Below are 144,179 nucleotides of genomic sequence, written 5' to 3'. Positions count from 1 at the left end.
AAGATCCCTAAAACAATAGAAAAATAAAATTCAAAGAAAACATTTAAATATGTAGAACAGAGGTGATTATAGTAATCATACTGCTGCTTTGGCAATGTAAATGAACAGGCAACTCTTAGAAAAGAAAGTATACGTTAAAAAATGTGTTTTTCTCATAAATATTAGAAAAAGCCAAATTACACAGAAAATGACATAAAATTTTTCAAATACATGCATACTCTTGCTGAAGTCTCATTTTAAGGTCTGTTTCCTCTGATAGAAAAATTGCATCATTTTTCTTTCATATCAAAGAGGATTTATGAGAGGACTTGGGTGACTCACTCAGTTAAGCATCTGACTCTTGATTTCGGCTCAGGTCATGATCTCTGGGTCCTGAAATCAACCCATCGGCTCTGTGCTGGTCTTGGAGCCTGCTTAAGATTCTCACTCTGCCTTTCTTACCCCTTTACTCCCGCCTTCAAGAAGAAAAAAAAAGATTGACAATTTGGAGTTTTATTGGTCTCCTTTATTACGAATTGGAAAACTGGATATTTTCCTACTGCTACAACATCCCCACAATGTGTGAACACCTGAGCCAGGTGACCAGGTGCATCAGTGTGAAGGCTGGCCCCTGCCACAAGTTGCTCCTCTTGCCTTTCCTGACCATGACCTAGGGACATTCAGATGTGCCAATGGAATCCCCTTTCACTGTTTACTGTGAACTCCATCCTGACCCTCAATGAAGGTGCTTGTCCATAGGTCCCCCTCTCTTCCCACCCCACCTTCCTCACCTTCCCTGCCTGCTTGGTTGAGTCAGGCCCCTCGGCTCTTCCACCAATGACCTCCTGATAGTGTGCACTGACTGTGTCTCTATAGGACCTGTGAGTATATAAACTTTGTTTTTCTGGGCCTCTCTTGCATCACCTCTTGTGGCCAACCTGACTAATCATTTTATGACAGATACAAAACACCTGCTAATTTAAAATTTTTTGAAAATCATTTAGAATCCCAAATACATAATATTTTATATTTTTTCTACTTGTTTTCCAAAGATGATCGTGCCATTTAGGATTAAGTAAATTAAATGCTTTATAAACTAACTATGCTTCAAACATATTTCAGTAAATAAAATAAAGTGAACAGTTTGTACTTAAGTATGGGGGAGACACCTCATTCTTGGTAAGCAAACTAGTGGACTAGTGAAAAGACAATCCTGTGGGATGAATAGGAGGAAAACATATCTTACTAGTGATGATCAATCATAGTTGTTGGGCACGGATTAGCATGTTCCATAAGAGAATGTAGAAGGCGAACTCAACTATAAATTAGCAGATGTGACTTAAGAGAGATCTTAGTGACTGAATGTCAGTTGGTGTAAAAGGATCCTCAGCTGGTGAAGCAGGGTTACCTGTCTGGGCTAGAAAAGTGGACAGGGGCAGAGGAGTGGTGACCCAGTGGATATCCACCTGAAATTTATAAAGAAGTTGATTTCCTAAAAACTTCACAATGAAATGTATAGTTTTTAAATTTAAATTTTGTAAATTTTAAAACACCACTTAATATTGAAGAGAGAACTTGGGGCATAATTAATTGAATAAAAATATGTAATAGAGCCTGAGTGGCTCAGTCAGTTAAGCATTCGACTCCTGATCTCAGCTCAGGTCTTGATCTCGGGATTGTGAGCTCAAGCTGCATGTTGGGCTCCATGCTGGGCATGGGGCCTACTTAAGAAAATATGTAATAAGCTTTGCACGGTGGCAGTATCATAGCCAATGAGGTTTATTCAAAGCATGATTATTGCTAATAGAAAATATGTAATAGATCTAGGACAGTGAAATAAACTAACAAGAAGGGAAAGATTTAAGATCTTTTGAAAGAGACATCATAAAATAAATTTGATCTTTTTAAAAAATATATTTAAACCTAAAACACTTAGGTAAGAAGACACAGTGTGGGAATTAATAAAATTTGCTTATATAAAACCCCACATCAGAATCCTTTAAATCTGTGGTTACTGATTATTCCAGCCCTTAAAGACTTGAGAAATACTAAAGCAATAAGAGATCATGATATTCCCATAATCATAGGGTGTTGGGCAACAAAAGGAGGATCCAAACTAAGTGACTCCTGGTCTTAGAAAGGGGGACCTGAATTTCCCCATCAAACAAGTTCTCTAGTTAGAATTTTATTTTATTGTTTTTGTTCTTATCTTTTTAGTTTGATAAATACACATCTTAGAGGGCAGAGAGAGCAACAGCTTAACAGCAGTATGAGACTAGCAAGAGACTTTTAACATCTGGTGACTTTATGTACCAGGGTAATACTACTCTTTGAAGATTATTGAAGTCTCTGATTATTCCTCCCTTCCTGCTCCTGCCCCACATCCTACAACCGTTAGGCATGGTGTTCCTCAAATAATAATTTCTCTTGACTAGGAAATGAGATTAGTCTTTTAGTTCTCTAAACAGAAGATAAATACTAACACTTTTTTTTTTAATTTTTATTTATTTATGATAGTCACATACAGAGAGAGAGAGAGAGAGAGAGGCAGAGACACAGGCAGAGGGAGAAGCAGGCTCCATGTACCAGGAGCCCGACGTGGGATTCGATCCCGGGTCTCCAAGCTCGCACCCTGGGCCAAAGGCAGGCGCCAAACCGCTGCGCCACCCAGGGATCCCAAATACTAACACTCTTTTACTGATGACAACATTTAGACCTATATCATCATAGATGCATTTAGTACAACAAGCTCAAACAAAATGTAACAATAGTAACTATAAGTGATAGTTTCTGTCACACAGGCCCCAGGCAACTACTCAGAGATTGGAATTCAGTGTCTTTATCTACCTGCTGGGCACATATCTGCAGTCTTTAGAGTAATTCTGTGACATTCAGCATCCTTAGAGAGAAATGAAAGATTTCACAGAAGCTGTAACTTGAGGAGAGAAGAGAGATGCCAGACAGCTGTAAAGATGGTGGGTAAAGGGATAGTATGCATCATGTGTTCTCAGGAAACATCATTTCCCACTATATGCAAAAAATATATTTGTGTTTCAACCCATAAAACATGAGAGAAAGAAAGCAAGCACTTTATGTTTGTGGATTTTCTGTGATATAATTCTCCTATGAACCTGAAACTTAACTGAAAAAAAAAAAAAAAAAATCTTACCAAATAACATTTGGAATCAGGACAGTTATGTGTTAGGGAAGCTTCTGTGCCAATGTGGAAAGGAGCATCTGAACCTACGATAAAGTTTCGGGATTCTATGATCTCATGTCCATGGTGTAAAGTGATTATCATGTCACCAGTAATTTTAGTGACAATACCTGCACAGGGAGCTGAGATTATCTAAGAAAAACATTTGCAGGGCACCTGAGTGGCTCAGTCAGTTAAGCATCTGCCTTCAGCTCAGGTCATGATCCTAGGGTACTAGGATCTAGCCCGGTATTGGGCTCCCTGCTCAGTGGGGAGTCTGCTTCTCCCATTACCGCCCCCCTCCCCTCAGCTGGTGCTCCAAACACAAACTCTTGCATTTTTAGTCAGTTCAGTTAATTTTTAACAGAGGTGCCAAGGTAAATCAATGGGGAGAGAATAGTCTTTTCAACAAATGTTACTAGGACCATTGGATATCTACATGCAAAAACATGAGTTTAGACACTTATCTCACAAGATAAAGAATTAACTCAAAATAGATTATAGACTTGAATATACAACTTAAAGCATCTAGGTAAAACATCTAGAGGAAACACTGGATAAAAGTTTTGTGTTTTTGTGCTAGGTAAAGATTTTGTAGGTATACCATCAAAAGCATGATTCATAAAAGAAAAAAAGATAAATTAAAACTCATCAAAATAGAGAAATTCTCATCTTTCGAAGACATTAGAAAAGAATAAAAGACAAGCCACAAACTCAGAGAACTGATTTGTAAATCACATACCTCATGAAGGTGACTTTGTTTTCAGCGTATATTAAGGCTCAATAAGGAAAGTGAGAAAAGAAGTTGAAAGATATGTAATCCAAGAAAATATACAGATATCAAGTGAGTACATGTTAAAATGCTCCATCATTATTTATTAATGAATTGCATATTAAAATCACAACAAGGGACGCTTAGGTGGCTCAGCGATTGAGTGTCTGCCTTTGGCCCAGGGCATGGTCCGGGAGTCCTGGAATCAAGTCCCAAATCAGGCTCTCTGCATGGAGCCTGCTTCTCCCTCTGCCTATGTCTCTGCCTCTCTCTCTCTGTGTCTTTCATGAATAAATAAATAAAATCTTTAAAAATAAAATAAAATAACATCACAAGATACCCCTTCACATCCACAAGCATAGCTAGAATTAGGCAATTCTAACTGTTCCCAGGGATGTGGCAAAGCTGGAACATTCATACATTGCTGCTGGAAATGGAAAATGGTGCAGCCCATGTTCCAAGCAGCTTTAAAGTTTCTTAAAATATTAAACATAAATTCACCATATAACATGACCCAACATTTCCACTCCTAGGAATCTGCCAATGAAAATGAAAAATACCAAAAAAAAAAAAAAAAAAAAAAGAAAAAAAGAAAGAAAATGAAAAATACCTGTCCACACAAGGATGTTCATAGCAATGTTATTGATAATAATTAAAAAGTTAAAACAATCCAATGTCCATAAAATAGTGAAGGGGTAAACAAAATGTGGTATATTAATAAAATGGAGTATTATTCATCAATAAAAGGGAATGAGCTGTTGATACAAATAGCAGCATGGATGAATTCCAAGATAATTATTCTGAGTGAACAAAGCCAGACAAAAAGGAGTACATATGGTTTTATTCCATTTATATACAAGTCATAGAAAATGAAAAATAATTTATAGTGACAGAAAGTCACTTATTTATTGCCTAGAAAGGAAGTGTTGGGGAGGTTTTTTAGGGTAGTGGACATGTTTGTTATCTTAATTGTAAAGGAATTTTTGCAGGTGTATACATATAACTATGCCAAATTGAACACTATAAACAATTACATGTGTGTCATTTATACCTCAATACAAATGCAAAAATGTAAATTAAATTAAAAAATATATTTGCACATAATATGACATATATATAAAAATAAGCAAATGATAGAGTTGAGGAATGAAATTATGAAGATTGTAAAAATGTCTTAATCGACACACTAGGGTAAAAGAATGGTAGGAAAAATGATAGGATATAGATGAAGAGACAGAGAAAGATAATTATATGTATGTATATGTGTGGGTGGCTGTGGGTGTGGGTCTGGAAGGGGGAGACAGAGGGAAGGAGGAAATAGGAAGGAAGAGAGATCATCCTAATTTCACTAGAGTCAAGATGATATTTTGGATGGAGTTTGGGCAATTCAGAGCTCAAACATGCAAACACATTTTCCCAGCTAGAAACCAGACCCCAGCCTGCCCCCTTCTCACCCACCTCACCCCCCTGCCTCACCCACCACATGTCTTCCTGTGTGGTCCCTGAACTTCTTCCACCATCTCCTACCACACACTTGAGGGTTCTGAAGCCTGAGAATATCCCGGCCTTCCTGTCACAGGACCGCTGTTCCCTCCACAGATGGACCTTCTTTGTCAGAATCATCTCAACTTTCCTTCCTTTTTTTGGGACTCCTTGGAGTCCCAATCTTCTTACTTTATTGATGAGGGAGCAGAAGGCAAGCTGAGGACAAAGCACAAGCTGACACTCAGCAACCACCCCCCACTCCTTAGTGGAATATGTGTGACATTCCGCCAGGAAAATCCCAACTGTCTTAATGCTCCGCTAGAGTGAAAAATCACCTTAGCTTGACGATTTCCATCTCTAGTATCCTGAGGGTCTTCTTTAGCATATGAAAATCCTTTTGGACACCTCCCTTTTTCTTTAACTCCTGGACTTCAAGTATATAATCATCCATTCCTCACAAAGCCCAGTTCAGCTGATCTTTCTGCCCTCAGGTCCTGTCCCTGTGTTTTAATAAAATCATTTTTTTTTTTTTTTGCACCAAAGATGTCTCAAGAATTCTTTCTTGGCACCAGCTCCAGACCTTACCAACATTCTGTTGTGCCCAAGATTGAGAATCCGAGAAACCACCAAGGAGCCAACACCGATGCAAGCGCACGAGGGTTTATTAGCAAGCTTGAGCTTAAGTTCGAGTATACCTGACACGGCGGAGCAGGGACTTGGACCCCGAAGTGGGTTACGGCTGGGTTTTTTATAGGCTGGTCTAGAGGATTTACAGAAGGGGTGGAGGAATTTCTCAAGTTCTGTTTACATTCTGATATGGGGCTTAAGGGCATTGAGTTCTGTTCTCATTCTAATATGGGACTTTCTACCACAGCATGGGCTCTGTTGTCTTTCTGATATGGGATTCTCTGCCGAGGGCAATTCTGAGCTCTGTTGTCTTTCTGATGTGGGATTCCCTGCCGAGGACATTCTGCAGTTTTTCCTGTAAAGTTCAGCTCTTATTCACAGGGGCCAAGATGGCTGTACTTGTGCTAATGTTAAACTTGAGGTGGAATGGCCTTAATTTTTGGCCTCCACACTGAGGCATCCTCTGATTCACCAACTGGGACTGAATAGTAAAAGAGAACATTAGCCTTGTTCTCCGCCGCTCGTGCAATCCACAAATCTCAGAAAATTAGGAAGTACTAGCAAATTTGTGTGAGACTCACTTCAGACCAAACTTGGCCAGAATTTATGTGATACTAATGGTAATTTTTGTATTCTCCTTTAGCGTAAGTATTGTTACATCTCACTGCAGAAATATTAGTGTATTTGATTGTGGCCAATTGTTCCAATCACAGGGATGTTATCTAATAATGTATTGGAGAACTGGAGCTAGAGCAAGATGAAGATTCCATCAGAGATCCCATCAACAGGATAATCTTATCCAATCACGACTGTAAATGCTTCATTGACCCCACACCCTATAAAAGGGATGAGTCTTAAGAAGGCAGAACTAGTGCAGAGAGTGAGTTTCACAGAAACTTAGCTTTCAGCCCAGAATTGACCAGTTTGAAGTTCAGTCTTCCTGAATAGGTGAGTTTCCAGAATGAAAGCAAAATTTCCAGTTTTGTGCTTGTGTTTTATGCATGTGTGTGGGATAATCATTGGGGAAAAATGCCTAGTTACAAAAATATGGGGCTTGTTCAGTTAGGTATGGTGTTTCTTCCGACTGGATGGGAGCCCCCCAAATGTAGGGTGACCAGATCGGTGGAAATTGGTGGGATGGGAGATGAGCGGATCCACCTGAGGCAGAACAAAGGTGATAGAAGTTTATTGAATACATGCAAGGGAGCAGCAGGCAGGACAGCAGAGGAGCGACTGCTTGCAATGAAGCAATGGGTGGGGGTTGCTTTTATTTTTATTTTTTTAAGATTTTATTTATTTATTCATAGAGACAGAAAGAGAGAGGCAGAGACACAGGCAGAGGGAGAAGCAGGCACCATACAGAGAGCCTGATGTGGGACTCGATCCAGGGTCTCGATCCAGGGTCTCCATGACCACGCCCTGGGCTGCAGACGGCGCTAAACCGCTGCGCCACCAGGGCTGCCCATGGGGGCTGCTTTTAAAGAGGGAAGGTGAGCAGGTATGGTAACAGAATTTTCCATTTTTTGGTAAACTGTACCTGGTTATAGTAGCTCATTGATTAGTTAGGGCCTATGGATAATTTGAGGTGGGTTGCCTGATGGGATGGTCTGTATTTAGCCAGGGGATTGCTGTGGCACTTCTCATCCCATCTCACCTACATCTCTACTCTATTGGGGATGGTCTATTTTTATAGATGCTCTAGCTCAGTAGAGATCAATGTTGTGGGCTTTATAAAAGCCTGGCCTGGTTGAAAGAGTTCTCCCATCGAAGGCATTTTTGTATGGCTCTGTTGTCTTGTTAATTTTGTTTCTAGTGAGATGTTTTTATGGCATCTTGTTAAAAGTGTTGGTCCTGAGTGGATTGGGGTGTGGTTGGGGGCTAAGATTCAAAGTTTAAGTATCAGCTATTTAGCATACCCTTACTAAGTGGCTACCTTATGCTACGGCCTGTCCCTGTGTTTTACATATATTAACTAATTGAGTTCCAGTAACAACCCTAACAGCAGGGTGTTTTTAAGAATTCTCTGCAGGGCAGCCCGGGTGGCTCAGCAGTTTAGCGCCCATCTTCTGCCCAGGGCATGATCCTGCAGTCTGGGGATCGAGTCCCGCTTTGGGCTCCCTGCATGAAGCCTGCTTCTCTCTCTGCCTCTCTCTCTCTGTCTCTCATTAATAAATAAGATATTTTGTTTTAAAAAGAATTCTGTGACAGATGGGGACCTCATGGGTAACTTGCCTGGGCCAAACAGCTTGTTTCACATTGGAACCTGGCAGTCTGATTTTGAATGCCAAAGTCTTTTTTATTCATGAGAGACAGAAGAAGAGGCAGAGACACAGGCAGAGAAGGGAGCCTGATGCGGAACTCTATCCCGGACCCGGGATCATGCCCTGAGCGAAAGGCAGACTCAAACACTGAGCCACTCAGGCATCACTAAATGTGGAATCTTAAAACAAAAACCTTAATTCATAAATAATGAGATTGGTGGTTGCCAAAAGCAGGAGGTGAGGGGTGGCAAAATTGGTGAAGTGGGTCAAAAGTTATAAACTTTCAGCTATAAATAAGTCATGGAGATGTAATATACAGCATGGTGACTATAGTTAATAATTTTATATTGCATATTTGGAACTTGCTAAGAGTAAATCTTAGAAGTTCTTATCACAGGGATGCCTGGTTGGGTTAGTCAGAAAAGTGTGTGACTCTTGATCTTGGGGTCATGAGGTCGAGCTCCATGTTGGGTGTAGGCATAGAGAATACTTCAATAAATAAAACTTTAAAAACAAAAAGCTAACAAAGTTCTCATCACAAGAAAAAATATGTAATTATGTATGGTGATATTAACTAGATTTATTGTGATCATTTCACAGTATAAACAAATAGTGAATTATGTTGTACTCCTCAAACTAATAATGTGGAATGCCAATTATACCCCAATTAAAAAAACTAGATCTATTTTTTTAAAGATTTTTTTTTATTTTTTTTTTATTTTTTTAAAGATTTTGACAGAGAGCAAGAGAAAATAAGCAAGGGGAGCAGCACAGGGAGAGGGACTCCCCACTGAGCAGGGAGCCCAACACGGGGCTCAATCCCAGAACCCTGGGATCATGACCTGAGCTGAAGGCAGATACTTAATTGACTAAGCCACCCAGGCACTAAATCTATTTTCTATGTAATCTATTTTTGTGTCCTTTTTAATCTTAGATGGTAAGTAATTCACAGATCTGTATTTATTTTATTAAAAATTTCATATTAGGGGCACCTGGCTGGTTCAGTCAGTAGACTGTGTGACTCGATCTCAGGGTTGAATTTGAGCCCCATGGAGTAGAGATTAAAAATGTCAATTACCAAATATCTCATCTGGTAGTCTGATAGGATTAATCATGTTGATCCCATCTATAGATGAAATAAAGATTAATCCAGAAGAACCACACAGAAGAAAATGGAATACATATTTTCCTTTTCCTAATCCAGATGACTTTAGTATAATGCTAATCTTGTCACATGCCATTTTACATTCCCTTGCCCTCAGGAAAAACTACTGAGTCCTTCCTGGTCTCATGAGGCCTTACCTGGGTCATCTCATCCCTCTATTCTTAGCTGTCATGGCTGGTTCTCTATATCCAGGTACATTGGCCTTATTTTTCCTCTGCAGATCTCTTCATCTGGGCCTCCCCACAAGTTCTCTTTTTCAAGACCACCCCAGGCACAAATAGACCGCATGGTCACACTTGCAGACAAATACTCAATCCCACAGGGACACTGCTGTGGAGCACTGTGATTAAGACCTTAGCATTAGGGATGCCTGGGTGGCTCAGTGGTTGAGCATCCGCCTTCCGGGATCTGGGATCAAGTCCTGCATTGGGCTCCCTGCGTGGAGCCTGCTTCTCCCTCTGCCTTTGTCTCTGCCTCTCTCTCTTTGTATCTCTAATGAATAAATAAATAAATCTTTAAGGAAAAAACCACAGGAAACAGGTATTGGCAAGGATGCGGAAAAAAGGAACCCTCTCACACTGCTGGTGGGAATGCAAACTGATGTAGCCACTCTGGAAGATACTACCAAGGCTCCTCATAAAGTTAAAAATAGAACTATCCTCTGATCCAGCAATTGTACTACTAGGTATTTACCCAAAGGATACAAAAATACTGATTCGGTATTATAGCCAAATTATGGGAAAAACCAAATCCCAAGAGCAAAATTTTTAAGAAGACTTCTTTTTCTTTTTTTTTAAGATTTTATTTGTTTACCTAACAGTGAGAGAGCACAAGCAGGGGAAGCAGCAGAGGAAGAGGGAGAAGCAGGGTCTCCACTGAGCAGGAAGTCTGATGTTGGGCTCCATCCCAGGACCCTGGGATCATGACCTGAGCTGAAGGCAGACCCTTAAGGAACTGAGCCACCGAGGTGCCATAAGAATTTTTCTATAGTCATTTTGTAAATGCCTTATTACACAATGGAAGCTCCTCTCTACTCCTGGTTTTACTAAATACCTTTCTCAAAATTGAGCACTGATTTCTTTTTTTTTTTTTTTTTAATGATAGTGTTTTTATTTTTATTTTTATTTATTTTATTTTATTTTATTTTATTTTATTTTATTTATTTTTTTATTGGTGTTCAATTTACTAACATACAGAATAATACCCAGTGCCCGTCACCCATTCACTCCCACCCCCCGCCCTCCTCCCCTTCTACCACCCCTAGTTCGTTTCCCAGAGTTAGCAGTCTTTACGTTCTGTCTCCCTTTCTGATATTTCCCACACATTTCTTCTCCCTTCCCTTATTTTCCCTTTCACTATTATTTATATTCCCCAAATGAATGAGAACATATAATGTTTGTCCTTCTCCGACTGACTTACTTCACTCAGCATAATACCCTCCAGTTCCATCCACGTTGAAGCAAATGGTGGGTATTTGTCATTTCTAATAGCTGAGTAATATTCCATTGTATACATTGACCACATCTTCTTTATCCATTCATCTTTCGTTGGACACCGAGGCTCCTTCCACAGTTTGGCTATAGTGGCCATTGCTGCTAGAAACATCGGGGTGCAGGTGTCCCGGCGTTTCATTGCATTTGTATCTTTGGGGTAAATCCCCAACAGTGCAATTGCTGGGTCGTAGGGCAGGTATATTTTTAACTGTTTGAGGAACCTCCACACAGTTTTCCAGAGTGGCTGCACCAGTTCACATTCCCACCAACAGTGTAAGAGGGTTCCCTTTTCTCTGCATCCTCTCCAACATTTGTTGTTTCCTGCCTTGTTAATTTTCCCCATTCTCACTGGTGTGAGGTGGTATCTCATTGTAGTTTTGATTTGTATTTCCCTGATGGCAAGTGATGCAGAGCATTTTCTCATATGCATGTTGGCCATGTCTATGTCTTCCTCTGTGAGATTTCTGTTCATGTCTTTTGCCCATTTCATGATTGGATTGTTTGTTTCTTTGGTGTTGAGTTTAATAAGTTCTTTATAGATCTTGGAAACTAGCCCTTTATCTGATATGTCATTTGCAAATATCTTCTCCCATTCTGTAGGATGTCTTTGAGTTTTGTTGACTGTATCCTTTGCTGTGCAAAAGCTTCTTATCTTGATGAAGTCCCAATAGTTCATTTTTGCTTTTGTTTCTTTTGCCTTTGTGGATGTATCTTGCAAGAAGTTACTATGGCCGATTTCAAAAAGGGTGTTGCCTGTGTTCTTCTCTAGGATTTTGATGGAATCTTGTCTCACATTTAGATCTTTCATCCATTTTGAGTTTATCTTTGTGTATGGTGAAAGAGAGTGGTCTAGTTTCATTCTTCTGCATGTGGATGTCCAATTTTCCCAGCACCATTTATTGAAGAGACTGTCTTTCTTCCAATGGATAGTCTTTCCTCCTTTATCGAATATTAGTTGCCCATAAAGTTCAGGGTCCACTTCTGGATTCTCTATTCTGTTCCACTGATCTATGTGTCTGTTTTTGTGCCAGTACCACACTGTCTTGATGACCACAGCTTTGTAGTACAACCTGAAATCTGGCATTGTGATGCCCCCAGATACGGTTTTCTTTTTTAAAATTCCCCTGGCTATTCGGGGTCTTTTCTGATTCCACACAAATCTTAAAATAATTTGTTCTAACTCTCTGAAGAAAGTCCATGGTATTTTGATAGGGATTGCATTAAACGTGTATATTGCCCTGGGTAACATTGACATTTTCACAATATTAATTCTGCCAATCCATGAGCATGGAATATTTTTCCATCTCTTTGTGTCTTCCTCAATTTCTTTCAGAAGTGTTCTATAGTTTTGAGGGTATAGATCCTTTACATCTTTGGTGAGGTTTATTCCTAGGTATCTTATGCTTTTGGGTGCAATTGTAAATGGGATTGACTCCTTAATTTCTCTTTCTTCAGTCTCATTGTTAGTGTATAGAAATGCCACTGACTTCTGGGCATTGATTTTGTATCCTGCCACGCTACCGAATTGCTGTATGAGTTCTAGCAATCTTGGGGTGGAGACTTTTGGGTTTTCTATGTAGAGTATCATGTCATCGGCGAAGAGAGAGAGTTTGACTTCTTCTTTGCCAATTTGAATGCCTTTAATGTCTTTTTGTTGTCTGATTGCTGAGGCTAGGACTTCCAGTACTATGTTGAATAGCAGTGGTGAGAGTGGACATCCCTGTCTTGTTCCTGATCTTAGGGGAAAGGCTCCCAGTGCTTCCCCATTGAGAATGATATTTGCTGTGGGCTTTTCATAGATGGCTTTTAAGATGTCGAGGAATGTTCCCTCTATCCCTACACTCTGAAGAGTTTTAATCAGGAATGGATGCTGTATTTTGTCAAATGCTTTCTCTGCATCCAATGAGAGGATCATATGGTTCTTGGTGATTTCTTATTAAGCTTTTTAAATATATCTACTATTAAGATGAAAGCATATTCTTTAAATTCAGTAATGTGATAAATTACACTGCTTTTTGAGATTTAACCCAAATTGTATATAGAAGATAAAATCCACCTATTCATGAAGTATTACTTTCCTTATATATGACTGAGTTTGATTTTCAGATATCTATGCTCATAAGAATTATTGGCTAGTATTTAATGTACTAGTATGGTTTATCCGTAAGGTTAGTTAATTAATTAACCTCATTAACTAAAAGAGGAGTGTCTTTTTATATGCTCATCTAAGACTAACATTATGTCTTTCTTAAATGTCTCATAAAATTCACCTATGAAGTAATATGGGTCTGAAATTTATATTTTCTTTTTGCTTTTTTAAATTATTCCAGTGATACAATTAAATATCTCTTCTTTGTAGTTTATAGTTTTTAAGCATCCACCACTATCAACTCTATGCAACATCTGTTATCTAAATAGTAAAATGAGAACAGAAATATCAAATGGATTCCCTGATTTTGTTTTGAAACAGATCTCCAGAAACAGGACTTCACAAACTGCATCCAGGAATTTGCATCTCTGATAAATATTACTAAGATTGGATTTATTTCTGTGTGAACCATCCATGGATGATCCTGGGTCAAAAAATAAAGACTTTAAGCCCAGCCAAAGACCTGCTCTCCAAGAGGCAGAGGAGATTTCTGAGTTCAAGGACACTCAGAACAGTTTATTTCAAAATGGCAACAACTCACATGCAAAGCAGGAACTGCAAAGACTCTATAAATCATTTTACTTCTGGCTGCAGCCAGAAAAACACAGCAAGGATGAAATTATTTTTCAAGTGGTCTTGGAACAGTTTATGATCAATAGACATTGCAGTGATCGGTCTACTTTGAAGAATAAATGGGAATCAAGTGGCAGGAACCTGGAGAAATTCATGGAAGATCTGAGTGATAGTTCTGTGAAGCCACCTGGCTTAGTGAGTAGAAGATTCTTTTCCCCTAGAGGGAGGGGCCAAAAAGAGTCAGGAATAAGCAGTCAGTAGGAGATACTGGAAGTAGGAAAATAAGTTATTATAGATGCAGTTGTCAGATCACTCCTCCTCACCGAGGAGGGAAAACTTAGGAATAAGTGAGTAAAAATAAGGGGTTATAGTCATTCTTTCAGTGGGAAAGAATAGGAACCAATATATTAATTTATTTCATTGAGTTTCATTGGAGAGGTGGTACAGAAACTCAGCAAGAAGTTGTCAGTTGGGCAAAACCTCAAGGATGAGGAGAAACACCTTGACAAGTGCTGGATCTTCCCTCAAAGCCTTAGCATTCATCTTTTTTATTAGGGAAGACACATCAATAAAGAATACATAGGGCATCCCTGGGTGGCTCAGCTCTGTAGCGCCTGCCTTCGGCCCAGGGCATGATTCTGGAATACCAGTATCAAGTCCCACATCGGGCTCCCTGCATGGAGCCTGCTTATAGCACTGCCTGTCTCTGCCTCTCTTTCTCTCTCATGAATAAATAAGTAAAATCTTTTTTAAAAAAAGAATATATTACAGTTATCTTTTTTTCTTTTAATAACAGGTCCACGTCCACATGAAGGGCCAGGACGCCCTCTTTTCTGAGAATATGCCCTTAAGAGAAGTCATCGTTCATTTCATGAAACAATTGTCAGCAGGAACCCCAACAGAAGAGAACATGGGGACACCCTCCTGGACTTCCCAAGATACTTCCCTGGAAACAGGACAAGGTGAGTGGGGTAAGCCAAGGTACCAGAGGGATGTTGTGTGTGGACTCCTTCTTGGGTACAACTTCACTGAGTTGTTTTATCCCCCACAGGAGATAAAGCAAATGGCTACAACATTTATCACAATGACGGTACTACTAGTCAAGGCAATGCAGTACCTTCCCTGTTCATTGTCCATGAGGAGGACTGTCCTCACCCTGAAGAGGACAGTGTTTCTTTGAAGGATCTGCTCAGCCCTGGAAGACCGGGTCTAGGTACGTCCAATTCCCAGGAAGGGTGCCTGCAAGGACGCCCATATCAAGATGTCCTGATGGAGGGGGCACCAGGGTTTCACTCTCGGTCAACCGCAGTCACCCCTGACCCTGTTTCTACCCACCAAAAAACCGAGGGGAATTCCACATGTGGGGGACACCAAGAAAGATTCCGTGACGCCCAAAACTCCTACAGATGTGAAAAATGTCCCAGGATCTTTAGGTATTTCTCTCAGCTAAAAGCCCATCAGAGAAGACACAACAATGAGAGGACATTCATTTGTGCTGAGTGTAACAAAGGCTTCTTCCAAGCGTCAGACCTACACGTGCATCAGAAGATTCACACAGAAGAGAAGCCTTTCAGGTGCAGCACATGTGAAAAATCCTTCAGCCACAAAACCAACCTTCTGGCCCATGAGAGAATCCACACGGGTGAGAAGCCCTATGTATGTGCGCTTTGCCAGAGAAGCTACCGCCAGTCATCCACCTACCACCGCCACCTGAGGACTCACCAGAAAATTGCCGTCAAAGGTACTCCTTCCACATCAGAAGCTTCCTCAGCTGTAGCCTCAGTGTAATGCTATGTGAATATGTATGCAAATACGTATATTTCCATAGCACCTCCCTATTTAGAACATATAATTTCCTGATTATATTTTCCATTTATTTTCTTCACTAAAATGTAAGTTTAAGGAGGAATTTCTGTTCGTTCACTGGAGTGTATCTCAGGTGCCCAGAAAAGTGGCTGACAAAAAATTCAAATAACCAATAAATAACCTGCTGAATAAATGGATGAATGTGTAATGTTGGTGTTTATTCCTTAAAATCCATGAAAGTTCAACTCCAGGACACAAACACCAGCTTCCAGTGGTCAAGTGATGCTTTCCCTCCTGCTCCCCTGCCTCTGTCCACACACTTTATCTTTACTGGGTCACATGCACTTAAAAAGGTGCAGAGCAGGGGCACAAACCCAGAAATAGGCCTTAGTCTATAAAAGGGAACTTCTATATTCAAATGTTATATTTCTTTAATTCACTTGATATATTAATGGCTAAACTCCATCTGATATGATTGGTGATTGAAAGTTTGAGAATGCTATTTTATTGACAAATACCAAAAAAGGTCAAATGCTTTCTGTTCATTTTTTCCAGAGATGGCAGGTATGGGGTGGTGGTGGTGGGGGGGGAGGATGAGGAGCTCATTTGCAGAACTAGTTTGAAAGGGCACTTTGGAGGAAATGAAAAGATGCTGTGCACAGCTGAGGCAAGAGCATTTATGTTGGTTACTTGGAATACATTTGTGAGCTGGTTTCCACTAGGAAACTGGGACTCAATCACATTGAGAAACTAGAAGGTACCATGTGAAAATGGCTTCAATCATGGAAGGGGGTATTCTGTGAGGTATATTGTGACATTTCTCTCACTACATTCATAGTGCAGAGGACTATGGGGCTGCAGACAATGCTCCACTGTGTGGAGAAGCCCACTGATCCATCCTCTTTCCTGGGCTGTCTCCAGGTGTTTCCTATTGTGAATATTCTTGCACATACCTCTTGGTACAAGGGAAACCTTTTGTTTGGAAAGACCTCTGTGAGGCAGGTTGTGAAATAACAGAAAATATATATGTGGGTCTCTGTCCCTAGTTCCAGGCACAGAGCCCCTAAAACCCTTGTAACTTCTTAAGTGATGAGAGCACTAGAAGCATCTTTTGTTCTAATATTTGGTCTTTGACCTTGGTTCCTGATACAGAACCCCAAAATCACTTGGAATTTCCTGGGTGATAGGAGTGTCTTTTGTTTCAGTGAGGCAACTCCCGGGTAGCTTCAGGATGGGGGCTGGTCTCCAGAAAGACTAATCCATGAGTAGACGTTTAGGACGTTCATCCCTATCCACAGTGGAGAGGAGCTAGAGATTGAGTTAATGATCAATCATACCACAGAGTTTGGAGAACTTGGTGAACACCCACGTGCCAGGAGGGAGGCACACCCCCAACTCCATGGGACAGAAGCTCCTGTGCTGGGGACCCTTCCAGACCTCACCAAGCCTGGCAACATAAATGCACAAATACTCAGAGACTCATGAGACAGGCATGTCATGGGGACACCCAAACAACACAGAATTGTGTAGTCCCCACAGACCAAGTGTGATGAGGGGGATGGGTGTAGAGATAGTCTAGCTTAGAGAAAACAACCTATCCCATCTCTGCATATTTGATGACGCGCTGGTGGGAGTCAGAACAGAAAGTTGGGTGCACACCTTGGTACAGCCCGGAGGCTCACACAGGTTTGAAGACTTACAGGTGGTGGGGGAAAAACCAGCTGGGGCCCAGAATTCATTACAGGTTAATGCTTGCCCCCAGGGCTAAGAAGCCTCAGTCTAGTTGGGAGAGGAAGGTGGGAGGTTTACAGGCTTTACAGGAGGGATGGGAACTTTCTAGCAGGTTGGCAGTCACTGTTTGGACAATTTGCAATTTACCAACAATGGTGAGGGAGAACTGTAAGCGCTAAGGTCTCCTGCAAGAGCTGCGGGCAGGGATATGTGAAGGCCTCAGTGGCTGCTCTCAGTTCTTCAGGGCCACACAGCACCCATAATAGTGACAGTGATAACTGGGTGACAGCTCAGTATGGGGGCACAAGGTGGAGCGGCCACCTAGAAGCCATATTTAGGCTTCCTCCCTCTGCGGGGAGGAATTATTGCCAATGGTGGTGAGGGGACAGGATGGTCTACAGTGACACTTATGACCCGGAGAGTCTCAGGTGGAGATGTCAGGGTAGGGTTACTTGGTGGGTCAGGCTCCATGGACAGTCTGGCAGGTGAGGTGTCTGAGTGTCTTGGCCCGAGTCCTGGGCAATTTCCAAAGGAGAACAGAGGCGAACAGGGTGAGAGGGTCCAGCATGGTGTAGGCTGACCGTCCCCAGCTCAGGGATGTAGCAGCTGTGCTGCCCTGTGGAAGTCCCTTGCCCTCTCTGAGAGCTAGATCCCTCCTTTGAAAAGTGGAATAGTCTCTGCACACTGTATGGTTTGCAGGCTGTTAAAATGAAATGATCCTCAAGAGAGCCCATCAGCATTAGGTCCCCATGAAAAGATGAGTGGAGGCCCTCAGCAAAGGGGAAGGGAGGGTGTGTCTGCAGAGTGCCGCAGAGGGCCTGTGGGCCAGAAGCAACGCCAGTGAGGGGCCTTCTGTGAACCTCTGAGACCCTGGCCTAGCGGGAGTTCTGGAGGACATCTCCTGCCAGCTGTTATCGTTGCTCCTGCAGAGCAAAGCAACAGCCAAAGAGCAATCCCAGACCTGTTCAAACTAGTATGAGATGTGATGGCTGCCAAATTTGACCTTTCACGAACTTTCCCCCTCATTACAATGCTAAACGTCATTGCCAGAGGTGGAGACTTGACACACAAAAGAAACATACGTGTATAAAGAAGCATGTTCTGGGATGCCTGGGTGACTCAGCGGTTGAGCGTCAGCCTTTGGCTCAGGGTGCCATCCTGGGTCCGAGGATCAAGTCCCACATTTGGCTCCCTGCGAGGAGCCCGCTTCTCCCTCTATGTCTCTGCCTCTCTCTCTGTGTATCTCATGAATAAATAAATAAAATCTTAAAAAAGAAAAAAATAAAAGGAAGCACGTTCTGTCAACTGTGCTTGCACTCGCTCCCAATTCCCTGTATTTCCCCACCCCACATGCTTAGCCGTCACTCCTTTCTCACCTCGGGTCCTTTAAAACTTTCCCTGCCTATTTTTCCAGGAGCCAATGTGACACATTTTCGTGACTGTGTCTCCCTTCAACTGCAGCTGGTGCCCCAATAAAGCCTTGACTCTGCTTTTAAATTGTGGACACAGTCTCATTTCTACCATCTCTGGGTACAAGGACCCAAATCTGATAACATCATTATGTGCTCTCTGAATCAAATAAACCATTAATTTCCACATTACATTTACTGACTGTCATTACTTCAATTCATTCTATGATTTCATGTTCAACTTAGGCCTACACTTTTCCCTTTCCCTTTCTTTTGCTTCACAGTTCTAGTCTATTATGTATTTCATTCCACTCACAATTTCTTAAATGTCTGATTTCAATTACAAATGGATTTATAAAATGTTAAACAAATTCATCTGTGTGTACATTTAAGGTTTTGCTCTGTTAAATAACAAAATTCAACTGAGTAAGTTTTAAAGATCTAATTGGCTTTACTCAGCAATTCATGAATCTGACAGCGTCCCATCCAGCGTCCCATCCTTAAATAGAAAGGAGCCCCAAGGAGCTATACAAAATGGAAAACTTTTATAGGCAGAAGGGGTGGGACAAGGAAGTTACTAGCAAAGAGTAGATTGTTTCAGGCAAGATCATTTTCCTTTGGGGAGCACAAGTCTGTTGGGCCTCACTGGTGCTGATGAGGTAATTCCAGATTGTCTGCTTTAAGGTTCCACAAGTGTGAGAAGTTGAAATCATGATTAAGTTAGGTATTAAGTCCTAGTTTGATGACACGGGCTTAGGGCATGTGACTCCCTTTGGGGCCTCTTGTTTCTTTTCTTAACAGTTCTGTCTGACACACTTAGCCACTCCTCCCTCCAACCTCCTAACCCAAGGGAATGAACGTTTAAATTCGTGAGAATCTACAAGACACATTTTCTCCCTCATTTACAAACATTCAGTAAAATATCCATTGACTTGCCTTTACCTGACCTGTTTGTTAAATTCATTCATTGGCTCCATTTGTTTCAAAAAGCTTACTAGTCAATACAAGTGCAAGAAACCCACCAGTGCTTTGTTTCAACTGTTTCTAAATTTATTTTATTTTATTTTTTTTAATTTTTTAAAATTTATTTATGATAGTCACACACAGAGAGAGAGAGAGAGGCAGAGACACAGGCAGAGGGAGAAGCAGGCTCCATGCACCGGGAGCCCGACGTGGGATTCGATCCCGGGTCTCCAGGATCGCGCCCTGGGCCAAAGGCAGGCGCCAAACCGTTGCGCCACCCAGGGATCCCTGTTTCTAAATTTAATATCCTGGAAAAACAGTACTTTAAAATGTTACTGAGTTTTAAAAAGAACAATAACACAAGATTAGGTAATTGTATCATATGTCTATTTATGTATTCCACTCTCTGAATGGTTTTCAAAGATCTTTAACTTTTCTGGCCACTTTTAGTACTGCAAATTGTACAGTACAAATGGTGAATTATTGTTTCTTTTTTTAAAGATTTTATTTACTCGTGAGAGAGAGAGAGAGAGAGAGAGAGAGAGAGAGCCCCCACGCGCGTGTGTACAAGCAGGGGGTGGGGCAGAGGGAGAGGGAGAAGCAGGTTCTCCACTGAGCAAGGAGCCCAATGAGGGGCCTTTGGGACCATGACCTAAGCTGAATGCAGACACTTAACCAACTAAGCCACTAAGCCACCCAGGCAGCCCATTGTTTTTTTGTTTTGTTTTGTTTTTAAGACAAGAATGTTTATGCACAATTTCTTTTATTTATTTATTATTTTTTTTAAATAAGATTTTATTTATTTATTCATGAGAGACACACAGAGAGAGAAGTAGAGACACAGGCAGAGGGAGAAGCAGGCCCCATGCAGGGAGCCTGATGTGGGACTTGATCCCAGATCCTGGGATCACGCCCTGAGCCAAAGGCAGACGCTCAACCACTGAGCTACCCAGGCGTCCCCACAATTTCTTTTAGAGGAAATTAAGCCATAATAGAATTTCAGCAAATGAACATGTTATATTTGAATTTCAAATATACATGATTTTCAATCTAGTTAATATTTTGATCATTTCTTAGAAATTTTTCATGTGTTTATCATTATTCTTCAAGGATTACCATTCATATATATTGCCTGTTTTTGTTTTAAAGATTTTGTTTATTTATTCATGAGAGAAACAGAGAGAGAGAGGCAGAGACATAGGCAGAGGGAGAAGCAGGTTCCCTGCGGGGAGCCCCACGCAGGACTCGATCTCAGGATCACACCCTGAGCTGAAGGCAGACGCTCAACCGCTGAGCCATCTCTACATTGCCTGTTTTATTTGCTCTTTAACCAATGTGATTAGTTACAGCATTGAAATTAGCACAGTCCATTACATACTGTCACATATAAATTTTTTTACATTTTTATTTTTAGTTTGTTTTTGTTATATTTTGTTACAGTCTACTTTCTTTTTTTTTAAAGATTTTATTTATTTATTCATGAGAGACACAGAGCGAGAGAGAGAGAGAGAGAGAGAGTCAGAGACACAGGCAGAGGGAGAAGCAGGCTCCATGCAGGGTGCCTGACGTGGGACTCGATCCCAGGTCTCCAGGATAAGGCCCTGGGATGAAGGCAGTGCTAAACCACTGAGCCACCCGGGCTGCCCTATAGTACACCTTTAACTGAATTTTTACTTTTATGGATTTGAGTATGCCAGTAAAACTTAAGGCTTCCTATTAACACTTAATGATGAGCTGTCCAGTTCAAGACTGTAAAAATCTATTCTAATACATTTATATAGGAAAATCGTCTGTCTTCATGTTTGAACCCTTATTTACTACCTCTAAGATGAAAGCTAAAATATTTTTTAAAGATTTATTTATTTTCTTTTGAGAGAGAGCGAGAGAGAGCGAGCATGAGTGAGAGGGGCAGAGGGAGTGGGAGAATCGCAAACCGACTCCGCCCTGAGTTCAGAGCCTGACAAGGGATTTGATCTCATGATCCTGAGCTGAAACCAAGAGTCAAGACACTCAACCAACTGTGCCACCCAGGCGCCCCTAAAAATGTTTTTACTTTAAGTTCTAAGATGGGAGCTGAAAATATCCCCTTAATGCTGTCAGTGAAATTTCCATATATTTTAATAGCCTTATTTAAAAAAATCAATTCCCAACTAACTAGTAACTGACTTTTATCAGATATCAATTTCTAGAAATTACCTGACATCTACTCCTAAACATGGTTTGTTTGGGGGCTCCCTAATAACCTGTGGTTAATAGAGTTTACAAATGGGAGGACAAGTTTTCTTCATTGCACTTTCCATTCAGCCCTGAAGTTTGTTTCTGCTATTATTGAAAATAGACCTAGTCTATGGTCATATTGCCCTGAAAGTGTCCCATTTCGTCTAACCATGGCCCATCCTGCTTTAGTACCACCTTGGTTAGTATCTGGATGGGAGATCACCTGGTAAAACTGGGTGCGGTAGGCTTTTGGGATAAAAAATGGGGAAAAGAGGGAAGAGGAGTAGGGAAGAATAAAAGAAAAAGAAATTGAAAGACAAAAGAAAAAAAGAGAAAAGCTAAAACAGAGTATATCTAATCTAAATAGAGTTCTGAAATTTATTTCAAGATCTTCTCCCTATTTCTTATGTATTGAAATTCTACCTCATGGTCTAATAGATATCTAAAATGGAATATATTTTTTAAAAAGCCCTGATGGCTCCTCCAAATCTCCTCCACACACAGCCTCAAAATCTCAGCCCATAGCATATCTGTCCTTCTGGATGCTTGGGACAACATTTTTTGAGTCATCCCATCTCGTTGTATTGTGTTTCAACAAGGCTGCTCTTTGAGAGTGAGCAGGGAAGAGGAGTAAGGAGAAAGAAACCAATCTCTATTCTTTTGTAGGACCTGGGTTGGATCCTGCTGAGGCTGTGCCACCTGTTCTGGTTGCCACCTCTCATGATCCCCTCTGGCTACAAGCTCCTATGCCAATAGTAGTAGCACTGATAGCGAAGCACAGGTGGGATGAGTGGAGGGTTTCCCAGGCCCTTTTCTGCTAGACCTCCACCCCCACCCATATGTATTTTGTGCCCCAATACAGAGGAAGGTTTTTCCTGGACACTTCATCTTTCTCTCTCCTTGATGTTGAGTCTGGGGACCGTGGAGGGTCACTTCCAAACTAATGTACTAAATCCAGGCCAGAGGTGATATGATATGGGGAGGTTCCCACTTCAGGAATCCAATGAGATACAGTGTGGAAGTATAAAGTGTAATTTCTCAGAATCCCACTGACCCTGTGTCATTTGCATGGAGGGAGCCACAGAGAAGAGCAGAGCTGCAGAGACCAGAGACCTCAAAGTGCATTCTACTTGGGCCCTTCTCCAGGGCTGTGACCTGAAGTAAATCTCCTCACTGCCCTTGCTATATATTTTCTTGAGTATAGAATGGGAATACTGACAATCTCCCTCCTTACTGGAAACTAGGGGAGTTCTTGGGCCCTGAGACCTCAACCACCAGCTAGTGCCAGGCTCTTGACTTCCCCCACTAAGAAAGCATTCAAGGATGAGTCACAGTAAAGTATGACAGAAAAAGCTTTATTGCAAGGTGAAAGTACACACTCCAAGGGACACTGAGTATGCGCCCACTCGGGAAGATCTGAGCCATGCCAGGTACATACAGGGCTCTGATTCTTAAGGGTGGTTATTATTTGGGTGTGGACTATTCAAGTGGGGTTCTGGGAATAGGCATGGATTTCTAAGAACTGTACATATCACTATGCATGCTATTCTAGCTACCATGCACAGGCGCAGTCTGATTTCAGGCTAACTGGGCGTTTGTGCACAGCGTGTCACAACAACTGTCTGGAGCAACAACTTGACTTAGTCATAAATGGTTGGATTTGAAATACACCAACAAATCCATAACAATCCATTTTCCTGTTTAAGGCAATTACTTGATTTTGGAAAGTGAGTCCACTAAACTGTTGGGCTACAATAATTGCAGAAATGAGGTGTCTCTTTGGATGTAAATGGCCGAGAGGCCCTGTGTTCTCTTATTGTAATGCCAATCACCATCAAGACTTAAATATTTTATTCATCTGTTGTCCATATGGGTTCCCTCCTTCACTTCATTCCAGACTACTCCCATATCCTCTTCTCTTAGAGCCCTTCCTGGGTTGCCCAGTGTAAAGTTGCCCCAAATTCTAGGGTCTTCCCTCTGCTTTGCTTTTGTTTTTTCAGGATCCCTAGGGCTCTTTGACATTCTCTTCATCATTTATTTAGTTCCTGTGTGAAGATCTGACTCCATCAGTGGAACTACAGGTCCTCTTCATGTAACTCCACATTATCACTCATCACAGAATTATTTTGAACTAAAGGCAATAAGCAGCAGCAAAAACCAGAAAAACACTATGCTCTCCTCCTATTTGCCTAAAAGCTGGAAAGAAATTTACTAGGACTAAATTTAATCACCAAAGACAACTTTAGACCCTTATCAGCCTGGCGACAGCACCATAGGAATTTACAAAACACACCTTACTAACTATCCTTTATCTATCTGTGCTTGCCTTCCCACAATATGCCACCCCTAGAGACTCAGGTACTTTTCCCTTGTCTTGCTACTTCTCTAATATTGTACTGTTCCTTAAAGATGTTCTGTAAGACTGAAAACAAATCCATGTCTTTGAGTTATTCAACCCAGACTCTCTCTCATGTACATATGAGATATACATACTAATAAACTTATGGTTTTCTTTTGTTAATGTCTTTTGTTATAAAAGTCTGAGGAGAGGGGCAGCCCGGGTAGCTCAGCAGCTTAGCGCTGCTTTCAGCCCAGGGCCTGATCCTGGAGATCCGGGATCGAGTCCCACGTCGGGCTCCCTGCATGGAGCCTGCTTCTCCCTCTGCCTGTGTCTCTGCCTCTCTGCCTCTCTCTGTGTCTCTCATGAATAAGTGAATAGAATCTTAAAAAAAAAAAAAAAAAAAGTCTGAGAACTTGGGACGGGTAGCAGAAAACATTTGCATCCCCTTTATCTCTACATATATGTGATGAATTGCAGACATGACTCCCCTGCATTATGCTTGTGGCCCTTCTAAGAAAACACAAAGTCCCCAGCCCTCTGCCTTGAAATCCCTGCAATTTCCAGTGCCCCTTATGGTACCCAAGACCTCTTCTTTTCCCGCACATGACACTAAGGACATCCTTCTCAACAGGCCCCTGGAGTAATGGGACCTATATTAACCAGAAAACACTGGTCCAAGGACAGGTGAGTTGCTCCAATGTAAGCCCAGCAGAGGGGCAATTCCCTGCCTAGGAATGATGTTAGGGCAGGACCGCCCCCATTCTCCTCCTGGTTTTCTCCATAGTGCCAGGTAAGGATCAAGGTGATTGACTCCAGGACAGGATAGGGATCGCCCCACCCCCAGAATCCCCCTCCTCTCTGCCCTGCTCCAACCAAGGACTCCGAAGGTTGGTGAGGGGATATCAAGTGCAGGACAACCGCAGGAGAGCCATCGGGATCTGAATCTGATTTGATTCTTGGTTAACGACATTGAAGCAAGGAACAGGGAGGGAGGCCTTCTTGATAGGACTCATGGCTGCCTCTGCCAATGGGGAAATCATAGTCTGGGATAGTACTTGATCCTGTCTGAATCTGCCAAGCGTATTCTGGGCAATGTATGCTGAGTAATAATTAGAGAGGTGGAGGAGATAAGTATGATGTAGGGCAAGGAGGAGCTGTGGCTGTGGGAATGCAGTTGCGAGAGGTGTGGCAGCAAGAGTAATGTGCCCACGGAAAGGGTCTGCGCACTCATGACCCAGGACCCCCATACTGGCATAACAGTAAAGGTGAGCCCACGTAATGGAGGTGTCTGGGAAAGGCGACCTGATGAACCCCAGGAGCACTGCCTGGAAAGAGGGGGTGTTGTGGCAGTGAATGGCAGGGCCAGAGCTTAGGTGCCATCTGTCGGCCCACCTGCCTATATTGTTGAGGCGTGACACAGTCACCAATGGGACCATGAGATACTAATTGAAATAAGGTAATGTATATTAACTTCCACTAAGCGAGGACATCTTGTGACGTAAAGACGCTATGGAATGATGTATTTCTTTGGTTTGTAGCCTTTAGGATCATCAGAAATATTCTCGGCCTCCAAGAGACCGCGAATTTCGCTGGGTCTGAAATAAGTATCCAAACATTTGGGTGATCAGTGGCAGAGACCACTGCGCAAGACTATGATAACATTCTCTCAAAGAGGAAGCGAAGAACAACAGAATCGGCCTTTTCAGACGCACTAACCTGCAGGACTCGGGCCTTACCTGCCAGATGTCCCTGACCCCGGCCTTCGTAAAAGCGGAGACTACTTTACCCAAAATGCCCGGAGTCGAGTGGCAGCGTCGCTCTCCAATGAGAACTTAAAGAGAGGCTCTTCCGCGTGTGGCCCCATCGCGAGGGCGGGACTTCCTGCTGTCTCCTCAGGGCGGCCATGACAGCTGCTCTTGTTGAGGGCTCACCTGGTGAGAGTCTCTGGCGTTCTGCGTTCAGATTGATCTGACGCAACAGAAGGGGCCCGAGGAGCCGCTGACCCTGCTGCACGGTTGCGAGTCCGCGGCTCGGAAACGCCGCCCGGGCTGCCCCGCGCCGGGGACAGAACAGGGACCCCCGGGCCGGCTGTCCGCTCCCCACCCCGAGTCCGATGACGGCGGCGGCGTCCAGGGCCCCGACGCAGGTAAACGCTCGTCCCCTGGGCCCTCCTCGCCCTCCCCGCGCTGCCCGCCCTACCCCCCCACCCCCCGCCGCAAATCCTCGAGGCCGGAGCGCCGGGCGTCTGCTCGCGTCCCTGCGGCCCAGGCTCCCGTGTCCCGCAGAGGCAGGCGCGGGTGGGCGGGGGCCCAGTGTGTGAGCGCCGGCACGCGCGCTGGCGGGCTGGAGCGGGCTGCAGGGGAGGGGCACACCTAAGGGGCGGTAGTGAGCGCTGAGGCACACAGCTTGCCTGCCAGCGCAGGCCTGGTCTTCCGGGCCGGGCAAGGGTACAGGGAGCTTTGAGTCCGTGGAACCCGCTGTGGACTCGGTCAAAGGCTGGACTCTCCCCAATTCCCACGGCTGCAGAAGCGCTTATGGAGCCGACACGAACAAGTGGGAGGTGGCCCACGCCTTCACTGGCCCTGACCTGACCCCCACCCGCTTGTCTTCTGCATTGTTGTGTCCCGGGACTCTGAAGTGCCATTCTGACAACCGGTGTGTGCACGGTTATCCCAGGAGCATCAAACACGGTGTGCACATGCTTGAATTAATACTCAGCTGGAACTGTCTAGGAAACCACCGTTCTTTTTTCTTAAGGGTGGGAGCAAAGAGCAGGAAGGCGGACAGGAATCAGGACTGGAATAACTGCCTGGGAAGTTGGGTGTGTCCTCTGGTGGTAATGGGAGGCTTGGATATGAGCAGCCATGTGGTATTACCAAGGTCCTGATAGGCTCCATCCCGCCATAGCATGAAGTATAGACTATGGGCTGAGGGAGGAGGCAGGACGATCAGGGTGGAGGCTCCTGTCATAGGCTAGGTGAGGGTTTTTGGACCAGAGTGCTGGGTTCGATGTCATTGTATTCTGGATATGTGTTTTAAAAAGTGACAACTGTATTTTCTATGTGGACAGAGACAGGGTGAAATGGAGGATTCAGGGGTTATCTCTAGGGGTTTTTTTCTTAGCAGCTGTAGGAATGGAAGCTCCATCAACTGAGATGAGTGATGTTGGTGGGAGATGTTTTGGAGAGCACTGAGTGGATGCATTAAGTGAGCAGTCAAACACACAGGTCTGGAAATCTGGGGAGGGGTTCAGAAGAGAGACATCTAAAACCATCATGGCTCCTGTGTGGCCCCGGGTGAGTGAGCCATGAGACACATTTGTGAAGAGCAGTCTTCTGGTTATGGTGATAAAGCTCTTCTGGTGCCAGGAAGTTGAGGGGGGAAAGGGAACCAGGACTGGATACTTAGCTGATTGTATGACTTCAGCGATGAGAGATGTGAGTGGCCATGAAGGAAGAGTGCGTCCAAGACTGGATACCTGGGCAGGTGGCCAAGGTTTCCAGCAGAAGAGTAGACAGAAGAGGGATCCGGAGCTGAGGAGGAATTAAGACAAGATGATGACACTCAGCACTGCGCTAGTGCTTCTCCACTCTGAACTCCACCAGGGTTTTGTGAGGACTTTAGTAGGGCCTGGGGTATTTCATCCTGGAGGAATAAGGTCATGTGTAATGTGCTGATGTGATCACCTGTGAGAGTCACTAAGCCTGGGGTAGGCCACCCAGCAACCTTGGCTTTGGATGAGGGTCAGGACAGAGGGAGATTGTGATTGCTGAGGGGACAACAAGTGCAGTACAGGTGGAGGAGGACTTTGAGAGGAGGTATCTTGAGATCTACATACGGTTCCTAAAACATAACAGGTTCCCTGTTATGACTTTATGTCTGGTGAAAGGTGGAGGAACTCATGGTGTGAGTATAAGTTCTCCCCGCTCTTCTGCCACTGGCAAGGTCTCCTAAAGAAACAGCCTTTCATCAAAGGTGTGTTTCCTGCTTATCCCACCCACCCACCCTTTTTCTTTTTTGGAAAGATTTTATTTATTTATTCATGAGAGACACTGACAGAGAGGCAGGGACATAGGCAGAGGGAGAAGCAGGCTCCCTGTGGGCAGCCTGATCCCAGTTCCTATGGACTCGATCCCAGGACCCCAGGATCACGACCTAAGCCAAAGGCAGACGCTCAACCACTGAGCCACCCAGGCATCCCCCTGCTTATCCTTTGTATGGGTTTCAGTTCCCTACCAGCCCATGGAGTTATTCAGAAAAGCCAATCACATCCTCTTACAGGAACCAGGAGGTACCTCACCCTCTTGATCCCACAAAGCTCAGATCCTACAGCTCCCGGCTGTTCACTCTTTCTGAGAGTGCCACCCCCATGTGGGCCTGTGTGGGGTGTGGTGTCCTCCTCTCCCAGGCTGTGAATATACATGATTAATAAAGTGCTATCCGTCTCCTCTGTACAGGGTCAGGTGTCGTGTGTTTGGCCATCCCCATAACCCTAAGATGAGACTCCTGCACTCACCAGTGGGTTGAAGAGGAGGTGATTAAAATACAAGTAACATGGGGGGAGGCCAGGGAGATTCCTGTGGTGTGGGACAGTGAGGCAGTGATGACCATAGGCATGTGGCCTTGGGCTCCAGTCTCAAGAGTGTTGTGTACTTGGAGAGGGAGTATGCCTGGTGATGCCAGGGCCCTGGTATTCAGCGGAATAGCCTGGGTGGCCGGGAGGATCCTTCTGTGCCAGGTCTGCAACTTAGTGTCCACCTGCCTCTTGTTGTGTCGGCGGGCCCTGTGATCAGTGGGCCCATGAGGAGACAGTGGTGCCATGGCACCCAGGCACTGGGGCCTGGTTTCTCCTGTCAGATGGGGAGATCGGGGGGGGATGGGCATAGGGTAGATGTGGGTGGGAAAAGGGAAATGGGTTCTTGGGAGAGGGGCTTTTTGTGGTTTCATCTGTCCCCATCATGCCAGGGCAGGGTGACCTTTGAAGACGTGGCCGTGTACTTCTCCTGGGAGGAATGGGGTCTCCTTGATGAGGCTCAGAGATGTCTGTACCAGGATGTGATGCTGGAGAACTTGGCACTTATAACCTCCTTGGGTAAGACCCTCAACCCCACCCCTGTGCCCTGAGCTAGTCTCTGCCCTTCCCTTTGTCCCCAGGAGCAGTCTGTCTTTGCACAGGGGCCATGAGCATTGCTTCCTTCCCCCGTTCTATGGGTAGGTGCTGTAGTTGCTAAGGCTGAGGTCAGTGAACTGCCTTCCTTCCTTGAGCAGCCGCCCCAACACTAGCTTTCCTGCTGCCTTTCAGGGAAGGAATCGGGGTCAGGAGTCTTGCAGTGAACCTAATGGATATCAGCTTTCTTGCCCTCTCCCTGACTGGGTGACTTTGTCTAGATGCAGGATATCTGCATGCTCCAGGTCTGCTGCTTTTCTCTAGCTGAGGCTTCCTCGTGCCTGCCTATGTCAGGACTTGCTGTCTCTTGACAAAGTTACTACTTCTATGGAGCATGGGCTGTTCTCGTGAGAGAAACCCTGTCCAGACTTCTCTGGGGACTATTTAGTTCTCTTTGCCATGGGCTGTCGTGTGCTGCGTTGTTCTGGGATACTGATGGCTGCTCATCTGTCCTGTCTTTTCCTTAGCACTTGTATCATAAAGTTGCCATGTACTTGCTGATTATGGGCGTGGGGTTGGATTGGAGAGCCTGTGGTGGTTCACAGTGGGTACATTGACCCACATACAACATGATGGCTCAGAGGAAGCCGGGCCTGCAGTGGTACCTGGGGGAGATGCTGTGTGTTCAGGTCATACCAGAAGCCCATTCTGTTTGACTAGTATTTTGATGCCAGAGTCCACATTTCATTTCTATCTTTTCTTTCCCTTTCTTGGCACTTTGCCGACTTGTCAAGTCTGTTACTTGTCACTCTTGCTTCTGGCCTGAGGTGAACCTCACATTTCTGGGATCCATATCTCACTTGTTTTTCCTGCCACTCCACCAACAGTACTTTGCACATTGGCTGCTGTATGTCAAGAGGTATGCCTGTGTTCTTAAGCAGTCCTTGAACACCGCCTGCCAGGTTCCAGTTCTATTTCCTTGGGTCTTGACACACCCTTCTGCATGGAATAGGTGTGTCAGTAGGAGATACGTTTCTTTGGAAAGTTATTTGCAGAGGAATGAATTGCAGACCATCTCTCTCCTCTGTGTCACACCACATGCTTGCATCCTTCACCTCATGAGGCCTCTCCCATTCTGTGCTCTTTGTGCTCATTTTGTGCCTGCCACTGCTAAGCAGCCCCATCCTCAACCTGAACCATCTCCCCAGTCCTGCAAACAATCCCATTCACTGGTTCCTGGGTTTGTTAGACACACATTTGTAGCTCATATAGGAGCTGCCCCCTCCCACCAAAGGCAGCATGCACTTCACCAGCATTTCTTGCTTTCAGGTTGTAGGCTTGGAGCAGAAGATGAGGAGGTCCCTGAGCAGAGAGTGTCTGTGCAAGGAGTGTCACAGGTCAGGATTTTGAAGGCAGTTGTGTCTCCCCAAGAGGCCCATCCTCGTGAGGTGTGTGGCCAGGACCTGAGAGACATTTTGCTCTCCACTGAGCACCAGGCAACACTTTGTGGACAGAATCACTACCAGATTGGGGCCTGTGAGAAACAGTGGTATTTTGGTGCAAACCTTCAGCACCAGAAGCAGCACACCGGAGAGAAATGCTTCAGAAGCAGCATGGGCAGAGCCTCTTTTGTGAAGGACAATGAATTCTGTGTATCAGGGAAACCTTTTTCCTGTGGGGAGGTTGTGAGGGACAGCTTGGCCACCTCAAGACTGCTCCAGCATCAGGCCACACACGCCAGGGAGAAGTCATGCAGGAGAACCGAGTACGGGGCATCCTCTCGTGGAAGGAAAGCACAACACAACTGGGGAAAAGGCACGCAGGACTTCACTTGCACACATGCACTTGTTCATCCCCAGAGAGACCTCTCTAGAGAAAGATGCTTTATGTGCAGTGAATGTGGTAAATCTTTTAGCAAAAGCTACAGCCTCAGTGACCACTGGAGAGTGCACACTGGGGAAAAGCCTTACGAGTGTGGGGAATGTGGGAAGTCCTTCAGGCAGAGCTCTAGCCTCATTCAACACCGGAGAGTTCACACTGGAGCAAGGCCTCACGAGTGTGCTGAATGTGGGAAATTATTTAGCAACAAGTCCAACCTCATTAAACATCGGAGAATTCACACTGGGGAACGGCCCTATGAGTGTAGTGAATGTGGGAAATCCTTCAGTGAAAGCTCTGCACTCCTTCAACACCGCAGTGTTCACACTGGAGAAAGGCCTTATGAGTGCAGTGAATGTGGGAAATTCTTTACCTACCACTCCAGTCTCATTAAACACCAGAGGGTTCACTCGGGATCAAGGCCCTATGAGTGCAGCGAATGTGGAAAATCCTTCACTCAAAACTCCAGCCTCATTGAACACCGTAGAGTTCACAGTGGAGAAAGGCCTTATAAGTGCAGCGAATGTGAGAAATCTTTTAGCCAAAGCTCTGCGCTGCTTCAACATCGGAGAGTTCACACGGGAGAAAGGCCTTATGAGTGCAGCGAGTGTGGGAAATTCTTTACTTACAGTTCCAGTCTTCTCAAACACCAGAGAGTACACACTGGATCGAGACCTTATGAGTGCAGTGAATGTGGAAAATCCTTCACTCAAAACTCCAGCCTCATTAAACACAGGAGAATTCACACTGGAGAAAGACCTTACAGGTGCCACGAATGTGGCAAATCCTTTAGCCATAGTTCCAGCCTCATTAAGCACGGAAAAGTGCACACTGGATAAAGGCTTTAGGAGTACAGTGACTTTGGGAAACGTTTGACGTGTCTTCCATTTCAGTGACCATTCAAATTTTCACATTGAAAAAGGCTTTGTGAGTATTTGAACGTAGGCTAATATTTACCTAGAAGTCCAAGCTCTTACAACACCACGTTATCTCCTTAAATGAAAGCCTGTGAATGTGGTGGCAATTGTGGGAAGTGGCCAACCAGAGGCTAGCCTCATTGCACTCCAGAGAACTCGTGGTAGTGAAAGGCCTTCTGAATGCAGTGACTCTGGGAGAGCCTTCACCCGAAGGACTCACCTCAGAGGATATCACAAATTGCAGATGGGAGAACTACCTTAAATGTGCAGGTATTTATAAGTGGAATGTAACAACACTGGAAGAGATCCCTTGTGAGGGTGCCATTTGCCTGTGTTGAAGCTCACGCATTCAAACATCTGTATAAATCCCAGGTGTGCGGCAGCTGCATCGTACTTTTCCAACCTGCCCAGGGCCATCCCCCAGTGTCAGGGCAATTGCTGGATGACTAATGAGTTGCCTGAGCGCTGACTCCTTTCCTATTTTTCCTCCCTGAAGAGAAGGCATGGATCTCACCCAGTTTTGTCCTAGAGGATTACTGGTGATTTGAAAAGGTGGACTACATTATTCGGGGACATTGTGGTCCTTGTGAAACTCTATGATGATGCAATCCCCCAGTCTCCAAGTCACCAACCCAGGAACAGTCTGCCTCCCATCGCTCGTGCTCTGTGACAGTAAAGATCGTATTGTTTAAGCCACCATTAATCTTTGTTTGTTTGGTTTTTTTTGTGTCTTTACTTTTTTTTTCTTTAAGATTTTATTTATTTATTCATGAGAGACAGAGAGAGAAAGAGAGAGAGAGAGAGAGGCAGAGACACAGGCAGAGAGAGCAGCAGGCTCCATGCAGGGAGCCTGACGTGGGACTCAATCCCGGGTCTCCAGGATCACACCCTGGGCTGAAGGCGGTGCTAAACTGCTGAGCCACCCGGGCCGCCCTAAGCCACCATTAATCTTGGGGAGTCTGTTCACTGTGTGTGTGTGTTGAAAGCAACTATTTGCTAGCATGAAGGGGTGAACAGAGTTGTGTACCTCAGAAGGGACTGTATGATGGCAGAAGATAGCTGTTCAAAGCCTTTGGCTGCTCAGAGCCTTTAAGGAAAGACTACAGGGCTCTGTGGTCCTAACTTCTAGTTGGATGCCAGGATGTTTTGTGGGGTTGGCATTTCAACTCAAAGAGGAGGCAGTTGTTGGTTATTTGACAACCTTCAGTGCTTCTGAGCAACGTGATCCTGTTCTCTTGTTCACGGGGGGTATGGATGGCATGGTGCTCAGCGCTGGTGAAGGAAATCTATTCCCCAGGCCCAGCAGCAGAGCCACGGGTCTTGGTATCCTGAATTCTGAAGGGTAACATCACTAGTTTTGAGAGTGTAATGCCAGGGGAATGATCATGGTCCCAGAAACACTGGATTAATAGTGCAGGAGACCAAGAAAGTGGTTGGAATGTGCCTCTTTGAGAAGAGCATGCACAATGTTTAGGCACCAGGACTATGAAGGATGGGCAGGTTCAGAAATTCTCAGGACCTCCAGAAGGATCTATCCTGTGTAGCTGAGGACCTGTCAGAAAAAATACTCTAAAGGTTTTGTGGATTCCTTGGTGCCTCTGGGCTGTCCAAAGGCCATTACTGTGCGTGGCAGCAAAACAGGACAGAGACAGGAGAGATCTCTTAGTGCAGCAATGAGGTCTTTGTGACTCAGCCAGTATCCCTGTTTAATGAACTGGAAACACCTTTACTGCTCACCTATTTTTGCTACCACTGAGGCAAGTTCCTTCTGATGAGGAGACAGACGGTGGAGTCACTATGGTGGCAAACTTGTTCTAAAGCGTATGGAATCCAGACAACTTGAATCATATACTTTTCTTAAGTTATAATAAGGTGTAAATGGCGTTCAGTGTCCATCATTAAATTGTTGCAATTTGACATTTTGACATTCACATAAACCCATGAAGCCATCAATCATGATTAATCAGCCTTTTCATCACACCCACATTTACTTTGTGACCTTTAATAATCTCTCCTGGAGGCAGGCATTGAGTTGCTTTTCATTATACTAGATAAGTTTGTATTTTCTAGAATTTATATGAAGTCTTAAAGCGTTTCGTCGTCCTTTTCCTTAGGTCCCCTCATGTGACATACTCCTTTTAAAGTTCACCTATGATGCTTATATGAGCAGTCCATTCTTTGTATCTTTGAGAAGTATGTTTTATCGACAATGCACTATTTATGTATGCATGTGTTTATGGATATTTTAATTGCTTCCAGTTTGGATGGCTGTAGGTAAAACTGCGGCAGAAGGGGCGCCTGGGTGCCTCGTTGGTTAAGCATTCCGACTTTTGATTTGGGCTCAGGTCACGATCTCAGGGTTGTGAGCTCAAGCCCAGTGAACCCTGTGTTGAGCTCTGCTGTGGGTGTGGAGCCTGCTTAAGATTCTCTCTCTCCCTTTCCCTCTGCCCCACCCTCCCTCCCTGGCGACTGCCCACCTCTGCCCTGCTGGGGCTTTCTGAGTAAATAAATAAAATTGCAACCATCCCCCAAATCCCTAAAAACCCTTCTAAAAAAAAGAAAAGAGAGAGAAAAAAAAAAACTGCTATTGGATTTGGATAGCACTGTTCCTATTGGTATTGTTCCTTTCTCTTGTCCATACTGGAATCTGAGTGTAGGTGAATGAATGTATGACCTCTTAAAGAATACCAAATTGTCATGGAAAATGATTATTCCTTTTGTATTCCCACTTGCAGTGTATGAGAGTTCCAGTTCTCTGGTATCTTTGCTAATATTGGGTAAGGTTAATCTTTTTAAGTTTAAACTCTTTAAGTAAATGTGAAGCATTATCTCACTGTGGTCCTGGTTGCATTTCTCTGATGTTTCATGATGTTGAACAAGGCTAATGTACAAGAAATGTGGGGGGAGCCTGAGCATGAAAGAATCAACGAGCCACATTTACACTGTAGCAAATTTTTAAAAAAAGATTTTATTTATTTATTCATGAGAGACACAGAGAGAGAGATACAGAGGGAGAAACAGACTCCTCACATGGAGCCAGATGTGGGACTCAATCTCTGGACCCGGGATTACTCCCTGAGCCGAAGGCAGACACTCAACCACTGAGCCACCCAGGCGTCCCTGTAGCAAATTCTTCTTCTTCTTCTTTTTTTTTTTTTCCAGTACCAATAAGTTTTTATTCATTGTATTTTCCCAAGGTAAAGAGAGAAGGGAAAAGGGTCAGCATGTGTGTTACAAGACAATATCAAGTGGGAAAGGAAGTACCCGGCACAGCAACATCAACCATCAAATAAACATTCCCCAGAGATGGAGTCACTAAAGCCCAAGAGGGCTCAGTCTCCTGCAGTTCAGAAATGAGGGGAAGGGATCAGGTTAAGAACAGATAGGTACAGCTTTCCTACTACCACCCCCCTCCTCGCCCCAATAAAATCAAGATTTCACAAAGCTTTGGTTTCTAGCAGTAAACATGGAGTTACATTTGTCCATCTCCTATTAAACAATCTTGTGGCCACTTTGACAGAAGTTTCTTGCACCTGCATAAAAGTTCCTGAGTGACTTGGATATACATTCATCTTCCTTTCTTGGTCTCCTGACCCTACTTTCTACATTCAAGGCCCCCCTCGTTGCTTCTGCTTCCCTCTACCCTCAGCCTGGAGAGATTAAAGTAGGTTTGTTCATCCAAATACAAGTATATTAGTATGAATCACATCAAGGAATGGTCTTGACACAGGAGTTTGGGAACAAGGGAGGAAGTGTTCTTCGCTTCTTTAGAATGTGAAATGTGTATGTGTGGGGCCTTTTCTTGGGAGGGGGGGGATAGAAGGGTAGGGTAGGAGTTAAGTTTTTAGGACAGAAGATCTGGCCCAAAAAAGGAAATACGGGAAGGGAATACAAAAGGATAGTCCAAGGCCGCCACACTTTAAGAGGGGTCACCAAGCTACGTTCCAGTTTCTTTTCCTGGTGCAGAACCTTTTGTCAAAGATGCTTTGGCTATTTTTCTCAATACAGAAAAGTTTGTAAACAATAAAACCCCAAAAGGACATGGAGAAGACCAACACATTATATTTACACAAAGCAGGCCACCTAGCAATCACCCAATCAGCTATTCATGAAAACCTACAAAACCCAGACAAATACAATCACTAGAGGGGGCAGCAAGCAGGGGAGACGAGAACCCAGGATCAGACACACATCACCCAATGTGTTCTATTGCATCTGCCCCATTTCAACAATTCCTGCTGTGCAGACCTGGAGCTGCTGCCGACTTATCCCTGAGATTGTTCATGTACCTGAGAACACAGTGCAGGAACGAGGGCCTTAAGATTAAAATACACACAAAAATACAAAAACCAGAATATTTGTATTACGAAAAAAAAAGTTAAAATGCACAGGACACGTCATTTGCACACAGCTAGTGCAGCTGGCATCCTGGAGAAAGTGGGGCCCAAGGTGCGGTTGTCCAAGGGAGCAAATAAATAAAATCCTATCAGCCCAGAATGGGGTGGGATTAGGCTTAGGAGCAGGAGGTCTGTAGCTATTCCCCCAACAATCCCTGTGGCTACTGTCACAACCCATTGCTTGGGACAGTCCTCAGCACCCTATCCCAAGAGTGGGTTATGGGACAAGATGTAGAAAAACCCTGCCTTACCCCTTAGAGATTCCCTCCCCACAGAATATAGTGGTTTGTGGGTTGGGCCCATCAATCTGGTCTCATGCATCATCTCTACACTCTGACATGGGAAAAATTATTATTACATGTCCTTCTTTGAAAGGAAAACAACTTCCCTATCCATGCTACTTTCAAAAGCTGGAGATCTGAGGGTGGAGACTCAGGTAAAGCACACGGGGAGGGATTTTCTCCAGAACCCCCCACAAGCATTTGGATAGAGCACAGTTGTAATTCATTTGCCTCAACCCTTCCCCCCCTACCCTGCCAAGAGGGAAGACGGGGTGATGCACAGCAGGAATACTTTTTTGTTTTATCACCAGGGAGAACAACTATTTGGAGTGCATAGCCTATTGAACTACCTGTAGCAAATTCTAATAGACAAAAGGCCTAGCAACCTCACCAAGTGAACAATAAAAACTAAAAGTGGTAAGTGGTACATATAGGTTAAAAGACTCACAAGAAGGACACCTGGCTGGCTCAGTCTGTACTGCCTGGGTCTCTTAATCTCAAGGTCATGAGATCAAGACCCATGTTGGGCATAGAGCCTACTTTATTAAAAAGAAAAAAAAAAAAGATTTGAAAGGTTCACCAAATATTTGGCTGAGGCTGAATTTCCCATCCTGATTGAAATCAATCTGCATTAAATAACCAACACAGGGATCCCTGGGTGGCGCAGCGGTTTGGCGCCTGCCTTTGGCTCAGGGCGCGATCCTGGAGATCCGGGATCAAATCCCACGTCAGGCTCCCGGTGCATGGAGCCTGCTTCTCCCTCTGCCTGTGTCTCTGCCTCTCTCTCTCTCACTGTGTGCCTATCATGAATAAATAAAAAAAAAATTTAAAAATAAATAAATAAATAAATAAATAACCAACACAGCTGACAAAACCCAGCACTTAAAATGACTTCATAATTTCAATTATTTAAATGTTCTGTTACAAAGTTTTTATAGAGTCCTACAGGAGGAGTGTTTCAATTTTAGAAACACATTTTTTTTTAAGATTTTATTTATTTTTTCATAAGAGACACAAAGAGGGAGGCAGCGACACAGACAGAGGAAGTAGCAGGCTCCACGCTGGGAGCCCAACGCAGGACTGGATCCAGGGTCTCCAGGATCACACGCTGGCCGAAGGCGGCGCTCAACCGCTGAGCCACCCAGGCTGCCCTTTAGAAACATATTCTGAAGGGGTTAGGCGTGAATGACAATGTCTGGTATCATAAAGAAACCACTAAGTGCATGGGGTAGATGAAAGAACAACCATAGAATGATAAATAATGACAGAATAACAACTTTCTAATAGTCTTTTCTGTTTTGGGAATATATTTGAAAATGCCATTATGAAGGGTAGAATATGTCCTGTTAGGAGTAATCTGCTTCTTACTGACCTGCTATAAATCAGAGGCTCCCCTGACCCCTCCTCTTACTTGACTGTCTTGCTGGCGTGGCTCACAGGACTCTGGGACGTATGTTTACCGGCAGATGAAGAAGTTCATAGGGTGAGATGCAAAAGGGTCTCCAGTGCAGGAGCTTCTATCCTCATGGAGCCTTGATGTGCCACCCTCCAGGCATGTTTACAAATATAGAGGCTCCTCAATTGTTCAAGAGTTTTTATAGAGCTTTAATTTCCAGCTAGCACTTTCCCAAGGGGATCAGCGGAGGGGATTCAAGTTCCAGCTGTCTAATCCTGGTGTGTCTGATGACCATTCCCCATCCTGATTAGGGTCCCCACCCAAATATACCTCATTAGCATAAATCCAGGTGCTCTAAAGGGGGCTCCTTATGAAATACACAAGATACTCCTATCATCCAGGAGTTAACAAGGGTTGTAGGAGTTATGTGCCAGGAACAGGACACATGGGACCAAGACCAAATATATTTCTTCTTGTATCACATTATTGAATAAGTATTAAGGTGGAATGTGATGTGCACAAGAAATCAGCAAAGACATTGCAAAGACAGAAAAAATCTCACCCTGTTATACAAACAAACAGAGAGAACCCATTACATATGTATTTTTAAGATAAATAGAACCTGTCCTCAAGTAAGGTCACTTGACAGCACGTTTGTCACACACAGTTTATTCTAACTTTATGTTTGTAACCGGAGTAGCCATATGTGTTTTTATTGATTTTTTTATAGAGGAAAAGTAAATTTATTTGTATGACAGTACTTTTTGGAATTAAACAATATAGGTCATGAATGGAGGAGTAAGGGAGTCCTAGTGGTAAAAGGTGTAGTCTTCAAAGGGATGGGGGGGTTGCTCATAAATTCTCTAAGCAAAATGCTGTGACAGAAGAGAGGGGAGAATCAACAGGGAGAATTAGGCCTCTCATTTCTAATCTGTATTTCACATAGCTGAAAACACAAAGCTGACATTCTAACAACTGATGGATCTACCTAGGAAGATACCTTACCTAAATAATCTTTCAGGTAGGCAACTTAGAGTCTACATTGCACGAGGTAGCCTATTCATGCAAAATAGAAAGAGGGCTATTGGCTAACCAGAATTGTAATTCCTTTTTGTCCTGTGTATAAACAGTATTGCAGAGGCCACTTAGGAACCCTGGCATTAGGTACTTTATGAAAAGCTTAAAACTTCATCCTTGATGTTTCCTTTTCAAAGCTGTCCCTCTTTATCCTCTTTGTAGACCTCCTTTCTTTTCCTTACCCTTATGTTATTCTGACTTGGCTGAAACTGCTGAAGTATCCATTGAGTTTGTAACTTTTTTGTGGGGGAGACATATTCCTGGAAGATGGCCATTCAACCCGGTTTTTAAAAAATCTCTTAAAAAAATAAAAAATAAATAAAAAATCTCTTGCATTAGTTACTAACCATCATATCAGTAATTCCGAAGGGAATAAGGAGTGTCCTTGAAAGGCCTTGTGATGTGGTTTTTATTTATATTGTGAGTGTCTGTGAGGCAAGAAGGTCCCAAAGTTCTTTAACCTGATATGGGCAATTTTTCGGTAATGTCCCAATAGTTTATGATAGATGTAAGGTAGGATCATTTGTTACCAAGGTATGTGGTCCAATTAGATGACTGCCTGAAGTTTGGCCAAGTTTGTTTTCTTGGGGGTGGGGGGTGAGAAAAAAAAAAGTTTGTTTTCTTGTCCATCCCATTCTTAGTCTGGAACATCCTAGCTTAGGAGTGGAAAGCAGCAACATTTCACTGAGCTCCATCGCATATGATGGCTGGCAATGCCTTTCATACAAACTCTCATTACTCTTGGCTCATTTAATCCAAAGGGGCTCCCCAGATAGCTGATGTGTTTGGGAAAGAGGTAGCCTTCTCCAGTAACATGGCATCTGGCATGGGACTGAGAACATAGAACATCTCCCCCTCTGCAGGTGGACACCTGAGGGCTTAGGTTTAGTTTCATCCCATCTTAAGGAGAACTTGGTAGCTCTTCCAAGCTTGTGGGGGTGCTATTTTCATGATCCAAAGCATTATGGGTAGCTAGGTTGGGAGAGTTGCAGGTTTGGGTTCTATGTGGGGTCTCTTTACATCCAGGAGAGCCCAGTAGTAGCCAGTCATTTATCCTTTAAAGGTGCGTGGTAGAGACGCCTGGGCAGCCAGTGGTTGAGCATCTGCATTTGACTCAGGTCGTGATCCTGGGGCCTAGGATCAAGTCCTGCATTATTGGGCTCCCCGCAGGGAGCCTGCTCCTCCCTCTGCCTATGTCTCTTGTTCTGTGTCTCTCATGAATAAATAAATAAAATCTTTTAAAAAATAAAAATAAGGGCAGCCCAGGTGGCTCAGCGGTTTAGCGCTGCCTTCAGCCTGGGGCATGATCCTCGAGACCCCGGATCGAGGCCCACATCGGGCTCCCTGCATACAGCCTGCTTCTCCCTCTGCCTGTGTCTCTGCTTCTCTCTCTCTCTCTCTCTCTCTGTGTCACTAATGAATAAATAAAATCTTTAAAAAATTAATAAAAAAATTAAAATAAAATAAAACAAAGGTTCATGGTACGTGATGCAGAGGGGCAGTTTTTTGTATCAGAAGCCTTTGGACAACTGTCCGCTCTGACTGTTCCAGAGACTCAAGGAGGCATGAAAAGGGATTACCAGTGCCTCTATAGTGATGGACTCTCTGAGGGAACTACTGGGAGTGCATATTGATTTTAATTTAGTCAGATTTTAGAGGTTTTTGTTGAAGGGACCCCCCCTTTAAGGGGAGCTGATCTGTAAGTAGCATTATCAATGAAATTAAGGACTAATTATAGGTGATGAGTATGTTGCCACCAGAACCCAAAAAGGACTCAAAGACGTTGGACCTGAATGTCCATAGTGTGTCAGGTAAAACTCCTTGAAGAAGGTTGTCATCAATATAATCAATACTGCTGGAAGAAGTAAATGCAGTTTAGACATTGTCTGCAAAGAGTATGTGTTATGGTGAAGCTTTCAAGGTACCCTATAGGTAGTCTGGAAAAAGCATATTTTGTCCCTTTGGAAGTGAAGACAGATAGCAATTTGAGAGGCTGCTGAATTAGGCACTGAACAGACCAATATCAACCAGAGCTTTAAGAATAGAATACTTACTTGTTATTTCTGTAATAGAGTCAGTAATTTTAATACTGTTGGACATTGAGTGTGGCCCTTAGTGGAATCATAGCATTGAAGTTGTAGTAGTCCATCAATATGTGCCCATTATGTTTTCCAAGATTAAGAATGGGAAAAATTGTTTTATATCATAAAATTTAATCCTTGAAGTGGTTTCATGGGGTCCTATCTTATCAAGCCAATTTATAATTGCTGAAGACTTTATTACTCATTGTGTGAAGGTATCTGTGCCCAATATGGGATATTTTGGCAGGGGGGTGGAATTTAGAGAAGGCTATATAAAGTGAGACATACCTATTATTCTCTTTTATATTACCTTTTTTAAGATTATAGATAAGGCATACAATATTTAAATTTAGTGAGATCTCCAGTTAATATTAAATTAACTTCAATTTGGGCCCTAGTATTAAATCCATGATGTTTTGTCAGTGTATTTTTGCAAATGCTTAAGTTATCTTTGGCGTTTGTGTCTATACAACACCAGTTCTAAGATAACTTAAGCAGTGCCCTCATCATTTTGTTATATAATATTTTTAGTATATAAATGTTACATATTTGCAATGCATATAATATAATTTATTATATAAAGTTCTAGTATATAAATTGTACATTTCAAATTATGTACTTTTGTTTTTAGTATATATTATATATACATATATACAACTAACTATATCTATGTTAAAATTGTATATATAAGCATATATAGGTATATATATTTTATATATAAATATACATATAGGTATATACATATTTGAGACGCCTGGTGGCTCAGCGGTTGAGCGTCTGCCTTTGGCTCAGGTCGTGATCCCGGGATCCTGGGATCAAGTCCCACATCGGGTTCCCTGCATGGAGCCTGCTTCTCCCTCTGCCTATGTCTCTGCCTCTCTCTGTCTCTCATGAATAAATAAATAAAATCTTTTTTAAAAAAGTATATACATATTTAAGTACCTTTCATTTTCTCCTCCTATATCTAGATTTTTTTCCTGTTTGAGACTTCTTTTTTTTTTAAATATTTTATTTATTTATTAATGAAAGACAGAGAGAAGGAGCACGCAGCAGAGACACAGGCAGAGGCAGAAGCAGGCTCCATGCAGGGAGCCCGATGTGGGACTCGATCCTGAGTCCTCTATCCTGGGTCTCCAGGATCAGGCCCTGGGCTGAAGGTGGCGCTAAACTGCTGAGCCACCCGGGCTGCCCAAAGATTTTATTTATTTATTTGAGAGAGAGAGTGAGCACAAGCAGGGGGAGTAGCAGAAGAAGAAGCAGGCTCCCATTGAGCAGGGAACTGACTTCTGGCTTGACCCCAGGAACCCAGGATCATGACCTGAGCCAAAGCCAGACGCTTCACCAGCTGAACCACCCAGGTGCCCGGTTTGAGACTTTTAGCCACCTGTAGCTGTGGTTAGTACTTTTCTGTCTGTAGCTGATAAGAGATAAGGGGGAGGGGCCTGTGCCTCTAGGCAGCAAACTTTCCCTGGGACATGCAGTCAGTTCTCTCTTCCCCTTACCCTTCTTTTATCTTAAATCTTTTATTTTTCGGATGCCTGGGTGGCTTAGTGGTTGAGCATCGGCCTTTGGCTCAGTTTGTGAACCTGGGGTCCTGGGATTGAGTCCTGCATCGGGCTCCCCGCAGGCAGCCTGCTTCTCCCTCTGCCTATGTCTCTGCCTCTCTCTGTGTGTCTCTAATGAATAAATAAATAAAATTTAATTTTTTTTTTTTTTTGAGAGAGAGCATGAGCATGCATGAGGTAGGGGAAGGGACAGAGATACTCTTAAACAGGCTCCATGCCTAGTGTAGAGCTCAACTCATGGGGGGCTCAATCTCATAACCCTGAGATTATGACCTGAACTGAAATCAAGACTCAGACATTTAAAAGACTGAGCCACCCAGGCATCCCTTTCCTAAATTTCTTAGAAAGACTTATGTCTCTAAGAAGGTAAAATTTTCCTTTTTTCTTTTCTTTCTTTTGGTCTCTGGTATGTATCCAGTTGGTTTTTTTTTCCTTCTTTGTCCTTTCTTTGAATGTTTACCTGTGAAACTCCTGATCACCATGAGTGGCTTTTATTGTGAGCAGTGGCCTCCCTTTCTATGATGTCTCCATCAACCTCAGAGGGACTGGAGACAGGAGAACAATGGAGGTGGGATCCTGGTTTTTTGAGGAAAAGACTCCTAGTATGTTGATACATGGTGGCACATAGGAGTGTCCCAGCACATTGGCCCAGAGATTTGTAATCTCATATAAATTGAGAAACCTCAGGTATCTTAGAACAGTAACAAAATGTTTCTTCCTCTCTTTTTCATTAAGCATTGAGCCATCAGTCTTCAAGGATGAATGATCCTTTATACATTACATGAAGTATGACAGCAACAGGGCAAGCAACAACGAAGAGATCTGCCTTGGAAGCAACATTTAAGCTTTTTGGGTACTGTGATTTCTGTGAAGAGAAATGTTGCCACTGGGCTCCTTTAGCTCTCTGATAAACCTCTGGTCCAATAAACCAGGGACATCCTCTATAAAGACAGATCAATGTATGATCTTGCTTACAAGAGTCAGGAGAAAACTCGATGGACCACACTAACTTCAGTGTTGTTAGGTCTACTTACTTCCAACACAGTCTTGAGGGAAATCTGGCCTCACTCCTCAGCCTTTACCTTGTATGATAACCAATTATCTTAGTCACTCCCTCCTAGCATGCTGGAGTAGCATATCAAATAGCACCCATCAGCTCCAATTATATTTCCCAGAAGATTACAGCACCCAAGACTAAATGAAGATAGCCAGAAAGATACATGCCTCTTACAATTTATGTTGGAATACCATGGCAGTGTACACAGGCACAGCATAAAGAAATGGCTGCCAAACTCTGGCATGTTAGTATATGCTTCTGGTGTGTATCTGAAAGGATGACATTTGCTCCCCTAGATTTAGCTGCATTTATTTATCAATAATGCCAGTAGGGACATCTGGGTTGCTCAGTCAGTTAAGCATCTAACTCTTGATTTTGGCTTAGGTCAGGATCTCAGGGTCATGAGATAGAGCCTCATGTCAGGCAATGCAGAGCCTACTTGTCCCTTTCCCTCTCCTCCTCCCCCCACTCACACTCTCAAATACATAAATTTTTAAAAATATTTTAAAAGCTAAAGGGGCACCTGGGTGGCTCAGTCAAACATCTGCTATAGGCTCAAGTCATGGATCAAGCTCCACATGGGGCTCCCTGCTCAGTGGGGAGTCTGCTTCTCCCTCTCCCTTTGCCCCTCGCCCTGCTCATGCTCTCTCACTCTCAAAATCTTTTGAAAAATCTCAAGATTTTTCTTTTAAAAAAAGACTTTTTAAAGCATATATTTTGTTCTAAATGATGCACAAACAAAAGCATTAATAAAATTTAGGAGTGATAAGATGAAAAAAAGAAACGGGAGCCAAAGTGCAAGTGAGTTATTAGCCAGCCAGCCATGCCTTCCAAGGCATTGTAGGTAAGCTGTTAAATGAATCAAATTAGTAAGTCAAGACCAAATGGCATGCCCCTCTGTGGAACAGTCAGTCACCACTCTCCCTACACCAGTTGTTTTAATTATACCCACAGGGTTTTAATTTACAGAGGTGATGGGATAGTGACATGGACAGGTTTGCCTCTATAAGAAGTTATTATAATTCCCAAGAGCAGGAATATGCCATGCCACACATGGCCACATAGGAAAGCAACAGCGTTAGTCAGAAGGCACAAAGGAGTGAGGACAGATGGAACATGGGCACCAGACTTTCCTACGGTTTCCAAGAGAAAGGCAAGGCAGGATAGGGTAAATCACTTAGGGTTGGCTAATTTGAAAAATTCTGGCAGGCTTTGGGGCACAGGAGTGGTCCCTAACTGTTGCCTGGCCCTGCATTGATTTAGGGCAAGGAAAACAGTGGTGTGATGTTTGAGGAAGTGGTTGGGGCTAAAGTTTGAATTGGGTGGTTTGCATATGAAAGGCATGATCTTAGACAAATTGTTTAATATCTCTAGGAATTAGCTAGCATAGGAGGGCAGTCTCTTCCAAGTGTGGAGAGCCCTCAAGATGTCAACATTCTAAAACACAGAAAATAAAAAGAACACGGTTAATACAGATGTAGATGTACATCTTTCCACATGATAAATACAGCCAACATTCCTATTCTCAAGCCTTTCAATTCTGTCTTGTATATCACACCAGATTAACTTCAGCATCTCAGCCTCATTAACCATAGGCCACCATTGAATCCAAGGCCCATCAACTGAACTAGTAGGCTGTTAAAAGTCACCTCCAGCTGCAAGAGGTAGCACTCTAAATCCAGAATCTCTAGTAACTGCACCATGTCAATGAATTTGGTCCTCTCTATTCATATAGTCCACCCTCCTTGGTCAAACAGTCTTGGGACCCATACCCACACTTGCTCTCCAGGTTTCTTTGTTCCTTCCCTCCTTTCTTTTTTTTAAAAAACTTATTTATTCATAAGAGAACAGAGAGAGAGGCAGAGACATAGGGAGAGGGAGAAGCAGGCTTCCTATGGGGAGCCCAATGTGGGACTCAATCCCAGGACCCTGGGATTATGACCTGAGCCAAAGGCAGATGCTCAACCACTGAGCTAACCAGGCACCCCTTAATTCAACTAATATATAATGTATTATTAGTTTCAGAGGTAGAGGTCAGTGATTCATCAGTCTTACATAAAACCCAGTGCTCATTACATCACATGCCGTCCTTAATGTCCATCACCCAGTTGCCCCATCCCCCCAACCTCCTCCCCTTCAGCAATCCTCAGTTTGTTTCCTATGATTAAGAGCCTTATGGGGGTGCCTGGGTGGCTCAGCTAGTTAAGCATCTACCTTTGGCTCAGGTCATGACCTGAGGGTCCTGAGATTGAGCCCCACATCGGGCTCCCTGCTCTGTGGGGAGCCTGCTTCTTTCTCTCCCTCTGCCTCCTGCTCCCCCTTCTTGTGCTCTCTCTCATTCTCTCCCTCAAATAAATAAAATGTTTTATTTTATTTTTTTTTTAATATTTATTTATTTGAGAGACATAGACTGAGAGAGAGGGGTAAAGACACAGGCAGAGGGAGAAGCAGGCTCCTCACAGGAAGCCCGATGCAGGACTCAATCCCGGATCCTGGGATCATGACCTGAGCTGAAGGCAGGTGCCCAATCGCTGAGCTACCTAGGTGTCCCAATAAATAAAATGTTTTTTAAAATTTCTTTTTGTTTGGTTCCCTCTCTGATTTCATCGTTTTAATTTTCCTTCTCTTCCCCTATGATCCTATTTTGTTTCTTAAATTCCACATGAGTGAAATCATATAATTGCCTTTCTCTGATTGACTTACTTCCCTTAGCATAATACCCTCTAGATCCATCCATGTCATTGCAAATGGCAATTTGCAAATAAAATTTAAGATTTTATTTATTCATGAGAGACACCGAGAGAGAGAGAGAGAGAGAGAGAGAGAGAGAGAGAGAGGCAGACACAGGCAGAGGGGGAATCAGGCTCCATGCAGGGAGCCCAATGCGGGACTCAATCCTGGGACTCCAGGATCATGCCCTGGGCTGAAGGCAGGCACTAAACTGCTGAGCCACCCAGGGATCCCCTCTTTTTTTTTTTTTTTTTTTTGATGGCTAAGTAGTACTCCATATACATACCACCACATCTTCTTTATTCATTCATCTATCAATGGACATCTGGGCTCTTTCCTCTTTCCATAGTTTGGCTGTTGTGGACATTCCTGCTATAAACATTGGAGGTGCAGGGGTCCCTTAAGATCACTAAATTTGTATCTTTGGGGTAAATCCCTAGTAGTGCAATTGCTAGGTTATAGGGTAGCTCTATTTTCAATTTTTTAAAAAGATTTTATGTATTTATTCATGAGAGACACAGAGGGGTAGAGACACAGGCAGAGGGAGAAGCAGGCTCCCTGTGGGGAGCCCAATGTGGGACTCGATCCCAGAACCCCAGGATCACACTCTGAGCCAAAGGCAGGCACTTAACCATCGAGTCACCCAGGTGTCCCTATTTTCAACTTTTTGAGCAAACTCCATACTGTTTTCCAGAGTGGCTGCACCAGCTTGCATTCCCACCAACAATGTAAGAGGGTTCCCCTTTATCCACATCAGGGGAGACTCAGGTTAACTTGGATTCCAGATTGTCAGTTTCTTTGCATCCAACCAGATGTCCCCATTCCAACATTCAGAATCCCACTTTATCGACCAATGCCCTAACTTTCACAGGAGAAACATTGTAAGACTATATTCTACAGTCATTGTAATCCAGCAAGTTATAAATTTAATGTTTTGATTTTCAGCAATTGGAATCCTGCAGCTACAGAAATCAGTTTCTATTAGGACTATCATAGAAACTCTCTTTCTCACATGGGGACCTCAGTGCACTTACGATTTTCACTTTGTTATCAATAATGTGAATTCAAATCCTTCCCAGACCAAACTCCTTATAGTCACCATTGCTGCCTTAATACTCAGCATCCCCTTGCTCTCAAAGCATGTGCTGCAGTTGCCATTTCATCATAATTGACTCTAGGTAATGGATTCATTATGATGTCACTGCATACCATGGGTCATGCATGGGTTCAGCACTTCAGCACTTCATTCAAGCCCAAGGGTTTGGCCAAACGAATCCCCAAATCCCGTCCATATGGGTTTATCCACTAGGACTACTGCCAGAACTAATCCGTTATTAGTTAGGAGGATTCAATCAGGAGGAAGAACCTCCACATTAAATTGGATTGGGAAAATTTAATAAAAGGATTATTAACTAAGACATTGGAGTATTGAAGAATTGCTAGTAAAAGAAAAGACAACCCTAAAAACACTGAATAACTAAAAAATGCTTATTAAGAATTGCAACACAGAATGGTTGAAATAAATTTGTAAATATTTAACTGAAGGACTGTGTATCAAAGATATCAATGAAAAAAGACAAAAAATAAAATATGCAACATATTTGAGCAAAATCTTCATTAAAGAACACTTTTAATGGTCATTAGGCCTAGAAAAGTTATGTAACACTAGTTATTATGAATCTAGATGTTAAAACTATGATGAGAAAGACTACAAATCCCCTAGGATAAAACTGATTAACTGATTTAAAAAGACAATGCCAAGATTGGACTCAGCTTAGCTTTTTTTTTTTTTTTTTTTTTTAAGTAAACTCTAGGTCTAACATGGGGCCCAAACTCACAACCTGAAACCAAGAGCCACATGTTCTACTAACTGAGTTATCCAGGTGCTCCAGCTTAATTCTTATTTCTTCTCAGACTTAAATGTGTCCTCATAAAAATTATCGGCGGTCTTAGTTTTTTCACCCTCCACTGATATTTCCCCAGAGTATTTCTGCCACTATCTTTGAATAACTCCATAATCGTTAATAGCCCTCTTCAATTTGCATTTCACTTTTTTCCCTGCTATATCATCAATTCCTCATGCACAACAGTCCCAGCAAACACTTGAACCAATGATAAGCCCTCCTCAGCAAGGAGACAAGACAATGGTGTTTAGATGCCTCTTTTGCACACACACTCTGCATGAGAATGCTGTAGCTGCTATCACATAACAACAGAATTTAACAAGTTGCTCTACATTTGAGATAGATGTCAGATATCTAAAGGACTTGGATATATCTTAAGATATGAAGAAATATTAAATGAATAAATAGCATTGCTTTGTGATTTGGACGCAATCACTGAATATACAGGCAGGAAAGATGTTCTCTTTGGGAACCAGATGCAGAGAGAATTCCTTCTCCTCCTTCAGAGCGGCTGAACATCACTGTTTCTTCCAAGTCATGGCCATGAGCAAAGACAAGAGTTACAAAATCGACTAACTCCTCGTCTACATGAATTCCAATAGCAAGAAAATGTCTATTACATTCTAGCTAAGAGTGGATGCATTTTGAATCTGAAAGAGACTGTGTGCATTTAAATTTGTAGCGTTTGAGAATAATTTAAATAGTTTTAGCCTGGGAGAATTCTGAGCTTCAAGGAGTCTGAAATGTCTCTAACAAGTGATCAGTTGCCGACAACACTCCAAATATCCGCGAACTGCCCTTTAAAAAATAGGTAAACAGCTTCTTTCCCGGAAGGCTAGATGGCCTCTTATTTCTCAGACACTCGAGATACCACGAAACCTTGATTCGCAGAGGTCAAGGACTAGGACACTCTAACCACCTGTGCGGCTAAGGAAACTACATTACCCAGACGTCAATTTGCCTAATGGTGGCGGAGTTGACCCAATGAAAGCCCAGTACGGGCATTTCCGTGCAGACGCACCAGGTCAGGGTGGGACTTCCGGCGTCCTCCTCGTGGCGGTCATTTTGGCTTCTCTGGAATCCGTTCCCTCTGAGACTTCGGAGCCCCAGGTTGGCGGCCGGTAAGACACTAAAAGCGTTCTTCTCACTACAAAGAGGCTGCTTGGAGCCCGCGCAGCCCAGGGTAACTCGCAGCAGGCTGGGATCGAGATTTCCTTGCCGCAAAACCCCACTCAGCCCCCCGATTCTGATGGCGGCGGCAGTACCCAGGGCTCCGGCGCGATAAACGCTCGTACGCCGGGCCCTCCCAGCCCTCCCCCCACCCAGACCCTCAAGGCCCGAGCGCGGGAGGTCGGCTCGCGTCCCTGTGGCCCAGGCCCCGGGGTCCGGGACAGGGAGGCGCCGTTGGCGGAGGCCCTGTATGTGAGCGCCGGTGCGCTGGCGTGCGGGAGCAGGCCTCAGGGAGGTGTGAGGTTCGTGCAGAAGACTTGGAGATCGACCGAGCCGGGAGCACTGGGGAAACCCAGACAGTTGTGTTTACAGGCAACAGAGTGTGTGAGGCCAAGTTGTGCCTTAGAAGTTTTACCATCTTTCTGAGGACGCTGGGGGCCAAGGAGAGTTGGGAACAAAAGAGGTAAAGTGTCTTGAAATCGGGTTCTAACACGTTTCCTGAAGCTTTTCACAGAAGGAACAGACGGGAAGGGCGGTGATAATTGTGGGACCCAAGAAATTTAACAAAAATTCCCTTCCCCTGGACAAGCAGAGCAGGACTAATTCCATTTTGTGCTACAACCGCCATCTCATGTGTAACCCCCACATGACCTTATTGCTTAAGGCACTACCCCACCCTAGTCAAGCCAGTGAGCACACCCCTACGGAAACCAGCTCATTTAGGAATGCGGAATCCCTAGCCGCCAAAGAATGTAAACCCCGCCTTTTGCCCGCCAAACCTGCGCGCCAATTCTGACCAAATGATAGGCTAGTTCAAACGGTCACTATAGGGTAAGTTGTAAATCAGTTGGCCACCTGCATGTGGACAGACATATCCGTGCAACTTTCTGTGTGTATTACAATTTCATTGGCCACTGGCCCCTATAAAACTGCTACGCCTCTTAACCTAGGGGTCCAAGTCCCTGTTCCGCTATGTTGGGTATACTTGGACCCAAGCTCCAGCTTGCAAATAAATCCTTGTGCGCTTGCATAGGTGTCAGCTCCTTGGTGGTTTCTCGGATAGACAATCTTGGACACAATAATAATAGGCACAGGAAACTTGAGCCCTGTAAAGATCATCTCACTGTCCAGAGTGCTGAGAAGTGCTGAAGCCTAGAAGTAAAACAGTCCTCTTGAGGTTACCAGATCTGAGCTGGGCTAGGTACTTAGCTCATGAGATGTGGAAGGTGGTCCCAGGCATACGTACCAGAATGTGCAAAGGCTTGGAGGGTTCAGGGACCAGCAGGTGTCTTTTCTTTTTCATGGGAACTGGGAGAAGTGCGGCAGGAGTCAGGTCTGGACACCCTGGTGATTGGTATTATGAGAGATTTGGAGGAGTAAAGGCAGGTGATCTGACTGAGGTCTCATCAGGCTCCCTGGGGCTGCAGCACGCTGAAGAGTATATTGGTGTAAAGTTGGTGGTGGGAAGAGAAGGGAAGAGGCTATTGCAAGAGTCTGGGTGAGTGTGATGGTAGCTGCAGCAGAGTGTTGGCCATGGAGAAGTGGCTGGATTCTGCAGTAGTGTTTTAGGTGTGGCTTCCTGGGTTTTCTAACTTTTAGGGAGAGAAAAAGAGGTGGGAGTCAGAGATGACTTGAAGTTTGGCTTTAGTAGTTGGAAGGATGGAAGCTCCCATCAATTAAGACGGGGAAGTTCATAGCATAATTTTCATTGGAGATACAAGATTTCTTTTTAGTCCATTAAGGAGATGTTTCAGAGAACAGTTTGTGGGTCTCTGGAACTCTGAGGAGGAGGAGTTCATAATGTAGACTTCTCCAAAAGGTAGTGGAGAGTGTGTGGACCGGGGAGGAGCTGTAGGTCACTTAATATGGGGAATCCTGGTCAGGATATGGTAAAAGTAGCCCAGGAAGAAGAGGGTGGGCCTGAGGACTAGGTTTCCTGTTTGGCTCCCTGGTTATGGGATGTGGATATCACAACATGGATCAGGAAGAGAAGTGATCATAGAGGGCAGAAGGGAAAGTGTATGTTTTGGTATGTGGCCAGGGGCTCCAGGGGATGAGTGGACATCAGATGGATGTGGTGGCATAGGAGTAATTCAAACAAGATAATGCTGAGATGGAGGGCTGGTGCTTATTAACTGTTCAACAGATTCACCAGGATTTCATTGTGTCCCACGGTTGGGCCTAAGTGTTCAGGTTAGGCTGGTGGGTTGGCTTAGGAGCACAAGTGGTCATTTATGGGACTAATTGGGGGTAGGGTACAAGGCCCTACTTTGTACCTTGAGTGTTGAATGAGGGTTACATGGAGAGAAGACAGCTATGACTGGAGGCACACAGGTGGAGGAGAGCCGTGGGTACCTGAAATCTGATTTCATTCTTGGTAGTGAGGTTGAAGCAAGGCACAGGGAGGGAGGCCTTCATAGTAGCACTCAAGGCTATGTCTGTTGGTGGGAACCATCAGTCTGGATTAGTATTTGATCTTGTTTGAAACTGCCAGGCATTTTCTGGGCCGTGTATGATGAGTAACCCGTAGAGAGACCAAGGAGATGACTCTGATGTAGTGTAGGAGGGGACTGTAGCTGTGGGAGTGCAGTTGTGAGAGGCATGGCAGAGAGAGAGAGTGTAAACACGTGACCACAGGGCCTTGGAATTGAAGTCATAAGGATGAAGGATCACGTCATATTTTTTGTTTCTTGGAGGGATGATCCTGGGACCTTGGCGATGAGTCAAGTCATGCACACCCTCCTTATAGCTAGTTTTTCTCCCTAACCTGTGTTTGTGACGCTGACAAGAGGCAGTGTGGCTACCATGTCAGGCCCACAGTTCAGGGATCCTCTATCTGCCCATTTGCCGATTGTTGGGGGAAGACACAGTATCAGTAGGAATATGAGGAGAGAGTAGCTTCAAGGACACCCAGGCCTGATATTTCCTCTGAGGTGTGGAGTAGACTGAGCTGAGGATGGATGTGGAGGGTGGGGGTGTATAATTAACTTGGACTTCTAGGAGAGATGTTGATCATGGAATGAACTGTCCACATTATGGCAGGGTATGAACTTTGAGGACGTGGCCATTGACTTCTCGCAGGAAGAATGGGGGCTCCTTGATGAAACTCAGAGACTCCTGTACTGTGATGTGATGCTGGAGAACTTTGCACTTGTAGCATCGCTGGGTAAGATTGTCACATTGCTCCTCATGTCCTGCCTTTCCTTTGTTCCCCAAAATCTGCTCTTTCTTGCCCACAGCTGGATCATGAGCTCTGCTAATTTCTACTACTTTCTTGTTATATATGCTGCAGGATCAGTGCTAAGCTGCGTATAGTACCCTGAGCAATGGACTCCCCAAGCATCCGTGACACGTTACCTCAAAAAGTGCAGGGGAGGCTCTGGGAGTCAGGAGTCTTAAAGTTAACTTGATGGATCCCACCTTGCTTGCTCTCTCCCTGGCAGGCTGTGTCCAAATCCATGGCTTCCAGTTTCACCTCCTTCCTGCCTGGTCATTACTCACACGAGCCACGGGCTGTTCTTGTAAGACCCTCCTTCTATTGTATTTTATATTTTTTTTTCCTGAATATTATTGCATGACAAGTTGCAAGGGGCCAGTGGTGTCCACTTACTGTGCGTCTTTCTTTAAGACTGACATCATTCAGGTTCTGAGGAGTTACACAGTGGTGAGTGCACAGAAAACACTGTGCACATTGTTTTACGGGATGGATGTGGCAAGAATGTCTCAGAGGAGGTCTGGCCCTGGTGAGTGGCAGCTGGGGGAGGCAGTGATATCAGGCCTGTGTTCAAATCATACCAGGAATTTCCCATATGTTCAATAGTGTTCTGGTACAAGTACCACTAGCCATATATTGTTTCTACTTTTTCTTCTACAACTTAACTCTTTGCTGATTTGTCATTTCATCTCTAACTTCTGGCTCTTTCCACCTTTGTGGCCTTCACATGCCATCAGTTCTGCACTGCTCCATTTATGATATTCTCCAATATTGACCTGCATATGGTTTCATAAAGTGTGCACATACCCTTAAATGTAGTCCTTGAACCAGCTACACAGGTCCATTTGAATTTTATTGGGACAGGCCACAACCAACCTTTCACATAGCATGCCCATGTCACCAGCAGATAAGGGCCTACTGAAGGAGGAGTAAGGAGGCAGGAGCCTGCCTTCTATGTGGTACACCCTTAGCTTGTGTCTTGTCTGTTGAGGTCTTTTCTATTATGGTCTCTTGAGAGGCCCAATACCACCAAGCAACACCTACTTCAACCTGCCCCCAGCTCCCTTGTTCTCAGAACAATCAGATGGACACAACTTGTTATGTCAGACACACCTTTGTAATGAGCTTCCCCTTCCTACCGAAGCCAGTATGCATTTCTTCAGCATGTCTCTGCTTTCAGGCTGTTGGCATGAGATGGAAGATGGGGAGGCCCCTTCTGAGCAGACTTTATCTGTAGGAGAGTCCCAGGTCAGGGCTTCTGCAGCAGGTCTGTCCATGCAGAAGATCCACCCCTGTGAGATGTGTATGCCAGCTTGAAAGATATTTTACACCATGCTGAGCACCAAACAATTTACCCTTGGCAGAAAACTATAGTTGGAGTGGCATATGTGTGAGATGCTTCTCTTTCCGTGCAGACCTTCACCAGCAACAGAGGCATGACAGTGGGGAGAAGCCCTGGGAAAGGGATGTGCACCGGGCCTCATGGGTGACAAGCTGCAACTTCGATGTATCAGGGCAGTCTTTCACATGTAGGAAGATTGGTGAGGACTTCCCAGCTACCTCAGGACATGTTCAGCTCCAGACCAGTCCCCACAGCAAGGAGCCACACAGTGGCAACCAGAGTGGGCGGGCCTTTCACAGTGGAAAAAGTCAGTACAATGGGGGTGAATATGAAAAAGCTGCCGGCCACAGCGATGCACTTGATCGACACCAGAGTGTCTGTTCTGGAGAAGGGCTTTATGAGTGTGGCAAATGTGGGAAAGCCTTCAGCTGCAACTACAGACTTGTGCAGCACCAACAAATTCACAGTGGACAAAGGCCATATGAGTGTGGCGAATGTGAGAAATCCTTTAGCCAAATCTCTGGCCTTCTTAAAGACTGGAGAATTCACAGTGGTACAAAGCCTTATGGATGCAGAGAATGTGGACAATTACTTACCCATAACTTCAGTTTCATAAAACACTGGAGAATTCACACTGGAGAAAGAACTTATGAATGCAGTGAATGTGGAAAAGTCTTTATCCACAAATCTAAACTGATTCACCATCAGAGACTACACATTAGAGAAATGCATTATGGGCGTGGTGAATGTGGGACATCTTTTAGCTACAAATCCAACCTCATCGAACACTTCAGAGTTCACACTAGAGAAAGGTCTTATGAGTGTGAATGTGGAAAATCCTTTAGACAAAGTTCTAGTCTTTTCCGACACCAAAGAGTTCACACTGGAGAAAGGCCATATAATTGCAGTGAATGTGGGAAATCCTTTAGACAAATTTTTAACCTAATTCGACATGGGAGAGTTCACACTGGAGAAATGCCTTACAAGTGTAGTGATTGTGGGAAATCTTTTAGTTGCAAATCTGAACTCATTCAACATCAGAGAATTCACAGTGGAGAAAAGCCTTATGAGTGCAGTGAATGTGGGAAGTCCTTCAGACAGTTCTCTAACCTCATTCGACACCGGAGTGTTCATACTGGAGAAAGGCCTTATGGATGCAGTGTTTGTGGGAAATTCTTTAGCCGAAAATTTATCCTTATTCAACATCAGAGAGTTCACACTGGAGAAAGACCTTATGAGTGCAGTGAATGTGGAAAATCGTTTACCCGAAAATCTGACCTCATTCAACACCAGAGGATTCATACTGGCACAAGACCTTATGAGTGCAGTGAATGTGAGAAATCTTTTAGGCAACGCTCTGGTCTTATTCAACACCTGAGAGTTCATTCTGGGGAAAAGCCATATGAGTGTGGGGAATGTGGGAAATCCTTTAGCCAAAGTGCTAGCCTTATTCAACACCACAGAGTTCACACTGGTGAAAGGCCTTATGGGTGTAGTGAATGTGGGAAAACCTTTAGCCAAAGTTCTAGCCTCCTTCAACACCAGAGAGGTCACACTGGTGAAAGGCCTTTTGAGTGCAATGAATGTAGGAAGCCCTTTACCCACAAATCTGACCTCATTCAACACCAGAGAGTCCACACTGGAGAAAGACCTTATGGATGCAGTGAATGTGGGAAATCTTTTAGTCGAAAGTCTAACCTTCTTAGACACAGGAGAGTGCATGCTGGAGAAAACCATTAAATGTGAGGAATGTTTTACTTCTCTGCTCAGTGTGACAACACTAGAGGAGACTTTTTGAAAGACATATGCCAGAATTTAAACCTCTTTTATCTGAATGAACACTTTGTGAGATTCCTTGTAAGTTTCGGGAAAATGCAAGACTTAGGGGGATGCCCTTTACTGTGTAACCTGCCCAGCACTATTCCCAGATTTATGTCACTGCCAGCTTCTGTGACTAAAGCCATTCAGCTCTACTACCTGACAGATCTGTGCAGTGTAGATCAGTCACCATGCCAGAGTACTCTAATCTCTTAGATTCTCCCATCTGCTTGAGGAAATTATGAATAGCCTGAGCCTTTAGAGAGATCCTCGTTTCCTTTCTCTCTGACTCTAGGGAATAGACCTAACCCAGTTATGGTCCACAGGACTCATCCTCACCTGCTAAGAAGGACTTTTCTTCAGGGACACTCTTTTCACATTATGCTTACGAAGAAATTCCAGGTTCTAATTCACCAGCATGGGATCTACTTGCTGCACATTGGTTTGGTTTATGTTCATTAAGTAAAGGTCTTTGTTTCTGCCCCTTTAATTTTGGTGGTTGTGTTCACTGTGTGAGGTGATCTGGAAGCAGAATTGTGATCTGTCAGCATGTAGGCATGAACAGATTTTTATGGGGCTTCTTATACTTTCTCTGCTTTAGTAGGGATGGTATGATGGCAGAAAATAGCAGTTGTCCAATATTGGTCTAATTTACATTGGTGCCCAATGCTTGGAAAGAAAGACTACAGGACTTCATGTTCCTAATTGGCAATCTGGTGGCATGATTTGAGGAAAGGTTGGAGATCACCTGGATAAGAAGGCCTTTGTTGTGACAGCCCCTCCCACCCATACCATGCTTCTGTGAACAACATACATTTTATTCTCTTGATCATAATATATATCACATCATTCCCACCACTACTGAGAGGACTAATTCTCGTAGATCCTGCAAAGTAACCATGTGTCATGACGTAGAAAATTTCAGAGGCTAGTGTCATTTGCTGTAAGGTTAAGGGTCAGGTGGGATAGAAACATGGGTTAATATGGCATAGAGGAGACTACAGTAAATTAGATGAAATATGCCTTACCTGAAAGTTGGTTTCAGTACTATGACTCATAAGACCAATGTGTACAGAAATTCTCAGGACCTCTGTATTCCCACAGCTGGGGTTATTGACAAAGTAAATATTCTAAAGCTTTTGTGGATTCTCATAGCCTCTTTGGGCTGTTTACCTCTAGGTCATTTCTCTAGAGGCAGGAAAACAAGCATAGAAAGAGGGCTGACCCTGTTGTGACCCCACCAGTATCCCTGTAGATTTAGGTGGCAGCAGTCTTCATGATTGCCAGTGTTTGCTGCCACTGAGGCAAGAATGCTCCTCCCAGGGCATGAGAAAAGAGACGGTAGTGTCCATATAGGGTTGCCAACCTAATTTTCTAAGCTTTTGAAAGAGGGACATCTGGGCTTGTATTTTGGAATACTTTTTAAAGCTCTGTTTAAGGTATAATTTGTGTAATTGACATGCAACAAAGTGTACTTATCTAATGTTAACAATTTGCTAAGTTTTGACATGTATAAAGTCATGAAACTACATTGTGAAAATCAATTTATCTGTCACCCACGTTTACTTTGTGCTCATATAACTCTGTCTTCTCCAGCCTTCCAGGCAATCCTCAATTTTCTTTCTTTACATTAGGTTAGTTTTGTATTTTCTATAAGGCATTATTAAGTATATGGTTGTTGGGTTTTTTTTTTTTTTCTGTACTGTTTTGCTTCATTCTGCGTGCTTATTGAGATTCAACAATGAGCTTATTTTTATTGCTGAGTAGCATTCTAATCTATGAATAATGACTACCCATGCTTCTGGATATACAGGTTATTTCTAGGTTTGCAGTATTTACAAATAAAGCTGCTATGCATATTTATATTCAGTTCTTTATGTGGATGTTTTATTTCTCTTGTTGTAGTAACTGAAACTGTTAGAATGTAGGTGAATGTTCACATTTTTAAGAAATGGGAAACTGATCTATCATGGTTATTCTTTTTCCCACTAGTAGCACTTGAAAATTCAAGTTCCATGACATCTTTGAAATAAGTGTATGGTGAGTCACTTTGACTTAAATTCCATTTCCCAAAGTGTTCGTGATATTGAGTATTTTTCATTTTTTGTTTTTAAAAGATTTTTATTAAAAGATTTTATTTTTTAAAAAAATTTTATTTTATTTTTATTAAAAGATTTTTATTAAAAGATTTTATTTTATTTAAAAAATTTTATTTTATTTTTATTAAAAGATTTTATTAAAAGATTTTTATTAAAAGATTTTATTAAAAGATTTGTTTTAAAAGATTTTATTTATTCACGAGGGACAGAGAGAGAGAGGCAGAAACATAGGCAGAGGGAGAAGCGGGCTCCCGCACAGGGAGTCTGATGTGGGACTTGATCCCAGGAACCCAGGATCATGACATGAGCCAAAGGCAGACGCTCAACCCCTGAGCCATCCAGATGCCCCAGCATTTGCCATTTATTTGCTCTGTGTGTATCTTTGGTAAAATGTGTGCTTGTAATCTTTTGCCTACTTTCTTTTTATGTACTAAAGTATTTACTATATGGAACAATTGTTTCTGAATACTAGAAGATTTTTCTCAACTTTTTGTTATTCTCACAATTGAAAGCCCACATGCACCAGATGTATAAATTTAACCTGCATTAATAAATTCTTCTGCTTTCTTAACTTAGTAACACATTAAATCAAGCCTAGGTTTTAGTCGTTGGCAGTCCATGTAAATACTTCTCTTGTGGTAAATGTCAAGTTGCCAGAGTGATGTCACTGAACATGGAATTGGTAAGATACTCCAGTAGTACCTTACTATATTCTATTCTCAAAGTACTGATATAATAGCCACAAATAACTAAGAACATAGGAAATAAAATAGTAAAATGACCAGTAAGTGGCAAGTTTTAAATATTTGTGGGTGTTTTTGTTTGTTTTGTTTTTATTTTTGTTCTTGTTTTGTTTTATTTTTTAAAGATTTGAGAGAGTACACAGAGGAAGGGGAGGAGCGAGGGTGGGCGTGGTGAGCAGACTTTTTGCTAGGTGTGGAGCCTGATGGGCTCTATCTCAGGACCCTGAGATCACAACCTAAGAAAACCAGAATCTGATGGATGCTTAACCGACTGAGCCACCCAGGCACCCCTGCTTTATTTTTGTTTTTTATTTAAGTAAGCTCCATGCCCATTGTGGAGCCCAGCACAGGGCTTGAGCTCTATGACCCTGGGATCAAGACCTGAGCTGAGGTCAAGGATTGGATGCTTAACCTGACTGAGCCACCCAGGCATCCCTAAATATTTGTTTTATAAGAAGAGTTTGATTTAAGTATGATTGAATTAAACTACATGTTTTAAATATATATTTTGATGTTTTTTTTTTTTAAGATTTTTAATTTATTTATTCATGAGACACAGAGGCAGAGGGAGAAGCAGGCTTCCCACTAGGAGCCCAATGTGGGACTTGATCCTGGGACTCTTGGACCACACTCCGAGCCAAAGGCAGATGCTCAACCCCTGAGCCACCCAGGCAGCCCCTATTTTGATGTTTTCATACATGTGTACATCCCTCAAGCTAAGTTCCTCCTGCCCTTTCCAATTCATCTTTTTCAACGTATAAAATCATTGATATAAGGAGATATTCAGGCTTTTGTAATGGACTGTAATGAAGTCCCATTAGCTGTATCACAATCTTTCATGATTAATCATTTTCATGGTGGTTCTGGTATCCCCATTCATACTGGTGGGTTTTATTTTATTGTTATTTTTAAAGATTTTTATTCCTTAGAGATACAGAAAGAGAGGCACAGATATAGGCAGAGGGAGAAGCCAGGGGAGCCTGATGCAGGACTCAATCCCAGGACCTCCAGATCATGACCTGAGCCAAAAGCAGATGACACTTAACCACTGAGCCACACAGGTGCCGCTGGTGGGTTATTTTACATGCCATCCTGGATATGTCAATGCATAACCTCTTAAGAATTTTGAAAATGTAAGGAATCTCATAACTGATAACTTGTATACACAAAATATTTTTAAATATAAATGCTAAATTTTATTGAGTTAGCTACTGATGGCAAATTAAGTGCAATCACAACAACAGTTATATGGCTTTTATTACATGTATCCTTTAAGTATTCACCTTACCCCTTTTATTTTGTTCACTAAAAAATTAGTTGTGTTAATATTTTTAGTTTAATATTTCTTCTGTAATTTAAAATCCTGAGTTGCCCTTGAGTAATGCAGATGTCTCTGTACAGTACAAACGTGTATCAACTATACCTCCTGATTGATACTTAGACTTCTCTACCTTCCATTTGTCAAAACATTCATGTTTCAAAGTTATTTCAGAAGTTTACAAATCCCAGTTTCTCTGCATTTTTAAAATTTTTAAACTTTCTTAATGCAAAGCTGAAATCCCCAAATCAAAATCTTCCCTTGTCAGTGTACACATATAGCAAATCAATCATTTTAAATATATTAGTTACATTTGCCAGTTATACTTTAATACACATAAAAGAAAAATAAAAGACTGAAATCATGCAAAAGCCTTAATCTGATCTAACATTGAGAAACAGAGCAATGGAAGAGGATCTTTTAATCATCACACAGAGCAAAAATACAGAGTATAATTACTAGTTTCTTTTCTTCTGAAGACAGTACACTTTGTGTTCGGAGAAATAAAAAGTTAATTGTTGTGAGTTGCTTGGGAAGATTGATTAATAAGTGTCTGGTCAAGGGTCCCCTACCAGGGACCATCCGTCACACATTAATCTTACCAGCTCATTTAAGTATCCAAAAAAAAAAAAAAAAGTATCATCCAGCCGTTGTCTTTTCATAATTATTTTCAGGACCATCAGAGAAGGTGGGCAGTCCACCTTGATGGATTGAAATATTGCCAGTGTTCTAATATAGCCTTCTGGATTTCCTGCTAATTCCGCTTCACTAGTGAATACATTTACTAATATTAAGCCAGCTGCTACTGGAATCCCCTCACAAAATGCAGAATTTCAGTACATTCAAAGAACATAGGTCATAGACTCCAGAAAGTGTGATAATAAATAGCCTATTCCCATAGTCTCTATCACATAGGAGCTACAGTCTTCACAAAGCCACAAGTGAAAAACACCTGAAGCCCACTGCAATAAATTCATGGGCACCATGGCTTTTACGGGCAATAAGGAAGCCACTTAGTCTCTTCTTATTTACTTGTTAAAGTTTATGAACAAACATTTTACCCATTAGTATTTGCCACATCCTCTTTTTGGCTTATCAAATTTCAGTGATCTGTTTAATATGTTCACCCTTTAAAAATCTTTCCTGCATGCCTCATTATTTTGGCATGATTTTTTTAAAGCTAATTTATCAAGTACACAGTCTATAAGCCTGTATCTATACAAACTACTACAAAATTTAAATTACTGTAAATGCTGGAAGATCAACTAGTTGAATATGTTAAACCACTGGGAGACCTAGTGTGAGGGTGAAGGGAAACAGTCCTTGAGAATATACTTTTATGTCTAGAATGAGTATTTATTGTGCAGTAATTTACTAAGTGTAGAGCATTGGGAAGAGCATTCCAAAGAGAAAAATGCCTGAGAAGGGGTGCTGCTTTATCTGATCTAGAAGTCAGATGATGATTCAGAATCACAGTTCAACAATTTTTTCTTGTAAAACAACTGAGACTGATTTTCTGTGGCAGTATAAAGAGCTCATCCTTTATAAAGCATTAGAAAATTCGTACTTACCTTTTTTTTTTTTTTTTTTTTTAAGATTTTATTTATTCATGAGACACAGAGAAGCAGGCTTCCTGCAGGGTCCCCAGGATCACACCCTGGACTGAAGGTGGCACTAAGCCGCTGAGCGACCCGGGCTGCCCAGTAATTACGTTTTGTGCTATGTTAAGACACCCCATTCTTTTTATCTTACATTATCAATAAGCAGGCATTTGAAATGATTTTTTTTTTGTTCATTTCTTGTTAAGCCTTAAATTTTCATTAACTTTCAAATTCTTCTGGGATCAGGTCATTAGACTTATTCCGATCATATATTTGCATCTCTTGGTTCAATCAAAGATGGAGAGATTGATTCCTGTACGTGTGCAGAGGACAAGAATGGAGGATTTAATGAATTTTTCTTTTTTAATTTTTATTTTATTTATTCATGAGAGACCCACAGAAGCAGAGACCTAGGCAGAGGGAAAAGCAGGCTCCCTGTGGGCAGCCTGATGTGGGACTTGATTCTAGGACCCCAGTATCACAACCTGAGCCAAAGGCAGATGCCCAACCACTGGGCCACCTAGACATCCCTAAATTTTTCTTCTCCAGTGTGGGATTTGAAAAGTCTTTGACAAAGCCACAGGTTTTAACAAAACCAAGTTGAGTGTCCATTTTTCAGAAATGTGTCTCCTGCACAGATAAAAGTATAAGCTCAAGAGACACTTAAGAATTTTAGCCACCTCATAGGCACCTGCGTGGCTCAGTGATTGAGCATCTCCCTTTGGCTCAGGTCGTGATCCCAGGGTCTTTAGATCGAGTCCCACATCGGGCTCCCTCTGCCTGTGTCTCTCAAGAATAAGTAAAATCTTAAAAAAAAGGTTGTTTGATGGCTATTGGAGTTATGAAGTAGCCCTTGCATTTTAAAAATGAATCCTCAGTAGATTCTTATGTATCTTGTACATTAAGTGTAATGTCTGACTAAATAACCTACTAGTATATATGACAATAGATCAAGCAAAAATGGCGAAATGAAATGATAAATAGTAGTGGAAAACTGGGGAAAGCTTCATCTTGCTTCATTACATGGTGTTTTCCTTTTTTGTATGTTTGAAAATAGCCAGAAGAAATGATATAATGTGGCTTGGTCTCTTCAGGCAGCTATATACCAAAGTACCACAGACTGGGTAGCTTATACATAACCAAAATTTCTTTCTCACATTACTGGAGACTGCGTGTTGGAGATCACGATGCTAATGTGCTCAGGTGAGGGCCCTCTTTGGGGTCCTAACTTCTTGTTGCATCTTCAGCAAATGGAAGGGGTTGTGGATCTCTCTGCAGCCTCTTTTATGATGAGGACACTAATACCATTCATGAGGGCTCCACCCTCATGACTAAGCACATCCCAAGGGCCTCACCTCCTAATACCATACTTTTGTGGGTTAGGATTTCAACATGAATTTGGGGGGAACTCAAAGATTCAGACCCACAGCAGTGTCATTGCGTCAATAACTTTTTTTAATTTATTATTTTATCTTTAATCTCTTCATCCAACATGGGGCTCAAACTCCTGGCCTCAAGATGAGGAGTCACACACTCCACTGGCCGAGCCAGACAGGCACCCCAGTAATTTTATTTTTTGAGAAGGTCGGAATAGGATAAGTAGGTACTTCTGGTGTCAGTTCGGCATATAAGAAACTGGAGTGACGGGGTTCCTGGTTGGCTCAGTCACTTGAGTGTCTGCCTTTGGCTCAGGTCATGATTCCAGTGTCCTGGGATTAAACCCCACATCAGGCTCCCTGGGAGCCTGCTTCTCCCTCTGCTTGCTGCTCCCCCTGCTTGTGCTTGCTCTCTCTTTTAAATAAATAAAAATCTAAAAAAAAAAAAAAAAAGAAAGAAACTGGAAGTGGCCACTCCATTCTAACAACAAAGAAAAAGCTGAACAAGTTGAAAAGAGAATTCTTGGATTCTAAAAAGAAGTGTGGTCACAAGGGAAAGCCACTGTCCCCAAATTGACACCAGCAAATACAGAGAATCACAACTTACTGAAGCAGAAACACACATGTGAAAACAAGTGGGAGCCAGTGCCAGGGTAGGGAAACAGAACTATATGTCACAAATTGCTGAAATCTTCATGGGGACAAATCTGAGACACAAAAAACTCCAGGGGAACCCACTTCTGTGGACAGCTCCCACACATTTATAGAGTTTTACCTCTTAAATGTCTCAGTGGTTCTCACAGCGAATATCCCATGAAATTCTGTGATCTGTGACAGAAAAATCCAGGCCTGCTTCCAGGTGGAGAAAGGAAAAGAAACCATTTCTTTTTAATCTTACCTGTTTTTTTTTTTGTTTTGTTTTTTTATTTTTTTTTAAATTTATTTATGATAGTTACACAGAGAGAGAGGCAGAGACACAGGCAGAGGGAGAAGCAGGCTCCATGCACCGGGAGCCCGACGTGGGATTCGATCCCGGGTCTCCAGGATCGCGCCCTGGGCCAAAGGCAGGCGCTGAACCGCTGCACCACCCAGGGATCCCCAATCTTACCTGTTTTTTATTTTTTTTTTATCTAAATAAGGTCTACTCCCAACCTGGGGCTTGAAGCCAGAATCCTGAGATTAGGAGCCACATGCTCTACAGACTGAACCATCCAAACTCCCCCAAAGAAACCATTTTCAAATACCCTATAGCACTGTTCTCTACAAAGTCTCCCTGCGGAAAACACTACCTGTTTTGATGTAAGACTAATTAACGCTCACAGACTGAGTTGGTCTTTGCCAGCAGTTTATTTAACATAGGTTCATAGTGGGAATTTCACAAGCTAATAGCATTCATGATAATCTCTTAATAAGCCAATAAGGAAAATAGTATCCAAATCAATGATACATTAAACATACTATTGTAGCAGGCGTAAGAAGATGAATAAAGTTTAAACTTAGTTGAGACAAAATTTTTGAGTTGGTATTCTGGAGAGACAGTTCAGCCAACCCTTACCTGATGTCCAGCTGTCAGCACAAAAGTAAAAGTCCCCTGTTGCCAGAACAAGTTCCTAGGGAACAATGATGCCAGTGTCAGTGGGGAACAGGATCTCTGTCTGGGCCACTGGATGTTTCCCCCACTGCTGGTAGAAGAGTTGCCTTTACCACAGCAGAAGTTAATGGCCTAAGGTACTTGGAGAGCTATTTAGATGTGCCAAGGCTTGGCTTGGCCAGACCCAACACTCTCAAATGGTCCTCACCAGCTCTTCGTAGGTTTGGTCCTAAATACCCCTTTGCCATACTTGCTTCTTCATATGTTTTTACTGATAAGTCCCCAAAGGACCCCCCAGCAGCTGAGTGGAGTTCTTACTGGTGAGAACAGGACAGATGATATCAAAACACTTTACTTTTAAAAACATTCATTTTTGTCATCAACAGATGGATCCAAATCATATCAAATCAGTATGCACACTATTGAAGCAGAGCCTAACTTGCTCAGGTTTCCAGAGGCTAGGTGAACAGAAGGAAGGGAAATACACAACTCTGGGCCACTCTGCCCTGTCCTAAACAAGGTGGAGGGGACAGTGACAGGGCTTGTGTGAAGTTCACAGTCCAGAAGCACAAACTCACTGGAAGACTGAGACCCGTGGGATATGTCAATACATTTATAAAAACAACAACAACAACAACAAAAAAAACCTTTAAACAACAAATAAAACTTAAGATTACAAACTTTAAAAATTCACTCCTAGGATGCCTTGGTGGCTCAGCAGTTGAGCATCTGCCTTTGGCCCAGGGCATGATCCCAGAATTTGGGATCAACTCCTGCATCAGCCTCCTTGCAGGGAGCCTACTTCGTCCTCAGCCTATGTCTCTGCCTCTCTCTCTCTCTCTCTCTCTCGCTGTCTCTCATGAATAAATAAATAAACATCTTTTAAAAAAAGTTCACTCCTAAAGAACTTGAAGGTGGGGATCCCTGGATGGCTTAGCAGTTTAGCACCTGCCTTTGGCCCAGGGCCTGACCCTGGAGTCCCGGGATCAAGTCCCACGTCAGGCTCCCTGCGTGGAGCCTGCTTCTCCCTCTGCCTGTCTCTGCCTCTCTCTGTGTGTCCCTCATGAATAAATAAATAAAATCCTAAAAAAAAATAAAAAATAAAAAAATTGAAGAGGAAATTAGAATGCAAAATAAATCAGTACTGCTCTGGGCATAAAACCAAACCACACAAACTGACACCTAATCATGAATGTATAACAATCCCCTTCTCCCCACACTTGGTACCACACCTGTCTACACTAGTTCTTCAATGAGTACCTCATCCATAGACCTCAAGACAACATCACAAGGCATAATGAAAAAGTTTGCAGAGACCAAGCAAGCCTTCAAACTAGGCTCAGACAAGGCAGAGATGTGGAATTATAAGACCAGGAATTTAAGGCAGCCCCGGTGGCGCAGCGGTTTTGCACCGCCTGAAGCCTGGGATGTGATCCTGGGGACCCCGGATCGAGTCCCACGTTGGGCTCCCTGCATGGAGCCTGCTTCTCCCTCTGCCTGTGTCTCTGCCTCTCTCTCTCAATCTGTGTGTCTCATGAATAAATAAATAAGATCTTAAAAAAAAGACCAGGAATTTAAAACAAATGTGATTAAGACACTAAAGGCTGTACTGGATAAAGTAGTGTGCAGAAACAGGCATTGTAAACTGAGATAGAAATTCTAAATAACAGAAATGCTAAAGATCAAAAACTAGGAGAAATGAAGAGTGCTTTGGTAGGCTTATCAGTTAAGAATCTGGCTTGAAGTTCTCTCAGAAAAACCTAGGAAACTGGAAAAAAAACAAATGGAAAGGCCTGAAAAAGAAAGTGGACTATACAACTGTGGGACAACCACAAAAACTGTCAATCATGAGTTCTAGGAATAAAAGAATAAATAAAACAAAGGACATTGACTAAAAACCCTCCAAAACAGAACGTGGCACACTCAGGTGGGTTCACTGGTGCGCTCTTCTCAACATTTACGAAAGAAATTGTACCAATACTCTATATTCTCTTTCAGAGGGTAGAGACTGAGGAAATAAGTCCCAACTCCTTCTAAGAGGCTAGGATGACCCTAACAGGCAAACCAAACAACTCAATGACAAGAAAACTTAAGACCTTCTCTCTCATGAACATAGATGCAAAAATCCTCACCAAGATGCCGCCACTCACCGATTAGAATGGCCAAACTGGGGATCCCTGGGTGGCGCAGCGGTTTGGCGCCTGCCTTTGGCCCAGGGCGCGATCCTGGAGACCCGGGATCGAATCCCATGTCGGGTTCCCGGCGCATGGAGCCTGCTTCTCCCTCTGCCTGTGTCTCTGCCTCTCTCTCTCTCTCTCTCTCTCTCTGTGACTATCATAAATAAATAAATAAAAATTAAAAAAAAAAAAAAAAAAAAAAGAATGGCCAAACTGGAACACTGAAAACAGCACAGGCTGGTGAGGATGTGGGACAACACCAACTCTCATTCCTTGCTGGTGAGAATAGTACAGCACCTTTGGAGGGCACTGGCAGTTTCCTACAAAACTAAACATACGGTTAGTATATAATTTGGCAGTTGTGCTCCTTTATATTTACCCAAAGGAGTTGAAAACTTGGGGCCATGCAAAAATCTGCACACAATTGTTTCTAGCAGTTTTATTCATAATTGCCAAAACTTGGAAGCAACCAAAATATCTCCTTAGTGGGTGAATGGATAAACAGTGATCATACAATGAACACAGTTCACTACTAAAAACAAGTGAACTAAGCCATGAAAAGCCATGAGGGAACCTTAAGTGCATATTACCAAGTGAAAATAGCCAATCTAAGGAGATTTCATACTGTATGATTTCAACTATTTGACATCCCGGATATATATCCATGAAACAAAACTACTACTAACTAGCCCTGCAAGTCCCTTCCCCTTTCTGGGCCCTATTTTATTTTCTACAAAGGGAGAAAATGGGCCTTTGGATTTCTAGGCTCTTATCCTGGGACACATGGGTGGCACAGTTGTTTAACCATCCGACTGTTATATTCAGCTCAGGTAATCTCACGGTCTTGAGATGGAGATCCCAGTTGGGCTCTGTGGTCACTGAAAAGTCTGCTTGAGTTTGTATTTCTCTCCTTTTGTCCAACCGCTAAATTAATAAACATATCTCTAAGACTTTTTCTTGTTCCACCTTTCTAAGGTTAATTCATTCTACTTTTTTTTTTTTAATTTTTTTTTTTTTTTTTTTTTTTTTTAACGATAGTCACACAGAGAGAGAGAGGCAGAGACACAGGCAGAGGAAGAAGCAGGCTCCATGCACCGGAAGCCCGATGTGGGACTCGATCCCGGGTCTCCAGGATCGCGCCCTGGGCCAAAGGCAGGCGCCAAACCGCTGCGCCACCCAGGGATCCCTAATTCTTTCTACTTTAAAGCCATAAAGGGGGACACTGGGTGGCTCAGTGGTTTGGTGCCTGCCTTCGGCCCAGGGCGTGATTCTGAAGACCTGGGATTGAGCCCGGCTTTGGGCTCCCTGCATGGAGCCTGCTTCTCTTTCTTTCTGTGTGTGTCTCTGCCTCTCTCTCTGTGTCTCTCATGAATAAATAAATAAAATCTTTAAAAAAAAAATAAAGGGATATCTCAATCTTTGTTGGATGTATTAGATCAAATAAAAAGGAATAATAGAGACACATAAAATAACATCTATTTAAAATATCAGAAAATAGCAAGTTTTGAATATTTTTACACAGCTTAATTCAGGCACCCTTGACTTAAATTGCTCATATTTAAAACGTACATTCTGTCATTTACATGCTTATGGTATTAAAGGTTACCTTCTACTCTTTGTAATTTATCATTCTCACCACATGAAATTACTGAAGACATATTCTACAGTTTGTAATGGTATCTTCAGATACACTCCCAAATAGAAAACACTATTAGGAGGTTGTCATTCTGTCATTATTTATCATTCTAAGTTCCTTCTTTCATATACCCCCATGAACTTAGTGGTTTCCTTGCGATCCCAGACATGATGTCGTTCAAGCCTAACACCTTCAAATATGTTTCTAAAATGGAAACAAACACTCCTGTAAGACCCTAAAACCTTTGTTACATGACACCAAAACACTTGAAATTATGAAGTCATTTTAAGTGCTGGGTTTTGTCAGCTGTGTTGGTTATTTAATGCAGATTGATTTCAATCAGGATGGGAAATTCAGCCTCAGCCAAATATTTGGTGAACCTTTCAAATCTTTTTTTTTTTTTCTTTTTAATAAAGTAGGCTCTATGCCCAACATGGGTCTTGATCTCATGACCTTGAGATTAAGAGACCCAGGCAGTACAGACTGAGCCAGCCAGGTGTCCTTCTTGTGAGTCTTTTAACCTATATGTACCACTTACCACTTTTAGTTTTTATTGTTCACTTGGTGAGGTTGCTAGGCCTTTTGTCCATTAGAATTTGCTACAGGTAGTTCAATAGGCTATGCACTCCAAATAGTTGTTCTCCCTGGTGATAAAACAAAAAAGTATTCCTGCTGTGCATCACCCCCTCTTCCCTCTTGGCAGGGTAGGGGGGGAAGGGTTGAGGCAAATGAATTACAACTGTGCTCTATCCAAATGCTTGTGGGGGGTTCTGGAGAAAATCCCTCCCCGTGTGCTTTACCTGAGTCTCCACCCTCAGATCTCCAGCTTTTGAAAGTAGCATGGATAGGGAAGTTGTTTTCCTTTCAAAGAAGGACATGTAATAATAATTTTTCCCATGTCAGAGTGTAGAGATGATGCATGAGACCAGATTGATGGGCCCAACCCACAAACCACTATATTCTGTGGGGAGGGAATCTCTAAGGGGTAAGGCAGGGTTTTTCTACATCTTGTCCCATAACCCACTCTTGGGATAGGGTGCTGAGGACTGTCCCAAGCAATGGGTTGTGACAGTAGCCACAGGGATTGTTGGGGGAATAGCTACAGACCTCCTGCTCCTAAGCCTAATCCCACCCCATTCTGGGCTGATAGGATTTTATTTATTTGCTCCCTTGGACAACCGCACCTTGGGCCCCACTTTCTCCAGGATGCCAGCTGCACTAGCTGTGTGCAAATGACGTGTCCTGTGCATTTTAACTTTTTTTTTCGTAATACAAATATTCTGGTTTTTGTATTTTTGTGTGTATTTTAATCTTAAGGCCCTCGTTCCTGCACTGTGTTCTCAGGTACATGAACAATCTCAGGGATAAGTCGGCAGCAGCTCCAGGTCTGCACAGCAGGAATTGTTGAAATGGGGCAGATGCAATAGAACACATTGGGTGATGTGTGTCTGATCCTGGGTTCTCGTCTCCCCTGCTTGCTGCCCCCTCTAGTGATTGTATTTGTCTGGGTTTTGTAGGTTTTCATGAATAGCTGATTGGGTGATTGCTAGGTGGCCTGCTTTGTGTAAATATAATGTGTTGGTCTTCTCCATGTCCTTTTGGGGTTTTATTGTTTACAAACTTTTCTGTATTGAGAAAAATAGCCAAAGCATCTTTGACAAAAGGTTCTGCACCAGGAAAAGAAACTGGAACGTAGCTTGGTGACCCCTCTTAAAGTGTGGCGGCCTTGGACTATCCTTTTGTATTCCCTTCCCGTATTTCCTTTTTTGGGCCAGATCTTCTGTCCTAAAAACTTAACTCCTACCCTACCCTTCTATCCCCCCCCTCCCAAGAAAAGGCCCCACACATACACATTTCACATTCTAAAGAAGCGAAGAACACTTCCTCCCTTGTTCCCAAACTCCTGTGTCAAGACCATTCCTTGATGTGATTCATACTAATATACTTGTATTTGGATGAACAAACCTACTTTAATCTCTCCAGGCTGAGGGTAGAGGGAAGCAGAAGCAACGAGGGGGGCCTTGAATGTAGAAAGTAGGGTCAGGAGACCAAGAAAGGAAGATGAATGTATATCCAAGTCACTCAGGAACTTTTATGCAGGTGCAAGAAACTTCTGTCAAAGTGGCCACAAGATTGTTTAATAGGAGATGGACAAATGTAACTCCATGTTTACTGCTAGAAACCAAAGCTTTGTGAAATCTTGATTTTATTGGGGCGAGGAGGGGGGTGGTAGTAGGAAAGCTGTACCTATCTGTTCTTAACCTGATCCCTTCCCCTCATTTCTGAACTGCAGGAGACTGAGCCCTCTTGGGCTTTAGTGACTCCATCTCTGGGGAATGTTTATTTGATGGTTGATGTTGCTGTGCCGGGTACTTCCTTTCCCACTTGATATTGTCTTGTAACACACATGCTGACCCTTTTCCCTTCTCTCTTTACCTTGGGAAAATACAATGAATAAAAACTTATTGGTACTGGAAAAAAAAAAAAAGAAGAAGAAGAAGAATTTGCTACAGGGACGCCTGGGTGGCTCAGTGGTTGAGTGTCTGCCTTCGGCTCAGGGAGTAATCCCGGGTCCAGAGATTGAGTCCCACATCTGGCTCCATGTGAGGAGTCTGTTTCTCCCTCTGTATCTCTCTCTCTGTGTCTCTCATGAATAAATAAATAAAATCTTTTTTTAAAAATTTGCTACAGTGTAAATGTGGCTTGTTGATTCTTTCATGCTCAGGCTCCCCCCACATTTCTTGTACATTAGCCTTGTTCAACATCATGAAACATCAGAGAAATGCAACCAGGACCACAGTGAGATAATGCTTCACATTTACTTAAAGAGTTTAAACTTAAAAAGATTAACCTTACCCAATATTAGCAAAGATACCAGAGAACTGGAACTCTCATACACTGCAAGTGGGAATACAAAAGGAATAATCATTTTCCATGACAATTTGGTATTCTTTAAGAGGTCATACATTCATTCACCTACACTCAGATTCCAGTATGGACAAGAGAAAGGAACAATACCAATAGGAACAGTGCTATCCAAATCCAATAGCAGTTTTTTTTTTTCTCTCTCTTTTCTTTTTTTTAGAAGGGTTTTTAGGGATTTGGGGGATGGTTGCAATTTTATTTATTTACTCAGAAAGCCCCAGCAGGGCAGAGGTGGGCAGTCGCCAGGGAGGGAGGGTGGGGCAGAGGGAAAGGGAGAGAGAGAATCTTAAGCAGGCTCCACACCCACAGCAGAGCTCAACACAGGGTTCACTGGGCTTGAGCTCACAACCCTGAGATCGTGACCTGAGCCCAAATCAAAAGTCGGAATGCTTAACCAACGAGGCACCCAGGCGCCCCTTCTGCCGCAGTTTTACCTACAGCCATCCAAACTGGAAGCAATTAAAATATCCATAAACACATGCATACATAAATAGTGCATTGTCGATAAAACATACTTCTCAAAGATACAAAGAATGGACTGCTCATATAAGCATCATAGGTGAACTTTAAAAGGAGTATGTCACATGAGGGGACCTAAGGAAAAGGACGACGAAACGCTTTAAGACTTCATATAAATTCTAGAAAATACAAACTTATCTAGTATAATGAAAAGCAACTCAATGCCTGCCTCCAGGAGAGATTATTAAAGGTCACAAAGTAAATGTGGGTGTGATGAAAAGGCTGATTAATCATGATTGATGGCTTCATGGGTTTATGTGAATGTCAAAATGTCAAATTGCAACAATTTAATGATGGACACTGAACGCCATTTACACCTTATTATAACTTAAGAAAAGTATATGATTCAAGTTGTCTGGATTCCATACGCTTTAGAACAAGTTTGCCACCATAGTGACTCCACCGTCTGTCTCCTCATCAGAAGGAACTTGCCTCAGTGGTAGCAAAAATAGGTGAGCAGTAAAGGTGTTTCCAGTTCATTAAACAGGGATACTGGCTGAGTCACAAAGACCTCATTGCTGCACTAAGAGATCTCTCCTGTCTCTGTCCTGTTTTGCTGCCACGCACAGTAATGGCCTTTGGACAGCCCAGAGGCACCAAGGAATCCACAAAACCTTTAGAGTATTTTTTCTGACAGGTCCTCAGCTACACAGGATAGATCCTTCTGGAGGTCCTGAGAATTTCTGAACCTGCCCATCCTTCATAGTCCTGGTGCCTAAACATTGTGCATGCTCTTCTCAAAGAGGCACATTCCAACCACTTTCTTGGTCTCCTGCACTATTAATCCAGTGTTTCTGGGACCATGATCATTCCCCTGGCATTACACTCTCAAAACTAGTGATGTTACCCTTCAGAATTCAGGATACCAAGACCCGTGGCTCTGCTGCTGGGCCTGGGGAATAGATTTCCTTCACCAGCGCTGAGCACCATGCCATCCATACCCCCCGTGAACAAGAGAACAGGATCACGTTGCTCAGAAGCACTGAAGGTTGTCAAATAACCAACAACTGCCTCCTCTTTGAGTTGAAATGCCAACCCCACAAAACATCCTGGCATCCAACTAGAAGTTAGGACCACAGAGCCCTGTAGTCTTTCCTTAAAGGCTCTGAGCAGCCAAAGGCTTTGAACAGCTATCTTCTGCCATCATACAGTCCCTTCTGAGGTACACAACTCTGTTCACCCCTTCATGCTAGCAAATAGTTGCTTTCAACACACACACACAGTGAACAGACTCCCCAAGATTAATGGTGGCTTAGGGCGGCCCGGGTGGCTCAGCAGTTTAGCACCGCCTTCAGCCCAGGGTGTGATCCTGGAGACCCGGGATTGAGTCCCACGTCAGGCTCCCTGCATGGAGCCTGCTGCTCTCTCTGCCTGTGTCTCTGCCTCTCTCTCTCTCTCTCTTTCTCTCTCTGTCTCTCATGAATAAATAAATAAAATCTTAAAGAAAAAAAAAGTAAAGACACAAAAAAAACCAAACAAACAAAGATTAATGGTGGCTTAAACAATACGATCTTTACTGTCACAGAGCACGAGCGATGGGAGGCAGACTGTTCCTGGGTTGGTGACTTGGAGACTGGGGGATTGCATCATCATAGAGTTTCACAAGGACCACAATGTCCCCGAATAATGTAGTCCACCTTTTCAAATCACCAGTAATCCTCTAGGACAAAACTGGGTGAGATCCATGCCTTCTCTTCAGGGAGGAAAAATAGGAAAGGAGTCAGCGCTCAGGCAACTCATTAGTCATCCAGCAATTGCCCTGACACTGGGGGATGGCCCTGGGCAGGTTGGAAAAGTACGATGCAGCTGCCGCACACCTGGGATTTATACAGATGTTTGAATGCGTGCAACACAGGCAAATGGCACCCTCACAAGGGATCTCTTCCAGTGTTGTTACATTCCACTTATAAATACCTGCACATTTAAGGTAGTTCTCCCATCTGCAATTTGTGATATCCTCTGAGGTGAGTCCTTCGGGTGAAGGCTCTCCCAGAGTCACTGCATTCAGAAGGCCTTTCACTACCACGAGTTCTCTGGAGTGCAATGAGGCTAGCCTCTGGTTGGCCACTTCCCACAATTGCCACCACATTCACAGGCTTTCATTTAAGGAGATAACGTGGTGTTGTAAGAGCTTGGACTTCTAGGTAAATATTAGCCTACGTTCAAATACTCACAAAGCCTTTTTCAATGTGAAAATTTGAATGGTCACTGAAATGGAAGACACGTCAAACGTTTCCCAAAGTCACTGTACTCCTAAAGCCTTTATCCAGTGTGCACTTTTCCGTGCTTAATGAGGCTGGAACTATGGCTAAAGGATTTGCCACATTCGTGGCACCTGTAAGGTCTTTCTCCAGTGTGAATTCTCCTGTGTTTAATGAGGCTGGAGTTTTGAGTGAAGGATTTTCCACATTCACTGCACTCATAAGGTCTCGATCCAGTGTGTACTCTCTGGTGTTTGAGAAGACTGGAACTGTAAGTAAAGAATTTCCCACACTCGCTGCACTCATAAGGCCTTTCTCCCGTGTGAACTCTCCGATGTTGAAGCAGCGCAGAGCTTTGGCTAAAAGATTTCTCACATTCGCTGCACTTATAAGGCCTTTCTCCACTGTGAACTCTACGGTGTTCAATGAGGCTGGAGTTTTGAGTGAAGGATTTTCCACATTCGCTGCACTCATAGGGCCTTGATCCCGAGTGAACCCTCTGGTGTTTAATGAGACTGGAGTGGTAGGTAAAGAATTTCCCACATTCACTGCACTCATAAGGCCTTTCTCCAGTGTGAACACTGCGGTGTTGAAGGAGTGCAGAGCTTTCACTGAAGGATTTCCCACATTCACTACACTCATAGGGCCGTTCCCCAGTGTGAATTCTCCGATGTTTAATGAGGTTGGACTTGTTGCTAAATAATTTCCCACATTCAGCACACTCGTGAGGCCTTGCTCCAGTGTGAACTCTCCGGTGTTGAATGAGGCTAGAGCTCTGCCTGAAGGACTTCCCACATTCCCCACACTCGTAAGGCTTTTCCCCAGTGTGCACTCTCCAGTGGTCACTGAGGCTGTAGCTTTTGCTAAAAGATTTACCACATTCACTGCACATAAAGCATCTTTCTCTAGAGAGGTCTCTCTGGGGATGAACAAGTGCATGTGTGCAAGTGAAGTCCTGCGTGCCTTTTCCCCAGTTGTGTTGTGCTTTCCTTCCACGAGAGGATGCCCCGTACTCGGTTCTCCTGCATGACTTCTCCCTGGCGTGTGTGGCCTGATGCTGGAGCAGTCTTGAGGTGGCCAAGCTGTCCCTCACAACCTCCCCACAGGAAAAAGGTTTCCCTGATACACAGAATTCATTGTCCTTCACAAAAGAGGCTCTGCCCATGCTGCTTCTGAAGCATTTCTCTCCGGTGTGCTGCTTCTGGTGCTGAAGGTTTGCACCAAAATACCACTGTTTCTCACAGGCCCCAATCTGGTAGTGATTCTGTCCACAAAGTGTTGCCTGGTGCTCAGTGGAGAGCAAAATGTCTCTCAGGTCCTGGCCACACACCTCACGAGGATGGGCCTCTTGGGGAGACACAACTGCCTTCAAAATCCTGACCTGTGACACTCCTTGCACAGACACTCTCTGCTCAGGGACCTCCTCATCTTCTGCTCCAAGCCTACAACCTGAAAGCAAGAAATGCTGGTGAAGTGCATGCTGCCTTTGGTGGGAGGGGGCAGCTCCTATACGAGCTACAAATGTGTGTCTAACAAACCCAGGAACCAGTGAATGGGATTGTTTGCAGGACTGGGGAGATGGTTCAGGTTGAGGATGGGGCTGCTTAGCAGTGGCAGGCACAAAATGAGCACAAAGAGCACAGAATGGGAGAGGCCTCATGAGGTGAAGGATGCAAGCATGTGGTGTGACACAGAGGAGAGAGATGGTCTGCAATTCATTCCTCTGCAAATAACTTTCCAAAGAAACGTATCTCCTACTGACACACCTATTCCATGCAGAAGGGTGTGTCAAGACCCAAGGAAATAGAACTGGAACCTGGCAGGCGGTGTTCAAGGACTGCTTAAGAACACAGGCATACCTCTTGACATACAGCAGCCAATGTGCAAAGTACTGTTGGTGGAGTGGCAGGAAAAACAAGTGAGATATGGATCCCAGAAATGTGAGGTTCACCTCAGGCCAGAAGCAAGAGTGACAAGTAACAGACTTGACAAGTCGGCAAAGTGCCAAGAAAGGGAAAGAAAAGATAGAAATGAAATGTGGACTCTGGCATCAAAATACTAGTCAAACAGAATGGGCTTCTGGTATGACCTGAACACACAGCATCTCCCCCAGGTACCACTGCAGGCCCGGCTTCCTCTGAGCCATCATGTTGTATGTGGGTCAATGTACCCACTGTGAACCACCACAGGCTCTCCAATCCAACCCCACGCCCATAATCAGCAAGTACATGGCAACTTTATGATACAAGTGCTAAGGAAAAGACAGGACAGATGAGCAGCCATCAGTATCCCAGAACAACGCAGCACACGACAGCCCATGGCAAAGAGAACTAAATAGTCCCCAGAGAAGTCTGGACAGGGTTTCTCTCACGAGAACAGCCCATGCTCCATAGAAGTAGTAACTTTGTCAAGAGACAGCAAGTCCTGACATAGGCAGGCACGAGGAAGCCTCAGCTAGAGAAAAGCAGCAGACCTGGAGCATGCAGATATCCTGCATCTAGACAAAGTCACCCAGTCAGGGAGAGGGCAAGAAAGCTGATATCCATTAGGTTCACTGCAAGACTCCTGACCCCGATTCCTTCCCTGAAAGGCAGCAGGAAAGCTAGTGTTGGGGCGGCTGCTCAAGGAAGGAAGGCAGTTCACTGACCTCAGCCTTAGCAACTACAGCACCTACCCATAGAACGGGGGAAGGAAGCAATGCTCATGGCCCCTGTGCAAAGACAGACTGCTCCTGGGGACAAAGGGAAGGGCAGAGACTAGCTCAGGGCACAGGGGTGGGGTTGAGGGTCTTACCCAAGGAGGTTATAAGTGCCAAGTTCTCCAGCATCACATCCTGGTACAGACATCTCTGAGCCTCATCAAGGAGACCCCATTCCTCCCAGGAGAAGTACACGGCCACGTCTTCAAAGGTCACCCTGCCCTGGCATGATGGGGACAGATGAAACCACAAAAAGCCCCTCTCCCAAGAACCCATTTCCCTTTTCCCACCCACATCTACCCTATGCCCATCCCCCCCCGATCTCCCCATCTGACAGGAGAAACCAGGCCCCAGTGCCTGGGTGCCATGGCACCACTGTCTCCTCATGGGCCCACTGATCACAGGGCCCGCTGACACAACAAGAGGCAGGTGGACACTAAGTTGCAGACCTGGCACAGAAGGATCCTCCCGGCCACCCAGGCTATTCCGCTGAATACCAGGGCCCTGGCATCACCAGGCATACTCCCTCTCCAAGTACACAACACTCTTGAGACTGGAGCCCAAGGCCACATGCCTATGGTCATCACTGCCTCACTGTCCCACACCACAGGAATCTCCCTGGCCTCCCCCCATGTTACTTGTATTTTAATCACCTCCTCTTCAACCCACTGGTGAGTGCAGGAGTCTCATCTTAGGGTTATGGGGATGGCCAAACACACGACACCTGACCCTGTACAGAGGAGACGGATAGCACTTTATTAATCATGTATATTCACAGCCTGGGAGAGGAGGACACCACACCCCACACAGGCCCACATGGGGGTGGCACTCTCAGAAAGAGTGAACAGCCGGGAGCTGTAGGATCTGAGCTTTGTGGGATCAAGAGGGTGAGGTACCTCCTGGTTCCTGTAAGAGGATGTGATTGGCTTTTCTGAATAACTCCATGGGCTGGTAGGGAACTGAAACCCATACAAAGGATAAGCAGGGGGATGCCTGGGTGGCTCAGTGGTTGAGCGTCTGCCTTTGGCTTAGGTCGTGATCCTGGGGTCCTGGGATCGAGTCCATAGGAACTGGGATCAGGCTGCCCACAGGGAGCCTGCTTCTCCCTCTGCCTATGTCCCTGCCTCTCTGTCAGTGTCTCTCATGAATAAATAAATAAAATCTTTCCAAAAAAGAAAAAGGGTGGGTGGGTGGGTGGGTGGGTGGGATAAGCAGGAAACACACCTTTGATGAAAGGCTGTTTCTTTAGGAGACCTTGCCAGTGGCAGAAGAGCGGGGAGAACTTATACTCACACCATGAGTTCCTCCACCTTTCACCAGACATAAAGTCATAACAGGGAACCTGTTATGTTTTAGGAACCGTATGTAGATCTCAAGATACCTCCTCTCAAAGTCCTCCTCCACCTGTACTGCACTTGTTGTCCCCTCAGCAATCACAATCTCCCTCTGTCCTGACCCTCATCCAAAGCCAAGGTTGCTGGGTGGCCTACCCCAGGCTTAGTGACTCTCACAGGTGATCACATCAGCACATTACACATGACCTTATTCCTCCAGGATGAAATACCCCAGGCCCTACTAAAGTCCTCACAAAACCCTGGTGGAGTTCAGAGTGGAGAAGCACTAGCGCAGTGCTGAGTGTCATCATCTTGTCTTAATTCCTCCTCAGCTCCGGATCCCTCTTCTGTCTACTCTTCTGCTGGAAACCTTGGCCACCTGCCCAGGTATCCAGTCTTGGACGCACTCTTCCTTCATGGCCACTCACATCTCTCATCGCTGAAGTCATACAATCAGCTAAGTATCCAGTCCTGGTTCCCTTTCCCCCCTCAACTTCCTGGCACCAGAAGAGCTTTATCACCATAACCAGAAGACTGCTCTTCACAAATGTGTCTCATGGCTCACTCACCCGGGGCCACACAGGAGCCATGATGGTTTTAGATGTCTCTCTTCTGAACCCCTCCCCAGATTTCCAGACCTGTGTGTTTGACTGCTCACTTAATGCATCCACTCAGTGCTCTCCAAAACATCTCCCACCAACATCACTCATCTCAGTTGATGGAGCTTCCATTCCTACAGCTGCTAAGAAAAAAACCCCTAGAGATAACCCCTGAATCCTCCATTTCACCCTGTCTCTGTCCACATAGAAAATACAGTTGTCACTTTTTAAAACACATATCCAGAATACAATGACATCGAACCCAGCACTCTGGTCCAAAAACCCTCACCTAGCCTATGACAGGAGCCTCCACCCTGATCGTCCTGCCTCCTCCCTCAGCCCATAGTCTATACTTCATGCTATGGCGGGATGGAGCCTATCAGGACCTTGGTAATACCACATGGCTGCTCATATCCAAGCCTCCCATTACCACCAGAGGACACACCCAACTTCCCAGGCAGTTATTCCAGTCCTGATTCCTGTCCGCCTTCCTGCTCTTTGCTCCCACCCTTAAGAAAAAAGAACGGTGGTTTCCTAGACAGTTCCAGCTGAGTATTAATTCAAGCATGTGCACACCGTGTTTGATGCTCCTGGGATAACCGTGCACACACCGGTTGTCAGAATGGCACTTCAGAGTCCCGGGACACAACAATGCAGAAGACAAGCGGGTGGGGGTCAGGTCAGGGCCAGTGAAGGCGTGGGCCACCTCCCACTTGTTCGTGTCGGCTCCATAAGCGCTTCTGCAGCCGTGGGAATTGGGGAGAGTCCAGCCTTTGACCGAGTCCACAGCGGGTTCCACGGACTCAAAGCTCCCTGTACCCTTGCCCGGCCCGGAAGACCAGGCCTGCGCTGGCAGGCAAGCTGTGTGCCTCAGCGCTCACTACCGCCCCTTAGGTGTGCCCCTCCCCTGCAGCCCGCTCCAGCCCGCCAGCGCGCGTGCCGGCGCTCACACACTGGGCCCCCGCCCACCCGCGCCTGCCTCTGCGGGACACGGGAGCCTGGGCCGCAGGGACGCGAGCAGACGCCCGGCGCTCCGGCCTCGAGGATTTGCGGCGGGGGGTGGGGGGGTAGGGCGGGCAGCGCGGGGAGGGCGAGGAGGGCCCAGGGGACGAGCGTTTACCTGCGTCGGGGCCCTGGACGCCGCCGCCGTCATCGGACTCGGGGTGGGGAGCGGACAGCCGGCCCGGGGGTCCCTGTTCTGTCCCCGGCGCGGGGCAGCCCGGGCGGCGTTTCCGAGCCGCGGACTCGCAACCGTGCAGCAGGGTCAGCGGCTCCTCGGGCCCCTTCTGTTGCGTCAGATCAATCTGAACGCAGAACGCCAGAGACTCTCACCAGGTGAGCCCTCAACAAGAGCAGCTGTCATGGCCGCCCTGAGGAGACAGCAGGAAGTCCCGCCCTCGCGATGGGGCCACACGCGGAAGAGCCTCTCTTTAAGTTCTCATTGGAGAGCGACGCTGCCACTCGACTCCGGGCATTTTGGGTAAAGTAGTCTCCGCTTTTACGAAGGCCGGGGTCAGGGACATCTGGCAGGTAAGGCCCGAGTCCTGCAGGTTAGTGCGTCTGAAAAGGCCGATTCTGTTGTTCTTCGCTTCCTCTTTGAGAGAATGTTATCATAGTCTTGCGCAGTGGTCTCTGCCACTGATCACCCAAATGTTTGGATACTTATTTCAGACCCAGCGAAATTCGCGGTCTCTTGGAGGCCGAGAATATTTCTGATGATCCTAAAGGCTACAAACCAAAGAAATACATCATTCCATAGCGTCTTTACGTCACAAGATGTCCTCGCTTAGTGGAAGTTAATATACATTACCTTATTTCAATTAGTATCTCATGGTCCCATTGGTGACTGTGTCACGCCTCAACAATATAGGCAGGTGGGCCGACAGATGGCACCTAAGCTCTGGCCCTGCCATTCACTGCCACAACACCCCCTCTTTCCAGGCAGTGCTCCTGGGGTTCATCAGGTCGCCTTTCCCAGACACCTCCATTACGTGGGCTCACCTTTACTGTTATGCCAGTATGGGGCTCCTGGGTCATGAGTGCGCAGACCCTTTCCGTGGGCACATTACTCTTGCTGCCACACCTCTCGCAACTGCATTCCCACAGCCACAGCTCCTCCTTGCCCTACATCATACTTATCTCCTCCACCTCTCTAATTATTACTCAGCATACATTGCCCAGAATACGCTTGGCAGATTCAGACAGGATCAAGTACTATCCCAGACTATGATTTCCCCATTGGCAGAGGCAGCCATGAGTCCTATCAAGAAGGCCTCCCTCCCTGTTCCTTGCTTCAATGTCGTTAACCAAGAATCAAATCAGATTCAGATCCCGATGGCTCTCCTGCGGTTGTCCTGCACTTGATATCCCCTCACCAACCTTCGGAGTCCTTGGTTGGAGCAGGGCAGAGAGGAGGGGGATTCTGGGGGTGGGGCGATCCCTATCCTGTCCTGGAGTCAATCACCTTGATCCTTACCTGGCACTATGGAGAAAACCAGGAGGAGAATGGGGGCGGTCCTGCCCTAACATCATTCCTAGGCAGGGAATTGCCCCTCTGCTGGGCTTACATTGGAGCAACTCACCTGTCCTTGGACCAGTGTTTTCTGGTTAATATAGGTCCCATTACTCCAGGGGCCTGTTGAGAAGGATGTCCTTAGTGTCATGTGCGGGAAAAGAAGAGGTCTTGGGTACCATAAGGGGCACTGGAAATTGCAGGGATTTCAAGGCAGAGGGCTGGGGACTTTGTGTTTTCTTAGAAGGGCCACAAGCATAATGCAGGGGAGTCATGTCTGCAATTCATCACATATATGTAGAGATAAAGGGGATGCAAATGTTTTCTGCTACCCGTCCCAAGTTCTCAGACTTTTTTTTTTTTTTTTTTAAGATTCTATTCACTTATTCATGAGAGACACAGAGAGAGGCAGAGAGGCAGAGACACAGGCAGAGGGAGAAGCAGGCTCCATGCAGGGAGCCCGACGTGGGACTCGATCCCGGATCTCCAGGATCAGGCCCTGGGCTGAAAGCAGCGCTAAGCTGCTGAGCTACCCGGGCTGCCCCTCTCCTCAGACTTTTATAACAAAAGACATTAACAAAAGAAAACCATAAGTTTATTAGTATGTATATCTCATATGTACATGAGAGAGAGTCTGGGTTGAATAACTCAAAGACATGGATTTGTTTTCAGTCTTACAGAACATCTTTAAGGAACAGTACAATATTAGAGAAGTAGCAAGACAAGGGAAAAGTACCTGAGTCTCTAGGGGTGGCATATTGTGGGAAGGCAAGCACAGATAGATAAAGGATAGTTAGTAAGGTGTGTTTTGTAAATTCCTATGGTGCTGTCGCCAGGCTGATAAGGGTCTAAAGTTGTCTTTGGTGATTAAATTTAGTCCTAGTAAATTTCTTTCCAGCTTTTAGGCAAATAGGAGGAGAGCATAGTGTTTTTCTGGTTTTTGCTGCTGCTTATTGCCTTTAGTTCAAAATAATTCTGTGATGAGTGATAATGTGGAGTTACATGAAGAGGACCTGTAGTTCCACTGATGGAGTCAGATCTTCACACAGGAACTAAATAAATGATGAAGAGAATGTCAAAGAGCCCTAGGGATCCTGAAAAAACAAAAGCAAAGCAGAGGGAAGACCCTAGAATTTGGGGCAACTTTACACTGGGCAACCCAGGAAGGGCTCTAAGAGAAGAGGATATGGGAGTAGTCTGGAATGAAGTGAAGGAGGGAACCCATATGGACAACAGATGAATAAAATATTTAAGTCTTGATGGTGATTGGCATTACAATAAGAGAACACAGGGCCTCTCGGCCATTTACATCCAAAGAGACACCTCATTTCTGCAATTATTGTAGCCCAACAGTTTAGTGGACTCACTTTCCAAAATCAAGTAATTGCCTTAAACAGGAAAATGGATTGTTATGGATTTGTTGGTGTATTTCAAATCCAACCATTTATGACTAAGTCAAGTTGTTGCTCCAGACAGTTGTTGTGACACGCTGTGCACAAACGCCCAGTTAGCCTGAAATCAGACTGCGCCTGTGCATGGTAGCTAGAATAGCATGCATAGTGATATGTACAGTTCTTAGAAATCCATGCCTATTCCCAGAACCCCACTTGAATAGTCCACACCCAAATAATAACCACCCTTAAGAATCAGAGCCCTGTATGTACCTGGCATGGCTCAGATCTTCCCGAGTGGGCGCATACTCAGTGTCCCTTGGAGTGTGTACTTTCACCTTGCAATAAAGCTTTTTCTGTCATACTTTACTGTGACTCATCCTTGAATGCTTTCTTAGTGGGGGAAGTCAAGAGCCTGGCACTAGCTGGTGGTTGAGGTCTCAGGGCCCAAGAACTCCCCTAGTTTCCAGTAAGGAGGGAGATTGTCAGTATTCCCATTCTATACTCAAGAAAATATATAGCAAGGGCAGTGAGGAGATTTACTTCAGGTCACAGCCCTGGAGAAGGGCCCAAGTAGAATGCACTTTGAGGTCTCTGGTCTCTGCAGCTCTGCTCTTCTCTGTGGCTCCCTCCATGCAAATGACACAGGGTCAGTGGGATTCTGAGAAATTACACTTTATACTTCCACACTGTATCTCATTGGATTCCTGAAGTGGGAACCTCCCCATATCATATCACCTCTGGCCTGGATTTAGTACATTAGTTTGGAAGTGACCCTCCACGGTCCCCAGACTCAACATCAAGGAGAGAGAAAGATGAAGTGTCCAGGAAAAACCTTCCTCTGTATTGGGGCACAAAATACATATGGGTGGGGGTGGAGGTCTAGCAGAAAAGGGCCTGGGAAACCCTCCACTCATCCCACCTGTGCTTCGCTATCAGTGCTACTACTATTGGCATAGGAGCTTGTAGCCAGAGGGGATCATGAGAGGTGGCAACCAGAACAGGTAGCACAGCCTCAGCAGGATCCAACCCAGGTCCTACAAAAGAATAGAGATTGGTTTCTTTCTCCTTACTCCTCTTCCCTGCTCACTCTCAAAGAGCAGCCTTGTTGAAACACAATACAACGAGATGGGATGACTCAAAAAATGTTGTCCCAAGCATCCAGAAGGACAGATATGCTATGGGCTGAGATTTTGAGGCTGTGTGTGGAGGAGATTTGGAGGAGCCATCAGGGCTTTTTAAAAAATATATTCCATTTTAGATATCTATTAGACCATGAGGTAGAATTTCAATACATAAGAAATAGGGAGAAGATCTTGAAATAAATTTCAGAACTCTATTTAGATTAGATATACTCTGTTTTAGCTTTTCTCTTTTTTTCTTTTGTCTTTCAATTTCTTTTTCTTTTATTCTTCCCTACTCCTCTTCCCTCTTTTCCCCATTTTTATCCCAAAAGCCTACCGCACCCAGTTTTACCAGGTGATCTCCCATCCAGATACTAACCAAGGTGGTACTAAAGCAGGATGGGCCATGGTTAGACGAAATGGGACACTTTCAGGGCAATATGACCATAGACTAGGTCTATTTTCAATAATAGCAGAAACAAACTTCAGGGCTGAATGGAAAGTGCAATGAAGAAAACTTGTCCTCCCATTTGTAAACTCTATTAACCACAGGTTATTAGGGAGCCCCCAAACAAACCATGTTTAGGAGTAGATGTCAGGTAATTTCTAGAAATTGATATCTGATAAAAGTCAGTTACTAGTTAGTTGGGAATTGATTTTTTTAAATAAGGCTATTAAAATATATGGAAATTTCACTGACAGCATTAAGGGGATATTTTCAGCTCCCATCTTAGAACTTAAAGTAAAAACATTTTTAGGGGCACCTGGGTGGCACAGTTGGTTGAGTGTCTTGACTCTTGGTTTCAGCTCAGGATCATGAGATCAAATCCCTTGTCAGGCTCTGAACTCAGGGCGGAGTCGGTTTGCGATTCTCCCACTCCCTCTGCCCCTCTCACTCATGCTCGCTCTCTCTCGCTCTCTCTCAAAAGAAAATAAATAAATCTTTAAAAAATATTTTAGCTTTCATCTTAGAGGTAGTAAATAAGGGTTCAAACATGAAGACAGACGATTTTCCTATATAAATGTATTAGAATAGATTTTTACAGTCTTGAACTGGACAGCTCATCATTAAGTGTTAATAGGAAGCCTTAAGTTTTACTGGCATACTCAAATCCATAAAAGTAAAAATTCAGTTAAAGGTGTACTATAGGGCAGCCCGGGTGGCTCAGTGGTTTAGCACTGCCTTCATCCCAGGGCCTTATCCTGGAGACCTGGGATCGAGTCCCACGTCAGGCTCCCTGCATGGAGCCTGCTTCTCCCTCTGCCTGTGTCTCTGACTCTCTCTCTCTCTCTCTCTCGCTCTGTGTCTCTCATGAATAAATAAATAAAATCTTTAAAAAAAAAGAAAGTAGACTGTAACAAAATATAACAAAAACAAACTAAAAATAAAAATGTAAAAAAATTTATATGTGACAGTATGTAATGGACTGTGCTAATTTCAATGCTGTAACTAATCATATTGGTTAAAGAGCAAATAAAACAGGCAATGTAGAGATGGCTCAGCGGTTGAGCGTCTGCCTTCAGCTCAGGGTGTGATCCTGAGATCGAGTCCTGCGTGGGGCTCCCCGCAGGGAACCTGCTTCTCCCTCTGCCTATGTCTCTGCCTCTCTCTCTCTGTTTCTCTCATGAATAAATAAACAAAATCTTTAAAACAAAAACAGGCAATATATATGAATGGTAATCCTTGAAGAATAATGATAAACACATGAAAAATTTCTAAGAAATGATCAAAATATTAACTAGATTGAAAATCATGTATATTTGAAATTCAAATATAACATGTTCATTTGCTGAAATTCTATTATGGCTTAATTTCCTCTAAAAGAAATTGTGGGGACGCCTGGGTAGCTCAGTGGTTGAGCGTCTGCCTTTGGCTCAGGGCGTGATCCCAGGATCTGGGATCAAGTCCCACATCAGGCTCCCTGCATGGGGCCTGCTTCTCCCTCTGCCTGTGTCTCTACTTCTCTCTCTGTGTGTCTCTCATGAATAAATAAATAAAATCTTATTTAAAAAAAATAATAAATAAATAAAAGAAATTGTGCATAAACATTCTTGTCTTAAAAACAAAACAAAACAAAAAAACAATGGGCTGCCTGGGTGGCTTAGTGGCTTAGTTGGTTAAGTGTCTGCATTCAGCTTAGGTCATGGTCCCAAAGGCCCCTCATTGGGCTCCTTGCTCAGTGGAGAACCTGCTTCTCCCTCTCCCTCTGCCCCACCCCCTGCTTGTACACACGCGCGTGGGGGCTCTCTCTCTCTCTCTCTCTCTCTCTCTCTCACGAGTAAATAAAATCTTTAAAAAAAGAAACAATAATTCACCATTTGTACTGTACAATTTGCAGTACTAAAAGTGGCCAGAAAAGTTAAAGATCTTTGAAAACCATTCAGAGAGTGGAATACATAAATAGACATATGATACAATTACCTAATCTTGTGTTATTGTTCTTTTTAAAACTCAGTAACATTTTAAAGTACTGTTTTTCCAGGATATTAAATTTAGAAACAGGGATCCCTGGGTGGCGCAACGGTTTGGCGCCTGCCTTTGGCCCAGGGCGCGATCCTGGAGACCCGGGATCGAATCCCACGTCGGGCTCCCGGTGCATGGAGCCTGCTTCTCCCTCTGCCTGTGTCTCTGCCTCTCTCTCTCTCTCTGTGTGTGACTATCATAAATAAATTTTAAAAAATTAAAAAAAATAAAATAAAATAAATTTAGAAACAGTTGAAACAAAGCACTGGTGGGTTTCTTGCACTTGTATTGACTAGTAAGCTTTTTGAAACAAATGGAGCCAATGAATGAATTTAACAAACAGGTCAGGTAAAGGCAAGTCAATGGATATTTTACTGAATGTTTGTAAATGAGGGAGAAAATGTGTCTTGTAGATTCTCACGAATTTAAACGTTCATTCCCTTGGGTTAGGAGGTTGGAGGGAGGAGTGGCTAAGTGTGTCAGACAGAACTGTTAAGAAAAGAAACAAGAGGCCCCAAAGGGAGTCACATGCCCTAAGCCCGTGTCATCAAACTAGGACTTAATACCTAACTTAATCATGATTTCAACTTCTCACACTTGTGGAACCTTAAAGCAGACAATCTGGAATTACCTCATCAGCACCAGTGAGGCCCAACAGACTTGTGCTCCCCAAAGGAAAATGATCTTGCCTGAAACAATCTACTCTTTGCTAGTAACTTCCTTGTCCCACCCCTTCTGCCTATAAAAGTTTTCCATTTTGTATAGCTCCTTGGGGCTCCTTTCTATTTAAGGATGGGACGCTGGATGGGACGCTGTCAGATTCATGAATTGCTGAGTAAAGCCAATTAGATCTTTAAAACTTACTCAGTTGAATTTTGTTATTTAACAGAGCAAAACCTTAAATGTACACACAGATGAATTTGTTTAACATTTTATAAATCCATTTGTAATTGAAATCAGACATTTAAGAAATTGTGAGTGGAATGAAATACATAATAGACTAGAACTGTGAAGCAAAAGAAAGGGAAAGGGAAAAGTGTAGGCCTAAGTTGAACATGAAATCATAGAATGAATTGAAGTAATGACAGTCAGTAAATGTAATGTGGAAATTAATGGTTTATTTGATTCAGAGAGCACATAATGATGTTATCAGATTTGGGTCCTTGTACCCAGAGATGGTAGAAATGAGACTGTGTCCACAATTTAAAAGCAGAGTCAAGGCTTTATTGGGGCACCAGCTGCAGTTGAAGGGAGACACAGTCACGAAAATGTGTCACATTGGCTCCTGGAAAAATAGGCAGGGAAAGTTTTAAAGGACCCGAGGTGAGAAAGGAGTGACGGCTAAGCATGTGGGGTGGGGAAATACAGGGAATTGGGAGCGAGTGCAAGCACAGTTGACAGAACGTGCTTCCTTTTATTTTTTTCTTTTTTAAGATTTTATTTATTTATTCATGAGATACACAGAGAGAGAGGCAGAGACATAGAGGGAGAAGCGGGCTCCTCGCAGGGAGCCAAATGTGGGACTTGATCCTCGGACCCAGGATGGCACCCTGAGCCAAAGGCTGACGCTCAACCGCTGAGTCACCCAGGCATCCCAGAACATGCTTCTTTATACACGTATGTTTCTTTTGTGTGTCAAGTCTCCACCTCTGGCAATGACGTTTAGCATTGTAATGAGGGGGAAAGTTCGTGAAAGGTCAAATTTGGCAGCCATCACATCTCATACTAGTTTGAACAGGTCTGGGATTGCTCTTTGGCTGTTGCTTTGCTCTGCAGGAGCAACGATAACAGCTGGCAGGAGATGTCCTCCAGAACTCCCGCTAGGCCAGGGTCTCAGAGGTTCACAGAAGGCCCCTCACTGGCGTTGCTTCTGGCCCACAGGCCCTCTGCGGCACTCTGCAGACACACCCTCCCTTCCCCTTTGCTGAGGGCCTCCACTCATCTTTTCATGGGGACCTAATGCTGATGGGCTCTCTTGAGGATCATTTCATTTTAACAGCCTGCAAACCATACAGTGTGCAGAGACTATTCCACTTTTCAAAGGAGGGATCTAGCTCTCAGAGAGGGCAAGGGACTTCCACAGGGCAGCACAGCTGCTACATCCCTGAGCTGGGGACGGTCAGCCTACACCATGCTGGACCCTCTCACCCTGTTCGCCTCTGTTCTCCTTTGGAAATTGCCCAGGACTCGGGCCAAGACACTCAGACACCTCACCTGCCAGACTGTCCATGGAGCCTGACCCACCAAGTAACCCTACCCTGACATCTCCACCTGAGACTCTCCGGGTCATAAGTGTCACTGTAGACCATCCTGTCCCCTCACCACCATTGGCAATAATTCCTCCCCGCAGAGGGAGGAAGCCTAAATATGGCTTCTAGGTGGCCGCTCCACCTTGTGCCCCCATACTGAGCTGTCACCCAGTTATCACTGTCACTATTATGGGTGCTGTGTGGCCCTGAAGAACTGAGAGCAGCCACTGAGGCCTTCACATATCCCTGCCCGCAGCTCTTGCAGGAGACCTTAGCGCTTACAGTTCTCCCTCACCATTGTTGGTAAATTGCAAATTGTCCAAACAGTGACTGCCAACCTGCTAGAAAGTTCCCATCCCTCCTGTAAAGCCTGTAAACCTCCCACCTTCCTCTCCCAACTAGACTGAGGCTTCTTAGCCCTGGGGGCAAGCATTAACCTGTAATGAATTCTGGGCCCCAGCTGGTTTTTCCCCCACCACCTGTAAGTCTTCAAACCTGTGTGAGCCTCCGGGCTGTACCAAGGTGTGCACCCAACTTTCTGTTCTGACTCCCACCAGCGCGTCATCAAATATGCAGAGATGGGATAGGTTGTTTTCTCTAAGCTAGACTATCTCTACACCCATCCCCCTCATCACACTTGGTCTGTGGGGACTACACAATTCTGTGTTGTTTGGGTGTCCCCATGACATGCCTGTCTCATGAGTCTCTGAGTATTTGTGCATTTATGTTGCCAGGCTTGGTGAGGTCTGGAAGGGTCCCCAGCACAGGAGCTTCTGTCCCATGGAGTTGGGGGTGTGCCTCCCTCCTGGCACGTGGGTGTTCACCAAGTTCTCCAAACTCTGTGGTATGATTGATCATTAACTCAATCTCTAGCTCCTCTCCACTGTGGATAGGGATGAACGTCCTAAACGTCTACTCATGGATTAGTCTTTCTGGAGACCAGCCCCCATCCTGAAGCTACCCGGGAGTTGCCTCACTGAAACAAAAGACACTCCTATCACCCAGGAAATTCCAAGTGATTTTGGGGTTCTGTATCAGGAACCAAGGTCAAAGACCAAATATTAGAACAAAAGATGCTTCTAGTGCTCTCATCACTTAAGAAGTTACAAGGGTTTTAGGGGCTCTGTGCCTGGAACTAGGGACAGAGACCCACATATATATTTTCTGTTATTTCACAACCTGCCTCACAGAGGTCTTTCCAAACAAAAGGTTTCCCTTGTACCAAGAGGTATGTGCAAGAATATTCACAATAGGAAACACCTGGAGACAGCCCAGGAAAGAGGATGGATCAGTGGGCTTCTCCACACAGTGGAGCATTGTCTGCAGCCCCATAGTCCTCTGCACTATGAATGTAGTGAGAGAAATGTCACAATATACCTCACAGAATACCCCCTTCCATGATTGAAGCCATTTTCACATGGTACCTTCTAGTTTCTCAATGTGATTGAGTCCCAGTTTCCTAGTGGAAACCAGCTCACAAATGTATTCCAAGTAACCAACATAAATGCTCTTGCCTCAGCTGTGCACAGCATCTTTTCATTTCCTCCAAAGTGCCCTTTCAAACTAGTTCTGCAAATGAGCTCCTCATCCTCCCCCCCCACCACCACCACCCCATACCTGCCATCTCTGGAAAAAATGAACAGAAAGCATTTGACCTTTTTTGGTATTTGTCAATAAAATAGCATTCTCAAACTTTCAATCACCAATCATATCAGATGGAGTTTAGCCATTAATATATCAAGTGAATTAAAGAAATATAACATTTGAATATAGAAGTTCCCTTTTATAGACTAAGGCCTATTTCTGGGTTTGTGCCCCTGCTCTGCACCTTTTTAAGTGCATGTGACCCAGTAAAGATAAAGTGTGTGGACAGAGGCAGGGGAGCAGGAGGGAAAGCATCACTTGACCACTGGAAGCTGGTGTTTGTGTCCTGGAGTTGAACTTTCATGGATTTTAAGGAATAAACACCAACATTACACATTCATCCATTTATTCAGCAGGTTATTTATTGGTTATTTGAATTTTTTGTCAGCCACTTTTCTGGGCACCTGAGATACACTCCAGTGAACGAACAGAAATTCCTCCTTAAACTTACATTTTAGTGAAGAAAATAAATGGAAAATATAATCAGGAAATTATATGTTCTAAATAGGGAGGTGCTATGGAAATATACGTATTTGCATACATATTCACATAGCATTACACTGAGGCTACAGCTGAGGAAGCTTCTGATGTGGAAGGAGTACCTTTGACGGCAATTTTCTGGTGAGTCCTCAGGTGGCGGTGGTAGGTGGATGACTGGCGGTAGCTTCTCTGGCAAAGCGCACATACATAGGGCTTCTCACCCGTGTGGATTCTCTCATGGGCCAGAAGGTTGGTTTTGTGGCTGAAGGATTTTTCACATGTGCTGCACCTGAAAGGCTTCTCTTCTGTGTGAATCTTCTGATGCACGTGTAGGTCTGACGCTTGGAAGAAGCCTTTGTTACACTCAGCACAAATGAATGTCCTCTCATTGTTGTGTCTTCTCTGATGGGCTTTTAGCTGAGAGAAATACCTAAAGATCCTGGGACATTTTTCACATCTGTAGGAGTTTTGGGCGTCACGGAATCTTTCTTGGTGTCCCCCACATGTGGAATTCCCCTCGGTTTTTTGGTGGGTAGAAACAGGGTCAGGGGTGACTGCGGTTGACCGAGAGTGAAACCCTGGTGCCCCCTCCATCAGGACATCTTGATATGGGCGTCCTTGCAGGCACCCTTCCTGGGAATTGGACGTACCTAGACCCGGTCTTCCAGGGCTGAGCAGATCCTTCAAAGAAACACTGTCCTCTTCAGGGTGAGGACAGTCCTCCTCATGGACAATGAACAGGGAAGGTACTGCATTGCCTTGACTAGTAGTACCGTCATTGTGATAAATGTTGTAGCCATTTGCTTTATCTCCTGTGGGGGATAAAACAACTCAGTGAAGTTGTACCCAAGAAGGAGTCCACACACAACATCCCTCTGGTACCTTGGCTTACCCCACTCACCTTGTCCTGTTTCCAGGGAAGTATCTTGGGAAGTCCAGGAGGGTGTCCCCATGTTCTCTTCTGTTGGGGTTCCTGCTGACAATTGTTTCATGAAATGAACGATGACTTCTCTTAAGGGCATATTCTCAGAAAAGAGGGCGTCCTGGCCCTTCATGTGGACGTGGACCTGTAGAGAAACAAAGCCTGATCACTGTCGTTTATGGATCTGTTGAGTGACAGAAGCCTTTGTGGAAGCTCTGCTCTCATCAGGCTTTCCCAGGATCCTTCTACTGCATGCTGCCACACCCACTATTCTGCCCTTATGCCTGCCAGCCTTAAAGTTCATGGTGATTTCTAATTAGTGTGTCATTCTCAATGAAAAAAGACTAATACCAAGGACTTCTGAGGGAAGAATGAGCTTGTGTTAAGGCGTTTCTCCCCATTCTTGAGGTTTCTGTTCTATTGCCAATTTCTTACTGAGCCCTCCTACCATCTCACTGGCTAAAATCAATTAGTATGTTAGCTCTTATATGTCCTACTGAATAGTTACCTATAAAACGTATGCTTTAATTTTGCTTACTTAGCATGGTAAAGAGCCTCTTTTGTGAGAACTAATAAATGGATTCTTTATCTACTTACAAGCAACTCTAACAGGTTGTATTTTTTTTAAACGGGCTATATTTAATCCTTACACACCTCTTCCCCTCACCTCAAGAGTTAAAACCCTCTACTTACTAATCCAGGTAGCTTCATGCCATCATCAGTCAGATCTTCCATGAATTTCTCCAGGTTCCTGCCACTTGCATTCCATTTCTTTTTCAACATGGACCTGTCACTGCAGTGGCCATTGATCATAAACTGTTCCAAGACCAGATGAGAAATAATCTCATCCTTGCTGTGTTTCTCTGGTTGCAGCCATGAGTGAAATAACTTATAGAGATTTTGCAGTTCCTGCCTTGCACTTGAGTTACTGTTTTGCAATAAAGTGAGCTGAGTGCTTGGGAACTCATAGATCTCGTCTTCCTCCTGAATGGCTGGTCCTTGGCTAAGTTTATGCTCTAGGTTTTCTGACCCAGGATCATTCATAGATGGTTCTCCCTGAAATGATATTCTGATATCTGAAGCCATTCTTAACAAGAATTCTCAGAGAGATTCAACTTTAGATATTCAGTTCCTACTGATTTATTTCTCTGGAGGTCTGTTTCAACTGCTGGTTGAAGACTGCAAGCTAAAAAATAGAAGAGATATATAATTAATTACAGCACTGGCATAATTCAAAAATCTAGTTTCAGGTAAGTTCATGGATAAACTCTACTAGACATTTAAGAAAGAATGCTAATCTTCCATAAACTGTCCCCAGAGCATAAAAAAGTGGGATCACTCCCTTTTAGTTAATGAGTTCAGCAGCTCCCTGATAACAAAAATATTATAAGTACATTAAGTAAAGGTACACTACAGGGATGCCTGGGTGGCTCAGGGGTTGAGCCTCTGACTTCGGCTCAGCGCGTGATCCTGGAGTCCCGGGGTCGAGTCCCACATTTGGCTCCCTGCATGGAGCCTGCTTCTCCCTCTGCCTATGCCTCTGCCTCTCTCTGCATGTGTCTCTCAATAATACATAAATAAATAAAATGTAAAAAAAAGAAAGGTACACTACAGGTCAGGATCTCTCACAAATGAGAGGTGTAGAAATGGGAAGCAAAATATTTGCAAATCAAATCCAGTGACATATAAAGAGAATAATATATTACAAAACAAGTGGAGTTTACTTTCTAAATGAAACATTGGGTGAAAATTAAAAAGTCAATTACCACATGAATAGAGCTTAGAAAAACAATATGATCATCTCCTTGGGTACATTAAACATGTTTAATGAAAGTCAGTGCTCATTATTAAAAGACATTTAGTAAACGAGGAATAAAGAGAACTTCTTTAATGTCATAAAGTATACAAAATACAGCAAAACGTATCCTTAAGTGTTTTCCCCTGAGAGATGGATGACCAACTCTATGCAACATTGGACTACTTTTTAATCAGTTAAAAAAAGGCAAGAAAATATATTAAATATCATTTTTTGTACATGTCCTGATTTTGTTTCCAATAAAGTATCAAATGTTCTTTATATATATATACATATATTCTTTTTATTGAAGTTCGATTTTCCAACATATCGTATAACACCCAGTGCTCATCCCGTCAATTGCCACCCTCAGTGCCCATCACCCAGTCATCCCATCCCCCCACCCACCTCCCCTTCCACTATCCTTTGTTTGTTTCCCAGAGTTAGGAGTCTTTCATGTTTTGTCACCCTCTCTAATTTTTCCCACTCATTTTCTCTCCTTTCCACTATAATCCCTTTCACTATTTTTTATACTCCCCGTATGATTGAAACCATATAATGAATGTCCTTCTCCGATTGACTTACTTCACTCAGCCTAATAACCTCCGGTTCCATCCATGTCAAAGCCAATGGTGGGTATTTGTGGTTTCTAATGGCTAATATTCCATTGTATACATATACCACGTCTTCTTTATCCATTCATCTTTTGATGGACACCAAGGCTCCTTCCACAGTTTGGCTATTGTGGACATTGCTGCTATAAACATTGAGATGCAGGTGTCTCAGCTTTTCACTGCATCTGTATCTTTGGGGTAAATCCCCAGTAGTGCAATTACTGGGTGGTAGGGGAACTCTATTTTTAACCCTTTGAGGAACACCACACAGTTTTCCAGAATGGCTGTACCAATTCACATTCCCACCAACAGTGCAAGAGGGTTCCCCTTTCTACGAATATTAGACGAGGTGAATTTTTGCAAGATGTCTGATACAAGACTAATTTACCAAAATCAGTTGGATTGTATTATAACACTAGAAAATTAAATTTAAAAAATACTCAACTACTGTATTACCATTAAACATCAAATATCTCAGAAAAAGTCGAATGAAAATGTACGAGCCCTCTATGGAAAAACAATATTAATAAATATTATATTCATAAATGATAGCTATGTTCGTGAATTGCAAGACTCAATTCCAGTTGGAAAACATCATTTATCCCCAAGTTGCTGGATAAATTCAATGCCATGCCATTGGAAATCCAGCAAGTGTATGCGTGTGTGTGTGTGAACATTGACAGCTGATTCTAAAATTACATTGACATGTATAGGCTAAGAATAGCCAATACAATCCTGAAGAATAATAACAATTTCAGGATTTATATAATCACAAAACAAAACAAGTTATGAGACTATATTCATTAAGACTTGGACGATGGCACAAGGATAGACAAATAAGGCAACCAAACAGAATGTTATCCTGATATTGGTTGACGGCTATACTGCCATTGGCTTTCTATAAACACGACACTGAAGTGCATGTGCTGATAGGTAAGCTTAATTTTTTCTTCCAATAAATGGTGCTAGGTCAACTGAACATTCATAAAGGAGAAAGTTCATCCTGACCCCAATCTTACCTCATTTAATTTTTTTTAAACATTTTATTTATCTGTTCATGAGAGACACACAGAGGCAGAGACATAGGCAGAGGGAGAAGCAGGTTCCTCACGGGGAGCCTGATGCAAAACTTCATCCCAAGACCCCAGGATCACGCCCTGAGTCAAAGGCAGATGCTCAACCGCTGAGCCACCCAGGCGTCCCAGTCTTGCCCCATTTACAAAAATTAGTTCTAAGGATGTCTGGGTGGTTCAGGGCGTGATCCTGGGATCCAGGATTGAGTCCCATATCAGGCTCCCTGTGAGGAGCCTGCTTCTCCCTCTCCTGTGTCTCTGCCTCTCTCTGTGTGTCTCTCATGAATAAATAAATAAATCTTTAAAAAAATAGTTATAGATGGGTTTTTAAAAATCTCAGAAATGTAAAATAAAGCTTCTAGAAGACCACCTGGAAGAATATATTTAATACCTTGTAGTAGAAAAAGATATTCTTTACTCAACAGGAATTTCCTTTTCCACAGAGGAGACTGACACACTGGACTACATTAAAACGAGAAGTAGTATTCATCAAGTAAAGTCATTCATTCATTTTTTTAAAATGCAGCACAGGGTGCCTGGGTGGCTCAATCAGTTAAGTGTCTCCCTTTGGCTCAGGTCATAATCTCAGGGTCCTGGGATCAAGCCCCACGTTGAGCTCCCTGGTCAAAGGGGAGTCTGCTTCTCCCTCTTCCTCTGCCCCTCCCTGCCACAGGTTCCCTCTCTCAAATAAATAAGTAAAATCTTTTTTTTTTTTTTTTTTTTAAAAGGAGGGATCCCTGGGTGGCGCAGCGGTTTAGCGCCTGCCTTTGGCCCAGTGCGTGATCCCGGAGACCCGGGATCGAATCCCATATCGGGCTCCTGGTGCGTGGAGCCTGCTTCTCCCTCTGCCTGTGTCTCTGCGCCTCTCTCTCTCTCTCTCTCTCTGTGTGACTATCACAAATAAATTTAAAAAAATTATTAAAAAAAAAAAGGAAATTTCACGCCACAAAAATCAGAAAAATGTGAAAGGTAGGATTGATACGTGGGCACACAAAGACCTAATTAATTGCTGTTAGTCGATTTTGTTTCATGCTTTGTGTTAAGCTTTGCTCAGACTAGCCACCCTGATCCCATCAGTTAATGAGGCAGTGGATTCTGGAAAAACCCCATAGGAGAAAGTTGAGCACATTCTTTCTTCTTCCTAATCCATTTATCACAAAGCTTCTAGTCAACCTTTCCAACATCCTCATCTGCTCAGGTCAGACTCCACTTTACTCCCTCTACAACTCCCTCTTCCTCAAGAAAAGTACCAAGTCCTTCCCTGTCTCAGGAAGCCTTGCCAGAGGCATCTCACCCCTCCATCCTCACCTTAGGTGTTGTGGCTGATTTTTTATATCCAGGTACCTCAGCCCCCCTCCCTCCCTCCCTCTCCTTTCTACTGTAGAATCCATGCCCTCTTCTTCTTTTGAGCCTCCCCACAAGTTCTTTTTCTGTATTTCTCCAGGCACACAGGAGCCACATGCTCATACTTGCACACATGCTCTCAATCCCACACAGACACAGCTTTGGAGTATTATTACAGCCAAAACCTTGGAATTAAAAACTGACTGCCATGTTAAAAGCTCTCATCACAAGAAAAAAAGAAATGAAACTATGTAAGATGATGGATGTTAACTAGACTTATTGTATTGATCATTTTGCAATATATATAAAAATAGAATCATATGTTGTACATCTGCAACTAACAATGTTATACATCAATTATATCCCAAAACAAAATGAAACAAAGCCCAGGCTTAACCTGGAGTCGGACATTAACCAACTGTGTGACCACAGGCACATGATCCACTGGGTTCTTGTCTATGTCATGGGGGCTCTGATCTCTGATGACACCTAGAACCCAGAGTTTCAATGAGCTAAAAGAGTTAATACCTAGGAAGACTATTGGAGCATTTGCTGGCTCATAAGCAATTCAGTAAAGTCTGCTAAATACCTGATACCCCTCCTTTGAATTTTAGCTCCTACCCACTCATCCCAATCTATTGTGGGCCAACACATTCACAAGATGTAATAAAAGTGAATTACTAGAAACATAAAATTAACAAGACAACAGAAACATACAAAAAAGACTTTCTCAAGAAGTCTCTTGCAATCAGGCAAGGTTTTTATAGAGAAGTTAACACAATAGGCCATCCCCACACTTGAGGGACCTCCATAACTTTGCACCGAGGAATTTCCTTCCCAGAGGCATGCTTACATTCACACGCATGCACACTTACACACACAAAATCAGAAATTTTCCTTTCATCCTGGAAACTCACCTCAGGAAGATTGACTTCAAACTGGGCAGTTTTGGGCTGAAAGCTGGGCCGCTATGTGACTCACTATCCACACTGGATTCATCTGACAGGCCTTCCTAAGTCTCCTCCCTTTTATAGGGTGTGGAGTCAATGATGCATTTACAGACATGATTGGATAAAATTTGCTCACTGCTGAAATCCTTGATGGAATCTCGATCTGGCTCCAGTTCCAGCTCTCCAATAGTTATTACATAACAACCCTGGAGTGGCACCTGCATAGCTCAGGTGATTAAGTGTCTGACTTCAGCTCAAGTCATGATCTCAGGGTCCAGGGATGAAGCCCCTGCCAGCCTCCAGGTCTCAGGCCCCCACACCCCTCCAGGCTTCGCTGGCAGTCTGGTAGTCCTTTGGCCCCTCCCCCTACTCATGTTCTCTCTTTCTCTCAAATAAACTAATTAATAATCCTTAATAAATTAATGATCCCCAAACATCTCTGGGACAATTGACCACAATCAAACAAGCTGATATTTCTTTTTAAGAAATTTTTTCTGGGGAACCCTGGGTGGCGCAGCGGTTTAGCGCCTGCCTTTGGCCCAGGGCGCGCGATCCTGGAGACCCGGGCTCAAATCCCACGTCGGGAGGGGCTCAAATCCCACGTCGGGAGGGGCTCAAATCCCACGTCCGGCTCAAATCCCACGTCGGGCTCCCGGTGCATAGAGCCTGCTTCTCCCTCTGCCTATGTCTCTGCCTCTGTGTGTGTGTGTGTGTGACTATCATAAATAAATAAAAAATTAAAAAAAAAATTTTTTTCTCTTATTTAGGGACGCCTGTGTGGCTCAGTTGGTTACGCATCTGCCTTTGGCGTGGATCATGGTCCCTGGGTCCTGGGATTGAGCCCCACATTGGCTCTACGCTCAGCAGGAGCCTCCTTTTCCTTTCTTCTCCCTCTTCTTCTGCCTGCTTGTGTGCGCTCTCTCTCTCTGTCAAATAAATAAAATCTTAAAAAAAAAACATTTCATTTATTTATTTATGAGAGAGGCAGAGACACAGGCAGAGGGAGAAGCAGGCTCCACACAGGGAGCCGGACGCGGGACTCCATCCCGGGACTCCAGGATCACGTCCCGGACCGAAGGCAGGTGCTAAACCGCTGAGCCAAGCAGGGATCCCTTAAATTTTTTTTTAAATTTAAATTCAATTAATTAACATGTAATGTATTATTAGTTTCAGAGGTAGAGTTCAGTGATTCATCAGTCTTATATATAACCCAGTGCTCATTACATCATGTGCCCTTATTAATGTCCTCACCCAGTTACTCTGTCCCTCCATCTCCCTCCCCTCCAGCGATCTTTACTTTGTTTCCACTGAGTAAGAGTCTCCTATGGTTTGTCTCCCTCTCTGATTTCATTGTTTCATTTTTCCTTCTCTTCCCCTATGATCCTCTTTGTTTTGTTTCTTAAATTCCACATATGAGTGAAATCATATGATAATTGTCTTTCTCTGATTGACTTATTTCACTTAGATAATACCCACTAGTTCCATTCATGTCATTGCAAACGGCAAGATTTCTTTTCTTATTTATTTATTTATTTATTTATTTATTTATTTATTTATTTATTTGATGGCTGGGTAGTACTCTATTGTATATATACACTACATCTTCTTTATCCATTCATCTGTTGATGGACATTGGGTTCTTTTGTAGTTTGACTGTTGTGGAGATTGCTATTCTGCCTAATTCTTTTTTAAATAATATAAATAAATATAAACACTGGGGTGCAGATGCCCCTTCAGATAACTACATTTGTATCGTTGGGGTAAATCCCTGGTAGTGCAATTGCTGGATCATAGGGTAGCTCTATTTTTATTTTCAACGTTTTGAGGAACCTCTGTAATGTTTTCTAGAGTGGCTGCACCAGCTTGCATTACCTGACTTTGTTAATTTTAGCCATTCTTACTGGTGTGAGGTGGTATCTCATTGTGGTTTTGATTTGTATTTCTCTGACGCCGAGTGATGTTGAGCATTTTTTCGTGTCTGTTGGCTATGTGTATGTCTTCTTTGGAGAAATGTCTGTTCATATCTTCTTCCCACATCTTGATTGGATTATTAGTTCTTTGGGTGTTGAGTTTGAGAAGTTCTTCATAAATTTTGGATACTAGCCCTCTATCTGATAAGACGTTTGTGAATATCTTCCCCCATTCTGTCCATTCTCTTTTGGTTTTGTTGACTGTTTCCTTTGCTGTGCAAAAGCTTTTTATCTTGATAGAGTCCCAATAGTTCATTTTTGCTTTTGTTTCCCTTGCCTTTGGAGACATGTCTAGTAAGAAGTTGTTCTGGCCAAGGTGACAGAGGTTGCTGCCTGTGTTCTTCGCTGGGATTTTGATGGATTCCTGTCTCACATTCAGGTCTTTCATCCATTTTGAATCTATTTTTGTGTATGGTGTAAGGAATTGGTCCAGTTTCATTCTTCTGCATGTGGCTGTCCAATTGTCCCAACACTGTTTCTCAAAGAGACTGTCTTTTTCCATTGGATATTCTTTCCTGCTTTGTCAAAGATTAGTTGACCATAGAATTGAGGGTCCATTTCTGGGTTCTCTATTCTGGTCCATTGATCTATATGTCTGTTTTAGTGCCAGTACCGTACTGTCTTGATGATTACAGATTTGTAATGGAATTTAAAGTGTGGAATTGTGATGCCACCAGCTTATGTTTTTTTCCAACTTTTCTTTGGCTTTTTGGAGTCTTTTCTGGTTCTATACAAATTTTAGGATTATTTGTTGCAATTCTGTAACAGAAGTTGATGGTATTTTGATAGGGATTGCATTGAATGTATAGTTGCTCTTGGTAGCATAGACATTTGAACAATATTTGTTTTTCCAATCCATGAGCATGGAACATTTTTCCATTTCTTTGTGCCTTCCTTAATTTCTTTCGTGAGTGTTTTATACTTTGCTGAGTACAGATCCTTTGCCTCTTTGGTTAGGTTTATTCCTAGGTATCTTAAGGCTTTGAGTGCAATTGTAAATGGAAGACTCCTTAATTTCTCTTTCTTCTGTCTCATTGTCAGTGTTTAGAAATGCAGCTGATTTCTGTGCACTGATTTTCTATCCTGCCACTTTGCTGAATTCCTGTGTGAGTTCTAGCAATTTGGGGGTGGAGTCCGTGGGTTTTCCAAATAGAGTATCATGTCATCTGCAAAGAGTGAGAGTTTGACTTCTTCTTTGCTGATTCAGATGCCTTTTATTTCTTTTTGTTATCTGATAGCTGAGGGTAGGATTTCTAGTACTATGTTGAACAACAGTAGTGATAGTGGACATCCCTGCCATTCCTGGCCTTAGTGGGTGGAAGCTCTTAGTTTGAAAGAGATTAAGAATGATATTCTACTTGCTGTGGACTTTCACATAATGGCTTTTATGCTATTGAAGTATATTCCCTCTATCCCTACACTTTGAAGAGTTTTAATCAAGAAAGGATGCTGTACATTGTCAAATACTTTTTCTGCATCTGTGAGAAGATCATATGGTTCTTGTCCTTTATTTTATTAATATAGTGCATCACGCTGATTGATTTGCAGATGTTGAACCACCCCTGCAGTCCAGGAATAAATCCCACTTGGTCGTGGTGAATAATCCTTCTAATGTACAGTTGGATCCTACTGGCTAATATCTTGGTGAGCATTTTTGTATCCATGTTCATCAGAGATATTGGTCTGTAATTCTGCTTTTTGATAGGGTCTTTGTCTGATTTTGGGATCAAGGAAATGTCCTCATAGAAAGACTTTGGAAGGTTTCTTTCCATTTCTGTTGTTTGAAACAGCTTCAGAAGAATAGGTACTAATTCTTTTTTAAATGTTTGGTAGAATTCCCCTGGGAAGGGATGCCTGGGTGGCTCAGTGGTTGAGCGTCTGCATTTGGCTCAGGGCATGATCCAGGGGTCCTGGGATCCAGTCCCATATCAGGCTCCCTTCAGGGAGCCTGCTTCTCCCTCTGCCTATGTCTCTACCTCTCTTTGTGTATCTCTCATGAATAAAGAAGTAAAATCTTAAAAAAAAAAAAAAAACATTCCCCTGGGAAGCCATCTGGTCCTGGACTCTTGTTTCTTGAGAGATTTTTGATGACTGCTTCACTTTTTTGCTGGTATGGTTCTTATTCAGGTTTTCTGTTTCTCCCTGTTTCAGTTTTGGTAGTTTATACATGTCTAGCAATGCATCCATTTCTTTCAGATTGCTCAATTTGTTGGCATATAGTTGCTCATAATATGTTGTTATAACTGTATTTCTTCAGTGTTGGTTGTGATCTCTCCTCTTTCATTCATGATTGTATTTTATTTGGGTCCTTTGTCTTTTCTTTTTGATGAGTTGAGCCAGGAGTTTATCAATCTTATTAATTTGTTCAAAAAACCAACTCCTGGTTTCCTTGATCTGTTCTACTGTTCTTCTGGTTTTTATTTCATTGATTTCTGCTCTACTCCTTATTAATTCCCTTCTCCTACTGGATTTAGGCTTTATTTGCTGTTCTTTCTCCAGCTTCTTTCAGTGTAAGATTAGGTTAAGTATATGAGACATTTGTTGTTTCTTGAGAAAGGTATTACGATATACTTTCCTCTTAGGACCGCTTTTCCTGGATCCCAAAGGTTATGTTTCATGGAACAGTTGTGTTTTCATTTTCATTCGTTTCCATGAATTTTTTAAATTCTTCTTTAATTTCCTGGTTGACCCATTCGTTAGTAGGAAGCTCTTTCGCTTCCATTTATTTGAGTTCTTTCCAATTTCCTCTTTTGATTGAGTTCCAGTTTCAAAGCATTATGGTCTGAAAATATGCAAGGAATGATCCCAGTCTTTTGGTACCAGTTGAAACCTGATTTGTGACCCAGATATGAGTCACATTCTGGAGAATGTTCCATGTTAACCCAAGAAGAATATGTATCCTGTTGCTTTAGGTTGGAATGCTCTGAATATGTCTGTGAAGTCCATCTGGTCCAGTGTGTCATTCAAAGCCCTTGTTTCCTTGTTGATCTTCTACTTAGATTATCTGTCCATTGCAGTGAGTCAGGTGTTAAAGTCTCCTACTATTATTGTATTATTATCAATATGTTTATTTAATTATGTTATTAATTGGTTTATATAATCGGCTGCTCCCATGTTAGGAGCATAAATTTTTACAATTGATAGATCTTCTTGTTAGGTAGACCTTTTTTTAAAGATTTATTTATTTATTCATAAGAGACACAGAGACAGAGGCAGAAGCAGAGGCAGAGGCAGAGGCAGAAGCAGAAGCAGGCTCCCCACAGGAAGCCTGATGTGGGACTCAATCCCAGATCCTGGGATCATGCCCTGAGCTGAAGGAGATGCTCATCCACTGAGCCACCAAGATGTCCCTAGATAGAGCCTTTAATTATGACATAGTGTCCTTCATCTTGTATTACAGTCTGGTTTAAAATCTAATTTGTCTGGTGTAAGGATTGCTATCCCAGCATTCTTTTGATGTCCATGAGCGTGATAAACGGTTTTCCACCTCCTCACTTTTAATATGCAGGTGTCTTTGTGTCTCAAGTGAGTCTCTTGCAGACAGCATCCATGGGTCTTGCTGTTTTATCCAATCTGTTACCATGTGTCTTTTGATTGGGGCATTTAGCTCATTTGCATTCAGAGTAACATTGAAAGTATGAATTTAGTGCCATTTTATTACCTGTAGAGTCACTGTTTCTGGATCTAGTCTCTGCCTCATTCTGGTCTATCTTACCTCTTCACTTAAAGGATCCCTTTTAATATTTCTTGTAGGGCTGGTTTAGTGTTCACAACTTCTTTCAGTTTTTCTTTGTCATAGAAGCTTTTTTGTATCTCCTTCTATTTTGAAAGACAGCCTAGCTGGATAAGGTATTCTTGGCAACATATTTTTCTCATTTAGCACCCTGAATATATCATTCCAGTCCTTTGTGGCCTGTCAGGTCTCTGGGCATAGGTCTGCTGCCAGTCTAATGTTTCTACCCTTGTAGGTTATGGACCTCTTGTCTTGAACTGCTTTCAGCATTTTCTCTTTTTCTCTAAGATTTGCGAGTTTCAGTATTATATGTGGAGGTGTTGACCTACTTTTATTGATTTTTGTGGGGGGGGGGGTCTCTGTGCCTCCTGGACTTGGATTCCTCTTTCCTTCCCCAGATTAGGGAAGTTCTCTGCTATAAATTGCTCCTATATACCTTCTGCATACCCTCCTTTCCTCTTCTTCTGGGATGCCAATTATTCTAATATTGATTTGCTTTATGGTATCACTTATCTTTGGAATTCTCCCCTTGTGATCCAGTAGTTGTTCATCTTTCTTTTTTCATCTTCATTCTCCATCATTTTGTCCTCTATGTCACTAATTCTCTTTTCTAATTCATTTATCCTAGTAGCTAGAGCCTCCATTTTTATTGCTTCTCATTAATAGCCTTTTTTATTTCAACTTGATTAAACTTCAGTTCTTTTATTTCTCCAGAAAGGGATTCTCTAGTGTCCTCTATGCTTTTTTCAAGCCCAGCTAATATCTTTATAATTGTTAATCTGAACTATATTTCTGACATCTTATATCCATACTGATTAGGTCCCTGTCAGTCAGTACTGCCTCTTGTTCTCTTTCTTGAGGTGAGTTTTTCCATCTTGTAGTTCTGTCTGGAGAAAAAATAGATGAACAAGAGAACAAAATACTAAAAAGGCAACAACAGCCCCAGAGAAATATATTCTAAACAAATCAGAAGAGACCTGAAGCTGAAAAAAAAAAAAAAGTTTAAAAAGAGAGAGAGAGAGAATATAATCAGACAGGTGAACAGAACATAGCAGTACAGTGGATCCTATGTGTATTTTGGTCTCTGTGTTAGAAAACTAGATCCTATAATTGTGAAGACCCATCTGTCAGAGAGGGAAGAATTACAATGGTGAGAGGCCCCTGTTTTGAAATGTGGCTGGGAGGGGCAGCCTGTACTCACTAGGGAAAAGTGGCAGGAATAGATTTTGGGAAACTCAGCATTTCTGTTTCCTGACTCTTTGTAGTGGAAATGACCACCCAGTACAACATGAAAGAGAGTTGGAGAAGCAGATCGAATGGGTTTCTTTAAGGAAGGGACCTGTGGAGCAATCCAAACATCATGTCTGACCTTCACTTTCAAGTCATATCCAGAGTCACACCACTTTCACCTTCTACTGTGCAGCTCTTATCATCCCATGGTGGGGTTGGCTCCTGCCTTGCCTCCTCTCCTCCTGCCAGTTTTCTTTCTTTTTTTTTTTTTCCTGCCAGTTTTCTATCCTCAAAGCAGCTGTCAACAAGGACCCTTTTATAATTGTCTGACCACATCCCTCCTCTGCAGAAGCTCCCTGGTGGCTTCCAAAGTCATTCTGCCTGAGTACACACCACCCTTGGTGAAGGACTTACCCACTCCTCAAAATGTCACAGACTCACAGTTTCACAAAATACAATAAAAATGAATGAACAGAAATGTGAAACCAACAAGAAAACAAAGGCATACAAAGTGCAAGGGCTTTTATGTCATCAGATTCAAAGGACGTGAAACATCTGTAATGTGCTCTGAGTTTATATACTTACTCTCTGCTTAGATACTTTCCTCACCAAAGACAGGAGCAAGTGTGGAGAAGGACAGTGCCCTTGGACCACCCTCTAAGTGTCACAGACACAGTGTGAAACCAGCTTCCTGACAGTGGCCTAGAGACCTGTTGATCTGGCTCCAGTGGTCTGTCTGCCTCAGCAGCCCCCTCTGCCACAGCCTCACAGCTCCCCCCATAGCTCCCACTGGCAGCCTCACTCCCACCTTGCATCTTTATTCTCCCTTCCCTTTGTCCATGGGAAAGGGACCCACAGTTCTCCTCACTTCTCTCCAGGCCTGCACTGAATGTGTTTCGTCACATCTCAGTGCCTCATTCCTACCAGGCAGTCTTTAGTCACTTTCTTTGCTTTATTTTTCTCCATAGAAATGACCTTCATCAGAAAAACTATATTATTCTTACTTGTCTTATTTCTTATCTGTCACTCTCCGTAGAGTTTAACTGACTCACAGATGAAATTTTCCTTTCTTTTTGTTTTTGTCTATACTGTATCTTGAGTGGTTTATATAGATCTGGGCCCTTGGAAATTCTAATTAATTGTGCGTCTATTTGAAATGAATATTCCAAATGTGAGAGGGTGTGGCTTAAACTAACATGGCAGCTGCAGGAAGGGCAGAATTAATTGAACTGCAGAAGGGTATATAGGGCAGAAACATCAAGACGCCTTCAGGGTCCAGGAGGGGTGGTGATCTTTCAAGGTAGAGAAATGAAAAGTTATAGGGAAGCACAGATGACAGCAAGTTCCAGAGTCCTGTTCCAATATATGGGGAAGTCGAGGTGATCTCAGACTTGTCTGGATGAGAGCCCAGAGCTGAGGACAAGCTAAAGAAAGTGGCTTCATTTACCACCTACAGGGCCTCAGGACAGTCATTACTTTCCTGTACTACCTCCCTTTTGTGGTGCTGCAGTAAGCAGTAATATCAGAGCAAGAGGATTTGAGGAGCATTCAGTCAGGCTGACCAGCTGCCCCTGGGCTGTTGTGCCATCCTCTTTCAGCCCACAGACCTTGGGATGACAGTTTAGGTGATGCCTGCACCCTGGCCAAGATATGCTGCAAACCGATGACCTAGTATACTGGGAGCAGGGCTCCTTTCCCTGCCCCCTCCCCATTTCATACTCACTGCATCTGCCAGAGCACTTGCCTGACCTAGGCCTTTCCTCCATGCACATATGAGGTAGAACAACTCATACATACATAGATATGGGAACAACACAAAAAACCATAGTGAATATGACATCTGGAAAACAGTGATGTCAGACAAGTACAAAGAAATTCAAACAAGCAGATAAAATAATCAAAGAAGGTTGCCGGGACTGTTTAGTTGGTTAAAAACTCTTGGTGTCGGCTCAGGTCATGATCTCAGGATTGTGAGATCAAGCCCTGTGTTGGGCTCCACAATCAGTGGCGAGTCTGCTTCAGGATTCTCTTTCTCCCTCTGCCCCTTTCCCTGCTTGCTTGCTCTCTCTTTAAAATAAATGAATAAATCTTTTTTAAAAATCACGGAGATGAAGAGAAACAAAGATCATAGGAAGAAGAAGATATGTTTAAAAAAATAGGAAAATATTTATCATGGAAAATGTTTATAAAGATAGGACTAGTTAGAATAAATAGGAGAATGAGATATTTAAAGGCTTAACTAGTGAGTCAGATGATAAGATTGAAGATGATATCTGAAAGGCAAAGGATACAAGAATCAAGTAGAAAGCATAGAAGAGGAAAAGGTCTGGGCAGCGTGAGTGGCTCAGCGGTTTAGTGCTGCCTTCAGCCCAGGCTGAAGATCCTGGAGACCCGTGATTGAGTCCCATGTCGGGCTCCCTGCATGGAGCCTGCTTTTCCCTCTGCCTGTGTCTCTGCCTCTCTTTCTCTGTCTCTCATGAATAAATAAATAAAATCTTTTTTTTTTTAAAGAGTAAAGGTCATGATCTAACTGTGGGAAGGAATATTCTTCTGCTTTATGCCTCTGAATCAGTGGCTAACACGTAATGCTACTAAACATTATTGTGGAATACATAAAGAAAATGAGAGTTACCAAGATCTAGATGCAAGTAGTCCCCAAAAGAGGGGAAAATTTTGTGATGACCCAGCAGAAGACACATGGGTAGCAGTTTCAGTGGTTTAAGTTGGGCATGGACATGAGATCCTGAAGTTGTTGGACTCTGAGGCATGTGAGAGGAGGTGGTAGAAGAAATTCAGGGATGCAGCAGAAAGACACACACTATGGGTGAATCAGGGGACAAGAACAAGGATGCACAGGTGACCATTGTTGTGGGCACCATGACGATGTGACCAGAGGATGTATGTACAGAGGGTGGCAGGAGTGGCAGAGAGAGGGCAGAATTTCCACACTGGGAAATGGTGCGGCTCATATAAAGTGAAGCAGATGGGGCAGAGTCTGAGACAGAACAGGCGGGAAAGGGAGATTGATACTTTGGTGGATATGACCAGTGAGAACTGAAAAGCTCTCTCCCATCTCCTCAATCTTTTTGCATTTAGTAGAGCTCAGACAGAAGAATCAGTTTTTCTCTCCCATTTCCTAGTCGCGCCCTCAATCTTCCTGCCGTCAGTTCAGAGGAAGAGGAACATATTTTGTATTCCTTTCTGATAGGTTGGCCCATCAGAACTGGGCACACAGGGCCACATCCCAAACTTCATGTGGTTTTCTTTAGATGTAAACATCCCGTCGCAATAGGGTGGCTTCTGTACTCTCTAAGACAGTTATTGATAAAGATGTAGGAGGGCTTCTGATCTCTCTGACAGTTATTGATAAAGATGATGCACACATTCATACTAATTATAATGCTTTTGATACTCATGGTTTTTTTCCTTGTATCCGTAATTCATTCCCTTATTTTGATGGAGTTTTCCATTTATAAATATAACAATTTTTTACCATTCATCTGTGGATGGATGTTTGTTTTTGTTATCTAGTGTCTGGCTTTGAGAATAAAGTTTCTGGGAAAATGTAAATACAAGTTTTCATTTCTCTTGTGGCTATATTTAGGTAGAAGTTCACATCAAATGATAAGTGAATGATTAATTTTGTTAACTGCCAGTGTTTTCCAAATGTATTGTTATTATTTTGCAATCCCGCCAGCAGTGTCTGAAAGTCCTGGTTTTTTTATACCTTCAACCTTTTTTTTTTTTTAATTTTTATTTATTCATGATAGGCACACAGTGATAGAGAGAGAGGCAGAGACACAGGCAGAGGGAGAAGCAGGCTCCATGCACCGGGAGCTTGACGTGGGATTCGATCCCGGATCTCCAGGATCGCGCCCTGGGCCAAAGGCAGGCGCCAAACCGCTGCGCCACCCAGGGATCCCTATACCTTCAACTTTTAATGTTCTGTCAGTCTTTTAATGTTTCCCATGAAATGAATATGCGTAGTGGTATCTCATTGTGGTTTTCATTTGTATTTCCTTAAATATTAATAATGCTGAATTTATTTTCATATGCTTATTTACCATTCATATATCTTCAGTGAAATATGTGTTCACATATTTTGCCTAATTTTTAATGTTTGTCTTATCAGATATTCTGGTTACCCATCTATTATCAGATAAAGGTTTTGCAAATATTTTTTTTTGTAGTCTGTAGCTGGTTTTCCTTTTCTTGACAGGATCTTTTGAACTACAAGAATTTTAAAATTTTATTAAAGTCTAGTTTATATTTTTCTTCTATGGTTTGTGTTTGTTTTTTTCCCATGTAAAAAAATCTTGGCCTAAAGCAAGGACGAAAAAGCATTACTGCGATGTTACCTTTGAGATGGTATATATTTTTATTCCTTATATCAAGGTCTATGTTCCATTTTGGGTTATCTGTGAATATTCTGAGGGTAGAGTTGAGGGGTTTTTGTGGTTTTTTTTGTGACTGAGGATATCACACTTTTTTTTTTCTTCAGAATAATGCCACACTCTCATTACCATAGCTTTATATTAAGTTTTGAAATCAGATTTTTAAGGTCCAGATTTGTTCTACTTTAAAGAAAACATTTTGACTCTTATAGGTCTTTTGCATTTCCGTATGTTTTATTCCATTATTTTTTGAAGTAAACCTAACTTCAAGATTTTGATGTCTTAACTAAAGATGAAGCTTAGAACTGGATTTCTTGGCTCTTTATCTTACTTTCTTCTAGTTCATGTGTGAAGAGGGGTAGAGGGCTAATAGCTAAGTGCTTGATGGTGGGTACAGCTGTGCCCATTACCAACTGGCTGACCTTGGTCATGTCTACTCTCCCTAGGCTTCAAGATTCATGTCTGTAAAATAAGAATAATGAACATAAAATTGTACAGCACAGAATGTGAAGCAGACATTAAATAACAGATGATATTATACAGCCCAGTGAAGACCCCATCCCAGTGCAAAGGTGAAGGAAAATTCTTGGCAAAGAGAAAAGCATGTGCCAAGACCCCAAAGTCAATGAGAGCTTGGCTTGTTTGTGGAATCAAGTGAATGCCAGTAGAGCTGGAAGAGGAGAGTGATGGTTGGAGGGATGAGGGGAAAGGGACTGATGAACATGGTTTTTCATAGGCTATAATGAAAATCTGGATTTTATTCTGACTGATCTGGGAAGGTATGGGAAGGATTTAACACAATAAACACATGATTTTTTTTAAATGCCTTATTTTAAAATAATTATAGATTCACAAGAAGTTGTAATATCTTTCACTTAGTTTACCCTATGGTAACATCGGACATAATCTTAATATCAAAATCAGGAACTTAATCTTTGGATCTTTCCCAAAGTTACCATTTTACATGTACTTGTGTGTGTGTGTGTGTAGTCCTGTGCAATTTTATATGTGTGGATTCATTAACTACCTCCACAATAAAGATACAGAACTTTTTTGGCAGGGGGTCAAAAGGTTATATTTAGCACCCAAATGGAGATGGTGCAAGTCAAATTAAGAGAAATCCGAGGTGGAGCAATATATGCCTGCAGAAATGGGTAAAAATAGTCCTTGGGAGCTAAAATTTTGAGCTTAGCATTTGACATGGGCAACCAAGAATTTCTATATTGTCAGTAAGCATTTTTGGTCATGACATTATAGTGACCATCCTGACTAGTTTGAGTTGGTTTTAAAAGGAAAGGCCACTAGAACAATCAAGGTTTAGATATGGAAATGTATCCATCCAAAGAGATCAATAGGGTGTGGGTAGTGCTATGGCCAACGTTTCTTTAAGATCATCTGAATAGGCTTCAGCATGTTTGGTCAGCTGAAAGAGAAACTTATGGCATGTCCAACTGTACAACATTTTGCCATTGAGATGGGAACAAAATCATGGTGCTAACTAGTGGTTGGTAGAGCAGTGGTGTTTAAGAGGCCATAGGTGTCAGTGTGCCAAAATATAACCAGATGGCTGCTGCATTGCCAGATGGGGTCTGCTTATGGCCTGCAGGGTTCCAGGCCCATGCTATTACCTACTCAAAGTAGGTATAGTCAAGCTATGAGAAGCCAGAAGGCTGGGCAATAGTATTTGTTTTGTATGAGTGCTTTAACCTGAGGCACTAAGGGCCCACTAACCACATGGGCTTAGTGTGGACTGGGTGATGTTCCCATTTCAGGTCTATGTGGTTGGAGGGAACCTGCATTCCTTAGTGGAATATCTTATTAGATATGTCCAGTTTTAGTTCTCTTTGACCTCTCTGCTATTCACACTGCTGTGTGTGAGTCTTGGACACATAATCTCTATTTATTGAGTAAGATTATTATAGGCATTAGAAATTAAGTATTTTTTATAGCCAGGAATATTTGGCTAAGCTTGTGGTGTAGGCTAAGCAAATCAGCATTTAGCAGGGTGCCAAATAACTCTGGCAGAGAGCCAAAGGAGCATTTGATAGTGAGATGATCATACCCAGAAGGGTGCCCTCCTTCATCACTGTGGCATCTGGCTAGAGACTGAGGACAGGTAAGACCACCTCTTCCATCAGGTGGGATACACCAGTGGGTCTAGGTTTGGCTCCATCCCTTATCAAAACCTTGATGTTCATGCTGAGCTTGTGGGGTGTAGCCTTCATAACCCAGAAAATAATTGGTAACTGAGGGCAGAGTGCCACAGGTTCAGGTCCTCTGAAAGCCTCCATCTCCAAAAGGGCTCAGTAAGCAGCCAACAGTGGTTGCTCAAAGGGCATGTAATGTGGAGTAAAAAAAAGGCAGCTTTCTCTATCAGAAAAGCCTACAGGTAACTTACTGCCAGCATGAGTAGGACAGATTCTAACAAACATAGGAGGTGAGCACCAGAACTTCCACCACATGGTTGCCAGGAGGCAAGTAAAAGGTGAGCTGCTGTATGGCCATCTGACTTGAATCCAGGGCCTTTTGTTGTAAAGGTCCCCAAAGCGGGCTGATTTGTGGGTGAGTGCACAAATAAACTAGTAGTATTTGTAAATGGAGAATACTTTGCCTTCAGAAGCCAGACTCAGTAGGTTGGCCTGCTTGAGACTGATTGGAGCATTCAACTCCTGACTAGATGTTGCCTTTTAGCAACATCAGGAATAGAGTGGCCCTTAGGCATACTAGATGAACTTAAGACTCACTGAAGTGGCATAACCCTGAACTTTATGGGGATGGGGGCAACAGACCATCTACTCTCTGTAAGTGCAACAGTGATTGTTTGTCTTGTATGCCTAGTAAGTTCCCTCACAGGAGGATGTCATCAATGTACTGCTATATATGGGTACCTCAGGACAGCTAAAACTAATTAGGGTTTTGCCAGTAGAGGCTGTATGTGATGGCTGAACTTCAAAGGTATCCCATGGAAAACTGAGTAAACTGATAAACTGTTGGATTCATCATTGAGAGTGAATGTGATTGAAAGGTTGTTGAACTAGGCACTGAATGGAACATATAGAACAAAATATTTGCCAGCAGATGACTGAATGGCTTCATTTGTTTCAATTATGTGAGTATAGGAACTTTAATGGATGGGACCAAGGTAGCAGTAACTTACCATGAGATGACATTTCTCTGAGGATTCTTAAATATCTATTGTGGTTTCTCAGATGTAAACAAAATGGCTACTTCCTATAAGTTAATGAACCTTACCTAATTTGTATGTTATATTCTTGGTATGTCTTCAAAATGATTCCTGGCCCTTTTTGTTTCTTTTCTCTTATTAGATTCAATTGTGAAAAAAAAGAAAAAGAAAAAAAAAAGAAAAAAAAAAAGATTCAATTGTGGTTTTGCCTACTGCTTCCTTTTATTTCATTTTTGAATTTACTTTAAAGTTCTCATTTAAATACATGATAAATTAAAAAATAAATACATGATAAATTTACACAAACACATTTAGCCCCTGCCAGATGCCCAGGGACAGCTGTGATTACAGCTAGTGAGATGTGTTCTCTGAGACCTAGCCCTGGATCTGAGGCAGGGAGACAATAGACAGCTATTATCTTCTCCAAACATGAGTGCTGCTTATATTGTTATTAAAAAAACATACCGGGATCCCTGAGTGTCGTAGCGGTTTAGCGCCTGCCTTTGGCCCAGGGCGTGATCCTGGAGACCCGGGATCGAATCCCACGTCGGGCTCCCGGTCATGGAGCCTGCTTCTCCCTCTGCCTATGTCTCTGCCTCTCTCTCTCTCTGTGTGACTATCATAAATAAATAAAAATTAAAAAAAAAAAAAACATACCAAACATGGGCAACTGAAATATGAGAGATTTCAATAAACAATTTATCTGCACTGGAAAAATTTAGAAATTAGAAGCGAAGCCTTGCTCCTCAGTTAAATATGGGTGATAATATCAAGAATGTTGAGAGGATAATAGCACTTTAAACTCTAAATGTTCCTTTGGAATGTTTTCAAATCGAGATTTCCCAATCCTTTTATGGAACCCCAAGCTGAGAATTATGCTGGATTATTCAGTTTTCCTGTAAACAAAAATGAAGATCTAAATTTCCAGAGGGTTCATAATGAAAACAGGCTTTGATCCCAAAATAAAATGTTGGCAAATTGCATCTCAATTGGTAATTGCTGATCCTTTGTGAAAAAAAAAAAAAAAAACACCAAAGTTTTACTTTTTCCCAAGAATTTCCTGTATTTCAAATAGCTTGCCTGCTTTGTTTTTGTTTCTTGAACTGAAGTATTTAACCTAATTATTGTCAGTATCATAGATCTTTACGTTTTCAATGAAATTTTGGTTTCAAGGGTCTTAAGGATGTCTCAAAACACTAAAATGTGTATCTTAACTATGTGCAGTTTATAGTTGCCAACTACAGCTCTATTAAACAAATCTTTAAAACTTGTCACTTCTTCATGATTTTAGTATGCTTTATGATCATCTATGTTCTACAGGTTACTAGCAGTTACTGGATCAGAAGTGTGGAAAATAGAATGGTGTGCCTCTGGGAATTTTTCCCAACTGTGCTCAGTGACATCACACTGACAGTTTGAAATTGGCCATAGTGGGAGTACTTACACCAGAGAACTTGAAAGACGCTACAAAAAAAAAAAAAAAAAAAAAGACACTACAAACCAGGATTTACATATATTACTGAAAGTCCAGACTTAAGAACACAATAGAAAACATGTAAATAATTCAGATTAAACTTAAAAGTGTGTGGTGTATATAATCATTACATTGTACATAATAAAAAACACCAGAGAAACAAAAATAAATGGTCTCTTTGTTAATAAAAAAGAAAACAGCCACAATTCATAAAAAAGAAAACAGGCAGTAGATATGAACAGACATTTTATCAAGAAGATACACAGATGACAAATGAACAGAAGAAAAAATTTTTCAACATCATAAATCCTTAGGGAAATGCAGTTAAAATTGCTTCTTGCTTGTTAAAAGGGTAAATTCAAAAGACTGAATGAAAAGACTGATACCATGTGCTGGCAAGAGTGTGAAAACTGGAACACTCATGCACTCCTGGTGGGTATGCAAAAGCAAAAAAATCATTTTAGATCAGTTTGGTAGTTTCTTAATAAGTTAAACATTCAAACATTCACCTATCCTATGACTCAGGCATTTTACTTTGAGTTATAACACAAGAAAAGAGAAAAATACATATATATATATTAAATTATACACAAATGTTCTAGCAGCTTTATTTGCAATGCCAAGACGAGGTACCTAAAGGCCTCTAACAGATGAGTGGATAAACAAATGGTATATCCATGTTAAAGATACTATGCAGCAATAGAGCAAAATAATTATGTAAGCATCACTGAAGAATCTCAAAATAATTACAAATCATGAAACCAGGAAAAAAAAATGAACATTTTATGACTCAGATCATATAAAATTCTAGAAAATACAAATTTATTATAAATGAAGGTAAGTCAAAGGTTGCCTGTAGAGAGAAAAGACATTATAAAATTACATGAGGCAAATTAGGGGTGACAGACATGTTCACAATCATGATTATGATCAAGTTTTGTGGGTTTATATGTATGGCAAAACTTAACTGTACACCTCAAATAGGTGCACTATTTTGCATGACAACTACACCTGAATAAAGTTCTGTAAGATAGTTCCAAAAAACCCCCCCAAAAAACCACAAAACCCTGTATCTCTCTCTCTTTTCATAAAATCAGGTTTGGTAGCCCCATATTGACTCTCTTTCCTAATAACCTTGGAGGAGGAGCAGCCTTGCCTTGGTAGCAAATATGAGCAATTAAATCTATTTCAAAGTCAACGGGAATGCTGGCTAGGTCACAGAGCCACATTGAGGAACTAAGGGATCTCCTTTCTCTGCTTGTTTTCCTATCTGTGTAGAAATGGCCTTTAGGTGAACATACCAGAAAGGCTATGGGAATCCACAAAACCGATAGTTTATTTTCTTTGACAAAGATTTCAGCCACAAAAGATGCACATACATGGAGATCCTGAGAATTTCTGTGCACACTGATCCTGCAGTCACAGTCATTGGATCATTTGTTGATGCAATGTTAGAAGAGGCACGTGCCATCTACTTTGCTGGAGTCTTCTCCGCTGCAGTGTTACTGTACCAATTATGGTTTCTCCGGGGCCTTGAATTCTCACCATGACACTAGCCTAGTGAATTCTGGGAATTAGGGGACATGGCTCATTCATAGGATCTAGAGATTCCCCTGAACACTACTGACCATTATGTGACATCCACTGTGAAAAAGAAAATTCATGTAGTTTTCAGAAGCACTGAAGGTTGTCACAACTTCCTGACTTTTCACGGTGTTCTGAGCCCACACACACAAAAAAATCCTGATAGCCAGTCCACAAATTAGGATAAGGCCCTGCTGTCTTTCCTAGGAGACCTCAGGCAACAATGTAAATTAAGCCAAAGCTGGAAAGAGCTATTTTCTTTCATCAGATGGTCATCTCTGAGGCACAAAAACACTGGGAACCCCAATAAAGCTGTTTGCTCTTTAATGCTGAAAAGCCCAGCTGTTTCCAATTCACCTCACACAGTGAATAGAACTCCAAGATCAAAGGTGGCTTAAATAATCTCTTTATTATTGCAAAGTCCAATGCAATATTAGGCAGGGAGTTCCCAGGTTGGTGACTTGGAAGATAGGAAAATCCAAGAGGAGTATCACACATAACTAGCACATCCTAGAAAATGTGGTCCTTCTTGGCAAGTTACCAGCAGAACTCAGATTGGGTCCACTGAGCCATGCCCTAACTTCTACAAGAGAAGAGAATGAAGACCCTATAAGGGCTAAGACTAACATGATTTCCTCCAGCAAAAGGGGAGGCAAAGAGGTCAGCTTCCCTGAGCACATTGCAGGGGTATATAACGTATCTGATGCACACTGTGAACCTGCTGAGTGGCAGATGTGACAAAACACTTCCACAAAAGCCAAGACTGACATAAATCTGGCAAGAGCCCTGGACAGGTTAGGAAGCTTAACACAACTCCTTACAGATTCACACATTCTTCAACTAAAGGGAGATCTCCTCACTGTGGATTTTCAGTAGTATGGGCTTAAATTTAGGTAGATGGCTTCCTCACAACTTCTCTCCTCCAGTGTAATTATCTTAAAGGAAACTGCACATCTCTGTACATCTAAGGCCTTTCTCTAGTATGAAGTCTCTGGTGTTGAATGAGGTCAGATTTGGAGCTAAAGGATTTCCCACATTGTCTGCACTCAATAGGCCTCTTTCCAGTGTGAACTCTCCGGTGTTGAATAAGGCTGGAGCTTTGGCTAAAGGATTTTCCACATTCCCCACACTCATAAGGCCTTTCTCCAGTGTGAACTCTCAGGTGTTTAACAAGGTTAGATTTACAGCTAAAGGACTTTCCACATTCACTGCACTCAATAGGCCTTTCTCCAGTGTGAACTCTCCAGTGGTTCTTGAGGTTGGAGCTATGGCTAAAGGATTTTCCACATTCCCCACACTCATAAGGCCTTTCTCCTGTGTGGACTTTCCGATGCGAACTGAAACTAGAGCTCTGCTTAAAGGATTTCCCACATTTACTGCACTCATAAGGTCTTTCTCCAGTGTGAAGTCTCCTGTGGTGAATGAGGCTGGAGCTTCGGCTAAAGGATTTCCCACATTCACTGCACTGATGAGGCCTTTCTCCAGTGTGAACTCTCCTGTGGTAAATGAGACTGAAGTTTTGGCTAAAAGACTTCCCACATTCACTGCACTCATAAGGCCTTTCTCCAGTGTGAACTCTCTGATGTTGAATGAGGTTGGACCTTTGGCTGAAAGATTTTCCACATTCCCTGCATTCATAAGGCTTCTCTCCAGTGTGAACTTTCCTATGGCTATTGAGGCTGTAGCTTTGGCTAAAAGATTTCCCACATTCATTGCACTCGTACGGCCTTTCTCCTGTGTGAACTCTCCGATGAATAATGAAACTGGAATAATAGGTAAAGAATTTCCCACATTCACTACATTCATAAGGCCTTTCTCGAGTGTGGACTTTCTGGTGCTGAATGAGGTTACATCTTCGGGTACAGGCTTTCCCACATTTGCCACATTCATAAAGTCCTTCTCTAGTGATGACTCTCTGGTCCTGAGCAAGTATGTCTGTGCAGCTGAAGGCTTTCTTGCATTCTCCACAGTTGTGATGACTTTTTCCACTGTGAAAGACAGCCTCACACTCATTGTTTGGCTTCTCCCCAGTAGGAGTGACCTGTTGGAGAAATCCCATGCTGGCTAAGAAGTCCTTCCCTGTCTCCTCACTGGGAAAGGGCTTCCCTGACACATGGACTGTACAGTTCTTTATAAATGAACCTCTGTCCACATGACTTCTAACGGGTATCTCTCTAGTGTGCTGACCCTGGTATTGTTGAAGGTTGGCAGCTACAAAGAATTGTTTCCAACATGCATATGGTTTTTCCCCAAGATATGTGCCCTGGTGTTCAGCCAAATGCAAAATGTTTCCCAAGATCGAGCCACGCAGTTCAAAGGGCTGAGCCTTCTGTGGAAATGAACCTGACCTAAGAGTCCCAATCTGTGACACTCCTACAGAAATGCTCTCTTTGGAAGGTACCTCCTCATCTTCCACTCCATGCCAACAACCTGAAAGCAAAGAAGTGATGATGAAATACATGTCAACTTTATTGGGAAGGGGCAAAATCCATTACAAATGTACATCAGACAAATTAAAGAACCAGTATAAGGAACTGTTTCCAGGAAAAGGAAGTTGGGGTTAGGTTTTGGAAGCAGCTGATTTGTACTACTGGGTCCTCAAGGTCACAGAATTGGGAAGGCCTCACTAGGCACAGGATACAAGGAAAGGGTTGGGCTGGGGTGAACACATCATCTACTGTTAATGCCTTTTTGCACGATTACATCTGCTGGTGACATGTGGTGCTATGTAGATGTCTATGTCTACACGTAGGAAAATCTGACTGGAACAAAGCAACCGGTTTTAAGAATTAAAAAAAAGATGGGGTGCCTGGGTGGCTCAGTTGGTTAAGCATCTGACTCTTGATTTTGGCTCAGGTTGTGATCTCAATCTGAGACCAAGCTCCACATCAGGCTCCACACTGGGCATGGAAACTGCTTAAGATTCTCTATTTCCCCTCCATCCCTCTCTTAAAAAAAAAAAAAATTATTGAAAGATATGTGTACACTTAGAACACAACAGTGTTGAAAATCACTATTGAGATAAGAGTGTGAGGAATGAGAAAAAAGGTTCAGAGAGGTGGGGATTAGCCTGGGGCTGGAAAAAGCATAAAAATGATAAGTCAGCAAAGTGTCAAGAAGAGAGAAAGGAAGGTAGAAGTCAGCTGTGGCCACCAGCAATGGCACCGAGACACAAGTCAAATATGACAGGTTCTGGTATGATTTGAACAAAGCTCTGACATCACATTCTCTTCCAGCTGACATTCACCTGGGTCAGGCCCTCTCTGGGCCCATCTTGTGGAGACTGGAATTATATTCATGCTGTGAAGCACAGGGGACTCTTCCCCTAACCCCAGCTGAGCAACAGCATGGGATCTGGAAGATCCAAATTCTAAGGGTTAGACAGGACAGGTCAGTGGTTAATATTGGCCTGGAACAACTCAGCACACAACAAATCAGAAAAGATACTATAAAAAGTACCTCAAGGCCCAGCTAGAATGAAGATGGTGGGACAGTAAGCACCAGGAGCCTGTCTCCTCACCTGGACCACAAATGCACTGACAGAATCAGTCTGATGTAACTATTTTGCAACTCTAGAGTCTAGTGAAGGCTTGCAACATGCTAAATTGCTTTCATTTTTGTCAATTTCAGCTCTCAGCATTGTATAAGTTATCCATCTCCCAACTTGTATAACTCAGAGCAGGTAGTCATGCACATTTTCCTAGAGTAGCTTGCTGGAGCCAGGGTGGGAAATAAGGACCCTGTCCTTCAAGTAACACAGATCTGTGCTCTGATTACTGCTTCTGCTGGTGGAGATGTGACCGGTGGGCAGCCATTGTTGCAAAACATCTCCTTCGCTGACACAGGCAATTTTACAGGGGATTTAAAGGGCAGACATCTATCCCCTCTCACCACCCTCCCTTCATGTTTCTCTTATTCCCCTGTGGGAAGCAGAAATTCAAGGACTAGGATATTCAAAATCACATATATGGGGGAATATAAAAAAATCATCATACATGATTTTCCCCTTCAGGGAAAGGCACAGTCTCAGAAAAAAACAGAGAAGACTTTAAGTTTACACCTCAGACTCATGTCCAGTAGAGAATCCTACAACCATTAAACAAACAAATAACCATCTCCAAAAGTCGAAGTTTCAGCAACAACAACAACAAAACACAGGACATACAAAGAACAGGAAAGTTTAACCCATTCTAAAGAAAAAACAAACAAGTCCTCAAAAAGGACTTTAAAACATCTGTCTAAAAGATGCTCAGAGCTAAAGTGGACAAAGTCAAGAAAATGTTGCATGACCAAAATAGAAATATCAATGGAAAAAGGAAAAAAAATAATCAAAAAGAAATTTTGGAGCTGAAAAGTATAATAACTGAATGAAAGAGGTCACTAGAGGGTACAAAAGCAGCTCTGAGTAGGCAGAAGAAACCAGTAAACTTGAAGATATCAAATCTGAGGAAAGAAAGAAAAAGCATTGACCAGAGTGAGCAAAACATAAGAGTGAGCAAAATATAAGAACGTGTGGGATACCATCATAAACCAATATATGCAATGTGTTTGTCTAGAAGAGAGAAACAAAAAGACAGAGAGCTTATTTGAAGAAATAATACCTGAAAACTTACCAACTTGACAGAAGATACAAACATTAACATCTAAGAAGCTCAGTGAACTCGAACCAGGATAAAAACTGAGACTCACAGTTGGCACGTTATACTCTACATTTCAAAAGCAAAAGGCAAAGAGAGAATCTTGAAAGCAGCAAGACAGAAATGACTCATCATATACAAAGGATCTCCAAAGATTATCAGACTTCTCATCAGAATCCACAGAGGCCAGAGGCAGTGGGGTATATATCCAAGTACTGAAGGAAGAAAAGAATCTTAAAAAAAAAAAGAAAAAAGAAAAAAAAAAGAAACCTTATATAACAGGCAAAACTGTCCTTCAAAAATGAGAGAGAAACTTAAAACCCTGCAGATAAATAAAAGCCAAGTGAGTTCTTTGCTACTAAATGTGTCCCGCAAGAAATGCTAATGGGGGTCCTTTGGGACACTAGATAGTAACTCAAAGCCATTTGGCCAGGGATGCCTGGGTGGCTCGGCGGTTTAGCGCCTGCCTTCGGCCCAGGGCATGATCCTGGAGTCCTGGGATTGAGTCCCACGTCGGGCTTCCTGCATGGAGCCTGCTTCTCCTCTGCCTGTGCCTCTGCCTCTCTCTGTGTCTCTCATGAATGAATAAATAAAATCTTCAAAAAAAAAAAAAAGCCATTTGACCAAATAGAGATCTCTGTTAAATATACAATTATAAAAGCTAGTAACTTGGCTTTTATAACTCCACTTTTTGTTTTCTATGTTTAAGAAATTAATGCATATGGGATCCCTGGGTGGCGCAGCAGTTTAGCGCCTGCCTTTGGCCCAGGGCGCGATCCTGGAGATCCGGGATCGAATCCCACGTCGGGCTCCCGGTGCATGGAGCCTGCTTCTCCCTCTGCCTGTGTCTCTGCCTCTCTCTCTCTCACTGTGTGCCTATAATAAATAAATAAAAATTAAAAAAAAAAAAAGAAATTAATGCATAAATAACAATTACAGGTCTAAATTTTTGGACACGCAACACACACAAGATGTAATTTCCTGACATCAATAACTAAAAGGGGTGGGGACAGCGCTGTACAGGAGCAGAGTTTAAAAAAATATGATTGAAGCTAAGCCGGTATAAATTCAAATTATGTGTTATAATTTTATATGTTAAATGAACCACATGGTTAACTAAAAACAAAAACAAAAAAAGCCCTCAAGAAACACAAAAAACCAAAAACCCCAAAATAAAGTGCTCTAGAAAGTATACAAGAAAACCCCAACAAATCAAAACATTTCACTACAAAAAAGTTAAATGAACACAAGACAGTAATGCAGAAAATGAGAGACAAAAAAAAAAAAAAAAAAAACACTACAAGGCAAATAGAAAACGAAGAGCAAAATGATACAAGTACCTCATCAGTAGTTACTATAAATGTAAATAGACCAAACTCTCTAAACCAAAGACAAAATTGGTAGAATGGATAACAGAACATGATCCAGCTATGTGTGGTCCACAAGACACTCACTTTAGACCCAAAGACACAAGTAAATTGAAAGTGAATGCTTGGAAAAATACATTCCATGCAAATGGTAATCCAAAGAGTAGGGTGGCTATATTAGTATAAGACAATAAACTTTATGTTAAAAAAGGTTATGAGAAAAGGAAAATATTATATATTAATAAAAGTTTCAATATATAAGAAAAGATAACAGTTATAAACACTTATGCAACTATAACCAAATAAAGATCTCTGTTAAATTATAGACCATCAAAACCTATGAAGCAAAAATTGATGAAATTGAGGGGAGAAACAGACAGTTCTAAAATAATAGTTGGAGACATCAATGCCCCATTCTCAATAATATAGAACAATAATTTGCTTATAGAATATAAGCAAATAGAAGACCTGAACAACACAATAAACCAACCAGACCTAGCAGAATATACATAATACTCCGTCCAACAGCAACAGAATATATATTTGTTTCAATTGCACAGGGGACATTTTCCAGGAGAAACCATATGCTCAGCCACAAACGAAATGTTATTGGATTTAAAAAGACAGAAGTCAGGCAAAGTATCTTTCCAACCAAAATAGATGAAGTTAGAAATCAAAAACAGAAGGAAAACTGGAAAAGTCACAAATCTATGAAAATTAATCAGATCATTTTTAAACAACCAATGAGTCAAAGAAGACTCACAAGAAAGATTAGAAAATACTTTAGTATTTTAGAGACAAATGAAAAGCCAGTATCAGCAAAAATTATGTGAAGAAGGAAAAACAACACTAAAGGGGGAAATTTATTGCCATAAACACATTAAAAAGAATTTTTTTTTTAAGATTTAATTTATTTATTCGTGAGAGACAAAGAGAGGCAGAGACAGAGGCAGACATAGAGGGAGAAGCAGACTCCCTACAGGGAGCTTGATGTGGGATTCAATCCCAGGACCCTGGGATCACGCCCTGAGCCAAAGGCATTCAACCACTGAGCCACCCAGGTGTCCCAAGAAGAAAGATCTTGAATCAACAACTTAACTTTACAACTGAAAGAACTACAAAAAAGAGCCAAGTAACTCAAACCAGCAGGAAAAAAAAAAAAAAAAGGAAATAATAAAGATTAGAATTGAGATAAACAGAGACAGGAAAAAACAATAAAGAAAAATCAACAAAACTGAAAGCTGGTTCTTTCAAAAAGCTATCAAAATTTGGACAAACTTTCGGGGTGCCTGGCTGGCTCAGTCAGTGGTACATGCATGACTCTTGATCTTGGGGTTGTGAGTTTAAGCACCATGTTGAGTTTAGAGCTTACTTAAAAGGATAAAATCTCTAAAAAAAAATTGATAAGGGGCACCTTGGTGACTCAGTCCACTAAATGTCTGCCTTCTGCTCAGGTCATGATCTCAGGGTCCTGGGATCGAGCCCCATATTAGGCTCCCTGCTCAGAAGTGAGTCTGCTTGTCCCTCTCCCTCTGCTCTTCCCCCAACCTCACTTGTGCTCTCTCTCTCAAATAAATAAAAGATGAAATCTAAAAGTGACAAACTTTTACCTAGATTGGCTTAAAAAAAAAAAAAAAGAAGACTCAAAATAGTAAAATGAAAAATTATACTGGGAACATGACTACAATTCTATAGAAATAAAAGAGATTATAAGAGAATACCAAAAGGAGACTAAATCACTAATCAAAAACCTCCTTACAAAGAAAAGCCCTGGACTTGACGGTTTCACTCCTGAGTTCTGCCAACCACTTAATGAAGAACTAACACCATTTTTTAATAAAAAACAGACAAAGCCACTACAAGCAAACTACAGCCCAATATACTTGATGATTCATCGACGTAAAAAATCAACAAAATACTACCAAACTGAATTCAGCAGCATAGTAAAGGATTATACATCATGACCCACTGGGATTTATTTCTAGAAGAAAGGATGCTTCAGCATACAAAAATTAATCAATGTAATGCATTACATTCAGAGAATGAGGAAAAAAATATATAATCATTTCAGCTAATGCAAAAAAAATATCTATCAAAATTTAACACCCTTTCATGATGAAAATAGTCAACAAATGAAGAACAGAAGGAAACTACCTAAACATAGTAAAAGCAAAAGATTACAACATGGCTAATATACTCAACTGTGATAGACTGAAAGCTTTTTCCCAAGGTTAGGAAGGATGCCAACATTCACTACTACTCTTCAAAATGGTATTGGAAGCTCTAGACAGAAGGAAAAAAAAAAAAAAGGAGGAAGAAAGGCACCCTAAACGAAAGAAGTAAAATTACCTTTCCTTATGAATATATTATACACAAAAAACTAAGCCTAAAGAATTAAAAAACTTTTAAAATAAATGAATTTGGGACGCCTGAGTGGCTCAGTGGTTGAACATCTCTGCCTTCGGCTCAAGGTGTGATCCCGGGATCCGGGATGGAGTCCCACATAGGGTTCCCTGCATGGAGCCTGCTTCTCCCTTTGCCTGTGTCTCTGCCTCTCTCTCTCTCTCATGAATAAATAAATAAAATCTAAAAAAATAAAATAAAATAAAATAAAATAAAATAAAACAACAAAATAACAGGATACAAATATAACATAAAAAACCCAACTGTATTTCTATACACCAATAATGAACAATCTAAATAGGAAATGTAGAAAGCAATTCCACTTATAATAGTATTAAAGAATAAAATACTTAGAAATTAACAAAAAAAGTAAAAAATATGAACACAAAAAAACTATAAAACATTGCTAAAAGGAATTAAAGAAGACATTAGTAAGTGGAAAGACTTCTAGATTCGAGATCTGAAAGATTTAATACTGTTAAAATGTCAACACTACCCCAAACCATCTACAGATCCAATGCAATTCTTACCAAAATTCCAATTTTTTTTTTGTAGTAATAGAAAAATTCACATGGAATCTCAAGGACACCAAACAGCCAGTACAATATTGAAAAAGACTAAATAAAGTTGGAGGAGTCACATTTCTTGATTTAAAATTTTACTCCAAAGCTATCATAGTCAAAACACTGTGATACTGTCATAAAGACAAATATAGACCAATGCAATAGAATAAACCCTTCAGAAATAAACTGTTTTTTTTTTTTATTTTTATTTATTTATGATAGTCACACAGAGAGAGAGAGAGAAAGGCAGAGACATAGGCAGAGGGAGAAGCAGGCTCCATGCACCGGGAGCCCGACGTGGGATTCGATCCCGGGTCTCCAGGATTGCACCCTGGGCCAAAGGCAGGCGCTAAACCGCTGCGCCACCCAGGGATCCCCAGAAATAAACCTTTGCATATATGGTCAAATGATTTTCCACAAGGAGGCCAAGACCATTCAATAGGGAAGATTCATTAGGCTGACATTAAGACTACTGATCCTGAATCCTTCCCTGTGAGGGTTTGAAGCAGCAGGTGGTGTGGCAATAAAAAGAAATAGGCATTCACTCAGTCCAGCCCTAGAAACCATAGCACCTACCCAGGGATTGGGGAAAGCAGCAGTATCTATTGTTCAGATGGGAGACAGAACTGTCCCTGTGGAAAAGAAAAAGGAAGAAACTTGCCCAAGGCACAGGGGCGGGTGTGAGGGCCTTACCTAGGGAGGATGTGAGTACAAAGTTCTCCAGCATCACATCATGGTACAGGCATCTCTGATCCTCATCTAAGAGATCCCATTCCTCCCAGGAGAAATAGAGGGCCACATCCTCAAAAGTCACACTTCCCTGCCAAGATAGAGACAGATGAAACCAGGAATGGCCTCACTCCTGAAGACCCATATCCCTACACATCTACCCCATGTCCCTCTTCCTCCCAAGACCCCCAAATCAGAAGACATACCAGACTCTAGTGTCACTGATGTCTGCTCTTTCCTTATATTCTCATTAACTGCTGTGTTCACTCTGTTTCCCACTCTTTAACCAGATGGAGTGTTTTATGATCCAGGTAAGATCACCTCCCTCTGATCCAGACCTTCCTTTGCCTCCAGATAGATGCCTAACCTCACAGGCAGTTATTCCAAGCTCGACTCTGGCCCACTGCCAGTTTGTTCTCACCAGAAAGAAAGGAGGCCTGCAGTTACCTGAATGGACTTAGCCTCATCTCTGAACAGTTCCACATACCAACACCTGTTTTTGTAATAAGCTTTCACATCTCTTTCCTTTGATGGCCCCAAATGGGAACCCCTCCATAAAAAACTCAGGCCTAGACTTGACCCTAAGCTAGGATTCTTCAGAGGCCCCAAAATCAAGCGCTGGGAAGAATGTCAGATGAAGAATTTCATGATACCACAAATCTGGACAAAATGTGGGACAGGACCAGCGAGGGACTGGAACACCTCCACTTACCTGTGTAGGTTCCAAAAACACTTCTGCAACCATGGAAACCTGTGGGAAGAGGCAGGTCTTCAAGGGGTGTGGCCATGGCGACTTTCCAGGGGCTCAGGCCTTCCCTGTGTCCCTGCGGGGCACCAGAGCCAGGTAACCTCGGGCAGATTGGCCAACCTCTGTGCTGGCTCTCAACTAGCTGTGTCCTTGGAAAACGACTCACTGCCTACCCATCCCCACCCCCGCTCCATGTCCCCATCACCCCTACAATCGGTTCTACTGAGCGTACTCTGAAAGCTATCTCAAACCTTAACGGAGACCACTGGTCCCAGGACCCTCGGAACAGAGGTACCGCACCTCCGCCCGCCAGTTCCGGCGTGACCCCGCCTCACGTTCCCTGTTCCCCGACCGAAGAGTCTTCCCGCCTCAGGCCCCCACTCCGCAGCCCCTGCCCCTCCCCTGCAGCCCGCTCCCGCACACCAGCACGCCCGCGCTAACACACGAGGCCCCAGCCCACCGGCGCCTCTCTGTCCCGGATACCGGGCCGGGGCCGCAGGCACGCGAGCAGGCGCCCCGCGGTCGGGCCTTGAGGGTTTGGGTGGGGGGATGGCGGCGAGGACCCGGGGAACTAGCGTTTACCTGCGCCGGGTCCCTGGGCGCGGGCGCCGCCATCGGACTCGGGGGACGGAATGAAATGATGACAGCTGAGCGACCCGGCCGTCCCGGGCACCGAAGTCTCCAGGCCGGCCTCGCAGGCAGCGAATGTTCCCGACCCTAAGCCTTCCCTGTCCGTCGCCTGAGTCCCAACCCGTATTCCGGATCGTCGGACGGAGCCCAAAGACCCTGGAACCGCTAAAATGACCGCCACGGAAACGACGGAAGCCCCGCCTCAAGACGTTGTCCTGACGGAAACGTCCCCTTTCTGGATTTTCATTGGAGTATTACCGCTGCCGCTCAACGCAAAGCCTTCTGGGTAATGTAGTTCCAATGGCAGGGCAGGTCTGAAAGAGGAGCGCCCAACACCAAAAACTCCCAGAGCAATGGTCGCACAGCAAAAGCGAGGCCTACGGGAAATGACCCTCCTATACTTCTAGGGTGGGGGAAGGACTTCGCTCCTTTTTTTTTGTTTTAAAGTTTTTTTTTTTTATTTACTCATGAGAAACAGAGGGACAGAGACACAGGTGGAGGGAGAAGCAGGCTCCATGCAGGGAGCCTGACATGGGACTGGATCCTGAGTCTCCAGGATCAGGCCCTGGGCTGAAGGCAGCGCTAAACCTCAGAGCCACCCGGGACTGCCCGACTTCGCTCCTTCTTAAAGGGGTGGGCCAACTTCTGGGAAGTCTTAAGCGCCCTCAACGTCTTTGGTGCTCCTGATTACTGAGGTGTTTCCGCATTTCAGACTCTATGAAGCCAACTCTAGTGGATAGCCACTGATAGCTGGAAGCGAATAAACATTATCTTACTGCCCTTTAAACGAATGCAGGCTGAAGTGTTAAAGTCACTTTTGTGAGCTTCAGTTGGTTGGCTCAGGGACAAAGAAAAGTACTTGACCGTTTTTGGTGTTTGTCAATAAAATTGCATTCTGAAGCTTTCGGTCACAAATATATCATTTGAGGGGCACCTGGGTGGCTCAGTCGGTTAAGCATCGGCCTTTGGCTGAGGTCATGTTCCCAGGGTCCTGGGATAGAGCCCACCCTCGCCTCCCTGCTCAGCAGAGAACAAGCTTCTCCCTCTGCCTCAGCCTCTCCCTGACCCCTGCTTGTGCTCTCCTGTGCAGCGCATGCTCTCTCTCAACTAATAGGTAAAACCTTTTTAAAAAATGATACTGAATATTTTTAATGCAGCCCAATTAAAATATTTAATACATAAATTATATAGAGGAAGGTGTCCTGACAATTTTCAGTATCCCTATTAATTTGATAACAGACAAAAATTCTGGCAAATTTTATGAAAAAGCATTTTAGGAGGAAAACAACCATAAACACATATTAAATGCTCATCTCATATATGTTTATGAAAACTCAGGTTAAGTGATATTTGATATTTCACCATTAAGGCACATAATTTTCTCTAATTTCTTATATGGTCAAATTTTTACTATGGATCTCCCAATAAATATTTTATCATCCTTTGTGTTTATAAAAAACAAAAGTGAATTAAATATAATTACTATTATTATAATATTATAATATTATTAATATTATTATTTAATTACTAGAGTTCTGTAAGTGAACTAAAAATTTCAAAATGTTTCATAAATCTAAGTATAAAATGTCAAAGATTATATATTATATTCTAATCATTTACAGTTTAACCCTCACTTTTAACTCATATTGAATTTTATTGTTAGGGCCTAAAATTTTTAAAGTGAGGAATCTTTTATTTTTATTTATTTGTTTATATTTTAAGTATAAGTGCTGCCAAAGTGAGCACTATTTTTTAAGGAATCTCTTAAATAGAAACTTTTCCTGCAATTGCATTCCACTGGTAAACATTATCTTAAGCAAATGATAAAATTTTAAAGTAACATTGGAATTAAGAATTTGGGAAAAAAACTAACTGAATTTTGATAAACATAAAACCCTCTGGTGGGATCAGAGGTTATGAGAGAATACATCCTCCAAGCAATGATTTGCATTCTGAGGACTTCAGTGAGTGTATTTTATAGAGCTAATGAGAAAATGATTAACTAGGACAGGAGGGCAAGTAAGAGGGAAGGCACCGTATATTTCTAAGTAAACCAAATGCTTCTCAGAGAGCCCACACTGCTGACAAGAGTGCTCACCTCATAGATATAGAGGAGATATGGGGAGCAGCAGATAGCTTCAGAGAGCAATGTGTACTTCAGTGTCACACACACACACACACACACACACACACACAGCTTCTACAGAACTTTCCAGGAAGATACTCTAATTTACACAATAGCACTTAAAATAAAAAGAGGGGTATCTGTGTGACTTAGTTTGTTGAGCCTCCCACTCTTGATTTTGGCTCAGGTCATGATCTTGGGGCTGTAGGATTGAGCCCTGTATCAGGTTCTGTGCTCAGGGCAGATTCTGCTGATCCCTCCCTTCTCTCTCTCTCTCTCTCTCTCTCTCTCTCTCTTTCTCTCAAATAAATAAATAAAATATTTAAAAATATAGGGAAGCACATTTAGGGTAAAAGTAAATTGAATTAATCAATGAAGCAAACTAAGTTAAGAGAGAAGGGAAAGAGCCAAATTATTTTAAATTGTGAAATGAATTTAGAGAATTAATAGATCAGTTGACTTTATGTGAAAATGAACAGTTTGTATTACCTAGACCTCAACTGAGCCTGAGAATCCTAAAACTACTGTGGTTACTGATCCCATCTGTCCACTAAGGACTGCAGTTATTCAGAGAGAATAAAGCTCAGCTCTTCTCTGCTCATAGGTATTCTATGGACAACTTAATTAAAAGCACCCAGCTGGTTAGAGTTTTGAATGCTGGAGTAATAAACCACTTTATTTTTTTTTTAAGATTTTATTTATTTATTCATGAGAGACACACAGAGAGAGGTAGAGACACAGGCAGAGGGAGAAGCAGGCTCTATGCAGGTAGCCCAATGTGGGACTCGATCTCGGGACTCCAGGATCACGCCCTGGGCCTAAGGTGCCAAACTGCTGAGCCACCCAGGGATCCCTAAACCACCTTATTAATTATGGGTGGGCAGGTGGGGTAACTGCCAGAGTGCCCTTTGATGCAGAGGCCCTGTGAGCACAGATAGGTTAATATATCACTAAATGAACAGGAATATCAAGCGCTTTTTAAAAGTGCAGTTTTTGAGTCACTTTTCCTTTAAAGAGACTTATTTCTGTACAGAGGAGCTAGAAGTCTCCTACTGTTTACTGAGGGTAGAAATTCTGGAGATGCTCTATTACAGACCAGTTAGGCACACTAGTTCCCAGAGATGAAGAAAGCAAATGCCAGCACCACCAAGTATTAGTGGGTGGAAGCTGACAAATGTTATCTCTTTGCCCTTCATGTATCTACAGAGAAGAGTCTTAAGGAAAATATTTTCAGGGTCAGTGGGTTTGTCAGTAACAAGGTAGAGATCACATGACACAGAAAAGATGGAGGGGTAATGTCTGGCAGTCCCAGAAAAGCTGGACAGGGCAACAGCGTTTCTCAAAATCCCTTAGAACACTAACAGCCTGCCTCTGGTTATGTGTGTTGGTGTTCCAGCCTCAGCAGGCAGAATGGTTTCATCTATACACTGTTTCCTACGGGACACAGGGGATGATGGGGTGGCTTCTATTCCTTCTGAGAGTTTAATAGTTATTTGAAAAGAATAGCTACTTACCAAATTGCTGTCTGATGTCAGGACAGCGACTGCAGGGGCAACATCCACACAGGTGTAGAAAGGGGTCATCTGGACAATAAGATAAAGGTTTGAGATTCCATGAACTCACCTCGTTGTCCAGAAATAATTATAATTTCATCTGTAACTGCATTGACACTATCTGCAAGGGATTTGAGATTATCTCTGAAAAACACCTGTGATTTGTGCATAACACTGACAGCTCTTAACATTTATTAGTAAAGTTATCCAAGAGGGTGAGGTGAACAGAAATAACTAAAGGAGTCTTACTTTAGGTGTCTAAAAAAATAAGGTATCATGGAAGGTCAGCAGAAGACACTGAAGTTTAGGATAGATCTATATCTATGCTCAAACCAGATGAGAAGTATTATTCAACCAGCATATGGAGACTGACATGTGACAGCCTTGATTGCATGCACTGTTGAGTGCTGTGATTTGCCTGAGATGTATGTAGACGATGAGATGCTCTTTGAAAAATGGGTGCTTACGTTGTTGCTGATGCTTCTACTTTAAATGGGTTCCAGAGGTCAACTTCCATTATGTGATATCAGGGCCAACATGGCAACTGATGCAGCAAGTGACTTCTCACCTGAGGTGGAGGAGCAGGATGTCAGTACTCTGTGTCCTGTGCTTGGAAGAGAGGAATGAAGTGTCCCTCTGTTCTCTCTGCTTCAGCTAGCATTAACATGTAGGTGCCAGTACTGTAGCTGTTAACTTTGAGTTTAGCTTGAATTATGGATTTTTTGGGGGGACTGTTTAACTTAATTACTGGTAGTTTTGAAATGTTTTCTAAGTAAAGTTGGCATGGATGCAATATGGAGGACTAGGAGATAGGGTCACTTATCTGTGTTCCTATAGAAACTATTGAGTATTTGTTTTATATGGATTTTTATTCACTTTACAAACATGCTAGTAAAGAGTGCCCCTCAGCTGCTGAGCAACCATTTGTAGCTTGTACATTAGCAGAATGGGCCAAAAGCTTAGTATTGTGACTTGCTTTAAAAATAAAATATCTTGGGACACCTGGGTGGCACAGTGGTTGAGCATCTGCCTTCGGCTCAGGGTGTGATCCCGTGGTTCCAGGATCGAGTCCCAGGGCTCCCTGCATGGAACCTGCTTCTCCCTCTGCCTCTGTCTCTGCCTCTGTCTCTCTCATGAATAAATGAATCTAACCTTGAATTTGTAAGTACAAAGCAATACCAATTATCAGTATGTGGCATGCTTTGACCATGAGTCACTGCTATTCACTGTTCTCAACAAAACAGCTCAGGCTGGTTCTAGACCAGCTAGACAAAATTCGCAGAACGGTCTACCATTGTAACCATTGGCATTTTTATGACAGGACAATCATTCTTTATTTTTTTAATTATTTCAAGATTTTTAAAAAAGATTTTAGGGCAGCCCTGGTGGCGCAGCGGTTTAGTGCCACCTGCAGCCCGGGGTGTGATCCTGGAGACCCTGGATCAAGTCCCACATCAGGCTCTCTGTATGATGCCTGCTTCTCCCTCTGCCTGTGTCTCTGCCTCTCTCGCGCTCTCTCTGAATAAATAAATCTTTAAAAAAAAAAAAGATTTTATTCAGAGGTTAGTATTGGGGCATTTTATACAAGTTTATTGATGGCACTTATTGATGCTTATCACATTGATGATTTTCACTAGGGGTCTGGGAGTGCCTGAGGTTCTCTGCTGTTGAGGCTGATTATGCAGAGGGAATGTGCCTATAGGAACAGAAGGGTTCAAACTTCATTTGAGTTCCCTGCTTCCCAGGTGTTCTGTCTACATGTTGTTCCTGATTTGAGAGTAAAGTCATGCAGAGCTACTTATAGAGGGAAGACTACCAGAGCTACTCTAGACTTTGCTTCTCTAGACTTTGCTGAGACAGGCCTTGCTTGGAATGGATATTACTTAAATGTTTTTGCTATATTGTATTCTTTTCCCTGCAATAAACTGCAGTTTGGTATCAGTCATTTTGAATCTTCTGAGGCTTCTTTAGCAATTAAACCCTATCTGATCACCACTTGCGGTCATACAAGTCTAACAAGAGATTTTTAAAATAAAAAGTCAATCTACTTAAATTTTAAAATGTTTAAGCATTGGATTAATTTCTAACTTTTGTATTTTTCCATAATCATAAATTTATATACCTCTTTCTGTGCTTTCTCTCTGCCTTTTGTTTAAAATCAATTTAATCCCCACCTGTATAGAAAACCCTTTTGCTACTTTTCTTGGAGGTTACCTTGTATAGTTTAACTTTCATCATTGTTGTGTCAGTATCTAAAATTAGTAATTATTTAAACCCCTTTTCTTAAACTCTTCAAAGCTTCAGAATGCTTTTATTTCAAATGCTTTTGTTTTATTCATATGTATATCCTGTTCTTGTCCAGCAAAACTTTTCTTTCTTAAGTACAACTTTAGAAATCCATTTTGATAGCATCATTGGTAGTAAGACACTGTGTGTTTATCTACATGTATTTTCATGATGGTCCTTTTTTTTTTTAGGATTTTATTTATTTAGGGATCCCTGGGTGGCACAGCGGTTTGGCGCCTGCCTTAGGCCCAGGGGGCGATCCTGGAGACCCAGGATCGAATGCCACGTCGGGCTCCCGGTGCATGGAGCCTGCTTCTCCCCCTGCCTGTGTCTCTGCCTCTCTCTCTCTCTCTCTCTGTGACTATCATAAATAAATAAAAATTAAAAAAAAAAGATTTTATTTATTTATTCATGAGAGACACAGAGAGAGAGAGAGAGAGAGGCAGAGACACAGGCAGAGGGAGAAGCAGGCTCCATGCAGCCCATCGTGGGACTCGATCCGGGGTCCTCAGGATCACGCCCCAGGCCGAAGGTAGTGCTAAGCCGCTGAGCCACAGGGGCTGCCCTGATGGTCCCATTCTTGTAGGGTCATTTAAAATTATATGCAACCCTGAGTGGGTGGTACTGTTCTTTCTAATCTTCAAAACATTATGTGATTCTCCTCTATTTTCCATCATTTCTTTTAATATTTCACTCTCAGTTTAAAGACATTGTTTTCTGGGTAATCTATCTTTCCGTCTTGGCTATTCCACAATCTTCCTTTTTTTCTTCACTAGGGTGCAATGTGATAAGGGTGTGCCTTTCAGTGTACTTTGTTTTGTTTTTATTAGAATTGTTTTGCTTTCATAATTGAATATATAATTCTTCATCAACTCTAGGAAACATTTAATCATAGTAAATAATGTAAATAATAAGTAACTATAGTAGTAATCATAGAAAATAATAACAATCATTTAAACAATGCCCGAGGGCATCTGGGTGGCACAATTGGTTAAGCATCTGCCTTTGGCTCAGGTCATGATCACAGAGTCCTGGGATCAAGTCCTGCATCAGGCTCACTGCTCAGTTGGAAGCCTTCTTCTCCCTATGTCTGCTGCTCTTCCTGCTTGTGCTCTCTCTCTCTTTCTCTGTCAAATAAATACATAAAATCTAAAAACAAAAACAAAACAATGCCTGAATATATTGCTGTTTTTATTTTTATTTTAAACTTTTTAAAAAAGATTTTATTTATTTATTAGAGAGAAAGAGAGAGAGAGAAACAGGCAGAGGGAGAAGCAGGCTCCATGCAGGGTGCCTGACGTGGGACTCGATCCTGGGTGTCCAGGATCATGCCCTGGGCTGAAGGCGGCGCTAAACCGCTAAGCCACTGGGGCTACCCTATATTGCTGTTTTTAAAAAATCTCTAGAACAAATCTATTTGTCTATCTAAATTGAGATGAGAAATAAATAAAATTAATGACAGTGGATTTCATTCTGGACTTGAAAAAAAATAAGATAAATAACTGATATTTTAATATAATCTTTGAAATACATAATACTGTTGGATTAGCATTAAGTTTTCTCATTTTGATCACTATATTGATATTATGATAGTTTCCATTTATTTAGGAAATATATATTTTTTAAAATATTTTTTTAAATTTTATTTATTTATGATAGTCACATAGAGAGAGAGAGAGAGAGAGGCAGAGACACAGGCAGAGGGAGAAGCAGGCTCCATGCACCGGGAGCCCGACGTGGGATTCGATCCTGGGTCTCCAGGATCGCGCCCTGGGCCAAAGGCAGGCGCCAAACCGCTGTGCCACCCAGAGATCCCAGGAAATATATTTTTATATATATGTATATACATGTGTATGTGTGTGTATCACCTCACAAGTTATAATGTAATTTCTATCTATGTATCATCATTGTATTCTATTTCCTAAAATTTTATTAAGGATGTTTTGCATCTGTGTTCATATGAGTATTGGTCTGCAGTTTTCTATGAATGGCATTACCTGTGTTTGGTATCAAATTAAAGCTAAAATCATAAAACTAGTTGGAAAGAGTTCCACTCTCTTTTTAAAAAAATAATTTTACTGGGTTTGGAATTATTCCTTCCCTAAATGTTTAGAAGAACTCCCTAGTAAAGCCATCTTGGCATGAAATTATGGTGGGAAAATTGAAAACTACCAATTCAATGTCTACATATATAATAGAGGGCATTTCAGATTATTCATTTCCTCAGTGAACCTGAGTAGGTGAAGCATTTCAAGGAAATTTTTTTGGTCAGTTCCTAGTTTCCAGAGTTGTTGGAGAGTTGTTTAAAATATTATGTATAATCTTTTTAATGTCTTTAATATATCTAGTGCTATACCATCTTTCATTGCTTATATTGGTAAATCGTCCTGTCTCTGAACAAGCTACATACAGATCTATCAACTATATTCATCTAGTTAAATGATAGCTTTGGAGTTCATTAATTTTCTCTATTTTTATGATCTATTTTATTTTCTTCTCTTTAATATTTTTCCTTTTGTCTACTTTGTTTTTAATTATTTTTATATTTAGTGTCCTACCTTGAGTATTCAAAATATTTACTCATCTTTTTTTTTTAAAGATTTTATTTATTTATTCATGAGAGACACACACAGAGAGAGAGAGGCAAAGACACAGGCAGAGGGAAAAGCAGGCTCCACGAAGGGAGCCCGATGTGGGACTTGATCCCAGGACCCCAGGATCACGCCCAGGGCCAAAGGCAGGCACTAAACCGCTGAGCCACCCAGGCATCCCTATTCATCTCCTATTTATTTCTAAAATAAGTATTTAGATCTATACCTTTTCTTCTAATCTCAGCTATAGTAAATCTTGATATACTGGGTTTCATTTTACTCAGTTCAAAATATTATCTACTTTTTCTTGTGATTTATTTTTTGATGCAAACATTAAGTGTTTTCTTTAACTTCCAAACATGTGGGGATTTTTTTCCCCCCAGAATATTCCTTTATAAAGACTAGCTTAATTCCCTTATGGTCAGAGTGTATAGTTTCATGGATTTAACCAATCTACATTTAGTGACATTTATTTTATGGCCTATGGTCTAGTTTGATGAACATCCTTTTGTGGACCTTAAAATATATTCTGCTATTGTTGGAGAAAGATTCTCTAAATGTCAATTAGACCAAGTTGGTTGATGGTTGTAGGTTAGTTTCCTATCGTTGATGTAACAAATTATCACAAACCACAAATGGCTTAAAACAACAGCAATTTATTCTATCACAGCTCTGGAGGCTAGAAATCTGAAGTCAAGATGTCAGTTAGGACATGTTTCTTCTGAAGTCTCTTGGGAAGATTCCTTTCTTGCCTCTTTCCTAGCTACTGATAGTTTAAAAATCATTTTATTTATTTTTCATCATAAGTGTACTCTTTCACTTTCCCAGCAGTGTGATTCCTGGATGGTAGGGTTATACTATTTTAAATTTTTTAGTAACCTCCATACTGTTTTCCACAGTGACTGTACCAGTTTACATTCCTACCAACAGTGCAATAGAGTTCCTTTTTCTCCACAATCTTGCCAAAAAGAAAAAAAAAAATTAAAAGCAGAAAGGGAAGGAAAAGAAGATAGTTATATATAAGGGGAACCCCATAAAACTATCAGAATACTTTTCAGCAGAAACTGCATGACAGAAGAGAGTGGCATGATATATTCAAAGTGCTGAAAGGGAAAAATCTACAGCTAATACTCTATCCAGCAAGACTATCATTCAGAATAGAAAGAGAGATAGAGTTTCTCAGACAAAAACTAAAGGAGTTCATGACCACTAAATCAAATATAAAAATATTAAAGGGGACTCTGAGTGGAAAGGAGGACCATAAGTGAGAGTATGAAAAATAAAAAACATAAGAGCAGCAAAAATAAATATTTCTATAAAATCAGTGCAGAGATCCAAAAAATAAAAGTATACAAAATATGAGAGAATACACCCAAAATGTGAGGGGGAGAGAAGAATGGACTTAAGCAACTTAAACTTAAGCAACCATCAACTTAAAATAGCCTGCTATATGCAGAAGATGTTATACACAAGTTACCTAATGATAACTGCAAATCAAAAACCCATAATAGATGTGCAAAGAACAAAGAGAAAGAATTCTAAGCATATTATTAAAGAAAGTCAACAAACCATGAAAAAGAGCAGAAGAACGGGTCTGAAAAAAAAAAATCTAGAGGAACAACCACAAAACAAGTAACAACATGGAACCACATACCTATCAATAATTACTTTGAATGTAAATGGACTAAATGCTCTAATCAAAAGACATAGGGTGACAAAGTGGATAAAAGAAACAAGACCCATTTATACATTGCCTACAAGAGATGGCTTCACAGATTAATTCTATCAAACATTTAAAGAGAAGCTAATACCCCTTCTTCTCAAACTATTCCAAAAATATAAGTGGAAGAAAAACTTCCAAATTCATTCTGTGAAGCCAATATCACTCTGATGCCAAAATCAGATAGACACCAAAAAAAAAAAAAGAAAAAGAGAGAGAGAGAGAGAATTACAAGTCAATATCTTTCATGAATAAAGATGCAAAATCCTCCACAAAATATTAGCAAGCCAAATCCAATAATGCATTTAAAAAATCTTATACCATGATCAAGTTGGATTTATTCCTATGGTGCAAGGGTGGTTCAATATTTGCAAAACAATCAACATGATACTTCACATCAATAAGGGAAAGGATAATGACCATATGATCATTTCAAGAGATGAAGAAAAAGCATTTGACAAAGTACAATATCCATTCATGATAAAAAAAACCCTCTGTAAAGTAGATCTATTGAGAACATATCTCAACATAATAAAGGCCTTATATGAAAATTCCACAGCCAACATTATACTCAATAGTGAAAACAGAGATCTTTTGCCCTAAGGTCAGGAATAAGACTAGGATGTCCATTCTCACCATCTTTATTCAACATAGTAATAGAAGTCCAAGCCACAGCAATTAGACAACATAAGGAAATAAAAGGCACCCAACTTGGTAAGGAAAAAGTACTTGCAGATGACATGATACAATATATAGAAATCCCTAAAGACTACCAAAAAACTATTAGAGCTGATAAATGAATTCAATAAAGTCACAACATAAAAAATTAATGTACAGAAATCTGTTGCATTCATACACACTAATAATAAAAGAGCAGAAAGTGAAATCAAGAAAACAATCCCATTTACAATTGCACCAAAAACAATAAAATACCTAGGAGTAAACTTAATCAGAGGTGAAAGACCTCTGAAAACTTTGTAAAACACTGATGAAAGAAATTCAAGATGATGCAAAGAAATGGAAAGACATTCCATGCTTTGAGTTGAAGAAAAAAATATTAAAATGCCCATACTACCCAAAGCAATCTACACATTTAAGCAATCCCTATAAAAATATCAACAGTATTTTTCACAGAATTAGAACAATCCTAAAATTTGTATGGAACTATAAGAGACCTCAAATAGCCAAAGCAATCTTGAAAAAGAAAAAACTGGAGGCATCACAATTCCAGATTTCAAGTTATGCTATAAAGTGGTAGTAATTAAAACAGTATGGTACTGGCATAAAAAACCAGTCTCTGGTTTTGTTTTAAATAGACATTTCACTCAGATATTTTCTTTCCTGTTATGCTCTTGCTCTTAGTATTCCAAATACATGTATATTAGACCACTTGATATTTTCCTACAAGTCACTAATGCTGTTTATTCTTTGTTCACTTTTTCCCTTTCTATGTGGTTCATTTTGCTTATCTATAACTTTACCTTTAAACACACTGACATTTTCTTCTGCAATATCTCATCTGATTTTCATACTAGTTTTTTGTTAGATATTATATTCTACCATAAGTTCTACATAGATCTATTTTTATAACTGTTTTTACATCTATTTTTCTTTTAATCAAGTTCTTGTTTTTTTTATCTTTCCAAGAACAAATGCAGGATATTTACAAAAAAAAAATTATAAAAGCTTTCTAAACGTACTTGTTTAGTTTTATCATTTTAGTCATTTTTTATGTTTTTTCCTTATATTTCTGCTCCTTCGTGTGCCCAGTAAATTGCTTATTGGGTGCCAGACAAGATAAACCTTACATTGTTGAACGTTGCATTTGCTTGTATTCCTTCAGTGTCAGATTTTTCTTGGCTTTCAGGTAAAGGTACCCGTTAGCAGTCCTTCCCTTGAATGTTTGCTTTTTAATTCTTTTCAGGGTGTCCAGAGCAAATCTTAATCTGTGTTAAGTTTCACTATCTAGGCGATATATTTCTGAGTTTTCTAAGTGTTGTTCTGTATACTATAATAGGTATTTCTACATTGGTAGATAAGAACATAAATAATTGCCAGCCCTACACGAGCTGCAGGAATTATTTGGTATACTGTCTTCTAGTGGTACTTTTCTAAACCTCGGATAGTTTACCCTCACATTTGTATAGAACTGGACATAGTCAACAATTCAGTGATCTTTCCTCAATTCTTTGCCTTTCTTCTTTCCCTGTGCACCCACCCCCATCCCTAGCTCCTACCCTTTCACACCTAAAGTCTAGTCACATTAGTCTTAATACCCTGACGTAATAGATCTACACTTACTTCAGTGTTTCCTCTGTGAAATAGGGTGAGGGAGAGGGAGTGATTTTGCAGCAGGCTCAGGAGACAGAGAGAAGCTAAAATCCTGAGGTGCCAGGGATAGGGCATAGAGGCTTGCAGCAGTGGTCTGAGCTTGAGACTAAGTGGTAGGAGGTGGTTTATAGGGGCTAGGGCAGAGCAGGCAGCAGTGCAGAAGCAGGTGAGAGAAATAGCCTTGAGGACACAGCAGGCAGGCAAGAGGAAAGCATTAGGGTCAGAAGCCAGCTGGGCCATGGAGGGAGCAGGTTGCCAAGGGTGCAGAACAAGGCCTGGGGAGCCACCAGGGCTGGGTGTCTTGATAGCATAAGAGGTCCAGGGAGTCAATGCTGCCACCAAGGAGCCATTAGGTGAGCAGGGAATTCCTAGGCTGGGGCAATAGGCACATGGAGATCTCCAAAGCTGAGCTGCTAGGGATTGCAGAGGTGGGAGGCAGCAGAACCTGGTGCTTGGAGATTAGAGCCCAGAGAGGTACAGCCAGTTAGACCACAGCTCTCTGGACTCTGCCCGAGTACACACCTAACACCCTACCTCTAAGCCAGCAGTTTAGGATTTAGGGCTGTGGCTTCCTTCCCATCTAAACCAAAGCCTCTTTGCAGGCAAGTCCTACCCTGGCAGCCCCAACTCCTTTGTACCTTTGATGCAGTGCACCAGCCGGTGATTTCCCCCAATCCCTGGGGCCCCAGCTGCACTTAAAGTTAGCAAGTTGTTTCTTTCTGGAGGCTCTGGGAAATCAGATTCCTGTTCCTATGCTTTGTTGGCAGAATTCAGTTCCATGTGGTTGTAGGATTGAGGTCTCTAAGCTTCCGAGGGGCCTTCTGGTTGTATTGAGACCATCTGCAAAGTCACACAATTTCTTCAAAGGGCTGTGTCACTCAATGCTCTGACCTGATCTTGCTGAGCCAGGACTGAAGATGCTGGCTATCATAGGTGTGGTGCTCAACTTAGTACCTAGCTTTATCTTAGAACCAGCAATGGAACAAAGGGCCTGATACAGCCATGTCTAACTCTTCTGCCTCTTTCTCCCTATAGCTGGGAAAGGTTCTGTTTTTAATGACTCATGGGATTAGATCGAGCCCAGCTGGGGAAGTCTCATCACAAAGTGTATTATACATGCAAAGCTCCATTGGTCATCTACAGGACCATTCACAGGTTCTGAGGATAAGGGCATGGACATCTTTGGCAGCAACAATTCCATCTACTACAGTTTGCTCTCTGGTCCTCAGATTCGTATCTGTCCTGCTTACAAAATATATTCCACCAATCCCAAGATCACAAAATGTCTCCTTCCATTTCTATATCAACTCAACACTCAAATCTCATCTAAATATTGTCTACATCAGATATGTCTGAGGCTCTGGATATAATCCATCCTGGAACACAATCCTCTCCATCTGGATCTGTAAAACTGGAAAACAAGGCATCTGCTCCCAAAATAAAATGGTGGGATAGACCTAGGGTAATAGTTATACACATTGTTTCAAAAGGGAGAAAATGAAAGAATAAGGGAAAGCCACAAGTTCCAAGAAATTTGGAAATCAAGCTTAGCAAACTACATTAAATAGCAAGGTCTGGGAATACCCAGGTTCAGGGCTCTGGCCACTGGGCTCTCAGCTCCCCATCCTGGGTTCTACTCTGTCCTTTAAGTCCTCCGTTTCTATGACAGGTAACAAAGGTTTGCAACTTAGTAATTTTCCCAGCCAGTTTCATATGTGCAGAATATCGGAGGTCCTAATTTCATATTCTGTCCTTTTAAGATCCAAAGTGTTTCTACCACAAAATTTTCAAGAACTTTGTGGCTCTTCTGTATATAACACAGAGATTCACTCCACTAGACAAGAGGTTAGTCCACACATTTTCCCCCCCTGGATGATCCCATATCAATTTCTGCTTTTGCTGAGATGGCCAAGGGTTGCCTTTAAGCTTCCAAGATGGTCTCTGCTTATACTGAGGAGACCTGCTTAGTCAAATCTCTTCAAAGAAATTCTATGTGGCTGAATACTCTGCTCTTTTGATCTTGCTGAGATATTACAAGAGACTATACAGTCACACCCATGGCTATTTCTCCAGAACATGCTTTCCTGATCATGAATCATTTCATTTCAATGTCTTTTGCAATTAAGACAGGATAAGAATTCCCCAAATCATCAAATCTTGGGTCTTTTCTGTATAATAGTTCTTCTCTATGTTTATCTCTTCCGTGTCACATTTTACCATGAACAATACAAAGAAGACCACACTTTCAACACTTTGTTTAGGAATTTCCTCAGCTAAATGTCCATATAAAGACTTGTACATTAATATTTGCACCAGCTTTGTTTTTAATATTTAGAATTTGGGGGAAGAACAGGTCAATTAAGATAAAGGGATAAACTGCAGTATATCCATCGAGTATTACTCATCTATTTATACACACAACATGGATGATTCACAAAATAATTGCATGAAAGACAGTGGACAATAATAAACTTCTAAAATTCAATTTAAATAAGGTTCTAGAAAAGGCAAATTTATCTATAATGAAAGTAAATCAATGGTTGCCTGGGGAAGGGATGGGAAGTATTTGGAAGAGCATTGAGAGGGATTAGGAAGGGGCATGAGGGAACTTTGGGGGTGGTTATATTCAATACTACAGCTGGGTAATTTCTTATACATATATTAAGGCCTACCAAATTGCACTTTAGTATATGCAGTGTATTCCATGTTGACTACACATCAGTAAAACTATAAAAGATGATTCCACTGCAACATCTGGGTCTCCCACTTCTACTAGAAAACCAGACTATCAATATAGTGACTCTATTTTCTCTCTCCAAACATCTGGTAGAGAACCTCTGCCTCTGCAGCAAGAAAAACTGGCAAGCAGTGAAGGCTGTTTCCCAGTGAGTCACCAGAATCTCTGGCTGGTCACAAAATCTACATCCCTGGACCACAATGTATACCCCAGAGTTCTTGCCTATGCAGCAAAGACACTAGATATAGAGCCCAGAGAGGTACAGAAATCGAAATAAAATTTACATTCTTTGCTCTGTCACTGACCTTGGTCAGAGTGACAAAGCTCTGGAGATGCTAAGAATTGCCATGCATCCCAATCTCATACAGCCATAGTGACTGGTATGTTTGTGGATGTCTTTTTAAAATGGGAACATCCACTCTCATTTGCCAGTCCCCAGGCCCAATTATTCACACTGTGTCTTGGCATCAGTTTTGTTTCCTTCCTGGGTTGGTAAGTCTTGCAGCCAGAGACCTGGGTACCAGATCAGATTCTGGCCTTCATGGCATATGGCACTTGGCAGGTCCTCAGAAACAGCTTCCCCTCAACTGTGCTGTGAAATATGGCACATATGCTGGAAATATGACACTCAATCCATGCTGGTCTCAAACATATTGAAGGCTGTCACAACCTCCCTCAACATCACCATCAAAGTGATGTCTGGGCTCTTAAATAACTCTGAAATCCAGACATCAGGCCCACAAACCCCTGAGAAACTTTTGTCAGCAATACCAGAAGTAGACTGAGAATGTTTCCCTGTCAACCTGCTCTTTCAGTTGAGGCACATGAAACCAGGAGCACCCCCCTCCCAGTTTATCTCTTCAGTTTTGCATGGCCTAATTGTTTTCTAACCACTCCAAACAGTAAAAAGAATGTCCAAAATTAACAATGGCTTAAATAATAAGGTCTTTATTATCATAGAAACCAGAGCAACAGAAGTAAGTAGTTCTCCAGGTTGGGTGACTTGAAGGCTGGAAAATCTGTTATAAGTACCACATGAGACCAACACTATGAAGAAAGTAAACCTTTTTTGTAAGCCACCAGAACACAGCTCAGATCCTCTTGGCTAAAGATGTATGTAAGGTCCACACTTTTAACCAGTCAGTGGGGAGGGAATGAGGAATCCCATTTAATTCAGGATTCTTATTATTTCCCTCTAGGGACTGGAGAGTACAAAGTTCTACCTTCCCTGAGGACATAACGGTAACTAAGCTGATAGAGCAGACATGGTTTCAGCCACAGGCATTGAGTGACAAATCTGGCAAAGACCTGAGTAGGTCTGAAAGTGCAACACAATTCATGAAACCTTCCCTGTACCTGGCATTCATAAGGTATCTCCCCAGTGTTAATGTTCAGATATGAGTTTCAACATCTGATTGATGTCTTCCTCTCAAAGGGCAATCATAGAGCTCCTCTCCGTATGAGTCCTGTTGAGAGCACTCCTAAAGCCTTCCTGCAGTGTGAACTTTCTGGTGCCGAATGAGGTGGGAACTTAAACTATAGGCTTTCCCACACTCATTGCACTCATATGGCCTTTCTCCAGTGTGAACTTTTTGGTGCCTAACAAGGTGGGATGTTCTGATGAAATCTTTCCCACATTTGCTGCACACAAATGGCCTTTCCCCTGTGTGAACTCTCTGATGTGCAATAAAGTCAGAGCTTCGACTAAAGAATTTCCCACATTCAATGCACTCAAAAGGCCTTGCCTCAGTGTGAATCCTCTGGTGTTTAATGAGGGTATATTTGTGACCAAAGGATTTCCCACAATCACTGCAAACATAAGGATTTTCTCCAGTATGAATACTCTCATGCTGAACAAGTGTGGATTTGTGCCTGAAGACTTTCCCACAATTGTTGCACTTATAAGGCCTCGCTCCATTGTGAACTCTCTGGTGTACAATTAGGTTGGAATGATGACTAAAGTATTTTCCACATTCACTACACTTGTAAGGCATTTCTCCAGTGTGAATTCTTTTGTGCTGAGTAAGGTTGTCTTTGCGGCTAAAGGCTTTTCCACATTCTTTGCACTCATAAGGCCTTTCTCCAGTGTGAATTCTCTGGTGTTGGATAAGGGTGGCTTTACGGCTGAAGGCTTTCCCACATTCACTGCACTCATAAGGCCTTTCTCCAGTGTGGATTCTCTGGTGCTGGACAAGTGTGTCTTTGCGGTTGAAGGCCTTCCCACATTCGCTGCACCTGTAATGCATCTGGCCACTGTGAGAGGCCTCCCCACTCCTGGTGCTCCTTGTCTTCTTCTTGCTGTGAGTGGCCTTCTGCTGGTGACTGCCCAAACTGACCTGGAGGGTCTGCTCCTCCTCACATTGAAAAGGTTTTTCTGACAGGTGAGGTTCTTCACAAACTCTACAGTTCTTGACAAATGAGGTCTTCCCTTTGTCTCTTCTTAAGGGTTTCTCTACATTGTACTGCTTCTGGTGCTGATGAAAGTTTGCAGTGAAGCAGAATTGTTTCCCACAGGCCCCACATGTGTAAGGTTTCAGTCCTTGGCGTGTTTCCTGGTGCAAGATATCTTTCAAGATAGGGCCACATATGTCGCAAGGGTGAGCCATCTGGGTGGATGAACCTGCCTTGGAAATACTATCATGTGACACTTCTATAGAAATACTCTGTTCAGAAGGTGCCTCTTCATCCTCCACTGCACACCAACAACCTA

The 144,179-nt window shown here is 42.5% G+C and overlaps 6 protein-coding genes and 2 long non-coding RNA genes across 9 annotated transcripts in view; 4 read left to right on the top strand and 4 right to left on the bottom strand.

Moving 5' to 3' along the window:
* Positions 1-13,130: 13,130 nt before the first annotated feature.
* Positions 13,131-15,697, top strand: ZSCAN4 (zinc finger and SCAN domain containing 4). The gene is made up of 4 exons (XM_025421822.2): positions 13,131-13,141; positions 13,514-13,895; positions 14,497-14,662; positions 14,752-15,697. Exons 1-4 carry the CDS (start codon positions 13,131-13,133, stop codon positions 15,486-15,488), a joined length of 1,296 nt encoding a protein of 431 aa, XP_025277607.2. The 3' UTR covers positions 15,489-15,697.
* A 7,463-nt stretch (positions 15,698-23,160) lies between these two features.
* LOC125753116 (uncharacterized) lies at positions 23,161-26,068 on the bottom strand. The gene is made up of 2 exons (XR_007404170.1): positions 25,904-26,068; positions 23,161-24,548 (listed from the first exon to the last, which is right to left on the bottom strand). It is a non-coding gene; the product is annotated as an uncharacterized LOC125753116 (long non-coding RNA).
* A 111-nt stretch (positions 26,069-26,179) lies between these two features.
* On the top strand, positions 26,180-32,772 carry LOC112644924 (zinc finger protein 154-like). The gene is made up of 3 exons (XM_035701946.2): positions 26,180-26,313; positions 29,133-29,259; positions 30,604-32,772. Exons 1-3 carry the CDS (start codon positions 26,281-26,283, stop codon positions 31,989-31,991), a joined length of 1,548 nt encoding a protein of 515 aa, XP_035557839.1. The 5' UTR covers positions 26,180-26,280; the 3' UTR covers positions 31,992-32,772.
* A 16,925-nt stretch (positions 32,773-49,697) lies between these two features.
* ZNF551 (zinc finger protein 551) lies at positions 49,698-57,970 on the top strand. The gene is given in 5 exon segments (XM_035701853.2): positions 49,698-50,190; positions 52,770-52,893; positions 53,171-53,248; positions 54,357-56,007; positions 56,009-57,970. Coding segments are annotated over 4 exon segments (1,923 nt in total). The 5' UTR covers positions 49,698-50,190; positions 52,770-52,772; the 3' UTR covers positions 56,082-57,970.
* A 15,602-nt stretch (positions 57,971-73,572) lies between these two features.
* LOC112644925 (zinc finger protein 154-like) lies at positions 73,573-80,172 on the bottom strand. The gene is made up of 3 exons (XM_025423715.3): positions 80,039-80,172; positions 77,081-77,207; positions 73,573-75,736 (listed from the first exon to the last, which is right to left on the bottom strand). The coding sequence occupies exons 1-3, from the start codon at positions 80,069-80,071 to the stop codon at positions 74,349-74,351; spliced, it is 1,548 nt and encodes a 515-aa protein (XP_025279500.2). The 5' UTR covers positions 80,072-80,172; the 3' UTR covers positions 73,573-74,348.
* A 136-nt stretch (positions 80,173-80,308) lies between these two features.
* LOC125753126 (uncharacterized) lies at positions 80,309-83,190 on the top strand. Its single transcript, XR_007404187.1, has 2 exons — positions 80,309-80,448; positions 81,803-83,190. It is a non-coding gene; the product is annotated as an uncharacterized LOC125753126 (long non-coding RNA).
* Positions 83,191-90,653: 7,463 nt separating this feature from the next.
* LOC112643661 (zinc finger protein 211-like) lies at positions 90,654-126,329 on the bottom strand. The gene is made up of 7 exons (XM_035699536.2): positions 126,079-126,329; positions 125,461-125,499; positions 124,713-124,839; positions 116,021-117,479; positions 92,398-92,791; positions 91,684-91,849; positions 90,654-91,594 (listed from the first exon to the last, which is right to left on the bottom strand). Exons 1-7 carry the CDS (start codon positions 126,109-126,111, stop codon positions 90,858-90,860), a joined length of 2,955 nt encoding a protein of 984 aa, XP_035555429.1. The 5' UTR covers positions 126,112-126,329; the 3' UTR covers positions 90,654-90,857.
* Positions 126,330-142,401: 16,072 nt separating this feature from the next.
* Positions 142,402-144,179, bottom strand: part of LOC112643352 (zinc finger protein 134-like) — a 6,799-nt gene continuing 5,021 nt past the window's right edge. For both annotated transcript variants that reach the window (XM_025421345.3, XM_035702045.2), the window contains one exon: positions 142,402-144,176. In XM_025421345.3, the coding sequence (XP_025277130.1) occupies positions 142,951-144,176 (1,226 nt within the window). In that variant the 3' untranslated portion in view covers positions 142,402-142,950. The remainder of the gene's footprint in view (positions 144,177-144,179) is intronic.

This window comes from Canis lupus, chromosome 1, assembly GCF_003254725.2.
Source record: "Canis lupus dingo isolate Sandy chromosome 1, ASM325472v2, whole genome shotgun sequence".
NCBI lineage: Eukaryota > Metazoa > Chordata > Mammalia > Carnivora > Canidae > Canis > Canis lupus.
The sequence above is the reverse complement of the archived record's forward strand: the minus strand, read 5'-3'. Positions and strand labels throughout refer to the sequence as shown.

Excerpts from the sequence above, each read along its gene's own strand:
- ZSCAN4 (XM_025421822.2), top strand. Across the intron at positions 13,896-14,496 it reads CTGTGAAGCCACCTGGCTTA|GTCCACGTCCACATGAAGGG; the intron begins GTGAGTAGAAGA and ends TTTTAATAACAG. Across the intron at positions 14,663-14,751 it reads TTCCCTGGAAACAGGACAAG|GAGATAAAGCAAATGGCTAC; the intron begins GTGAGTGGGGTA and ends TATCCCCCACAG.
- LOC112644924 (XM_035701946.2), top strand. The coding sequence starts at position 26,281 with ATGACGGCGGCGGCGTCCAGGGCCCCGACGCAG. Across the intron at positions 26,314-29,132 it reads CGTCCAGGGCCCCGACGCAG|GGCAGGGTGACCTTTGAAGA; the intron begins GTAAACGCTCGT and ends CCATCATGCCAG. Across the intron at positions 29,260-30,603 it reads GGCACTTATAACCTCCTTGG|GTTGTAGGCTTGGAGCAGAA; the intron begins GTAAGACCCTCA and ends TCTTGCTTTCAG.
- LOC112644925 (XM_025423715.3), bottom strand. The coding sequence starts at position 80,071 with ATGACGGCGGCGGCGTCCAGGGCCCCGACGCAG. Across the intron at positions 77,208-80,038 it reads CGTCCAGGGCCCCGACGCAG|GGCAGGGTGACCTTTGAAGA; the intron begins GTAAACGCTCGT and ends CCATCATGCCAG. Across the intron at positions 75,737-77,080 it reads GGCACTTATAACCTCCTTGG|GTTGTAGGCTTGGAGCAGAA; the intron begins GTAAGACCCTCA and ends TCTTGCTTTCAG.
- LOC112643661 (XM_035699536.2), bottom strand. The coding sequence starts at position 126,111 with ATGGCGGCGCCCGCGCCCAGGGACCCGGCGCAG. Across the intron at positions 92,792-116,020 it reads AGACTTCATACTAGAGAAAG|AATGGCTTCAGATATCAGAA; the intron begins GCCTTAGATGTA and ends ATTCTTGTTAAG. Across the intron at positions 91,850-92,397 it reads GCATGAAGCTACCTGGATTA|GTCCACGTCCACATGAAGGG; the intron begins GTAAGTAGAGGG and ends GTTTCTCTACAG.